General features: G+C 34.9%; 12 protein-coding genes and 1 long non-coding RNA gene across 16 annotated transcripts in view; 2 read left to right on the top strand and 11 right to left on the bottom strand.

Moving 5' to 3' along the window:
• Positions 1-7788: 7788 nt before the first annotated feature.
• On the bottom strand, positions 7789-9756 carry LOC105155583 ((S)-8-oxocitronellyl enol synthase CYC2). The gene is made up of 2 exons (XM_011071474.3): positions 9616-9756; positions 7789-9164 (listed from the first exon to the last, which is right to left on the bottom strand). Exons 1-2 carry the CDS (start codon positions 9652-9654, stop codon positions 8040-8042), a joined length of 1164 nt encoding a protein of 387 aa, XP_011069776.1. The 5' UTR covers positions 9655-9756; the 3' UTR covers positions 7789-8039.
• A 21785-nt stretch (positions 9757-31541) lies between these two features.
• Positions 31542-34794, top strand: LOC105155581 (ARM-repeat/Tetratricopeptide repeat (TPR)-like protein). Of its 2 annotated transcripts, XR_016063546.1 has the most exons (3): positions 31542-33472; positions 33585-33759; positions 34490-34794. XR_016063546.1 is itself a non-coding variant. In XM_011071473.3 (2 exons), exons 1-2 carry the CDS (start codon positions 31708-31710, stop codon positions 33677-33679), a joined length of 1860 nt encoding a protein of 619 aa, XP_011069775.1. In that variant the 5' UTR covers positions 31542-31707; the 3' UTR covers positions 33680-33807. The 2 variants fall into 2 exon arrangements, 1 of the variants encoding a protein (XP_011069775.1); XM_011071473.3 differs by lacking the exon at positions 34490-34794 and having other exon boundaries at positions 33585-33807.
• Positions 34795-45720: 10926 nt separating this feature from the next.
• On the bottom strand, positions 45721-48330 carry LOC105155580 (uncharacterized). The gene is made up of 3 exons (XM_011071472.3): positions 47732-48330; positions 46771-47118; positions 45721-46681 (listed from the first exon to the last, which is right to left on the bottom strand). Exons 1-3 carry the CDS (start codon positions 48155-48157, stop codon positions 46049-46051), a joined length of 1407 nt encoding a protein of 468 aa, XP_011069774.2. The 5' UTR covers positions 48158-48330; the 3' UTR covers positions 45721-46048.
• Positions 48331-59506: 11176 nt separating this feature from the next.
• On the bottom strand, positions 59507-62793 carry LOC105155578 (uncharacterized). 3 transcript variants are annotated; one of them, XM_088876240.1, is made up of 5 exons: positions 62654-62793; positions 61433-61532; positions 61229-61317; positions 60078-60208; positions 59507-59823 (listed from the first exon to the last, which is right to left on the bottom strand). In XM_088876240.1, the coding sequence occupies exons 3-5, from the start codon at positions 61295-61297 to the stop codon at positions 59724-59726; spliced, it is 300 nt and encodes a 99-aa protein (XP_088732366.1). In that variant the 5' UTR covers positions 61298-61317; positions 61433-61532; positions 62654-62793; the 3' UTR covers positions 59507-59723. The 3 variants fall into 3 exon arrangements, with proteins under 3 accessions (XP_088732366.1, XP_088732365.1, XP_020554268.1); XM_088876239.1 differs by having other exon boundaries at positions 60010-60208; positions 61229-61532; XM_020698609.2 differs by having other exon boundaries at positions 61229-61532.
• Positions 62452-63140, bottom strand: LOC105155579 (methionine-S-oxide reductase). Its single transcript, XM_011071471.3, has one exon. The coding sequence runs from the start codon at positions 62986-62988 to the stop codon at positions 62608-62610; it is 381 nt and encodes a 126-aa protein (XP_011069773.1). The 5' UTR covers positions 62989-63140; the 3' UTR covers positions 62452-62607.
• Positions 63141-75122: 11982 nt separating this feature from the next.
• Positions 75123-75889, top strand: LOC105155577 (peamaclein). The gene is made up of 2 exons (XM_011071468.3): positions 75123-75325; positions 75482-75889. The coding sequence occupies exons 1-2, from the start codon at positions 75244-75246 to the stop codon at positions 75664-75666; spliced, it is 267 nt and encodes an 88-aa protein (XP_011069770.1). The 5' UTR covers positions 75123-75243; the 3' UTR covers positions 75667-75889.
• Positions 75890-77222: 1333 nt separating this feature from the next.
• Positions 77223-82964, bottom strand: LOC105155576 (pumilio homolog 15). The gene is made up of 5 exons (XM_011071467.3): positions 81951-82964; positions 81681-81843; positions 78750-78913; positions 78397-78655; positions 77223-77850 (listed from the first exon to the last, which is right to left on the bottom strand). The coding sequence occupies exons 1-5, from the start codon at positions 82880-82882 to the stop codon at positions 77731-77733; spliced, it is 1638 nt and encodes a 545-aa protein (XP_011069769.2). The 5' UTR covers positions 82883-82964; the 3' UTR covers positions 77223-77730.
• Positions 82965-88477: 5513 nt separating this feature from the next.
• Positions 88478-90081, bottom strand: LOC110011598 (uncharacterized). The gene is made up of 2 exons (XR_002286613.2): positions 89595-90081; positions 88478-88687 (listed from the first exon to the last, which is right to left on the bottom strand). It is a non-coding gene; the product is annotated as an uncharacterized LOC110011598 (long non-coding RNA).
• Positions 90082-90330: 249 nt separating this feature from the next.
• Positions 90331-94600, bottom strand: LOC105155575 (metal transporter Nramp3.1). Its single transcript, XM_011071465.3, has 4 exons — positions 93937-94600; positions 93182-93318; positions 92445-93097; positions 90331-90927 (listed from the first exon to the last, which is right to left on the bottom strand). Exons 1-4 carry the CDS (start codon positions 94557-94559, stop codon positions 90703-90705), a joined length of 1638 nt encoding a protein of 545 aa, XP_011069767.1. The 5' UTR covers positions 94560-94600; the 3' UTR covers positions 90331-90702.
• Positions 94601-102502: 7902 nt separating this feature from the next.
• LOC105155574 (cytochrome P450 81Q32-like) lies at positions 102503-108041 on the bottom strand. The gene is made up of 2 exons (XM_011071464.3): positions 107088-108041; positions 102503-103379 (listed from the first exon to the last, which is right to left on the bottom strand). The coding sequence occupies exons 1-2, from the start codon at positions 108006-108008 to the stop codon at positions 102759-102761; spliced, it is 1542 nt and encodes a 513-aa protein (XP_011069766.2). The 5' UTR covers positions 108009-108041; the 3' UTR covers positions 102503-102758.
• A 2077-nt stretch (positions 108042-110118) lies between these two features.
• Positions 110119-116064, bottom strand: LOC110011245 (cytochrome P450 81Q32). Its single transcript, XM_011071463.3, has 2 exons — positions 115057-116064; positions 110119-110849 (listed from the first exon to the last, which is right to left on the bottom strand). The coding sequence occupies exons 1-2, from the start codon at positions 115972-115974 to the stop codon at positions 110229-110231; spliced, it is 1539 nt and encodes a 512-aa protein (XP_011069765.2). The 5' UTR covers positions 115975-116064; the 3' UTR covers positions 110119-110228.
• A 1278-nt stretch (positions 116065-117342) lies between these two features.
• On the bottom strand, positions 117343-119105 carry LOC148789184 (uncharacterized). Its single transcript, XM_088877904.1, has 4 exons — positions 118738-119105; positions 118146-118281; positions 117851-118059; positions 117343-117661 (listed from the first exon to the last, which is right to left on the bottom strand). Exons 1-4 carry the CDS (start codon positions 119103-119105, stop codon positions 117343-117345), a joined length of 1032 nt encoding a protein of 343 aa, XP_088734030.1.
• An 8701-nt stretch (positions 119106-127806) lies between these two features.
• Positions 127807-128941, bottom strand: part of LOC148789183 (cytochrome P450 81Q32-like) — an 11005-nt gene continuing 9870 nt past the window's right edge. Inside the window, exon 2 of the mRNA XM_020691923.2 lies at positions 127807-128531. Coding sequence (XP_020547582.2) covers positions 127911-128531 — 621 coding nt within the window. The 3' untranslated portion in view covers positions 127807-127910. The remainder of the gene's footprint in view (positions 128532-128941) is intronic.

Genomic DNA, 128941 nt, shown 5'->3' with positions numbered 1-128941 from the left:
AATAAACTTGATAAATACATCAACTCGATCAATAAACTCATTATGCAATAAATTTGATAATACAATAACCTCATATTAAGTGAGACAAACACCCACACATTTGAAAGGATTCAAATCCTATAATTACGGGACTTAAATTACAATTTTTCGTGACCTTTTTTTTTCGAGGAGAACACCACAACGTATTATAAAATCCTTGCTACACTACATAAATGTTCGTAAGATTCTTGTGGATCTTGGGTGTGGGAAGAGTGGTCCCAAGGCGATCTTTGGGTTCCACAAGTCCGTTATGCGTTGGTTAAATGCAATAGGCTGTTCACACCATCCGACCTTGGATTGCTTTGAAAAGAGGATAGGACATGCTATAACAAGCGAAACGCCGAAAGAACTAGATTTTATCGGTTCTATCTTCTTTTAGTTAAAAAGGAGCTGCTCATTCATGAGTACAAATTAAGGCGGAAGGGATTAAAACCTTCTTGTAGCTGTGAGTGAAGCATTACAATAATTAGCTTGACCCTGATCGATAAATCTAAAGGCCGATAAATATTCATATATTCTCGAACAAACGATCAAAAAGCATGCGAACTGCAAAACCAATATAGCCTCGCCTAAGGTGATCAGCCGGGGTTGCAACCAAGTGGGACCGATCGCGTGACCTGATTGAGTAGAGCCTGAGCGTAGTCATGAATAAGGGACAAATATAAATTTTCATTCAACTTGTTTGCTGATGTCAATAAATTTTATGAATTTTACTAATATATAAATTTATTTTTCGGACAAAAACAAACATCATGAATAGTAGATGTAATTTTTCAACCAAAGGGGATCTACGTGTACTGCATCAGACTTTAAGGAAGAACGGTTTAATCATCCCTATAAAAATATTAGTCTTACAGAGTTTAAAAAATATTTAAAAAAATAGGTAAACTTTATTTCTTTTTTAAAGAGTTTATCATATTCAAATCATCTTAATTTATGATCTTATAAACTCTTTAAAATAACATGTTCAAATGATTTTTTACACCTTTAAACTTTTCAAAACATCTTATGAAATATCTGATAGATTATGAGCTCAGCCAAACACCACCTAAATTTATTTGGAGGCGTCTAAAAACTTTGTCAAACTGTGGAAATCCACTTATTCTATGAGGTTAAAAATGTAATTTTGCCTACATAACATGTGAAGCAGACAAGGAGAATCCACATATATCACTGTTGCCTAGAATTGCAGTCAACTTGAGCATTACACAGTAAAATAATCAACGTGGATCGCGTGCGCCAACATAAAAAGTCGAAAAGAAGGGAAAGAAAAAAGAAAATTAGTCTCACTCTTCACTCTCTCTTTTTTCTTTTAATTTTTTTAGGATAAATTACAACGACTTCTTCCAAAATTTGACACGATTATCAATATTTTCTCGTTGTTTGAAAAATTATAAATACCCCACTGAAATTTGATGAAATTATATAATTTTTGGATGGATGTATAAAATTATCAACTTTGCCCTTACTGTATTTTTTATTTTTTTAAAAATTATAAAAAAATCAAATGGGATGGATGAATTTTTTTTTAAAAATATTAAAAAATTATTCACTTAGTCCATAAAAAATAATTTTTTTTTAAAAAAATAAATAAAATTATAATTTTAATCCATAAGGGCATTTTGGTCAGTTCACCATAAAAAATGAATGAAAACCTAACGAATTGAGCTAATTGTTAGACAACCGTTGAAATCAGAGGGGTATTAGTAATTTTACCTATAATAAGGGAATATTTATAATTATATCAAACCTCAAGACAGATTGTCGTAATTTACCCATTTTTTTAACACCACTTGTTCTTTGAAAGTTTAAGGTGTTCCCAGTTAAATGAATCTAACAACAATCTATTCATAGTGAGCAAAGGGCATTTGTAGATCAGTGGTATAATGCGTGCTCGTAGGCAAAGACGAATCCAAAAGTGAAAGTTTGAGGGGATCGAATATACATATACGTAGAGATCACATTGCTACTTCGGGATAATTGAAATAATTACGGAGGCCGGTTCGGTGTATGAAAAGAAAATTTCATGCATAATGTTACACAAAATTATGAAAAACAAATTTCAATTTATATGTCGTAAATATTATATTTGACTCCTTAAATTTTTATTTAGAATCGCTTTGATCCCTCAACTTTATTTTTTGGCTTTAGTATCTTTGAACCTTAGTTTTTATCTCGATCTGGTCATTTTGACCATTTTTCAGCGAAAATGTGGTCGGATCTTGACTTTTTGGATGGTAAAATGTTCGTATAATTTGATTTTATCACTTTAGTACATTAAATTTGTAAAATTATCAAACTAGTCATTTTTTAAAATGAAAAATTAAGTTGTTTATATTTTTTTTTATGTCGATATCTTGTAATTATCTTATGTGAATATAGAAACTTTGAACTCTTGTGAACATAATAATATATAATATATTGTTTAACTTGAATAAACAATCTCTATTTCTCAGTATTTAACAAAAAAAATAAAATTATGAATAAGTTTATAAAGCTTATCTGATATAAAAATATAATAAAAAAATCTAAGTCAATTTTGTTTTTTATTTTAAGAGTTAAATATAAGTTTGCAAAAGTTAAATTTTAACTATATTTGTTAAATATTTGGATTTTCTAATAAAAAGTTGGTAGGTTATACTTTTAAATTAAATTCTTTGGTGGATTTTAATATATATATATAATTCATTTTTAGAGGTTTTGTAAATATATAGTTCCATTTAATAGAAAAAGTTCTATAAAAAGTACATCCAAAACCGACTTTTTCTTCAAAATCGTAGCTGTTAAAATTTAATAAATATTGTTAACACCTAATTTTATTAGACTTATCTTTCACTCCTGACACTAAAGCTGACTTAGATTTTTTTAATTATATTTGAAAATGCGATAAATTTTATAAAATGGCCATGGTATCTGCGATGGTGGCTAAGTTATTTGCCATGAAAAATATTTTTACTATGGCTTTTAACCATAATAAATAACTTTTTTCTTGGTGAAAAAAAGCTATATTTTTATGTCGTTTTATTTAACCGTGGTCAATAAAAATTATTTACTATAATTTTTAGTCCAGCTATTAAAATTGTAACTAATAATCATTTTTTTCTGGTGTTTTTTGTAATGATAATTTTCAAAAGATAACCGTGATTATTAAAACAAGTATGAAAAAAGTAAAAGTCTCTATCACTAAATATATACATAAATATTGTGACTTGATCCTTTGGTCAGTAATCTTATTTCTGTATAGTTAAAAAGATCCGCAAATTGTTGGGTCATTCCACTGCGACAATGGACCTGCCCCACACTTTGACCCGTAGTCCGACCCGACAAAGCAGGAAGAATTATGCACCGTTCTATTAGAGCTGGGAGACGCCCCAATTGTGATATGTAGCTTGATCTACAGTGTCAAATTGAATCTTATAAATACTCGGGTACTACTCACTTGAGGTAACTGACATTAATTACTTTTGACTGTTCACCTTCTAATTGCATATTTTTATCTTGACCCGAACTAACTTGAGTCTTGAAGGGCTTTAGTTGGGTACGAAGCCGACAAGACTAACGTACATGTTTCAATTCTCAGGACCTATCACCAATTTGGAAAGATTATGTGGCCAAGACTGAGGTTGTTTTGTGAGGTCGCATATTCAAGCCATATTATATATATATATATAACGATTTACAGTCATCATGGATGACAAATTATACTTGTGGTCAGTTAGATGAAGAACAATTAAAATCACATATGTAATTCTCATAAATTCTTGACCTGGAAATTAGATAACTTTTAAGTGAGTATGTGCACTTGTTCGAGATAGCTGGGTCCCCGAAGGTATAAGTCCAATCCTGATAATTATTATTTCCAACTCAATAAAACGAACAAATATTAGACTGTTAAAAGGTCTCCAGTTAAAATTTTTTGATGTTTGAAAAAAATAAAGCATGGTATTCTCTCAATTAATGGCGTACCTTGGCCCCCAAATGGCTCTGGATTACTTATAAGATGAAAGGGAAAAATGCAAGCAACCCCAATGATTTCTTAAATGAGCAAATTATCCTCTTATGAAAAAATAAATAGCGATTTACCTCTCTGTATCTTTTAAAATACAACAATTTACCCTCCTATAATTTTTAAAATGAATCAATTTACCTCATATAGGGAGGTAAATTGCTTCATTTTAAAAAGTAAAAAGAAGTAAATTGCTAATTTTTTTCATAAGGAGGTAATGTACTCATTTTCAATATTATAGGGGAATAAATTGTATTGATCCTAAGATGAAATGTCCGTATGAGTACCGATTATTCCATGTGTTGAGATCTCCACTTCTCAAATGTGGGACCACCGTTGATGGTGATAACACATCCCCGCGATTCCACCCGATCATAAAGAAAGCGCGAATTTCTGATCCTGCGAGGGTATTTTAGTCTTTTCAGATAGTCTCCCAACTGGACCCCCATCAACTGCCAAGTGCCCATCGTCTAGTCGTATTCGAAGATAAGACGAAGGTGGTTGTGGTGGACGACACGGCGCGTGGGAAACGAGCAGAATTATTTATGAGGAAGAAAGAGAAAGCGTGGAACCGCTTTCTAGTGAAATCAATTTGTAAATATAAACGTAACTTTAGAGAAATAATCTCATAAATGACTTGCTAAAAGTTCCACTTTGCAGCTTTTGGAGGTGTGAAATGAGCAAATAAATCTATATAAAAAAAAATTAGTAAATTACCTTTTTGTGTTTTGAAAATTAAAGCAAATTATCTCCCTAAATGGTCTAGATAGGAGGGTAATTTGCTTCATTTTTCAAAACACAGAAGATAATTTACTATATTATTTTTTACAGGAATTTCTTTGCTCGTTACTCATATCATAGGGGTGTAAATTGCATTTTTGACATTAGGTACTTCATAAATCCCTATAGGGAAGAGTCACTTTCTTATCAAGATTAGGGTCAAAATAATTTGAACCATAGAAATCTAAATTTGAGTTCTATTACGGATTATGAATAGATATGATTTTACAATAATTTTTTTTATTAGTTGATATTTTGATATAATCCTATAATAATAATAATAAAATAAAATTTCAAAAAAATATGCTAATAACCAATTGTAGCTGGAATCCTTATCATTTCGTTTTGGTATGACTGAGAGAATATCCAGCTGAATGTATTAATGACCATAAAAATTAGTAACATTCATCTTTTCCTTAATTTTTGTTCTTTTTCAATTTTCAAATCATCAAATATTAGTAAAGGAAAAATTATTTATTTAATCAAAATTTTCCTGCTATTAATTTTAGTTATTTAAATTTACCCATTTTTGTTTTAGTCCGATAACTTTCAAAATTACTTAATTTTAGTCATTTGACCCAACTTTGGACAATTTTACCCTACATAACTTTTCAAGAGCAATTTTAGTTTATATATATCCATTCATTTTGCATCTTGTAGCTAATGTTTGTCTAAAATGCTATAAGAGTTTAGGTTTATTGAAAAGATATTTGTGTATATTACACTTAGAGCATTAAGATGGACTATTAGCCTGTATCACCAAAAGGGCAAAAGAGTTATAAATTAGCTAAATGACCAAATTTACGCAAAATTGATAGATAAAGGAACAAATATAATATTGCCAAAAATAAAGGATCAAAATGAATTTAGATCAAAGTTATAGGACGAAAATTTTCTTTTTTCCTACTAGTAAATAAAGAAAAGTTCATGAACTTTATCTAATCCTTGGAATTGATTTTTTATTTTTTATTTTTATCAAGAATACATCTAATTTTAATTTATTTTTAGTGAACGAGTTAATAAGTATATTATGAATTTCAATGATCAATAATTAATATACACTAATTAAAAATATTGAATTTGTATAACTATTCAATTACTATTATTAAAGTAATAGAGACACATTGGTGAGACTCTTTGCTTTCTTTAGTTTGAGAAAGGTGAAAGCAGAGAAAGGTCTGTGAGATAATCCTGCAAATAGGAAGGAAAAAGAAGAATTCCATAGCCAGGTATTTCTGGGTCAGAATTGATTAAACTCATACCTGTTACAAAAAGAAAAGAAGCCTATTTATACAAGAAAAAAGTGAAAAATGCAAGCAATTCATTGGGATATCGGAAATAAGCGAATTATTCCCTTATGAAAAAACAAATAGCGATTTACCTCTTTATATTTTTTAAAATACGATAATTTATCCTATATAATTTCTAAAATAGAGCAATTTACTCTCCTGTGTAACTTTCGATTTGATTGAGAGAGTGTGTATTTAGTGAGAGTTCTTGAATACGTAAAATGAGAATGTGACCATAGTCAAACGGTCCCTGATAAGGAAAAAATCAAATTAAGTACTTAGTTGGACTTTGATTGGTGTTTCAATGAACCATTTTGGTCTTAATTGTATGACAAATCTTCGTCCTACAAAGTACTTGAGTTAATAGGTTAAACCTATATAGGCAAGGAAATAGTGGGAGTTTGGTTTTATACAACTTTCTTAAAAATAGTGTTTCCTATACGCTCTTAACAAATTGATGAAAAGACATATTCAATGAATGCATTTGAATTCTTTTGTTAACACTTATATGTTACTTATCTTATCATATTTTAATTGAGGTAGAATGAACAAATACGTGTATTTTTAATCTAATTTGTATTACATAATTGATTAAATTCTACCAATTAATTAGTTCAGACTAGAATTTCCAAACATGTAACTAAATTATTCAGACAAAATCAAAAAGTGCTTATGAGTTCTTGAGAAAGGGAATCTGTTTACATACCCTATTAAAAAACATTCCGAAACAATAGAGCAGTACCCTTTATTTTTCTATTAATTGTAGATGTCTAAGAATCCACTAACTTTTATACTTGAACCAAATAAATTCAATGGAACCAACTACACTAATTAGCTGGAAAATTTAAGAATAGTCCTCGATTTCGAGAACCAAATTTATATATTGGACAAGTCTTTACCTCAAACTTTGCCGAAAGGGTTCCTCTTGGGAGAATATTTGACGTTCGAGAAATTTGAACAGTGGTATGAGGATAATCGAAATGTATGCAGTATCGTACTAACAAGATCCAGAAACAACACCTTTATGCAGGTACTGGACTAACATATTAGAAATGTCGTGACGAAAGCTTTTCCAGTGCTAAAATCGTTGAAGGATCGTTTGTACTAGAGCATAGAGTGGTGACGTTATTCCTAGCAGAGAAGCTCAAAGATCTCTATGCTGATTCATGGAGGAAAGAAACTATACTGACGTGATCCTAACAATTAATTAGTTCAGACCAGAATTTCTAAACATGTAACTAAATTATTCGGACAAAATGAAAAAGTGCTTATGAGTTCTTGAGAAATGGAAACTATACATACCCTATTAAAAAACATATTCCGAAACAACATAGCAATACCCTTTATTTTTCTGTTAATTGTAGATGTCTAAGAATCCACTAACTTTTATACTTGAGCCAAATAAATTCAATGGAACCAACTGCACTAATTGGCTGAGAAATCTAAGGATAGTTCTCGATTTCGAGAATCAAATTTATATATTGGACAAGTCTCTACCTCAAACTTTGCCGAAAGGGTCGTTGTTCGGAGAACATTTGACGTTTGAGAAATTTGAATAGTGGCATAAGGATAATAAAAAAGTATGCAGTATCGTACTAACAAGATCCAGAAACAACATAAGATGTATGATGATGTCTAGTCGATAATGTTCTGCATGATGTCTAAACATGTAACTAAATGAAAAAGTGCTTATGAGTTCTTGAGAACGGGAAACTGTTTACATACCCTATTAAAAAACATATTCCGAAACAACAGAGCAACACCCTTTATTTTCCCGTGTTTCAACAGTGATTCAAAACACTGCTCACTGCAAGAAAGCTCAAATTCAAGAGCAACCGAGACGTCTAATTCCCAGAAGAATAATAAAACTCTGTTAAATGTTACTCATATTGCTGAAGAACACTGCCTGAATCTTAGTGCAATCCTCAAGGAACTATCTTGTGGGCTTTCATTTTATCAATGACGGAAATGAGTGAATTCTGACTGTTCCTGAATCCAAAAAATCCATGCTCTTTGCTCTTGTTCATGCTATCCAACATACACTCCCCTCCAAACATCAAATCAACAAACCAGAAAGTTGAAACCTCTTCCAGCTTCGTTGGTGTGAGGTTATTTTTCTTCACAATTTCGTCCCACACAGGGCCCTTGTCCTTCATCCTTTCCGCCAGGCTAACGTACTCCTGATTTTCGTCGAATTCCTCATACTCCACCCCGAACTTGTCAGCCAAAACCTTCCACAAGTGTTTCCACTTGAAAACGTCCCCGTTGCTGCAGTTAAACGCTTCGTTCTTCCCATTGGGATCCACCGAACACCAAATCTGCTGCTCAGCAATCAGGTCAGCATCCGACGCCACGAAGTAGCAGTTCCAGGCGGCTTTCGTGCCTGGAAATTTGAGGGGCACCTTTTCGTGCTTGCAGATTGCGGCGTAGACGCACAGGCTGTCGAGCATGTTCATCATGCTATAAGGGGAGAACCCGAAGATCACTGCTGGCCGGTGGACGGACCACGTCAGGCCCGGCTTCTTCTTGCAGGCGTCCAACGCGACATCTTCCAACGTGTAGTAGAAGTTGGGGGCGTCCAGCCTTGGCACGTCCTCGACGAAAGGCGTCTCGTGGGGCTTTATCTTGCCGAAGGCCTCGAATGGCCCGATGTAGTGTTTGTGCCCTGTTTGGACGCAGATGTGGGTGAGGTTGGGGCAGTTGGGCATGATGGCGTCCAGGACGTTCTGGAACATGGCGCCATTGAGATCACAACATTCAGATTCCGTGGGGCGGTTGCCCCACGTGACCCAGAAGATGTGTGTGACATCAGTTAAGGGTGAGAGTTTGGCTTGTGTCTGTTTGGCGTCAGAGACGTCGCACTGGATGTATTGAACGGGATGGTCAGCATTCCAGGAAGGCCGTGGGCGGCGTGCAACGCCATATACCTTCCACGGGCCGCCGGGGGTTTCAGAAACCGGCAGAATTTCTGCCAAACTGTTGCCGACGATTCCGGTGACTCCGACGATTAGGGCCACATTCTGAGGGCCGCTGTTCTCTTCGGGCTTTCTCTGCAATGTTGGAGCACAAGAAATGTCAATCAATTATATTATAGCAATGACATTTTCCTATATATAATATAAAGCTATATATTTCCTGTTACAAAAAATCAATCATAGTCTAAGCATTACTACCCTGCATATTTATTTATTTGGTCATTCTATACGCTTTTCTCGTACAGTAACCTATCAAATTTAAGTATAGCTTTACTATATAATTAATTTAAATTTGATCAACATTCGAGTTAAAAAATATCGATCGTAATAAGCTGAATTAGCACAAAGTACAAGACTTTGTGATTTGTACCTCTAGATAAACTATTTCTTTAAATTGAAATAATTTAAAAAACCACCATCATAGTACATATTATGTTATTATCCATATTTATCTAAAAAGCATTGGAAAAATAAAGTAAATAAGGGTTTTCAGAGATAGATAATTAATTGAGGGAGGGAGACTTGCCAGGGCAGCTCCAAGAGCACCTTTCCACCACCAGCTCATTGTTGCAGCAACTATGTGGTTGATTTAGTTCATATAGAGTGAAGTATGTGACTATCTGTCTTTATATACATGTGGAGTTGTACTTAGATGCTTTTAGCAGCGACCACCACTTCAAAATTGTAAAAATGAATATTGTTACTTTCAATAAAATAAAATCAATACAAAAATTTAAATTTTTATTATAATTATTTAATATTTGACATGATTTTTAACTATGACAAAAAAATTGTCATGGTTTTAATTATGCTAATGTTTTGGCCTTACTGTAGAAAGAACAACTAATAGCAGTTGTCCAGCCATGGTTAATTTGTATTAATCACGATCTTTTTTTACTCAGTACAAGATAAATATAATATTTAATCATAGCTAACTGTCTTGATTAAAAATTAACGGCGGTAGCAAAAAGTCATTGACTATGGCTACGCGACAATTGTTGGTCTTGATTTTTGCGAGTGTTGCTAAAACACATACAATGGCTAAAAGTCATGAAAAAAATAATTTTAAATGTCGTTAATAATAGTTATATACCATGATTTAAACTCATAACCAATAAAATCTAGTTAAAAATATAAAATCTAGTTAATAATAATTTTTTTTAATGACTATAACAATTAATCATAACAAAAAATCATATTTTTTTAGTGTTAGATTATAATCTCAAGTCTAATTTCCTTTTCTCTTTCTTCTTTTTGTGAAAAGTAAGCTACTTACATTAATCGATTAGGTTTCAAGAATCACTCGCAAGCAAAGCAAGTAGTATAGTTTGATCGATCAATATCCCAAGTTTCCTTAATTGATTATGTCCAACCAAAAAATTAGTCTTGTTACGTTATAATTTTATATAGTTCGAGGCAATAATTTAAGTGAAAAATTTAAAGTCTATCTATATATTAAAATTTATAATATATATATATATATGATTCCAATTAATTTTATCGACACTATATTAATAAACTTTTAATTTTTTAATTAAAACATCAAATTTTTATTGATAAATTATTAAAACATTAGATCACTTGCAATTCTGGTAAAGTCCAGAGAAATTAAAGTGTGGCCCAGAAGTACTGGTGAGTTGTTGGATGAACAAAAAGGTGGTTATCAGTGGTGGTACATAAATTGTTAAAATATGTGTACACACGAGGAGCATATGCGCCACCCTTTTAATAATTCTTTCTGTACGATGAGAAGCACACCAGAATAAATATATAAACAGATAGATGTGTGCTTGTGGCTAAAAATGACAGATTTTAGATTTTTGTAGCTTCAAATGTGGACCACAAAGGTTTTTGGCCATTTTCATATTTCTTTGAGCAATTTTAAAAAATATTTCTTCATTATTCATTATGCTTGTACTTGTTTTTGTGATTCCTACACTACCAAATACTTATAAATTCTGGAGGATCTTAAACTGAAATTGTATTTTTTAGAATAGAATTTTTGTCCAAAACTATTTGTCGTACTTGAAAATACCGCAAGGTACTTTGGATATGCGAAGTAAGTGTTTTAAGGTATCTATTACTTTTAATGGTTTTGATATGTCTTGAGAGATGATGTGTATCCTGCAAAATAACACAACGTTGCAGCCCTGTTGGATAGGGGTTTTGGCGATGGCTCTCCCCGACGCTCAAGTCAGTTGGAGATTTAAAGTCTTTGAGAGAAAGATTGTAAAGTGTTGGGATAACAAAAGTTATATCTGATGCGGGAGGGCCATTATTTATAGGTGTCGGTTGGATTGTGTAATTTTACGCGTACCTAGATCGAAAACATGATCAACGGTATGGAATGGGCTGCACATATGAATATAAAAGTGACCACAGGTGGTCCAAACGACAAGACCTGCCCAGATTGCCAAAAGTGACTGTAGCACTACCAGTGTAGGGCAGATCTCATTCTCACTAAGTATAAAGGCCTCGAGGATACCTTACAACTTTGGTGATTTCTAATCATTTAGGATTTGGTTATCAAAGGTCAATATTTCTCGGCAAGGTCTGTCAACATTCCAACATCATAGCTTGGTAGACTAGAGGTGTCTCATGTGTTGTGAAGGTCCCTAGTATTAGAATTATCCCCACATTACTATTAAATTCGCAACAACACTTACATCAATTCCAGTGGTTCTTTGGTTAAACATACTTTATATAAATAAATATAATTTAACTCAGCAACGGTTGCTCGAATCACTAGAAAGAATTAAACAAAAAAGTTTATTATCCAGAATCTTTGGAATGGAAAAAATTTGCTGCACTTTGCGATAGATATTGCGGCAATTTCGGATCGACAACCCCTAGATGACTAAAAATGTCATTGATGCGAGGAAAAATTGCTCATTAATAAAGTCTTTGGAATCAAAGTCTTTCGATCGAACTCATTGCAAGCCTGAAAAAGGGACCTCTAAATAAGATGTACTCCGACAATCAAGTGAGTAAATAGTTGTAGAAATATAAATCAAGAAAAAATATGATAGCATTGAGTGCTTAAGAGATGATGTTGCTGATAAAGATGCTTGAATAGTGAACTCATATTTGTGCTCATGCAAAAATTGTTACCCTTAGCCGGGGGAGAAGGTTTTCTTTCATAGCTCTAGTTTCCTATCGGATGACGGAAAGTGCCCCCTTAGAATTAGGGGCAGGGCTCAAAAGATATGCCCCAACAAATGCAGGGGCGGATAATTGTAATCTCCAAGTAGTCCTCCCACAAGCTGGGAATCTTGAGAGGAGAAGTCCCCAAATTCCTAGGGGATTGTTTGTGATATGAGGATAATTCACCTGTATCTTCAGACTTGGTGGCAATGACATAGCCATCCTTCCTGTGTTGGATGAACGACTTTCTGCCACTTGGGGGGGGGGGTATACCTGGAAGCTAAGGTGGCATAAGAGGTTTGTTTCTTGGTTGGCCAGTAGGCCTCTATTGGAGCCCAATCTTCCTTGGTTCTACGAATTGGTGATCACTTGGGGTTTATTCCCCCTTGGACTTCGTGCATGAAGAGGCTTTCCGCTGGGCTTCTACGCATATTGGACCTGTACCTCGGCCAAGTAGAATCAATCCTTCTTAGAGTAGTGAACTTCTAGGCAGGGTATTCGCTTTGGAGTATCCACCACTCTTCCCAGAGAGGAAAAATCCATCTGTCCTACAGCAAAATATGGGACTATCTTTTCGAGAACATCGCATTTCCTTGTCAATATGCTTTAATGGCTAATGATTAGCCTGCCTTGGTAGACGGGGGCAAGAATATAGCATCCAACGCCTAGTGAAAGGTTAACGGTAACTCCCCTTGGTGGTGATGGTTTTCGCTTAACCGCCCTAGTGGAGGGAGTTACTTGGTAGAGAAGTGGCTGAAATTTTGCCTTTACTCATTCTCTTCCTAACATAGCTTTTACTCATTCCTTTCATACTCCCCACGATCTCTAAAGGAAAAACTCTGGAGCTTTTGAAATTTTTCTTTCTCATGTATTATTGTCATAAGTTTGGAATTCTTTTTACATATTTAATCTCCCATTTGTACATCTAGCTTCTTCTGTCTTCTTAAATTTTTGTGTTGGCCATCCCCATTTGATTCTTCTTGGTTTGTTAATGGCGTCTTTCGATGAGTTAATATGATTTGTGGGAGAGCGGTAAACCAATGATGACGCTGCTAAGCCTAGCTCTCGAGGACAGTCCCTAGCTCATCTTCTTTCAGGGGGAGGGTTTGCGTGGGATAGTACTTAAGGCACACGGCCCCCATTCAACTAAACTTGATTAATTGACCTTCCGACACAGAAGGCGAGCCCACTAGTGAAAATACGGAAGAAGGCTCTTCTTTGGGGGAAAGAGAAGGAGAAGAGTCTATGACCATTGGCGAAAATAAAGAGAGAGCGACCAATCCTATCTTATTAGATAAGGCGCTCTCCTTTTTTAGGGATGTCGATGCTCGCCGTCTGAGAGAGAAATATGGTATTCCTGAGAACTTTGCCATCCTTTTTCTTTTCCCTGATAACCAACCTAATGCCTTACCCCCAAACTCCCTAAGTTTCTTTACTGCCCAATTTAAGGCAGACATCCGTTTTCCCATTCCTCGTTTTTATGAAGAGGTTGCCTAAATTTTTCAGGTTCTCCTAAATCATTTTCCGGCTTTTAGTTGGATTTGCTATGGTATTTTATTTCAATGATGTCCATCCTTAAAGAAAAAAGTTTTTTTGCATGTCTTCAGTCATAAACGTTTGAACCAAGTACTTTCCACTTCTTCCCTTGCCGAGGAGTTCGATTTCTTTTTGTCCCTAACGCTTCCAAGAATTAGAGAGGTTGTTTATGCTACATTCATCCTCTTACCTGCAAGGCCTTTCCCCACGTGTGGATTTCTAGTCTTCTCCGTCACTCCTTTTTCAAGGAAGATGACCGCAAGCTTTATGCCCTCATAGAGGACTTGAACCCTGACCCCTATGAGTGTAAGGGGTTAGTGGATGAGAGACTCCTTCCTTACTTTGGTTTGAGCCCTAAGGAGATTCCTTTCAAGGAGCCCCTAGAAACTGTCATTTTCAGTATTTTTTTCTTCATGCCTTTGCTCTTCAACTTGTTATTTGATTAACATATTTCCTCATCTGTAGAGAATTATGTTCAAAAAGTTACCTTACAAAATTAGTAGGAGAGTATTCCATAGCAGTCCATCTATTAAGGTTTGTATGGAACTGCGGCGGCATGAGCTTGTTTCCAATTTGTAAATAGGAAACACTCAGGGATGGGTCCTGCTTAAAGTTGGCAACCATAAAAAATGTGCTGCAAATTAAAATTTATTATAAATTGGGGCTTCTAGTAATTAATGAACTCGTGTCATACATTTTGACACAATTCACGATGCATATTTTACAAAGGTTGCTTCAGACAAATTTGCTTACACAATTTCTAACGGTAAAAACTACAACCGTTAACTTCATTCCAACTCTAAATTCGCCATAAAACTACGGCAATTCTCGTTAGCTGGATCTGCTGCAATTCCTAGGTTTCGTACCGAATTCAATAGTTATATCCCAATGGCCATTTTTATGCATTCCAAATCATTCTCTATGTCCATCTGAAACACCTCCATACGTTGAGATCATCTTTTCATTTGTATTCCTACACTCTTACAACATCTCAAATACACATAAGCTCTATCACTCTTGATCTGTTTATATATATATACATACATATATATAGCATTGTTTTTTTCTTCTTTATATCGAATTTGCAATGGTAAATTTTGATCAATATTCTAACCAAAATTGAATATGGTGGTCTCCGTTATATAACAAGGTAATTGGATCTTTCTTTCGCTTTTTTTCTTATATTTCAACATTGCTTTGTATTCAAATATATTATTTGTGATAATTATTGTGAAAATATTATATATATAAACTATTCTTGAATATTAATGAAAAATGCATGATTATGTCAATGAAGAAAAAATATGTTATTTTATCATGTTTTTGTGTACATGTGTTTAGGTAACAATATGATGAAAATTGAAAATGTGGATCGATGTGGAAAACCTACTTGGAAATTTAGCAATTAGACCAGATTTTGAAACAGGTGTAATGATTTTATAAAATGAGCTAAGATCAACATGTATATATGTACAGAGAGAAAATTAGATGCATGTGCGAATAAGTGCAAGAATTGTAAGTTGGAATCAAAATGTGAGGTTACGTACGACTTACTTAGCAGTTTGTGGACCACCATTACAATTAAACCGTACATGACGAACATTGGGTGCAAAAGGATGATTATTCGCCTGCCTAGTAGTGCTCAACATCTCCTGTTGCAACTGAGATGACGACACACTGAAGTGCTACGAACAGATGAATTGAGACTAGAAGATGATGTCGATGTTGTTGAGCTAGGATATTTTGCACTGCATGACCAACCAATGGGTTTAGTTATATTCCACCCAAATTTGGGGAGGCATGCTAAAGTTTATACTACAGGGAAGCATATGGTTGTGATGTATTTGAGCGATGCAATACAGTTGTTATGAGAACCACTCTCTTAGGTATTGGTGGTTGTGGGGACTGGTGAATAGTAAGGCCGAGTGCAACATGCTCCAAAGGTGGTACAATGAGATGTTCCAATTGGTGTGTGAATTAATGCCGCATGATCATACCCTTCCTTTTTATTACAATACGAAAGAATTGATAAGGGAAATGAGTTTTCCAGTCAGAAAGATCGATATGTGCAAAAATGGTTGCATGCTGTATTGGAAGGACGACAATGAATCACTCTTACAACTAGGGGCTGAAAACCCTAGATCTAAGAAGTCTGCCTCTGATGTTTAGAGATACTTGCCACTAACTCCCCTTTTGTAGAGGTTATATGTCTCATCCGCAAAGGCGAAGTAAACAACCTAGTATGCCAACCATCAAACAAACATGGACTTAACATGTCATCCTTTAGATGTTGAGTGTGGGAAGATTACGATTAGATCCATCCAACTTTTCACAACAAAGTCTCGGAATGTAAGATTGGGTTTATGTGATGATGAATTTGCGCTGCAAGGATAGTACAACACGACTTACTCTTTTTGGCCAGTGATCCTGACACCTTAGTATTTCTCCCTCGAGAATGTAAATGAAGTTTGAGTATATGTCCTTCACATTGATGATTCCTAGCTTATCATATCCAAAACATCTTATTGATGTTTATATGCAACCAATGATCAAAGAGTTGTTGTAGTTGTAGCATGTGGGTGTACTGATGCACAATCACATAATAAACAAGTTATTTTTTTATGCTTGCCACATATATGTGGAACGTCAGTGACCTCCCAACCCATGGGATGTCATTTTGTTGACATTGCTTGAGAGGTCCTACATAGATGCCACAAGACTACTCTTGGAATTAGACTGTACTTTGATTGGAGGGGATCCCAGGCCCTTTGGCTTCTCTATGGGCATGGGTTCTTTTTGGATCTATACTTTTTGAGCCCCTTTAGGCCAATTTATTTTTTGGAGGCATCTCCTGCCTGATTTCCTAGGAACACCTGGGTTGTTACTCAAATTGGGCTTTTAGGCCTTTTTAAGGCTTTTTCGACCTTACATTCCTTTAGGTTTTTGTGATTTCTATCTTGTTTTTCTATTGTTTGGTCTTCTTGGACCAACTTATTTGTATGCGGATGACAGTAACATTCTTATTGAACACCTTTATATCAGTTTTTTAATATGTAAAAGTAATATCTTCAAATACTCCCAAGTTTCACATCGTTGTCACTTTTTTGCTTCTTTTTATAACTAATCATTTTTTAGAAGATATAATTTTTTCCAAACACCCCTTTAATAGTGACAATTTTTGCAATATAACCTTACTATTTCTATTATTTTAAAACACTCAATATTTACACCATAATCACTTTTCTATTATTTCTATAATTAACTACTTCTCCACAAGTACAAACTTTTCCAAAGTCCCCTCAACAACGTTAAGTTTTATAAAATAATTGTTATTAATAACCATTAAGTCTTATTATTGTGACAGGTTAAGTTTATTATAACTTAACACGTACATCTAGTATAAAATCTTAAAATTAAAAAAAATTGAAATTCGTTCATTTTAGATTTTTGGCAAAATCCCAAATTCATCATTTCAAAAACAACCTAAAGTTTTTTCTTTTTTAGTATACAACAAATAAAATATAATTTTGTCCCAATTGTGGGAGCATGGATGATGTAATCCTATCCCATTTATTTAATGCTCCTAAACAAAAATGAAAGTTGGGTGATATCATCATAACATATGTAATCTTAAAAGTCATTTTATCCACTAAAACATTTATTTTTAACCAAAAAAGTGCTTCTCTAGTCGCATTGAACCACCACCCTATGTTGCTCTCATCCAATGTAAGCAATTCAGCCCCAATGTGGTACGCATTGCCATTGGCAACTCATACAAAGAATTTCAAACGAGAAACTGTTCACTCAGTATGTTTTTTTTAGCAAGATCAGTCATTTGTGAAGGTTATCATATATTTTGTAATATTTTGCAATGGAATAGTTACATTGTCATCTTTTGAGATTTTATGAGATTGCTATACGTTAACTTCTTTGATTGAGAAGCAACATGTAATACCCCTAATAATATTACTTAATAAAAATAAAAATTTAGATGAGTGAATACTTTGTCTTATACAATTAAAGTATTTAAATCTAAATTGATATTACCTATTGAAAATATAAAACATTAGTTGAATGTATTATTTGTATTATATAATTCATTTAGATAAAAAACTATGTTAAATTACTAAATTTATTACTTAATAAAAAAATAAAAATTTAAATAGTGCGGTCTGGGGCGGGGGAGGGCTATTCATGGCTAGGTGGTGGCATGAGGCAGAGTTTTTAAGGAGGCAGGTATGAGATGGGGCGGGTTACAGGCGAGGTTTCACGAAGTGGGGGCGGGTTTGGGGTCTTAGCAAACCTGCCACAAACCCGCCCTGTGGCCATCACTTTATTTGTTTCTATCTAACAAAGAGATCTTTCGGTAGTCCAAATTCATAGAATTTGTTAACATTAGCAAAAAAATTGAAGAAAAAATATATATACCCTGATTGACTTATTACTCACTTACTATAGGCCAAACAAATATTTTTTGACCAAAGTACCCTTATTGGGGTGTTCTTTTTCAATCCTAACCACTATTCAATAACAACTTTTAAAGTTGCCATGCATTCAACTTTCATGATGAAACTCCTTGTGGTATTGCACTTGGAACCTTTTCAAGTTACCACATCATCATAAAGCCTAAACGTACATTCCTTTTGAGACTAAACATATTCATATGACGCTGGAAGTTATCATCGCCATAGCCTTCCAGAACGATCCATAATATGCGTAACAAGTTCTTCTTTACTCCTTATTCAAGTATTAAAGATAACCCTTTAACAGCTATCTACTGCCTCATTAGTGCACACCCTATATCCGTTGTTATGCTTAAGGCATATACAACATCAGGCTTGGTGCACCGAACAACATTTCCATACTATCTACAAGAGAGACGCAGGGGATGTCAAACATATAAGCTCCTCATCAACCTATCACGACTGCATTTTGGACAACTTATCCCTAGAAAGGAATCCAATTCCTATATAGATGAACAATATTCGTGTTTTAATGTTCTATAACATCTTTCTGTCATTTCAAATGATCAAGATGTTTTAATACCTAAAATACTAGGAACACAATTAAACTCCCACTGACCTTCCACCTTATTCTTGACCAAGTCATGTACTTCATGAACTTGTCAAAAATAAATATTCCAGATACTGGACTTTCAAACATAGTTTGAAGTCCGTAGTGGGTTTTATGGCTCCAAGCTATTTATCTGGATCGATGTCCTACATCGCTTTTTCTTGTGCGGTTAGACTCAGAAACTCATACTATTCAGGTACTGACGTTTCTGGTTGTCCTCTTCGGGCGACTGGAATATAGTTAGTGAAAATCTTGATTACAAATGATGTTTTCATTGCTCCATAATGAACCTGCATAAACCGGACTCTAAGTTTAATTTGCCTCCCGGTAGTCCCTTGACGTATGTAGGACCATTCCTCATACTCAAGAACTTTTATAGGGTACAGGCTTGCCAATCCGAATCAAATATGGTGTCTTGATCATGACTTTAAGATCCCATATTTTTCAACTTGGCAATTTTCAAAAGTCTATATCCAGATGGGCCAAGTAATTCAGTTAAACACCGATCGAACCATGTCCAATCAATAGTTCGATTTCTTCCTTACTAGAGGAGTTCAATATTGTCTCTTCTAGGAAAAATTTCACTAAATGAGAATTCCATCCTTATTAGGATACTTCAAGAACTCCCGCTAAATACACACCATTTCAATCTAATCAAAGTGTTTGACTCCACAGCTAGTTTGGTTATCAACTTCAAGTCTAATTCCCCAAACTTTCTTAAACTTATGAACCCTCTACTGGTCGTGTGTATTTAGCGACCTATAGATGTTTGTTTGGATCCGATCCAACATATTACTTGACAAGCATACTTTGTCCCACAAAGTGCTTTTACTGTTTTCTTTCTTCTCAGGAAGGATTTATAAGTTAGTAAATTCGATTGTCTACTGCTGGACTCTTTGAATTTACCAACCTAGTTATCCTAACTAGTTGAATATAGCCTAGCTTATGCCGGCCGTTTCTGTAAGCTTTGGTTCTTGATTATCCATAAAGCCATTTCTTTTGAGCGTATAATCTACTTATGACATAGAGTATGACAATTTATAACTCGATAGACTTGTCATCAATAAAAGAATCTTTTATTGATCTAGTTTATAGTCTATCTTGTCCAACAAATTAACTAATGAAAAAACTTGATCATGCTGGGTTATGTAATTGCATACTATCCTAACATGACTACTAATGGCCAAGTCCACTTAGCCTCATAGCTTCTATAACAATAGCTAGCTATCGCCAAGCTTTGGGACTATATGTCTTAACTTTCTACTCCTTTTATTTCTACAAACCAGTTGTAGAAATGAGCTTCTTAAAGCAAGTATCCAATATCTAGAGAGTAGAATTGGTAATCATGTCGCTCATAACAATTAAAATACCTTGGGTGGAGAGGAGTTCATGACACTCCCTCCTTCAATGCCCTTTGGCAATTCATGTAAATATCTTCTGCAATTCTTGATTGCTGAACCATTTTCCTATTTTTTTTATCCTAGCCCAACGGGGCAACAGGAGCGCTCAAAGAACTTTGCCACGGCTGACTCTGTCTCATCCTTCTTTCTCTTCCAGCATCCAGCATTCTTGCCTTTCACTCATAAGGTCGAAGTCTCCTAATCTAATTTCGACAGTGCAGATTCTTTGATCATTACCTCAAATTGGTCCAACATATTTATCAACTCATGAATGGCATAATCAGCGCATTGAGAGTTCATGATAAACAGGTTGAAGTAGGGATGAAGAGATTAATGGATTACGTCAATGTAGATCTCCTTTTCAAGATCAACACTAAGATCCTTGAGCTTCTCCACAATGGATAGCATCTTAACCCCATGTTTATGTACAAACGACTCAGTCATCTTGGCTCCAATAAATGCTTGAGTAGCGGTATATCTAATATGCCGGTTCGGTGCTTTATAAACTCGTTTTATGTGGAATATTATCGAGTCGACATCGTCCAACCTGTCATACTGCTCATTGGTCATGGAAGCAAGCATGATGTTGCTTGACCTTGCAATTGTCCTTATGCCTTAATCCTGAATGTCAAATGTTTTGTAGGCAAAGACCCCTTTTGCAAGTCCGATAGAAGTGGCTTATCCATGGCACAGGCCAGTATCCGAAATCGAGGACAATCCTCAGATTTCATAGTCAATTTGTTTATTAATGTGTTCTCTAAAGCAAGTCTCAGAATAATAAAGGTTAGTAGATCTTAGACATAGATTCAAAATGTAAAGTAGAAAGATTAGCAGATTATTGTAATATTATTCAAGTTAAGACTTGATCTTTTAGTCATTAACCCCTCCCACTATTTCTACAAAATCCCACCACTCTCAAGTGGAATTTCAGGAAACTATGTCTTAGTGGACTTGGGATCCACAAGCACAATCTATAATAGCCCCCTTTTATGATTCACATGGCAAAAGACTTATTAGAGGTATATCCAATACCATTCTCATTTCATAAGATTCTCAAAATATTTTGCCTCAACTCTTCACATGATGTCGATAACTCCAAGCAAATCATGTTACTCAGTGTTAGCCCTAACCCATTAACCAAACCACACCTCAACTATCACCCCCCACGACTCGAGAGACAAGAAAATAATGAGTGTGTTCCTTTGTTCACAATAATAGTGCAGCTCGCCTCTATTCCAAATGTGCCACGTCTCGTGGGACCATATTTGGGTAGCGGTAGTTTCCTCATCACATTATTATAGATGGGAGGGCTGGACAAATCGAAAAACCATTTGGATCCAAGTCTATTACGGGCCTAGTATTTGTTTAGTGTTAGGCTCAACCCATAAATCAAATCACACCTCAACTGTCATCCCCCACGACTCGTGAGACGGGAAAATTGTGAGCGTGTATATTTTTTCACAATAATGGCACAACTTACCTCTATTCCAAATGTGCCACAATTCATGCGACCATATTTGGGTAGCAACAACTTCCTCACCACATTATTGTGGATGGAAACCTTGGACAAATCAAAACTATTTTGATCCAAGTCCATTGTGAGCCCTAACATTTTAACTTGGTCCAACCAAGTGGAAGTTAAATTTAAGTATTGAACCGAGACCTCATCACATAAGTGTTTTGCATGCATAAATATCATATATTTAAAAAAGCATTAAAAATAAATGTGCCTCATGCAAAGAATCTAGCACACCCCTATTGGATGATCATGAGCCCAACCTATGCGATCCACTGAGTCCACAGTGAGTCTAAGGCCTATCTAAGGTGGCTCTATGCTTTTACAAAAATGATTACTCATTATCATTTTAATGGGCCTTGTACCACCTCCTTGGACCTCCTTTCACCGTGGGACTTCTTCTCCATGGGCTTGCTTTATTACATAAAATTTAAGAACTCAAAAATAATACTATTCTACTCTCATTATATTGGAAAGAACCCCGATCAAAAGCTTGGGGGAGTACATAATTGGGGAGGGAAGCAAGTGTTATTATTCTAAGCTATAAAGAGAGAGAGAGAGAGAGAGAGATAAAACAAGGGGCACTCGGTCCCACCCAATATAAATAAAATAATACATACAAACGGTCAAGGGCTATGTGATCATCCATTGTCATTCAACTAGCATAATAATCCAATTAACATGCTAGACATTTATCATACATCTGATGTATAATAAAAACACATGATATCCAATATCATAAAAAGTAATTATATGTGGAAAACACAAGTTCAAAATTGCAACTGAAAGGATGACCAAGATATGTGCATAAAATGCACATGATAAACCAAATTGATCAAGCAATTTAATTTTAGAAAAAATCCAATTTAATCTAAAAATTAAATAAGCAAAATTAATACCTGAATAAGGATTAAAGAAGAGCTCGTTACGCACATTAACAGAGAGTTGATTCTAGAAGGCTATGGCGATAATAGCTTCCAGCATTATATGAATAATGTCTTGTCTCAAAACTAATGTACGTTCAGGCTTTATAATAATGTGGTAACTTGGAAAGGTTCCAAGTGAATACCACAAGGAGTTTCATCATGAAAGCTGAATGTATGAAAACTTTAAAAGTTATATTAAAAAGCGGTTAGGATTGAAAAACTACAGTTAATTATTGGGTGTGCTTCCTAGCATGACCACACTAGTAGTCACCATAGAAGATGACAACTAGGCTATGACACAAGCTAAAATGGCCCGAGATCTCATCACATACCTAACAAAAATTCTTAGATACCACCATATGGTTGGAGTGATGGTAGGAATATGTAATGTGCGGTTGGACTGCAGAACATCTGCAGAAATTGCATAGACCCCTAAGACCTAGCCGGTATCGCAGATTGCTCATGATCAGGTCAGTCATAAAACATGGATAATTAGCTGTAAAGTCAAGTTGGAGATTATTCGAATAGGTGATCAAAAAGCCAGTTGGATGAGTGGTTTTGGGAAACTATTCTAGCAATCTTTATTTAAGTAATATTGTCTCGATGAATATGGTAAGTATTTGTCTTTGGTACATATGTATATTGTAGTTACCAATTACGTTAAGCACTGATGTAATGTCACAATAGATGCGAACAGACCATTTAAATAACCCATGTAGTTGGGTTGTGCATTGGATGACGGGTATGAAACCAATTTCTGAAGGTTGGTTTGACTCGTGGGGATAGTCATATAGATACTTTGGAGGCTTGATCGGTATGATTTGAGTACCCAACTTAGATAAAAGGGAGTAGTCCTCAGACTTGAGGAATCATACCAGTCACGTACATATAATGATTTTAAATTGGATTTGCGTGGGAGGTGATTGTACCGTAGACATGATCAGCATAAGTCTTGTCTCGTGCATTTAGAGTATGTAGCGAAGACGGGTGAGTTTAGAGAAGAGGATCCGTCCCTTGTTGCTATGTGACAGAGGTATGTCCTATACACTTGAAGACGCAGTCATGCTTATGAACCTGTGCCACAGTTTTGATCGAATAGGAAAAAAGGGTTCCTATATCAAACAATTAAGCGTGACGATATTCAGTATTAAAGTATAGACGCCTAGTCCAGGATGAGAACTGACACCAAATTCCATGTCCTAAACTAAGGTCAGGAGATGATAGACGAAAGGACCATACCCGTATAGGCTCGGGAGTCTAAATATTCACACAGACATTCACCTGTCTTTAATGTCATGGACCGTTACTAGACGGTCACCCAGCAGGCTTTCTTGATCAAGGGTTGAACAAGAACGATTAATTAAATTAGATTTAATTAATTGGAAGTGTTGAAAACTTGCCCAAGTCTAGCTAAAAGGTGAACCTAAAGAGTCACACACAAATCACCGAGAAAAAACAAGAAATTAATTTGAAATTAATTCCATAAGGTGTACGTAATAGAATTACTCATACATGGGGATGCATTGAATGGATAACCCAAAATTAAATTAATTGGATTAATTTAATAGGTTTTGTCTTTATTAATTAATGAATTGGATTTAGTACAGGGCTTTAGACTTATAGCTGCGAATTCAAGTACCGCTTGCACGAGGTATCATCAGGCTCTGGTAAAACGGCAACAATTGGATCACAAAAAATGCAAACTCTTGATGATTCAAATTTACCTAACACCTCCAGGGTTAAAGAGGGAGAGGTTTACCTTAGGCTAACGACGAGCACCTATAATATTAATACTAACGAATTGATATCTTCTTCTTCTGCTTGGCAGGTTTATTAGAGAATGTGGGAAAATTAATTTCTCGTAAAGTAGTCAACCCAGGCAAGACTGTAATTGAAACATCCAAAAAATATAAAGAGCCTGGATGCTAGAAGGGTCTAAACTAGAAGATGCCCGAGAATGGTATGATTTTGGAGCTCTAGCTTCAGTTCATAATATATCTCAAGTTTTGCAAAAATTTTGAAATTTTCGAATTGAATTAGTGGGACAGTCTATGATTCCTGGCAAAACAACCTCCCATTTAGAACGAGGCAATATTTTGGAGTTAAAGTGCGAATCAACAGCTCCAGAAATTAGAGGAAAAGGGTCTTATCCAGAATTTTATTTTATCAAGCTGCAGAGGCAAGACATGGTAGTTTTAAACAAAATCAGAGCTACCTCAAAAGAAGCTCCACTAATATCAGCCATAAATGAGGACAATATTTCTACCAAAAGAGCTTGGAGATTATAGGTTTGTCTAACCAAGATAGATAAAGTGAAGTATCCAAATATTTATATTTTTTAATATAATAATATATTTGATATAAGTAAAATTGTTCGTCCAAGTCGTAATTGACTCAAATATTTTAAGTTGAATTATTCACTAACCTTGAAAAATTTACAAAATATGTGAGCACTCGAATGCTCAAATTTTAGGAAAAAAATAACATAAAAAGAGAACATGATGTAACATAAATAGAGCAACAGTTGATAGTAAAAAACTAAGCAAATTTATTTTTATGTATAAGGTGAAATTTTTACCCTTTATCAAAGGGGAAAATCTCTCTACATTACAGAAGTCCCTACAATTTGAAAAAGCATAGCCCCTTAGAATTTGGGTTGACAATTTATCGAGGATAAGTGTTTAGCAAATCCAAGAGGAGATCTTGGAGTTTGCTACAGATCCTTAGTCGGATGAGCTTACTCACCTGGTGCGTTAGATTCCTAAGGAGTAGTTAGGATTTGTTGGGATCCAGGGGTCTGTTCGTGATCAGGCAACTGCCTTACCACCAGGTGGGTGAATGGCATTTGCTACTTGTACATACCGACACCTAAGCTTTTCGGTGCATGTTGAGTCTTCTTCCTTCGTGGCCTTGTGGGCCTTTACTTCGACCTGCTTCCTCCTAAAGCTAGGCTTAGGCACTCGGTTAAAGGTCCTTTTCCCTTGGGGTGCATGTATGTATGCACCCTCTTCCCGATTTAAATGGATCATTCCTGTTAAACTTCATGATAGGAAAACCCATCAAGTTTGCAAAGAGCCTGATCGAGAAAAAGTGAATGCTTATATGGGAGAACAAGATGCCTGCAACCGAGGCCATGAGGATGAGGATGAAGATATGCACTATGTTGCATGTTGGGTAATGACATAACCATGTATGCCCGTTCTGCGAGAAGTAGGAAAAACCCTTATTCGGGACTAAAATTCGAGTTACCAAAAGCAAATCGGAACCAAAACAAGTTAAGGGTAAAAGAAATGATTTTTACAAGATGAAATAAAACTCGTAGAATGTAAAACTTCAAAGTGAGACTGTCGACAGAAAACCACAAAGGCCAACAGTCAGAAAGCAAGAAAGCCAGCTAGCAACCACATGGTCGACAAGCAATCACGATCAACAGTTGAAAAGAACGTAGAGATGACAAACGCAATGGCATCATCCAAAAAAGACAAAGAGATGATATACGCAATGGCGTCATAAAAAACCAAGTTTGAAGTTCGTGTTTGAAGTCCGAAGACAATTATAAATAAGGCAATGAGGCAAATGAGAATCAACGAAAATTTTCTCCAACTCTTCAAAGCATAATATTTTGAGTTTTCAAATCTTTGTAGTTTTAAATTTTCAGTTTTATGGGGTTTTTCCCTGCAAGTATAGGCCTCTATACGAGAGGCTAAATAATTGTCTCCTTCTATGTAATATTTTAAAATTTTCTTCAATAAAGAAAGGTTTCTGTTCAATCTATCTTATCAAAATTTTATTAAGTATTTGTTTTTTAGTATCTTCTACGGCCTAAGGTAGGGAAAAAAATAAGGGTATGTTGTCTTGTTGTTGAAGGAACTAAGTGATTGCGAACCATTAGCTGCGGTTGTGTGGTTGGAGGAAGTCCTTAAAACCAAGGACTTGGAATACTCAAGAGTAAGGCGGTCAAACCATGGTATGAATTTATGGAGGCTTAAATTATTTCGAAAGCATGATGGGTCTTTCTAAGAGTATTAGGATGGATTATTAGGTTTTTTTATCGAAAGGGCAAACTAGTCATAAAATTGGTTGAAGGACCGAATCTAAGCAAAATGGAAAGATATAAGACTAAAACTAATATTGTCAAAATTAAAGGGCCAAAATAAATTTGGGACATAGATAGAGGACGGGCCAATTCTTTTTCCCCTGATTGATAATCCATAATATCCCCGTTCTTAGTTAAATGAGACGCGTTGAAATTGAAAGAAGAAAAGAAATACTAATTATTATTAATTGAGTAAATGCTATAGAATGTTTGATGCACAATATGTGTGCTCAACTAGTCTTGCGCTCAACGATTAAAATCGTGAGTAAGTATCAAAATGATCCTTAAATGCACATTGTGTGGTGCAACCAAGTGATCAAAAGGATATTTACAGATGTAATCTAAGATCAAGTGCAGCCTATTTGGTCATGATGCATATTTTTATGCACAAATTTGAGATTCTGTATCCTTTAGGCACCAGGTTTCATTGGAAGACCTAGTATACAGACACCAGATATTATTGATGAGATGTCCGCATAATTAATTTATTTTCCAACATGTTCTACGAGCGGTATGATCGCTTATTCCTCATACATACCCTCTTGGTATGTATAAAGGCATTTTAGTGATAAAGGATCATATAGAACTTGATTTTTTTGTGGCTAGTGAGAACATTCTATGGTACTGATTATGAAATGTCATTAGGTGATTGGCCCTCTCACACGGGCAACCACCCTAGGACTGCAATAGCTAGCCGGATTAGACATAAAGGATCATTTTGCATAAATGAGTCATGCAATTGTTCACTTTCGCATTTGAGAAGTGGGGAAGGATAATAAATGCTGAATAGTTGCTGTAGCTAGAGGAGCTAAGATGAGATCATATATTTGATCGGTTATGCAGTATGTTCGTACTTCATAAAATTTGAGCTAAACGTGTGAACTACTAGAAGGCATTAAAAGAGTCACTGTCTGGTAGTGCGCAAGTTTTAGGTGCTTGGAGAACGACTGAACTTAGAATCATATGATCTAAAGAGCGTTGATATGCCCAAGTTGAGTGGAAGTTCCATCGTAAGATGTATTCATATTACATATGCTTTGAGACGACCTCTTATGGGAAGAGACTAAATGGTCCCTACTTTGTCAATGTGTGAGCCCATATTATATCATGTATGGTTTAGGACTATGAACCATGTCATGAGGTGTAAGTTTGATGACGCTACTTTAGCATGATATTCAGTGGCCACGAGTGATTCGGTATGTTGGAGCATGTAGGAAAGTTGTCAAGACCAAGTTGATTGGTGAGAGGCTGAGGAAGAACTAAGTTGATGCCGCACTTGTGTTCTATTATTCATAGCTTAGGCGACTATGTTGGAAAATGTCCAACCAGTCATGAACATAGATACATATTTGAGTGGGTTAATCATGCTCTATTTATTTAGTGATCTAGAGATGCTTGATTAAGTGCGACCACATAGTTTGGAGTACTCATCGAGTTGTTGGGTTCTAGGGTTATGTTAGTTTGATGATGACTTAATATACTTCTCCTCATTAATTGTTCCTTATCGCTTGGTGCAACGCCTTATTTCCTGTATGAAGGGATGAATGTGAGATTGAGAAATTGAGATAATGAGTATCATGAAGATTAAGTCATATATGTATGAGTAGGATATGTTGAATATTGAGTTGGGTTTATGAACCCGTGATCCAATGTGCATTCATATTTGACACAGAGTTTGATTATCCCAAATACATGTTGGGATAACGACTCCTCTAGAATAAATCTTATTTGAGATAGTGTTTGTAGTCTTCTAATTATATAATTGGATATGGACTTCTCTTGGAGATAGGGTTAAGTACACCTATAAATAGAGTATATAGTTGTGATCTTGTACAACATAGAATCACAAATGTGATACAAATGAGTTGATCACAATACTCTCTCTCTATTTTTTCTCTCTACGTTCTTCTTTGGAGCATTACCATAGACTCCATAAATTTGAGGTGTATAAATGAGGGGGTTACTTTAATAGTTATCTACCGAGGTGAGCAAGGCGTATTTGTGATTTCCATAATGTTTGGAGCAAGATCCAACATGGGGAGATATTAAAGGTGTTTATGGGGTGACCTCAAATCAACGAGAAAGATAATGTGTTCGTGATCCAATAAAAAGCATGGGTTTGTAGATGAGGCAGATTAAGATACATGGATCGACATACTTCTGCTCCTAAGATTAATTCGATCCCCTACAACGTACCTATGTAATTTTATATCTTTATGTACAAAATATATGCAATATTTATTTATAAGATAATTATATGAATTATCCATTAATATTTTTCCAGCATTTATAAATCTTTCATATGTGGTTAACATGTTTCACTAATCAACATGCATGTTGGCTTTTGCAATATAGAAGACTTCACGTGATCATTACATATATAAGTAGTACTAGGAAATTATTTAAACCATATATGTTCATCATTCAAGATCAACATCTGCTTTTTATGCATACTGTTAGATATATACATATATATATATATATATGTGTGTGTGTTAACATATGCCGTGGTGCATGACAGCCGCATATTCTTGAGACCATCGCCGTCTGTACTTGACGCTGTATAAAATTATCTCAATGCTTTGTGTTCTTGATCTCCCAATGAGCTGATGGATTACAGATGCAGAGTCATAAAGGTCAGGAAGGGACCACCACTGCACTTCCGGGTTCTATGCTCCTACCATCAACTTCTTAGACTATGATTCTTGTGTGCAGCACTTGTATTATATTCGAGTATGTCTAGCTAAGTATGGCCGACGGACCTTTTTCTCTTTTCGATTTTTGTGGTACCGTGATCCTAATTTCTATTTTTGCCAATGTCCATTTCTTTAAATGGATCGATTATTTATCCGTAGAACGACATTTCAACTGGCCCGTCTCATTGTTGCTGATAGATTTGGATACTGAGATACTTCCGAATTTTTTTGCTCTATTATCAAATTGGAAAACTAATTTTTGGGTATTTGATTGAGCTGTGCTGCAGTTGTAAGTGGGAAGAAAATAAACATTAGCACCAGAACCAAGAATCAGTTAAGTAGAGTTGAGACCAGCGAAGAACTTACAGCATGACAGATTAATCCAGTCATGCTTCCTAGGACTGAGTTCTTGCTGTCTCCAAGATTCACCAAGTTTGGGTCATCGGAGGGATAAGTCAAAGCTTATTATGAAGAAAGTGAGATATGGTTTGTTGCAAAACCGTAAACGGATTAAAAAAACAAAGGATCATCAAATTTTAAGGAACAAGCTTTCGTTATTCATCACTTCCTCCTAGGTTTAATTATTCTTACCAGAATGCGGGTCGTGTCTTTGTCATCATGAACTTATCACCATGCCTGCCAAGTTTACATCAATCAGGGAACGAAAATGAATAAATTATGGGTTCGGGACAAATCAGACGCACTTTAGGGCTGGCGGACTCAAGCTTTCCACATATCGCGACAAATGTAGGCATGCAAGATCGGTACACAAAGAAAATTAAGATATGAATTGAATAATTAAGTTATTCTAGAATCACTTTCTTGACGAGATTGTAAAACTGCTTTTTATGTGTTTCACTAGTCTAAAGATGGTTTGTCTGGCAGCCTTCGCTCTTGAGACCATCCCCTTTTGTACTTGATACTGTTTAAAAATGTTATTATTGCCAGTCCTTCGCTTATTTAATTGGAGTTCAATTATCAAATGGAGTTGCATAATGTAAAAAGTGGTAAGGGACCACAACCACACTTCTGATGTCAAGAAAAATATTCTGTAGCTGTGTTCTAAACTAGTCTGTCTGGTGCAAGAATTTGGACATTCTTATTGTTAAGTGGTCTTAGTAACCTTAAATCTGTTGGTTATCTGATGTTTCATAGGAACATGAGAATACTTTTGGACTTCTCTGATAAGCTAAAGAGTAAACCATGCTTTTCAAAGGGATCAGGAGAACCAGAATCATGAGAAATTCTTTTGAATTCATAGCTTAAGACATAGAGGGCATCAGTTCTCCCACAGGGCTAGTTAAATTCTTGGTACACTTAAAGTTGTGTGCATGGATGTATGAACACTGGTTGTTTGTAATTTTAATCATGTAATTATTGGCATGTGATCCTTTAAGAATTGAAGACAAATGTTGCTAGAAAACTCTAAATTTAATAACAATTCACGTGCAAGTCATGTGCTGGTTTAAATTGAGGTTGCACTACTTGTGCGTATCGTCTTCATACTAACTTTCAAATTTCTAGTAAAATTTGCCATCAAACCCCAAAATTTACAAAAATAATACACCAAATTGTAAGTTCCATTTCTGAGAAAAAAACAAAACGTTAAACACTTAAAGTAATTGAGGGACTGAAATTACAATAATAAATATGAATGATCATCACATACCTCTTATTTTTAAGAAAAGTGGGGTACGTGTTTAAGAATTTAGTGTTCCTTGTTAATATTTAATATGAACCCTTTTTCACATAAGACAAAAAGGGTTTCTATTTAAGGAACAGGCCTCAAAATAATAGATGGATCTCAGTATAGATTGATCCTTTATCTCATATCCTAGAAAAGGAAGTGTGAAGCTAAGGTAAGTTAGGTAACTTGGAAAATTAACTTAGGCAGAATCCAACTTCTTGCATGCTATCGGAGGTGTGAAGCACGAAATGTAGAATGTCCCAACTTTTACCATTTGTTTATGTTTAATATTGGTTAACAGTCAATATAAACCATATCAGATTATGGACTTGCATATAAAAATACAATGAATCTGATCAGCTGTATTTGAAATTGCTAAAAGTTAATTGCACAAAGTCTTCTAATGCGCCGCTTAGGATCACAACTTGGCCTAACCCACTCACTAAACTTTCCGTCGTATATTCAAAAGTTCTTAAACTGCAAACCCTAAAGAGCAAAAGTAGAACTCTCAAGTGATCATAACTCTCTCAAGAAAGTGTATAAAATGGCTTTAGAGAAATTTTGCACCAAACCCAGTTGCTTCTTTTGCCTCATGAAGGAGCCAGACTCATCGGCCAGGAGGGCTGCGATAAAAGAGTACCTTAAAGGTGTGCCGTTTCTTGATGATGAAGAGCTTATTCTAGTTGTGAGCGGGCTGTGGAACTTTGCAATGACTCGACCCAATTATGAAGAGCTTCCCTCTCTCGGTATCTTCCAATGCATGGCAGATTTGATCAACAGAGCTATACATGATAGAACTTGGCTTCTCACACATCAAAACATCTATATTCCCTACTATGCAGCCCACGTCATCGGTTCATATACTATGAACAAAGTTGATTTTGCGGTTAAAGCTGTCGAGTCGGGGGTCATACCACCACTGTTGGAGCTCTTGAGGGGGAAGATGAGTTGGGTGGAGCAAAGGGTTGCCATTAGAGCACTTGGCCACCTTGCAAGCTACGAAAAGACCTTTATACACCTGGCAGTGTATGAAGATGAAGTCGTCACATTAGCTATGAACTTGGCGTCATCTTGTTTGGAAGAGGTGTATAGCATGTTTGTGGGCGTTAAGGACAGGAGAAAGAGACTGGAATATCAGTGTGATTTGCTTACAAGAGGAGTTGGAGGAGTGGAGACGGAGAACCGGAAGGCGGAGGAATGGGCCAGCCAACTTCAGTGTTGGAGCATACATCTTTTGAACTGTTTTGCTGCGAAGGAGAGATCTATAATTCTCATTTGCAAGCAAGAATTTCTCAAGGAATTGAGTGAAATGTGGGGTCGACTGGTGAATCACTCATCACCAGCAGGAGTTGGGCTGATTAGAATTTTGTGCTACAGTAAAGTTGGAAGAGAAAACATCTCGAAATCTAGACATGTTGTTGAGAATCTATGTAAGCTCTCGAGATCGTGCGATGATTGGCAGTACATGGGGATTGATTGTCTTCTTTTGCTTCTCAAGGATCCAGGCACAAGGTACAAAGTCATCGAGATTGCTACATCGTACCTCGTTGATTTGATTGAGCTCAGAAATCTTGGCAACAGGAGGAATGTTGGTGAAGCAATCACAAAGGCACTTGTCTATGACTACAAACATAAGAACTCAAAAATCAAGAATGCTGATGTTAGAAGAGCACTGGAAGAAACATGGGATTTGAAGATCGAAAGAAGAAAGAAAGAGCAGATTACGTGCGACGAGAAGCTTGAAGGAAGACGGGTCGTGGTAAAATTAATAAAGCAACAAGGAAACCATAAATTTTTGGTGGGCGAAATAGAAGAAGCACTTTTGAAGTATAGTGAGGCTCTAGAAATATGCCCACTAAGACATAGAACTGAAAGAATTGTCCTTTACAGCAATAGAGCACGATGTAATTTGCTGCTAAGGGATCCGGATTCAGCCATCAGCGATGCAACTAGAGCTCTTTGCCTTTCCAGCCCTCCAAACTCTCATGCCAATAGCCTCTGGACAAGATCACAGGCCTATGACATAAAAGGGATGGCTAAAGAGAGCTTGATGGATTGCATTTTATTCGTCAATGTTTGCATCAGATCCAAGGCAGACAATCGTGTAAAAATTCCATACTATGCGGTCCGTATGATCAGCAAGCAGATGGACTCAACATGGCTGTTCCGGGCTGCGCAGCTTAAGGCACTGAGAAAACAGCCTGAGAAGGCCAAAGAACCGAGTGAAAACTCCAAAAGAAGCACGAGAGGGCACGTAAACGCAGAAACGATGAGGACTCATCAACTGCAAAACAAGAGCTACATATCAGGTCAGCTAATGCTGCATAATTCTCATCATTAACAGATGTACGCACCTGATGATCATCAAAATTCAAATGGGATTTGTGCTAATTTTCTTTAATTTGCATTAACAATTTCCAGCATTGTCTACAATTTCGGAAGAACCTTTTGCTGGAAAAGATGGCAGTGGGAGGAAAATGGTGGAAAGGGCTGAAGGAAGAAACAAAAATCTCTAGACTCCAACTATTTAATGGTTATTATTAACAATATGTGGCAGATTGTGCAAGCTACTGTTATTTCATGGAGCCCTTTTGTGGTATGCTGACATTATTACATTAAATTTCATTACAATTTAATTTGTCCACCTGTTAGTGTCAGTACACTTTTCTTTCCATTAATAATGAAATTCTCATAATGATCTCATAAACAACAAAAATTCTCATGTTTTAGTATATTTTTTCAGTTTCAGTTAGTTTTTGACACAAAAGGTGCGTGTTTATGGGACTTGTTATAAGAAAATGATTCAATAGTTACGAAAAATTGATATTAAACTCGTCGTCGAACTAATTAACAAGTAAGATTTTCATTGCTAATATACATCATTTAATATATACTTTTTTTACAAAATTTGTTGCTAAATTCGTTTAGCAGGTAAAGTTTTATTTCTAAATTTATTAGCAAGTAATTAAGTTTCTTGTACAAAATAATGTAGATTAGCAACGAGAATATTTTAACCTACTAATTAGCGCAATTCTAATTTTTTTTTCGTTTATATTGAGCAATTTTCTTGTAGTGACCATTGTTGAGAATTCTATGATTATTTCATTTCCATCAAAATACTAATAAAATCTGACAACATAATTAAAAGTGAGATTTTATTTAACACTTACGACGATTATAAATGAAAATCTCATAACTAAGAAGATGAAAGGCATATTTACTTTAAGATATGGGACGTAAAAAGTACTTGGATGGAAACCCTACCTCATAATTTTCCATGACTTTGGCAAAACTTGATTGGTATTATTGTACAATATATTGTCCAGTTGATAAAAAATAAAAAGGAAGCAGTAGCAGTACAACCATCCAATTGCACTCCTTGTGCAAACGCTCTTTGCGGGTCTCCTTCGTTCTTGTGATGGCACCGAAAGGTCTTGTGGTAGAGCTACATAGAGGGCTGTGTGTCGGGCGATAGAGTCAAACTCGGCCTACGCACGGGTGCTTCTGGCACCTTCTCGCGTATATGAAAGTCGACCCTCGAAAAGATGAAAGCATTCGATCTATCAGGCTGGTTAAGTAATCAATCATCCAGCTGAATTCGATATATGATAACAGGGGAAGACTTCGCTTAGGGTTGCTAATTACAATTTATGTTTCACAACTTATTTTCATTGCATTTTTAAACCATTATTTTAGCACTTACCACATTTAGTCTCATATATCAGAAAAACTTACAATTTTAGTCTCAACCACAAATTTTTTTAAATACTTAACAGAGTATGTACAAATTATGTGCTCCCTTTGTTAAATATTTGAGAAAATTTATGGTTGAGACTAAAATTGTAAGTTTTTGTTATTTATTGACTAAATTTGATGAATGTTGAAATATTGAAATGAAAATTACACGGAGAATACATTATGAGAGTTAAATTGCAAATTTTTCATAAAAAATGATATTGTTTAAATAAAGGATACATTATAACAATCTTCCCTAAGGTTTGGCATATTGTTTAAATAAAGGATATTGTTTAAATATCTCTCTGATTTTAACAGTCGTCTAACAATCAGCCTAATCTGTTAGGTTTCCGTCCATTTTTTTGTGGTAAATTGACTAAAATGCCTTTGTGGATTAAATATTATAATTTTATTTTATTTTTCAATTTCTTTTATTTTTTTTTGGACCAAGTGGATGATATTCTTATAATTTTTAAAAAAATTCCGTTCGATTTTTTTATAAGTTTTTAATTTTTTTTAAAAAAATAAAAAAATACAATAAGAGTAAAGTTAACAATTTCATACCTCCATTCAAAGATTACATAATTTCATCAAACATGACAAGGTATTTGTAATTTTTCAAATAACGAAAAAATATTCATAATCATGACAAAATATCAAGAGATCGAGTTCATTATAACTTACCCTTAAATAAATGTATCTTGAGTGCTTTTTAAACAATAGTGTATCATCCTTTGAAAAAAATAAAAATAAATAAACAAAAGTGATCATGACCTGCCCCAACAAATAATTTGTGTAGAATAGTTTTCTCTTTATTTTGTATGAATATACAATTTTCTATTTCACCTTTCTGCAACTGAAGAGGACCACAATTCCACACTCAATTTAAATATTTCTCAATAGAAATTCCTTATCAATTAAAGAATGTTCTCTTCCATTACCTCACTGTTTAAGTGGAACATCTTCTACTTAATAATTTCATCACTGTAGTAATAGATATTAAAAAAATTAATTTAGAATAAGAAACAAGAATGCTTTAATAAATGGATTAATTACATTAAGACTCCATCTTAAGATGTAAAATTACATTTTTCCTCAAAAAAGTATTAAAATGACACTTACACCACCTCCAAAAAGTCATTATTTACACCCAACCCTTATTTTGCTAGGATTTGGATGGAAAATGCTGTCGTTTGAAAAATATATATTTATAAATTTTTAATTTGCCTCTCATTTATATTCATATGTAATGATTTTGTATTTATAAAGAGACGATGTTGACCTCATTATCTCTTTATAAATACAGAGATATACACATGAGAATGTTGAATGAGGGGTAAAATAAAAATTTATCTATTTTTTTTGGCTAAAGTCATCATTTTCCATCCAAATTTTAACGAAATGGGTGAATTTTTTGAGGAGGTGTGGAAGTAATTCCAAAACTTATTTGGAAGAAAATGTAATTTTATATTATTAGAGGGTGCGTATGTATGATTAACCCTTAATTAATAATAATATCAAATTACTCCAATAATTATGTGTATATGATTATTGCAATGAATTTGTTAAAAAACTAGTTTGTATGAAATTTTCCAAGAAGAAAATTTTCATTACTATAAGTAGCAGTGCTATATTACCATGAATTTTTGGTTGTAATAAAATTGTGCCACGTCGTTTTTCCATGGCAAGATTCATTAATAAAAAGTTTGATTTTTATATTTCGCAACACCTTTTGCCATAATATATTGGTGAAAAGTTTATGGCAATTTCGTTGCAAAATTGAATTTTGTATGCCACATATATATATTTGCAAACGAAAGTCGTGAAATTGCATCCCTTGTGAATTTTGCAACAAATATTTTGCTGTAATTTGTTGCACAATCAATTTTCATTTGCAAAACTGTTCTGTTACAAATTTTGCAATGATATACTTTACTACAATCCATTGCAAATTTTTAGTATAATTTTTGCTCTAAAATTTTATAAGTTTAGTTTTCAATCCAAAATTTTGAAATCTAATATTTACAAATAAAACTATATTTACACTACAAAAGAATAACGCTATATCAACGGATTTTTTACCATAGAAATTTTCATGATAAATTGTGCAACAGACATTCCGTTGCGAAAAGTCATTGCAAAAATCGGTCAACTTTTAGGTGGGCGCACTTTTGTCAACGGTTTTTAAATTATATTAGTGCTAATGATTTGCAGCAAATATTGTATCGGAAAAAAGTCGTTGCAATCTAGTTAAATTTTTTACAATAGCTTTTGTCAAGATCTTCAACTTACATAATTTTTAAAATAATATAGCAATTAATTTTTCCACGAACTTAAATAGTTGAGTGTTGCAATGAATTTTGCCTCAGAAGCAAATTCATTGCAAAGTTGCCGATAAATTTGCAATTTGCAAAGTTGTCACATGTCTGAAGGTTTAGCTAGCTTATTATCTACATATATTTAATGTATATATATTTGTTGGTTTTAGAATAAAAATATTGAGAGAGTTCAGAAATTGAATATATGAGAAGAATCTACCTCATGATGTTGGTGTTAGAAAAGAATTTCAAGATAGAGTGATAGATGTTATAAACCAAGCAAAAACAAGGCATGTTTTTCTGAATAAAGAAAAAATTATTGTCCATTTAATAAATGTAAAGTAGTAAATACAAATTCTTAGAGTAGGTGGTATATGGCCTCCTTAGAAAAGGCTTTGTAAAAAGTTACTACAATTGGACATCTCATGAGCTAGAATATGAGCATTCAATATAGAAAAATAACTTGTCAGACCAGACGACACATTGAAATAACTATGAGCAACTGAATTGAGATCAAAGAATAGTGTTTGATGCAGCAGGACATGTATTTTCTTCACTATATGTTGATCATGGATATCATAATTATGGAGATAGATTCAGTGAAATGACACCTATTAGTCATCAGTCACATGGGAACGAGACTGGTGTGAGTTTTAACGTCGGAGTAAAACACAATATTGATAATTTTTTTGATGTTGTAAGTGTTGCAGATCAATTATGGCAAACTATTCAATAAAAAGTAAGTATAAAAGATAATTCAATACATCATACATCAATTATATAATAATAATAATAGAAAAAAGATAATGCAATCCCGCCCAAACTTCATCGGACATCCAATCAGTTTTCTTTCTGAATCTCCTACATCGCCCCATCAACTCCTAAGTAATTTCTAGACCCTGAAGTTAAAGTTCTTGCTGATTTGCTATGCATTCATTGGATTCCACGTGTCCTATGTCTGAAAAATGAAATACATCAAAATGAAAAAAACACAAATTAAGGTTAACTGATAACTAAATAAATTAAAAACTAAAAATATCTTACACTAAATTTTCAAAACTAGACGTAGTGTTTACTGACACTACAAAAAAAGGCGGGACTTGTAACGGCTTTGTAACTGGTTAAACGTGCTGACGTCATTGAGAAGATAATAAAAAAGAATTTTTTTGTAACGACCAAAACTGTTACAACACCCGTTTACAAAATTGGTGTGCCTAAAACATTACAATTTGTAGGTCATTACTATTTTGCTATGGTTTTCGTAATGGCTATTTATTTTTGTAACAGATTATTTTTTCGATATCAAACAGTTACTACGGCAGCGGCAAAAACCATTCTAAAGTACATGAAAAGACGATGTTACAAGAACTCTCACATTAGGGACGGTTTTTTTTGTAAAGACCGTTACAAAATAACGACTATATTTTCTAACAGCTAGTTTTCAACGGCTATCTTTGGCGTTCCAAAAGCCGTTACAAAAGTCGTTAAAAAAAAAACTTATATATATTCATTCATTTTATTTCATTTGTTGTAAAAATTCTTATACTAACCACTAACACTCTCAATACTTTAATTTTCGTGCATATACATTTGATTAGCTTGTAGATTATTACTCGAATTTTGGACCGTCAACTAATGCTGATCATTACTTAAGTTGGTTGACCGAGTAACAGAGACTAATTTAATACTTTATTGTGTTTAATTAAATTAACTGTAGGGCATTTACTTATTTTAGTTTTATGATTTTTTATTAATCTTATATCATGTTAATTATACGTATTCTCCTAAATAGTGTATGTAGTAATTTAATATTTATAAACATGTAGGTTGTCAAATTAGAAAATTAATTAGATATATATTTATATGTGTGAATACAGTGATATATATCATCATGTTACGAGACTGAGGAGATGGACATATAGTAAGAACCTCCTAGGGAGGCTAGGTCTGACACTTGAGTTCGAGGATGGACTTAAGACTTTCATAGAATAGAAAAGGGTCAACGTGGACATATGGATGTAGACAAAATTAAGTATCCTTATCAAAAATACAAAAACACAGAGTTCAGAACACCCGACGATGTCAGTTATCACTGGTGTATGCAAGGAGTTATGCCAGAATATTATAATTAGACTTCTCATGGTGACGATAGGGTGTAGGAGCACTTTGATGTTGTGACTGTCCCTCCAATGCCTGAGGAGCAAAGCCCAGCTGCCCATGTTGAGGGTAATTATTCACATTGGGGTGATGAACAACATATGGATTGGGCACAACGGATGGTTTTTTATGCAATCGGGCCGAGTTATTTTTCTTCTTCTCACGGTGTTGTGCTTGATGATAGTACGAGATCCTACCCTATTGCCGCTGGTCCTTCTTCGTATTGTTATGGCGGTGGTCCCTATGATTATGAATCAGGGTTGGCAGACTCTTTTTACAATGTAATGCATGCTGCCAACCAGCCATTGTGAAACAATTGCACCTAATCTCAATTGGCAACTGTTGTTGTGTTGGTGGATATTAAGGTGGACGGCCATATTTTTTAGCGATCTATGATCGAATACCCAGTGGACTAATAAAATATTGCCCCCGGATTACACCCTACCGAGAGATTACTATAGCACGAAGAAGTTGATAAAGGATTTAGGTTTACCCATTGAGAAGATCGATGCGTGTAAGAATGGCTGCATGTTATACTGGAAGGACGACATCGATTTGGAGTACTGCAAGTTTTGTAGGATGCTAGGTATAAGACGACCCGAGGGCGAGACCCACGCGGCATGTCGCTTACTCTTCGTTTGCACAGGTTGCATTCTTCGAGGACAACTGCCGAGTAGATGATGTGGTATGTCACACATCAGACGAAGGAGGGGTCAATTTGTCATCCATCCAATGCCGAGGCTTGGGAGTCTTTTGATCGGATGTATCCCAATTTTGCTGAAGAGCAGTATAATGCTTGACTCGGCTTTTGCACAAACGGTTTCACGATCAGTACGGTCGTACTTATCCTGTTATCATTACATCATACAATTTTTTCCTCTGGTATTTGCATGAGCTCTGACTACATATTCCTGGCGATGGTGATCCCTGGCCCTTCTAATTCGAAGCATATAATAGATGTGTACTTGGAACCATTGATCGAAGAGCTGCTGTAATTGTGGCATGTGGGTGTTCGGACATACGATAATGCGCGGACAACGCATTCATCATGCAGGCAGCGTTGATGTGGACGATGAATAACCTACCCGCCTATGGGACGGCGTCTGGGTGGAGTACCTCCAATGTTATAGGTTGCCCGATTTATATGGATGACACACGAGCATTTCATTTGTAGCACGATAGGAAGGCGTGCTACTTTGACTGTCATAGACAGTCTCTCCCTGAGAACTATTCCTACCGAAGGAACAAGAAAACCTTCACGAAGAATCATATCGAACATGAGGTTGTACATTCGAGGCTGAGGAGATCAGATCCTAGATTGGGTTGTAGAGTCCTATCGTTGAAATACCGTTAACACTTCCTTCCAGCTATGGTAGCGACCACAAGTGGACAAAGAAAGCATCTTCTGGGATCTTCCACACTGGTCTACGCATCTGATCTGACACAATCTTGATGTCATTTATGTTGAGAAAAATGTATTTGACATTTTATTCAACACGGTCGTGGATATCAAGGAAAGACGACGGATAATTTGAATGCATATAGGGATTTGAAGATCATCTGTAATCGCTCGGAGCTTGAGTTGGACGAACGTAGACCGAACGTTATACCTAAAGCAATCTATACCCTAACAACAGAAGAGGAGGATATTTGATTGGATTCGTAGCTTCAAGTTTCGTGATGGCTAAGTGTCTAACCTTGCTCGCTGTGTTGACATGACATAATTGCGGATGCACGGCATGAAAAACCACGATTGTCACATATTTATGCCAAAATTGATCCTGGCCGCCTTTCATGAAATGCTTGCCGGACATATATGGAGTATCTTAATGGAGGTTAGTCTTTTATTTCAAAGCATATGCTCGACCATGTTTGATGTCGCCAAGCTACATGAGTTAGAAAACAGTGTTGCCATCGTCCTGTGCAACCTAAAGAGACTCGATGGAACACCTCATTATGCACCTTCCGTATGAAGCTCGCGTAGGGGGACCAGTGCAATATAGGTAGATGTACCCATTTGAAAGGTTTCTACGTGAGTTGAGTTGAAGAAAAAGGTGAAAAATAAAGCACATGTCGAGACATCAATTGTCGAGGAAATCAGTTTGTTTTCTTCACAGTACTTTAAGTCGTGCGTGCCTTCCAAATGCATGTCTCGTAGGAATGATGAGCGCACAAACAGCGATGCTGGAATCTAGGTGTCTATTTTCAACTATCCTGGTAGGGCTAGTTGGGCCTCGAAGAAGAGATGGCTCAGTGGACCAGAACGGCACATCATTGAGACGTATATTTTGACCAACTGTAAAATAGTCACGCCATGTTATGAGTAAGATGTTATTTTCAATATACGCTTCATCTTTAATTTGTGTATTTATGTATGTACATATCATTTTTCTGATTAATATATCTACAGGTCATACCTAAACAAACTGTACCAGCACCACCATTCGGCCAATCCAATTATTGATCGACTTGTATCGACTGAGTTTAAGGATTGGTTCAAATGATGTATAAGTTAATTCATTTTTTTTAAATGTTTAAAAGTAGGTCGTGTCCAAGCTCAAAATATTTGATTAATATATGAACTTGTAGGTGCATCCTGAGTTGAACAATTAAAAAATGAATTTCAAGATAATTTAATTAATATAGTTAATTAAATTCGATAAGTCAGAATAATTGTAAATCCATGACCATCACTAAGGTGAACAACAGGTCCCACACTTACTCGGAGAAGCCCACCTCCTTGATTTCAATTTATGGTTGAATTAATTCAAGTAAAATATACCATTTAATTCAAGTGTTGAATTAAAGATGTCTTGAGCTTAATTAATTTAATAGGATTAAATTAATTATGTAAAAATTTAATTTAATTAAACTAAAAGTACTTATTAGATTAAACAAGCTAAAAAAAATAAGTGTAATATTAATTAATGAGATCAATTAATTTAGTCCGTGATTAATTTTGTAAGGTAAAATTAATTAATAGAGTTCTGAAACTTCATTTGACTAAACTAACTAAAATTTAATTTTTCCATGGGCTAAACCTAAATATTTTTGTAGGACAAAAATATATATTATTTGAAATTAAGTTTTGAGATAAATAAATAGAAAGATTAATGTGCAAGAAATTAGTTTTTTGCCTTATAAGGAAAAGAGCTTAAACAAGTTAAGGGGGTATTTTGATAAGCGTTGCATTATGAACAAACTATTTTTAATAAAATAACTTGAGTACTATATTAAATAAAATAAAAAATATATAATAAAATTGGAAATAGAATACTTATCTTATTTATATATGTAATATTATGTACATACTAACTAAGTAAAGTCATGTGACATTTGGTGATCGATGTGTTTGAGACTCGTTATTAATGTTCTTGATGCTTAGTAAAATTATTTAATTTTTAGATGGGGGTCTGAAATTATCAATTTTATCATTATTGTATTTTTTTTATCTTTTAAATAAATTATAAAAAAATCAAACCAGGTGAATGAAAATTCTGAAAACTTGTAAGAAGTTATCCAGACCACTTAGTTCACAAAAATGAAAATAATAATTTTCTTTTAAAAATTAGTAAAATTATAATTCATAATTCATATGGACATTTAGGTCAGTTCACCACAAAAAATGAATGATAACGTAATCGGAACTAACAAATTAGGCCGTTCTTGAACGACTGCTATAATCAATGTGTATTGATAATTTTTCAAATAACAAAAAAAATATTTATAATTATATCAAATCAAGAAAACTACCTCAACTTTTCAAACTTGTACAGAGTCGGAAAAATTGTTACGAACACAAGTTTCAAATCATTTTCAGTAAGAAAATGCCATTAACCTAATCTTATTATATAAATAGAATTCATAAAAAGTTAAACTAATGAAAAGAAAAATCATACAGTTGTATTAAATTAAAGTTTGTTCACTATATATCTATCCGATTACGTATTTTTATCACAAGTGGGTTCAAAACTTATTACTTCTTTGTTGTAAATATGGTTTAGATTATATGTTTGGTGAATTGAGACATCCAAACGTGTAATATTAATATTGTGACTATATATTCCATCTCATATGAATTAAGAATTGGTAAAAATAAATATTCGATAAATTTTGTCGAAAAATTTAAGTGTGCTATTAGATATTTTTTTTGGGTGAGTTCTTTATAGCTAATTTTTAGGATGCATTTGGTGTGTTCCGAGACAATTCTCATATTCGACGAGCTTGCGGATTTAGGGAAAAAAATGGATCGCTAGGCGAATGGAGGACTGAGTTTTATGCAGGGATAAAGTGTTATGCGTAGGAGAATCACCTATTGAATCAACGAGACAAAGTGCTATATATGCGAAGCTCCCTCTAGAATCCTAACTTCTAGGGATCGGTTATGGGATGTGCATCGTTGCAAACAGGTCGTTGCGGTCTAAAATAAGGTTCCCCATTCTAATCATGGATTGTATCATGCCGCAAGGAGAACATTGTGTTTTGAAGGAGGGGTGATGAAATATTTCATCCAAAATGAATGAAAAAATTGATAAAATGATGAAATATGTCACCCTAGATGAAATATTTGACAAGGGCTCGAAGATCTTTCATGATAAAATGGTGGTTAAATGCAATTTAGTGTTAAGAAAAATGAGTAATTTACCCTCATGTGAAAAATAAAGCAGTAATTTATTTCCCTGTGTTATGAGAAATAGAGCAAAATACTTCTCGATGCCGTTTTGTGAATCACACGTGCAATTTTTTATAAATTTTTTAATTTAAAATAATATTTATATCCTTATTTAATAATCTTTGGATCTTGATCGATATAAGGTCCAAATTTAATCAATTCAATTAACAGTGTAGATTTTATTTAATTCAAATCAATGGTTTAAATTTAAGTAAATAAAAATAAAATTTATATATAATTAAATTTGAATATATATATTTATAATAAAAGCTATTTATATATATATGTATTTATATTTATAGGCTATATATATAGAGAGAGAGAGAGCTGGCAAGAGGAGGAGGCGGCCGCCAGGGAACAGGCCGGGGGGGGGGGACGGGGAAGGAGGAGGAGGGACGAGGGGAAGACGGCAACTAGGGGCAGGGAAGGAGAAAAGGGAGACGGCGGCCAAGGGGGCGAATCTAGGCAAGGGAAGGGGAGGGGGAGGAGGCGGCTGCGGCGGCATCGAGAGGACAAGAGAATGGGGAGGAGGTTGGGGTCGGCGGCGCGAGGGGAGGGAGATGGTGGCAGTAGGGCGGCGGCGATCGAACAACTGGACAGCGAGGAAGAAAGAATATATATGTATATTATTTTTATATAACTAATACATAATATATACTATATCAAATATTATTTTGTAAATATAGAATAAATATATATAGATATATAAAATAATATCTTTATTTGTCAAAATTATATCCAGATGCACTTGAGGATGGTGTAGTGCACAACAGAGCTTAGGGGAGTATTTTGCTCTATTTTTTATAATACAAGGAGTAATTTACTGCTTTATTTTTCAGAGGGTATGAATTATTCATTTTTTTTAACACAAGAAATAAATTGCATTTTTCCCGCTAAAATGGTAAAATACTCTTCTTGTCCCTTTCCGATAAAATGAAACCATGCAATCTAAGACGACAGTTAAATATTTATATTGCAAGTAAAATGCTTAACGTGATTTATGGTTTGCCCCTAAGACTTATCATTGATTTCATGATTCATGCTTTGTTCTTGCAACATATTATGTCTATATACTATATTTCAATATAATTCCACACGGCAATCTCCTTTTATCATGATTCATGCTCTATTCTTGCTTATCCACTTGATTTTTCTTGTTAAACATATTAAAAGTTTATGCAATTTTATTACCAATATCAGTATTTTTTGTCCAAATGAGAGTAAGTAAACAATGAATTTTCAAAAAGGGTGTAAGTAAAATTTAAAAATTTCTTGGGAGAAAGTGTGATTTCGCATTTTAAAAAAGAGTCTAAATATAATTAATCCTATTTAAATATGTATAAAATAATAATAATAATAAATAAATAAAAAATAGAAGAAGAACCACCTAAAGAGCCACAGCAGCGACATGCACTTCAGCAATAGTACCCATCTTCGCATGTTAATTAAATTAGAGATGAGCTTTTGCTGGGACACAAGAAATGAATGATCAAACTGATCCACCACTTCAAGCACAAGCTCTCATTGCCATAATTATAACCAGACACCATGCTTCATCATAATCACTTGGCAAAATTCCACCATTAGTTCTTCATTCACACAGCAATATGTTTATGGAAATCTAAGCCATCATGGAAACTGAAATTTTGATGAATGATCAAGAAAAGTCAATCAATTTGAACTTGAAGATGCTCTAATTTCAGTAGGAATTACAGTTGGAATTTTACATGATCAAGAGAAGGGAATACTTTTTTTTTGGTTTTACAGTCGGCTTTCATCGGCGTTTCCGCTGGAAAAACTGAGTCCAATATGGAACTATGAACCGAGAGAGCTAAAGGCTCGTCGCGAGTATATATACAGATTAAAGTAGATGAGAGATCAAAGGTGAAAGTTCCTCAATGTGGACTGGATTGCCAGCTTACTACTTATCTGAGCTTGTCGGTCTGTATCACGGAACTAGCCTGATAATTGCTGAAAATGGAGAGATCTGCCTGCCTCATTCCTTATATGTTCATTTTCACTACAATATTGTTAACATTGCCGTCATGGGATCTGCCCAGCGGGGCAACCTTGGCTCTATAAGCTGCGGCTGCAGCTGCTGCTACAGCAGATTTTAGCCTATCTTCTTGAGGAAGCTCACATGTTTCGCTAACGGAAGCAAATCTTAGTTCAGCAGGAGGTATGAAACAGTCTATGGACAAACCAGGTACATTGAATGCTGCTTCCTCAATCGTCCATACTTCTTCCATTCTAGTCTTGGTGTGGCTCATTGCTGTTTCACCAAACCTGAAAAGGGTAACCACAGATCGGCCCGAGTGAGCAATCACGATCCCCTCAACTGGCCTGTAATCATCGAGAAATGAATTGATTGTAGTCTCCCAATATACAGCATCACCCCCGTTGGTCTGGATACGGGTCAAATGGGAGTCTTCTAAATGAACAAGTAGCCCTGTCTTCTGGCTGAAGTAGCCAAATAAAACATGCCTGATTACCTCTGCAGGTCCTTCGCTCCTGGCTTTCAGTGTATGAGGATCAGCACAAAGTTTGAGAATGAAGCAATCCTCTCCATTGATCTTCTTCTCTCCCGTGCACCTTGCATTGGCAAACATGTTTGCTGTTGTCCTCGGGTCAAGACCCTAGAATTCAAAGGCAGGTCAGCCCAAAGTGTTCTCAAGCAAAACTAACACCCAAAAGCATGCATTTGTCAGTAAACACGCAAGTTTACCTGGAGGGCTCGACGCAGAGGTCTAACTGGCCCTTTGGCCGCATGCGCACCAAGCCAGGGGGTATGCCGCCACACGAGATTTCCATTGCAACCAGCATGAACCTTGCTGCTGCCTAGTGCAAGCTCCACATACCACATGTCTGGATTCATTTGCCAGAGCACAAATCCCCCCGACTCAGCTGCTTTTGCCGAATTTCTGCTCTTTATGACCCTTGTTGCCGTTTCTATATCAGATGCCAACATTTTCACCTTTCCCATTGCGTAAGCGTTCTGAATTGAGTTTTGAAGCTTCTGCCCTCCAGATGCTGCCAAATACTGCTGCAATATATACTGGGCCGACGAGGTCTCCTGGATAACGCTTACACAAGTATTAACATTTCAACTAAGAAAACCGAATAGCCCGAAAATGACAGAACTCCGAAACAAGGACCACCACCATGTGCAACAGAATCTATCAATTATCCTTTCTTTTTCCTGGTCTTGATGAGTTAATGAACATTAACTATGTACCAACCAGAAAATTTCTGGTCAACAGTCTCAATCCTGACAACATCATTTTATCCTTCCTCTATATTTCCATGTTCTTACATCTTCCTTTTCCAATTCAAACAGCAATCATTTATATATAGCAGAATAGCAGCGGCTATAAATTCAAGAACACCACATTACTTACCTCAATAATTAACAAAATTTTGACCAAAGCAGCAGATGAACAATTCCAGGGGAATATTTTTGAATTTTATGGAATAACAAAGTTAAGTTACTGAAAGCCAGAAAGAAACAGTTCCACAGAAGAAAACTTTCTTAATTCCACAATTCTGTCTTTCTTTACAAAATAGCAAAAATTCCAAAAACAAGAATGAACTGACAAACAGAACAGCACAGGGCAATAATGGGAAAAGATAAAAGTAATAAATTGAAGACAGAAATGGTAAGAAGAATACAGAGAAAGGCTACTAACAATGGGAGTGTCTTTAATACAGAGGTGAGGCAAAGGGTCATTGTTGCTAACGTGCACAGGGGCGAGGGGCGCACCCAGTACGCCGAGAAGCAGTCTCACATCGGACCTGGAATAATCCGGGCCGGCAGTTGAACCCGAAGGAGCCCGACAAAGCCATTGAGGCCACCTGTCGCTCCGCGGGTCCCCAGAATCTGGGCCATTCGGATCCGGGCCCTCCCTTAAAGGAGAGAGGGTCTCCAACCCCGGCCTCAAACTCCCCGATCTCGCTATGAACAATTCGGGCTGGCCCAAGCTGCTGCCCCTCCTCCGCCGGAGCAGGCCCGAACCTGAGGGAGACTGGCTCCGACCCCTCCTCGAGCGACTCGGAGACATGCCGCGAACCACTTCCTGCTTCAGAGCCGAGAAAAACCCATGCTTCCGCTCCATGCTCACAGCAATGCAGCTCAATATACACTGCTGCAATTAGTATCTAGAACAGGCAATGATTTGGAAAAATTTAGAGGTAGAAGTAGTACATATGTACTGAGCAAAAAGGGAGGAGAGAAGGGGAGACGAAAAGGAGAAAAAGACAGAGAATGACGTTTACAAGAAGCAAAACAGCTTTTTTGTTTTTCTTCGGCGCTTATATATATATATATATTCACTAATAAAAGAAACCACAATCACAAATGATCGTTAATAATGGCGCCGTACTAATTCTTTATCAAGTAAAAAATGTCCCTCATAATAAAATAACTAATTTATTTAATATTTTAAAATTTATATTAATTAATAAATTATTTTTTTATTTTTTTTATAGATATAATATATTGATTTATATATTTTATTCTAATTTATAATATATTTTAAAATATGAAAGATTATTTATTATATTTATGTAAAAACGATGTGTCACAACAGTTAATATATATATAATATATAGTGTGAGAATGAGAAATAAAATAATTGCTCATTTTAATTTAATAATGGAATTTTGCAAAAATATTAAATTATTTTAAATTATTATTTAAATTAAGTTAAATAGAGGTGTTTGGACAACTACAATTTTTAATTGTTTTAAATTAAGTTAAAATAAGCTAAAAGTTGTAAGCCGATGAGAATGTGTTTATCGTGATTCAATTATTTTTGTAAATAATTCCATAATTTTACAAAGAATTTGCATTTTTTATCTTATATGACAGAGATTTTGTACTTTTGGTCCCACACTTTGGTCCCATAAGAGAAAAAATTGTAGCATATTTGATCACATAGAATAAAAAAATATAGCATTTTTATCCCCAAATGCTATTATGTCTTAGTTTTATGGACCAAATATGCTAAACTCGTAAATAAAATAAAAAATACAATATTATTCATCATGTGGGATCAAAAATACAATTTTTCCGTTTACATATAAGATAATACACTAATTCTTTGGCCAATATGTTATTTATAAGTATTCCTGTAAACGACTTATATATACTTGTAGGTTCAATTTTTTATGCCAATATAAAAGTTGTATTAACGGGTAATCTACAAATATTCTTCGAAAGCAATTTATATAATTGTGGGTTCGACTCTTTCTATCAATATAAAAATTGTGTTAGTAGGTAATTTGTAAATATATTTATAAGCTATCTATAATTCCAAGGACAAATCTAATTACATGTGCAAATAACAAAAAAGAAACCATCCAAACTTTTGTTTATTGAAAAAAATATATATGGATGGCCAAAAGGACCATTATTAGACAAAGCAGATTGAAAACATGAGGTTGTGCATATTTCAAATATTTTTAATCTCATCTTATCACATTAAATATTATTTTTTATTGGATATGTGATTGATTATGACAATTTTTCAAACTATATTCCAAATATATTTCACTACTTTAAGAAAAACTTATTGGATCAATACTATAATCATCCATTTTTTTTACCTATAGATAAAATGAGATATTCACGTTGCATTTTTATCTAAAAAATATGATTTTTCAATATAAATAATTATTATGGTTAAAAGTAAAAAAATATGGCGAATAATATTAACTCCGTTTGTGCAATGGCTATTAATCGTTCTTCCTATAAATGAAGCCAAAATATTTGCTACAGCTAAAAAAATTGGATAAATATTTTGATCATAAATAAAATTATAATAAATACTGATTAATCGTAGTTAAAATTAAATTTTTATATTAATTATATTTTATTTGTGATATATAATATTGATAAACTATGATTTTTAAATCACAGTTATCTGTAAGGTATGAAATAATCATTTTTTCAGTGCACATTGAATCACACATACTAAATATCAACCAAATGCATTTCGTCTTACTTCTTTCTCACTTAAATGAGAGAAATCATAAGAAACCACACCCCAATTCACTTTGCTTTGTTTATTTTCACATTTTGTTCATTTCAGAGACTACATAAAAACATTATGAATATTTGTTCATATTTTTCACTACCAAAAAAAAGTAGTGGATTTGGACAAAACGGGCAGCATCTGTTATAAATTAGAAAGAGTTTTGTAATATATTAGATTGAGTCTTCTTGTTTTTATAATGGATAATGTGTCACAATAATTGTTTCAACTTTTTTAAAAAACTGAATGTTGGTAAAATCCATTCCAAATTGGAGGTTGTTCCAAATGTGGAACACCATTTGGAATAGATAGCATGGTGTTGGAACGGTTATGCTGAATATAAGACTTTCCTAAGAATTGGTATTTAAAAAATCGCTATAAATTTGAAACGGCTGAAGACTGTTGCAAAAGATATTTTACAATTGCAATTGCGTCTGTAATGTGTTGTAAAAGCTGTTCCAAAAAGATGTAGTGTAGCCTAGCAACTATATTTTAACGGCTACTTTTGATCACTCCAAAAGTTATTTCTAAGCCCGTTGAGAAAAATACTATATATGTGTGGTATGTTGTTCCATCAAGGTCGAGAATAATTTTTCTAAGAGATCCCACGATCAGGTGTTCCATTGGGCTAGTAATATGTTGCCCTACGATCATAACCTACTTATTGATTACTACAATACAAAGAGGATGATAAGTAATTTATATTTACCTGTTGAGAAGACTGATGCTTGTAAAATTAGTTGCATGTTGTATTGGAAGGAAGATATTGATTTAGAGTACTGTAAGTTTTGTGAAAATACCAGGTACAAGCCGGTCAAGGAGCAAAACCCCCACCACAAGAAGTCCCCATATGTCGTTTTTAGGTACTTGCCGTTTATTCCCTAATTGTAGAGGTTGTATGCCTCGGCAGTCACTGGAGCACATGACATGACATGTCACCCATCAGATGAAGGCTGGCATGATGTGTCATCTGTCCGATATAAAGGCTTGGAGGCATTTCAACCAAACATATCTCAATTTCCCATTGGAGCCCTATAATGTTAGATTGGGCTTGTGCATAGATGGGTTTGTACTGCACGAGCAGTATGGTTGTACGTACTCATGCTAGTTGATTATACTTACAGTACAATCTCCCACCTAGGATGTGCATGAAGTTTAAGTATATTTTCTTAAAGATGGTGATCCCTGGGTATCTAATCCAAAATGCTTGATCGATGTGTACCTGGAGCTGTTGATCGAAGAGTTGCTGCAATTATCGCATGTGGGTGTACGAACTCATGAAAATGGCATGAATCAGGCATTCATGATGTGTGTGGCATTGATGTATACCGTGAACGACATACCCGCTTATGGAATACGCTTGAATGGAATACCGCGAGCATTATGGGGTGTCCAGTATTTATCGATGACACACGTGCATTCTACCTACAATCCAATAGGAAGGCATGCTACTTTTGACTACTATAGACAATTTCTACCCCGAACTATCTGTATCGCTTAGATGGGAAAGGATGTTACACGCAGATAAAACTCCTACAGCACAACAAGACACACTAAGTATCCCTGCATGATATTCCGCACTGGTTCAGCACAACAAGGAAATGTTTTCAAGTATAGAAATATTCTTGAGATAAAAACCGCCCAGAATAAGAATATTCTTTTTAATTCCAGCAGTCCAACACAAGTCTTGCACTATTGGGCTGAGGAGAATGATATTGCCTCCCTCGATCATTTTTCTAAAACCCAAGGCAAAGAAAGGGGCCTTCATTCGTCGGCCTAGCAAGCCCAAGCCCTATTGGCCTAACAACAAACGATAACAAGATTATTTTATCAAAATCAAGCTAATGTGGCAAGATTCGAGAAAAGGTCCAATTAGCAAGCCTGCTCACAGGACAATGGGGATGACACGTCATGAGGATTCTACACGTCAAGGGCTATATCTCCCTAAATAATGTCCAATTAACTCTCCTTGTATTAGTGAGACCAACATAATACATTAGCTAATAATTGCATCTCCTATTCTCTCGGTTGTCTGGACAATGATGGTTCAAACGGTTATAACTCTTCAAAGACAAGTCCAAATTAGGTTAGTTAGCTAACATCCATAGGTTTGTACTAATATGTAGCTTTCCCTAACTTACTCTCGGATTTTGCTCTAAATCCCTCTATAGATTGAGGTCATGTTGAAGTAAAAAAGGTAACTCAAGTCATTCATATTTGACACACTTAGCACTCTCGCAAAACAACAAAGATACTCATTTCTTGCTCATGTTCTATACTCTACAAGCTCATGTTTAGGTTACATTTCCATATTCCATCACTCCAAGTAATTCGTCTTGCCATTATTTCTTTGTTATTCAAATTTTTTCATGCATGTCTCAGTAATTCTTAAGTATTAGAGTGCTAATTCTTTTTTTTGTAGGTTGCCCGCTTTTGATTTTATAATTTTTAAGAAAATTTTTTGCCCATCATAATGCTATTGGTCTGCTGTACGCATCAATATTGTTAAAAAATATGTAATTGTCAAATATGACGTTTGATATCCTAATTGAAAGCATATCTATTATATATATATATATATATATATATATCAATTGAACATTGTTACTTGCAATTAATTTCCCCCTTTTTCTCGTTGTAATTTGAACTTTAATATTTTTTATTATTTATAATATAATTTTCAACATTGCAATATTTATTCTTGAACCAAACAGATTGGACCTTTCTTTTTGGCATTTTATACATATCTTTGGGATTAAAACGAGAATAAATTACATCAATATCTCCTAAATTTAAGCCAATTAAAATCTTTCTAAAATTATAAGTATATCCCCAAGATATAATTGTAATTACCTCGACATCTACTTAGGGGCAAAAACTTACAAATATTCCTTGAGGAAAAAATCACATTGAGGGATACGTATAATTTTATAAAAAATATAAAATATTTGTATAAGATTTAATATTAAGTAACTGATGGAAATAGCTGATAAATAAAAATATGGATAACTTCCTTCCTACATTGGAAGAATAAATAAATCCAAAATGATTATAATGAGATATATCTCTTTAAGTTTCAATATTGAACTTGAATGGAAAGTTTAAGGGAATAAATGTTAAACATATATATATATTATTTTATGCATACATTTATATTCGGCCATCTGGCACGTGCTCGTGCTTGAAAGAAAATAATTAATTCTATTTATTTATTTTAGAATTAATTTTAATTAATTTGTAGAAATTAAATTTTGAATCTCTCGGCAAAAACTGAAAAAATTTGACCGTAACATTTCTTCTTAAAAGTTATGCAACTTTTTTTTGCATAATGTGAAACATTGGAATGATTGAAAAGTTATGCAACTTTTCTACAAAACAACATTGCAACGATTATGAACTATATGCAATTTAAACATTGTAATTGTCCGAAAAAAGGTTCGAAATGCCTATACATAATAAGTGTTGAATGACAAATTTCATCTCCAACATTCCATATTAACATAAATCTATTTTCTATCTGTTCTTGAAAAAAGTTTTTGAAATTACTATTTGAAATTTCAAGAAATTTGTTTTATCCTAAAAGTTAATTGTCATATATAAACCTGATAGCAAATTGTAATAGAGATCATTTACTCATTTGCAATATCACAAGGGGGTTACTTGCATTTTTTTCCTTAAGGGTAAATAGCAATTTATCCCCATGTGATATTAACAATGAGCATATAACACCCCTATGAAAAAAATATAGCAATTTAGTCCCTTGCACTTTTTAAAATGAAGCAATTTACCTCCTTATACAGGGAGATAAATTGCTTCATTTTAGAAATCATAGGGGGTAAATTGTTGTATTTTAAAAAATACAAGGAGGTAAATCACTATTTATTTTTTCATAAGGGGGTAATTTACTCATTTGCAATATCACAAGAGAATTGCTTGCATTTTTCCCCTTTAAAAAAAATAGGTGTTGTCCGCACCTCAAATTTAAATTCATTTTATCCTTTCTTTTAAATAAGGGAATATCGATATAATTTATCCATAAATTAAGAGAAATGCCAACACAATAAAGTGGGAAAGCATTTGTTTTTTCTATTGTCTTCTTCTCCTAATGCAATAGGGAACAGCTTTTGGCCTTATCTCTTTTGTTGGTTGTTGGTGGAGAGGAGAGATGCAATCCTATTATTATTTGATCGTTTCTTTTTCTTTTTCTTCTTATTTAATTTTAATTTTATTTTCATACCTTCATTGTCGTTAAATCGGAGGTTGGTTTTAAAATTTAACTACAATTTATATTTGTATAATCGATTATGATTTTTTGAACCCAGATATTATAATTATTTTTCTTAAAATCAATTGTACAATCATCTGGGTGATTGAATTTTAGACTAATATTTATCACATTATATTTACAGGGTAAATTACAAACTACCTCCTGTGTTAATCAAAATACTAAAAATAAGTTTTCGAAAAAGTAAAATACCATTTTGTCTCCCTATTTTGCTTTTTTTTTTTAAAAAAAAAATATCCCATCACCAGCGAGGCAGTGTGCTCCTTTCTAAACAACAAATAGGAGGTAAAATAGTATTTATTTTTCATGAAGATTTATATAAAATATTTTAAACAACACAGAAAAGTAATTTACAACTTACCCTGTATTTATAATAAAAAAAAATATTTTATTTGACTTGTCCAAAATACAATCACAAGTCAAATGATATAATTGGATCACATTCTAAGAAAAATAATTTAACATAGAATGAGTATAATTAAATTTGATGTAAATGATTAGTTGCAGCACAAACGGAACTGAATTATAGTTTTGGAATTTTGAAGTCCCGACATGATTTCGGCGAAAATGAACAGAATGATGAGCAGCAATGAAGATGATTGGGCACGAAACCGAGCATGCAATTAATGCATAATATATATAGCAGCAAAAAAGTCAAACTCATGCAACTCTTGCAATGAGTGGATGTGGATCCATATCATGCACGGAGATCATCATTGCTCAATTTCAACTCGTTGGGTTGATATATGACAGCACCACTTGAACCCCACATGATAATTTGAATCTCGTATTTGTGTATTAATTGATTCATCCAAAGTTGAAGAGGTCTCGATCATGTCAAGAATGGAATTTTTAGTACTTGGAGAATACGGTATGAATTTGTTCGGTTCAATTAAGAGAAAATGAAAAAAAAGGAAGAAAAAGTGAAAAGAATAGGGTAGGGTAATATCGTAAAAAAAAATGAGAATTTATTTCGATTTTATTATCATCAAATTCCACTGTAAATACCAAGTATGAAGTAAAACAGGAAATGAGGATCATTGTATTCTGGCCCCCGGCTTCAAACATGATCGAGGGCCAATAAAAAACAACATCCATCAAAAGAGTAAATTGTCTCATCCCCATTTCTAATGGAGGAAAGAAGAGCAGAATTAAAGAGTATATTGTTTTGAAGATAGCAGGGAGGGGTTAAATTACATCTTCGCTTTTTCATTCCCACAAGCGGGGTCTTTTTTTTTCTTCTTAGCCTAGTTCTCCTAGGTAGGAGCATTAGGGGGTATTACATCAACTGGGGGGGGTCTCTCTTTTTCGGCTCTAGGGCTCCTTCCCTTGGAATGTCCCCTGCTACAAGATCAATTGTTGCTTTCAGGGGGGACTCCTCACCTCAACCTCGACCTCCCCCAATATGATGCCAAATATTCTCCTGCAAAGACTTCACTGAGTGAGCTTGAAACAAAATGTGATTACAATTGTTCTTTGCAAGCCACAAAGCAGTATTCAAAATAGAGCCCAGCTATCTTGGTCACTTCCTGTTGATAATCCATGGATTTCTTGAATTCCTCGAGGCAACTAGCCTAGTAGCTCTTGAGATAACACTAGCCATCATCAGTATTAGGGAAATCGAGCGTAGCCTTCTCAACAACTTTTCTAAGGCCCCCCTCACGGCCAACAACTTCATCTTGAAGTTTTTTCAAATCTTTTTCTAGTTGCTGGCAGCGATTAGCGATTTCTTTCTTCGTCTCCATGAGTTTGGCGTTTTCAGCACCCAGGCGCACCCTCTTCTCCTCTAATTTCCACCTCTGAGCCTCGCTTTGGGGGATGGGGGGTCTCCTCGGGTCAGGAAAACAACTCCTCACATATAGAAACCGCTTGATAAAAAAATGCCTCAAAAAGCATTCTAAAGAAACAGTCGAAACAAGGAGTACCTTGAGCAGGTATGACGAAACTATCCCCTCCAACTCTTCTCGAGGTATAGGCGCCAGTAGTTGTCTATCTCGTGAAAACAACAACCCCCTCATGAGTTCGGCCATCAAATGAGAATTATTCCCTCTCTCCTACTCAAAGACTGGCGAGTATGCAAGCAGTTCGAGAATGCAAGAGAAAATTTGAGGGGGACACCCTTCTCATCCTTGAGAGGAGGTGGAGGGGGAGGCTCAGAAGGAGGTTTTGTAGAACTAGCTGGGGGGATAGCCAAAGAATTCAGCCTCGCCTTTTTTGAGGAGCCTCCAAGAGTAGCCCTTGGTGAAGGGAAAGGTAGGAGGCTTCTCTTTAGACTCATTGGATGTGGGGGTCCTCCTAAAAGATCTGGAAGGGGAGTCCACTCTGCACGACCCCAAAAGCATGATCGCGCATCAACTTGTTAAACATGATATTTGCTGTCAAAAAAAAAAAAAATGAAGTGAAGTGAATAAAAACAAATCAAAGCACAAGGGAAATATAAAGTACCAGGGGTTCCACCCTAGAAATCAAGCCAAAATGCCCTAGAAGCCTTTCATCAATCAAGGACCGACAATCATAAGGGTCCTAATTCAAGATATCCAGCAAAGAAGAAAAAGAAACAGTCCTCTCCCTAACATTTATGGAGGGGGAAGCCTCTTGAATCCAACGATCAGGGAAGATCCAAGGACGAGATAGCAAGACAAAAGGCGGAAAAAGAAGCATGGGTCAATATCCAAGGTAGGGGGCTCCTCCCCCTAGGCGTAACAAAGACTCCTACTCTAAGAAGGAGTTGGGGGCACCCCTCCTCCTTAGAGTGGGCGGACCGGATGATGTATATAACCCAAAGAAATTCAGTGCAAGGAAAAATAGAGGACTCCCAACAGCCCAATAGGTAGGGGTGTGCAAATCGGTTAACCGAACCAAATTTTCGGTTAATCGAAAATTCAGTTCGGGGTTTTGTAAAACCAAAAATCGAACTGAATTTGATCGGTTCGGTTCGATTTTAACCAAACCAAATTCGTCTTTTCGGTTTTTAGAAAAAACCATATTTTTTCCTTTTTTTAAAAAAAATAATATATTTTCATATTTTAAGCCGAAATTGTGATATTTTTTTAATTTTATCCAAAAATAAAAATACCAAAATATCAAAATTAAATACTAAAATAATATTAATATATTATATATTAATATATATAATTATATATTATTAATATGTGTAAAAATATATTTTATTTATTATATTATTTAAAAGTTCAATTTTTCGGTTCGAACGGAACCGAAAAACTGAATTTTTTTAAAAGAAAAATTAAAAACCGAACCGAAAAATTCGGCTTGCTTTTCGATTCGAACCGAATTTTTTATTCGGTTCGGTTCGACCGATTTTTCGATTTTCTGCACACCCCTACCAATAGGATCCACGACATTATAAGAAGGAAAAAAAAGTTCAAGGCTTCACCCATTAGCCCAACAATTCATATGAGAGGAGTGTCCAGGCTACTCACAGATTTGGCCAAAGTATGTGGCCTAGTGATGATTACACTAAAGCTCACATCCAGTCGTCCACACATGATGTCCACCTGAATTGCCATGCATGACACTTAGCCCACATGGAAGACACTTGTCAAAAAAGATCCCCTCAAATCCCTAGACTCCTGGAGCAAAAGAACTCCTTGTTGATTAAGGAGTCCTCAACATGAAGATCCCACTTAGCTTGAAGGTATACTCTCCGTAGCAAGATTAGCAAGAGATAAGATCCAATTATGCTTTATCTTAACAGCTCTTATCCGCTCATCCCAAGATTAAAGGAAATATGCAGAATTCTGCCCAAGGGGAACATCCCCTATAAACAAAGGTTTGGTCCCTAGGCGGGGAACACCTTCCAGACACTGGAATATTATTTTCAAACTCTTATTTTGCATTCTATTTACACTCTTAACACGATTTCTCTCACGAAATTGATCACCATATCACAATTTTTTATTACGATTTATTTCTTGCAATTATTTTCTCTTAAGTCCGATATTAACTTGAGCGTCCGAGTGTGTTTTCATTCTTTTGTCTCTTGGCCCAAGTCCAAATTTGAAGTCCAGGCTTGTTGGACCCGTGCTATTTTCGCACGCATCAATATTGTAAGTCATATTTAATTAATAAAGTATTGATTAATAAAAAATTAATAATAGTTCTTTATTAAAAATAATTAATATATCCTTAAATAATAATTAATCAAAAAAATAAAAAAAATTACAAAAAAATGTGGGCTCGACCCCCAAAATTTAAACAAAAAAATAATAAAACCCCCTTGGCGTCTTTTTGCAAGTCTTCCCCAAATGGGGTAGGACTTGCAATTTATTTATTTTTTTAATAATATAAGTATAAATTGCCCATTTATTAATACTAACGTCATTGATCTGCACATTCGGTATGCGTGACTAAAATTTTAAAATAAAAAAATATTATTATTTATTAAATTTATTTAATTATGAAATGAAGCTTCTTCAACAACCTATAATATAATTATAAGTTAAAAATTGCGTTTAATTAAAATACATAAAAGATGAACCTTGAACAAAAGAAAAAAAAAAATTGACATTCTCCTTTCAAGATGGAGTTAATTTTGAAAATACAATAAAATAAACACACGAAAAAGCTCTTGTTCTTTGACCATCTTCGCACAAGAGATACTCCAGCAATTTCAATGTAAGCACACGAGGTTTTACGTAATTATGCTCCAAGGAGAAAACCAGAAATAATACTATTACTACCCAATTTATTAGAACTGCTGATTAAACAAGGATAAAAGTAGGATCCTAAATTATTTGAGTGGCGCCAAATACATAATTTTCAAACTTATTCGAATTATTTATCGAATTTCTAAAGATATGTTTGAATTTAATTTGATTACTGATCCTAATCAAACTCATACGAGCTTCAGTTGGATCAAATCAAACAAGAGTCCAACTCGTGTAATTCTATTTTCAAATACTTTCTTCAAATCCTGAGAATTAAAGATTAAAAATCATTTGTAATGGAATTTGTTCAAAAGGATTTTTTTCGAGAGATTTGAAATCCTACTTTCAATTCCATCGATCCGAACACAATATAAATGTAGATAACTGAATCATGGCAGAAAATAACATCGATGAACAACAAACACCCCGCCAAAGATTTCTCCAAGGAAAACCAGATGCTGTTAAAATAAGAGGAAGTACATCAGATATCTATCCATCATATAAAGAGCATCAGACCTTTACATGATACAGTTCCGAAACCATTCCAACAGGCCTTCCTCAAGTGACAATGTCATGCACAAGTATATGTGAAGTTTATTCGGAACACACGGTAAACATGCATGCTATATCCAAGAACAGAGATTTATGGACAGTAGAAATCAGCTAACTTGATACCCACGTTGCATGAGATGTCCTAGAAGTATTGGGGAAGACGAGCCGGGTTCTTCCTCGGAGTTTTGTCCACCGATGTCATGACTGGCTCATTTAGGTATGCGTGTCTGCTCTTAGTCCACCTGCAGTGCCAGTTTGAAAGTGTCAGCAGATCTTGTATATATAAATTCTAGTTGTTCATGATTCGTAATGCATGCATAAACTTGATCAAAATTTTCAAGATTCTAATTTTAGATTCTGTCCCATCTAAAGCCTACATTCACTTATTAGGGCTTTTCACATTGAAGAACTATGCAAAAACTTTTGACCTGATAGCATCATTTCTATTTGAAAAACTGAATATAATTTTGGTCTTTCTGGAAATTTTTCTACTTGCCAGTCCTTTATTCCCACTCTTCTCTCTTCATTCTCATCTTTTTTGCTAGCTGCTTTGACACTGATCTTGTTCTTGTTCTCCATATTCTCATCATCCTCCAAGGAGGCTTCAAATTGGAAGTAATCATTCTCCTGCTGACAGGAACTTTAGTAGAGTTACCACAAAGATAATATCAGTCAGATTTTGGATGCAACAATGAACTAGAATGTTAATGTCAACCTCTTGTATGTGACAATTGCAACATGTTTCATTGGATTTATCTCAATGACAAGAAGCACAATATTACTATGGGTAGCACCATACATCACTGAGTTCAGCAACAAATTCCGAGGAATATCATTAAAGTGGGTTTTTAGCATAATCGAGCAGTTTCAAGATAATACGTATAAGTTCAAATCGTCCAAAAAGAAGGATAGTACCAAGCTCTACGGTTCAAACATGAAACATGCACTGAAGAGGTTGTATGCCTTTCTCATCCATGATAACAAGGAGCAGAATATATGTTACAGACAAACACCCGTCTGACCTTAGTATTGAAGCAACCAGGGAGAGCCGTGAAGGAAGCAACAGAGAGGAACATGTAGGTTTAGTTAATAAATATTTCATAGCAGCAGAAAGTTGGTTCCTGATTTGACATCTTTCTCCCAAGGGCCATTTCCTGATTACTCCTAAGGGATACTTGCACATTAAAAACAAGATCTTCAACCTCAATCGCCAATTTGCCATAAAAAATTCCAAATGTGACCCTCAAGCATTTTGACCATGTAGACTATACTTTATAAGAAAATAGTGAAGGCAGTTGAAATCTATAAAAACGTTTTCGTTAGCAACCCATAACATGTCCTGCCTCTTTTTCGGGCAGTCTTTTAGGAGATCCAATGTCTTCAGCAGTTTGGGCATTTCAAAAATTCTGATACGGAGTTATAAAGATTGAACAATTTTAGGAGTTACAGCTTGTGAAAGTTAATCCAGATTTTGGATTCTTATATTGCATTCATTCATTTTGGTATAGCTTAACCTAACTCAGTTCCTTCAAGTCCAAGCATGGAATCCTTTCCAAACAATGCATAAACTCTTTAAAAATAAAAAAAGTGATGACTGGATTAGAACTCGTGTGAACATTATTTATGTCTGATACAGATAGAACTCACCGAGAGTTTCTGAGCCCGGATACGAGCCGCAGCCTTTATAGCAGCAGAGAAATGATCTTCTTCTATCATGCGCCTCTGCCTCCAATAATCTGCAATTTGTTGCTTGGTCACACTTGGTGCAACTAGAGACTTAACCATTTGTTTCCCCAGACTAAGAAACCTTGGTACTGGTGGTATTGGTGGCGTGGGAAATGGCGAGCTAACCTTCTTTACTCCATCTCAAGTTTATGCAATTAATTGCTGTCAATATTCTTGTATATCCATGCAACAAGGTTGACTATGCTGTGATTCCTTGGACAAGCACCTGAATAAAACAAAACAACTGGTAGTTGAGAACCACGGAGCACGACAAATAATAATTTGTGCTTCTTCATGAGCTAACCCCACCATCAAATTTTCAAACAATAACTAGACAACCAGAGGTTGAGATTACTGCTGCAATGCATATCAAGAACATATAATAATGTTAATTAACGAGCTATTTCAATTGTTTTCCAAAGTTGGATTGTGACAACATGCAGAATACACAATAAGAAATTACTAAACCTTCCAGAAGTTCGATCATTGTATCTTGTACAATCAGGCTTTTCTACAATGAACCACAAATGATGCATTTGTGAATGCAAGACATGGATTTCAAGTTATGACCAAGACATCTTTCAAGAAATCTTAAAAAAAGACCCTGAGAAATTGTAATTCAACTGCATGCTGTCCTCCAGGTTGGACGGTAAAATAATCATTCAGCACAACCATTTTACACAAACTGCCCCAAGAATAATATTGCCAGATGGATGCATAGTTATGGTAATTCCAATAATAGGAGCCGCATATCAACTTTTAAGTCTCTCCCAACTCTTGAGAGTTCCCGGCAGGCTCTAGCTGATTGTTTTTGCACAAACCAAATAGTATTTGCTGAAAAAGAAAGAAAATTCTAAGTTCTCCTTGAACTACTGTCATTAAACAATAGTTCGATGTTCTCCATGAACAGCCATGCAATTTTGGAATGATACTGTTTCTGTTAACTTCAAGATGCCATAGAATCATACTTGGCCGCACCATGATCACAGTTGAAGTTGGTAATTATACTGTAGATAGCTGGTGAAACAAATATTACCAAGAAATTTCCAGGTCGAATCCAAATTCCATTCTGCCTATAACCGAATGCAGTTTCATCCAGTAAGGAATAAGCCACAAATTTTGCACAAACTACAACCAGGCAAGGGTGATTATAATATCACAAAGATATATGAATTTTATTTCATGAATAACGTACATCAAATATACAAAACGAAGCCCGTTTAAGCAAAGCCCACGAAGCCCCTGATCATCATTACAAAACCCGTTCAGGAAAAGTACCCAAAACAACAAGACAAAATTAATCAAGTCTGAGAATTAATGGCCAAAGCCTTGTTCTTGAACCTGTACCTAGGGTTTCTAGGCACAACCTGACTCGGGCCGAACCCCAACTGCCCATTGCTATCAGTCAACGGCGGTCCATCGTCGTAAATATAACCCACCAGTTTCCCACAACTGTTACACTTGATCTTGGTGCGTTTCCTCTGAATGCCCCAGTAATTGACAGTCTCGAAGAAGGGCCTAAGTTTGTCTTCTTTCTCGAACCTGAACTTGGAGGAATCAACGGCGGAGAAGGAGAGGGTGTTTTTGTTGCCGGCCTCGAAATAAAAGTCCGGCGGATAGAGGTGGCCGCCGTGGAGGTTCAGATTGGCGCCGCACTCCCTGCAGCAATACATCGTTGCCATTGATGCAAATACTCTTGAATTGAAAGCGGCAGAGGGAAAGCGGCGAAAGGTTTTGTAATGAAGAGGAGAAGCTTCAACTTTCAAAAGCGTGTTACGATGGAAATTTCCGCCTTCTAGATTTATTTGGGACTTTTATTTTATTTAACTAATTAATTCATTAAAACTGTTGAATTTGTTAGAGGTTTTGAATGGAAGAGGAATATTAAACAAGTGTGCAAGTTTTATGGAAGTGATTGCATGTGTTTGGTTCTAAGATTCCATGAAAATAGTTGACCAATTAGACTTCAATTTCTTATCTTGATAAAATTGAAGTTTCAATGTTCTAAGGCCCCATTTTTTGGGTAGGCAGTGACTTCATATTTGATCATTTATTTATTTATTTTTTTATACAAGCAAAATTTGATGTTGGAATCCACTTCGAGTAAAAAAAGAAATAAATGTTAGAAGATAAAAGAGTGTAAATGACTGAATTAAGAGTGTTATTTCTTATTTTTGAGCGTATAAATGAGATATTGATATAAAGGAAATGTCTAAATATGCAAGTATAAAATTTCTTTCAACTATAATAGTATGATAGTGAATGTTGTAGTATGTAGGCTCAAAGTATAAACATATGTCTTCTCTTATTGGAAGAACTTTCTATTTATAGACAACTATTAATTGGTTGGAAAAATTATGAATTTGGGAAAACAAGAGTCCCTTTATGGGATTCCCCTAGAATTTAGGGGAGGGTCGTCTTTTAGCGGTTGGAGAAATGCAATTCTTGGGAGGCAGTTGGAGTCCACTGTGGATGAAGGTATCTTCTAGAGAGAATGATGCTTTCGCTGAACTTAAGGAAGGTAGTTGAGGAAAAGCCTTATCCCATTTGAATCGAAACTTTTAGGGTTTATATGTCATTTCTAACTGGAGGCGCCACGTATCTCCGAACGGGTTGTTGGTGTTTATTTGATTCTGTCAGGTGTACTTCTAGAGATTCTATGTGGATGTCACCAAGAAAACCCGTGGGCACCATGTGAGATGGGTTTTGACTTTAACTGGGGGATTTTCAGTATCTAAACTTCCTTGTAGGCCTGTGAGACCTTCTTAGATTTGGGCTGATTAGGCTTCATTTGGATAATTAATCATCTAAGGGCACCTCCTGCCGAAATTCTTTGGGGCTTTACTCGGATTATATTTCCTGGGTGCATTTTGAGTCCTTACCCAAACTGGGCCACACTAAGGGCAGTTTAGGATTTGCATTTCTTTGAATTCTTGCGGTGTCTTTTTTTCTTTTGGCCCGCTCTAACCTTTTTGGGCTAGCCATTTTTATAGGCATCATTTACTAATTATATTTGGGTAAATTGCACAACACCCTCCTTTGTTTTGGTGAAATAGCAAGAAATCCCCTTTGCTAATTTTACAGGAAAAAAGCCCTGTGTTCTACAAAATATAGCAAAAAAACTCTCTTCCCGTTAGATACTAATAGCGAGTGTGTGAAACTAGCCTATTGTGCTAGTGAGCCTTATTTTTTGGCTTTTTTGGGATTACTTTAAATGTATAATGTTCATTTTCCCCATTTCTTTCACATTGAAATATATTTTATAATAATTTACTTATTTTATTATAACATTTAAATACATTTAATTAAGTTAAAGTTATTTATTAAGTCCAAATATATTATAATAAATTATATTTATTTATAAAATATATTAATTTAATATAAAAACACCTAAAAAATATATAAATTTTTTAAAATTTAAAATTTTGAATTTAATAAGCATAATACAAATTTAATATACTCAAAATTCACATTTCAAATTAAAATTTTATATGCAATATAAAAGTTACTTATAATAATTATATATTATTAACTCTATTAAATTATTATTACTTTAAAATAGATTTTATTTATTTATAAATAATACTAATTAAATAAAAAAATAGCAAAAATTAACATCAATTATTTTAAGTTATATAATTTATTATAAATAATATTTAAAAAATAAAAAAATTAAATTATTTTTTCTTTATTTTTAAGAAAATAGATTTTTTATTTTTACGTTCTTCTCCGTCGCCGGCATGTAGCAACCAAAGATGGCACCTAACTATTGGAGGTCGCCTTTCTTCTCAAGTCGATTAGATCTAGCCGCTGCCCCTTCCAAAAGGAGGCGGCAGAAAGGGGCAAAGCGAGGTCGCCCCCTTTGGTGGGGGGGGGGGGGGGTCGTCGTCGCCCCTTTGTAAGCAGGCAAACGTCGCTGTCGTCCAATTTCGTAACCGTCCATGTAGGCGGCGGCTGCCACCGCTTACGAATACATATATATTATATGATATAGTTTATATATATTGTATATAGCGTAGGTATAGATAATATATAAATATATATATATAAATAAAAAAATATATTTAAATAATTTAAGATTTGGACCTTTTATTTTTTATAATTAAAAATCAATGACAGTTATAACAAGGGCATAACGGGCAATTCAATAAAAAAAATAACGATATAAGGCTTACCTAACAGAAGGAGAGAGTGCAATATTTTAAATAACACAAGGTGTTTTTTGCCTATTTTTTTAACACATGAAATTTTTTAACTAAATTTTAAAAATATAGGGAGATTTTATGCAATTTATCCTTTATATTTTTTTGATAAAACGTTTTGGATCTTGGGAAAGAGTAGAGATTTCTTAAAACTAAGAATATGATTGCTAAAATTAAGGATTTGAATCCCAATTTTCATGTGGTATTTTTCTCACCTTTCTAAATTTCCTCTATGTTAAGTACTTTTTCCATTTAAAAGTACATATATATATTTTGATGCTAACAAGAATATTTGTGAATTTCGTTGAAAGTAATAGGTTTTTAGAACTTATAAAACAAATATTAGTATTTTGATACTTAAAGTAAATAAATTTTGAAATAAAATGAAAGATACTGTAGAGAATTTAAAGAGTGTTGATGTGTGTAAAATATCTAAATAAGCATGATTTGACCTTCATTTTCCTTTAGGCTTATGTGAATAATATGGTATTTTACTTTTTCCATAGAAATGGGATCATTCAAATGAGTCCAACTCTAACCACATAAAAGTGTGGTGAGAGCAGGTGCGAGAACGTAAAAGTGACAAAAATAAACTTTTTAAGAGCGAGAGTAACTCAGAACATTTACTAAAAAATAAACATTCAGAAGTCATCTTACTATTTTTTGAATTTAGTATTATAAAATGAAACTTTGGATAGACTAGAGAAAAAGCTAAATGACTTTCCTAGTCAATGTCCTCCCAATCGACCGGGTCAAATGCTATGTTAGAATAGGTACCGATTCTTTCATGATCATGTATCCTTCTTTACAAGTCATTTTTAGTCCCTTATTTAGTGCAAGAAATCCAAAGCAAATCCAAAATAACCCCCATTCCCGTTCCCGGCCGACCACTCGTTGACAAATTGCCTACCAACCCAACCTTTCACATACCTGTATGCACCATCAACAACTTCTCTCTCTTACATTTTCTCTCTCTTCAGCCCATCTATTTTTTGATGATGTCTTCGCCGGCGACTACGGGTATTAGACTCCCCATCACATGATGAACAAAACCCCTCGGATATTTTTTTTAATTCTATTTATTCTGTTACATTTAGACACCAATTTTCTCCATCAATAGTGCACCCAAACCCTTTCTCAGATTTATGATATTAAGGGCGTGATTTAGTTAATTTTAGAGTGGCTTAAGGCATAGGTCTTGCTCCAAAGTAGCTGGAGCGACGAGGGTGATTCGCTATTTATTTGATCTAGGTTCAACTATTAGAGCAGAGTCTCCAACTTTTTTTTTATAGAAAAAATAATTATATATTTTATCAATATCAATAAACTGATATATACATCGATTCGATCAATAAACTCATAGTACAATAAATCGATGTTACAATAAACTCACAATAAATAAGAGAAATATACATTATATACAATAAACTCACATGCTAATTTTTTTTTTTGTAAAGAGGTAATTTGTTCATTTGCAATATTACAAAGGTGTTGTTTGTATTTTCCCCTTCTTTTTCCCCTCATAATATTTTAAATACCCCTCAATTTGGTTCCCTTATTTCTCTCAATTCCAGCATCCCTCTAAACATTACATTTATTTCACATTTATTTCCCATATTTTCTCTCATATTTTCTTCATTCCTATCTTGTTGCATTGGAATATATATATAGTCATAGTGAAGTTAATGACAAACATACAATTCATTTCTTCTTCATCTTTGTCTTCTTCTTGGGAAAGAAATAATCTTGTACATCCATCACAGCAAAAGGATCAGAAAGTTCTTCCATATAAATTGAAAAAGGGACCTAAATACCTTCATTAACCCTCATCATCCTCTCTATTTACAAAATTACTTGTATCATTATGCAATAACCTCAATCTCAGCTCAAATCATCCATGTTCGACTTACATTAGTTTGTAACTATTGACAAACTCCCCACGTAATACATCTCTAATTGATGGCATACAAACATCTGGAAATAATGAATGCAAGATGTGTTAATAAATCTATATATCATGTTATATGTGATGCAAGCAAAAAATAATGTTCAGAATCAATTGGATTACAAAATAGTGAAGTAAAATAATAGAAATTAATAAAGGTTAAATGAGTGATGTTGAGCTTGAAATTCTCATTTTTTGTGCACAAGTAGGAGAATAAAATTGAAGTTTTCTCCACGAGGGGAAATCACAATTATTGGCAACCTCTCAACCACTTGGATAAAGCAAAATCCCCTATAGATTTGGTGGGAAGGTTATCTACTGGGGATTTAACCCCTTGATCTTTGGGAAAATGATAAAGGAGCTCGCTGCAGACAAGATCTTGGATTTATACGAATCCGCAACGGATTTGGTAGGAAGGTTATCTCCTGGCAATTGGAGCCCTCTGATCTTTGGTGGAATGATACTGGAGCCCATCCCAGATGAGATGTCAAGGTTCCAGGTAAGGTGGTTGAGGGATATCCTTCTCCTATCGGATTTCTAGACTTGGAGATTTCCTTAAGAATAAGGATGTGCTTTTAGCTCTTCTCATACGACCTCCACGTGTCCTTGCTTGAGCAGTTGGTACTTACTGGTCTTTTAGGGCCAACTAATGTGGTTTGAAAGGTCCTACATGGATGTCACACCACCTGTGGACGCCCCTTGGTATGGGTCTGGGTGTGCTTAAGCCTCTACTCTGGCTTAGAGATCCTAAGCCCCTAGGCTTCCAAGGAGATTTAACTGTGCTTAGTCCTCTACTTTGACTGGGATCCATTGCCCTTGGGCTCCAAACTTTGCCTGGCTCTACTTTGGTTGGGGTATTTTAAGCCTTTAAGCTTTTCTTGTGGGCGCCTTCTTTCAAAATCTAGGCTACTTGAGCCTCTTTAGGTCAATTAACTGCATGGGCAAAACCTCTAGACTCCATGGAGGCACCCAGGGCCCTTACTCGGATTGGATCCTAGCCCCTTTGAACTCTTGTGATATCCTTTTTCTTTTTAGGTTGTTGGGGCCTCTTTCGGCCAACCTATTTTTATGGGCATTATAGAATCCACCTTCTCTAATAGGTGGGCCTCTGTCACCTTTTTACGGTATGCAACTTCATCTAGCAAAGGCAAAAGTTTGGCCAGAAAATAGAGTCTGTTCTTTGTTTGTTATCATACAAAAAAGTGTGAGTAACATAGCATGTTTATTAGGAGAAAAGTTTTCTTTGTACCTGCAAGGGGTCAAGGAGTTTAGCAAATGCCTTCTATGCTTACTTTAGGGCTTTATTTTCCTGTAGGGAAAAGTTAATAATAGGGACGTGTCTACTATAAGTAGGGCTTATTAGTGCTTGGACAAAGTAGAGATTTTTTTTTAATCCCTATGTGGAAGACATGCTTTTTTTTTTTTGTGCTTGTGTGGAAAACAATACTTTTTTATATTTTTGTGGAAGAAAGCCTTTTTCAAGGTACTTGCTCCGAGCAGGGTTTATGTGCCTGCATGGAGCATAACTTATTTGAAGGTGTCAGCTCGGAGAAGAACTTATGTGCCTATACTAAACAGGGCTTAGGTGCTTGGGCAAAAGGCTTATATGCCTACGTGGAGCAAGGCTTGGATGCTTATGCGAAGAAAGCTTGTGTACCTACAAAGCAAAGCTTTGTGCTTGTGTGGAAGATAAGGTTTTTATGTGCTGCTTTTGTTCCATGGCTAGATCAACATCTAGTATGACATCAAGTCTCTCAAGTTTTTCAATAAGGGCCCATCATCTTTAACCCATGTTCTTGGATTGAAGAGGTTGGATGTGGCATGAACTCTAGGACATAAGCCCTATTTTCACTCTCAAGGAGAATTTTCAGATTTTGAAATCAATCAACATAATTAGGGCCTGTGAGTTTGTGTGTGTCAAGAATTGATGCAAGTGGAATTTTTTTGTCTTTTTAGAAAATATCTATAAGAGACAATTGGCAAAGTTTATCATTCACTCGTTCATCACATTTCAATTATAAAATAATTATTTATTTTATAAATGTCTCCCACTATTTTATCCAAGTATCATCACTCTCTCATGACAAATCGAGAAATTGAATTTCTTAATAGACTTGAAGTTCAAGTGATCCCATTACATGCCCTAAGAACATGAGCCCGTGAATGAACCAACAAGGTAAACAACAATTGCTAATTCTATCGCTATGGAACCTTCAAGACATTTTACCTCATCTCCTCATAGATCCCTAAAACAAGAGTTATCTATGATACTTAATGTCAAGCATCCACCATACAACTATGAAGATAAAGTAACCAAAGTATCCCACGACTCGTGTGCCAACACATTAAAAACCTTAGAACAAGGCCAAGGGAAATACATTTGGAGGGAGATAGAAATACAATAAGAGTAAAAGACCACAGAAGATGAGATACGCTGAGTTCATTGTAATTGAAAAAACGAGAACATAACCAATGAACATATAAATGCATCCAATCACATTGGTGTAGACTCCATGATCATCACATACATTCATTCATCCCATGAAAGCAATATAAATAAATATTAAAACTTAATTTAGACTGACATAACCAATTTGGGATTAATTTAAATGAGAAGAGAACAATTTTCTCTTACCCCCTTCTTCATAATTAATCATTTATTTTGAAAAATTCAAATTTCAATCATAACAATTATGATATACTTTTCAAATGAGCAACTAAAATTTACAAGGATTGAAAAAAATTAAAAAAAAAATGATTTATTTTATAAATACAAGTACCCTTGATTTAAAAAATAAATTCTCTTTTCCAAAAATTACAGTTTTAGAACAACCAACCATATTAATTTTCAGAAAAGAATTCTATTTCCAAAACCAATTTTTCTAAAAAAGGAAAAATGGTGACTGGGCACCGTATTGTGCATAAGTCATCTGCTTGCAAGACACTGCTGTGCATATTGTTGAAATCCTAAAACTAGGGATTTATTTATTTTAATTTTTCTTTGTGGAAAAAGGAAACACCCAATTTGAAGCAATAAAATCATAAAATTTAATTCCAAATTGATAAAACAAGCCATCTCAGCGAGAGCTGCTTTGAGATATTTGGTTATCCAAATTGGTACGAGAGTCTCATGGATCAAAGGAACAAGAGATTTGCAAACAGTGATTATGTGCTATAGAGGCGCATAACTTTGAACAGGAATCAGTGCAAGGGCCTAACCACAGAAAGGAAGCATAAGCATTTTCTTGAGGTTCCAAGGGCCTCGATCTTTCAGTCAAATATGCATAGCGTGTTTTGGTCTAAAGCTATTCTCATTGCCACTTACATCATCAATCGGTTACCTACATATATGTTGAAGCGGAAAACTCTCTATGAAATCTTACACAAATGGCCTGTAGACTATTCACACTTGAGAGTTTTTGGAACCTCGTATTTTGCTACGAATAACTTACCTTTTGGAGAAAAATTTGACACTAGAGTTACCAAGTGTGTTGTAGGGTATAACCCTCCAGTGGTACTCTTCTTTTCACAAAGAAAACCTAACAACTATTACAGCCAATGTGGAGTATAAACTCCTTAGAATTACAACCCGTATAAGAATTTGCAGAAATGAAAAATACAGCGGAAAAGGAAGATGAAAACAACTGTTTGAAAGTGGCTCAGATATTAAGCCAGATCCAAAAGAAAAAAAAGGGACGCGGTCACCAAAAGTACCGTTCCCAAAAACCCGAAAGCCACAAACCACGATAGCTCCTCACCGAACCCACCCTAGGAACACAGATCACACAGACCCAAGAAATCATCGTGAAACCCGAACACACACAGTGAAATCACAGAGATTTATCGGAGTGATGAAGGTAGAAAACAGATTTCTGTATCGCACACGAAGAAGGGGATGAAACCCCCAATTTATACGAATCTCAAGTAGGGGACTTGAAGAAAACATGAAAACATTTTATGTTCTTAGCAACTTTGTAAGTGAAAATTTCTTTAGTAGGAAAAAGTGCTATGCAATTTTGTTAGGCCGGTGCTTTACCATCTTGTTGTGCTAAGATTATAGTCACTAGTAACTTTCTTCTAGTGCTAGTAATAGTAAATTTGTAATAAATTTGTTAAAAATTATCGAGATTTAGAAATAAGATATTTTAAGAATTTATAAAATATGATATCTTATTTTTAAAATAAATTCATGAAATATTTGAATAAAATAAAATTATGGGGCTCTTAAGATGCTAATAATGGAAAATTTGAAAAAAAAATGTTGAGATTTTAGAAATAAATTGGCAACTCTTTACTACTTTTTTTTAAAGAATTTATAAGATAATAACATTTTATTATCAGAGCTTATAACCTCTTGTTCTAAAAATTTTACCAAATAATTTGTACCATCTTATAAGTCTCAAATATCTTATAAGATATTTTAAAAAATTTACAAGCTCGTCCAACACCCTCTATTTAGATTCAATTCCAGCCCATATTGCCACCACTAAGTAATATTTATAACATTCATTTGCTCATTACAGTCGGACGTTCTTGTGGGATGTCTATTTATTTTAATGAGGTAAATACAAATTTTATTTTGAAAAGATATCTCATTCGCGGTCAAGATCTCTGGACCTATTGTATATTACTCAGGTCTTTCCTCTTTATTTAATTACCAAAATTTGATTAGGATAAAGTGTTAATTGAATATTTTGGCAAAAGGGTTGTTCTTTCAGATACAATCAATTGTTCCAAATTCGGCCAACACATCATGTGAGTGAACATACTTTGAAAGATGGTTTCAGATCAGATTCCAGAATGCTCTGAAACCCTCAAAACACTACGTCTGCATGCTGTGATGTCCACATAAAGTTGGCACAAATATGGTACCATGGAAAAGGAAATGACTATTTATATTAATACAAAAGAGAATTATGTTATATCATCTATTTTTAAATATTTAAATCTATTCGTTTAATTTATTTCGTTATTCTGATGAAATTTGATCATAATAGTAATTTCATTATTTTTAATAAATTTATTAAAATGTCGCTCAAACTTGCGCACATCTTATATAATTTTAGTATAGGGGAAATAGTATTAATTTTTCGTCATGTAACTTAAATTCTTTTCACTTTAATTTCATGGTTATGAGATTCTCACTTTTAGTTTAATAATTTTGTAAAAGTACAAATGTTGGTCCCATCATACCTTTCTGTTAGATGTTTAATGGAAAAAGGCCATGTGACCATTAAGTGGATGTAACTGAAATGCTCATTTTTTGAAATGATGGGACCAAAAATAAGAATCCTATAATATATAGAACCGAAGGTGTACAGGCTCTAACAGGCACGTACTAAGCACGTGGTATTTTCTATTAAAATTTAAAAAAATAATATTTCATGGCACCAAAAATACTATTTTTTAAAAATTACGAATACGAAAGTAATAATCCCGTAACGAATAAAATCAACAGTAAAAGACCCTAAATTATCATAATGTGCTTTAAAAACGAGAGACAAGTTTCTGATTGTTGGACACTTGGAGCTAATTGATTTCTACTGCTTTCAAGCAATAATTGGTATCTATAATTCACGAACACTTTAAAAAATTATTTAATATAATATCAGATACATATTAGATGAAAATACAATTCGAACGAAATTTGGACACTGCGTTGAATAAGGCATCAACGAGTCTAAAAATTATAAAATAAAAAAGGAAAAATCAGATATTGCGGCGAATACACTCTGGACACGTCTGTTGGCGTGTCCGAAATATTTTGCACGCATTTTTATTTTTTTTTAATTTTAAAAAATTTGGACTGTTTTTTATTAAAAAAAAAATTAACTTAATAGAAAAGAAACATTGGGTATTTTTTGTAAAAATAAACTGATTATGGAGCCACATTTGATTAAAAATATAGATGCAATACATGCTTATTTTATATTTTATCCTGATATTTTTCATATTGTATATTTTTTAATTTTATAAAAAATTGAGAATGCATATAATAAAAATATATATTATATATAATCGAGTTAGTACATTTTGTGTCCTAATTTTTCTTTATTTTGTTGTGTACGTATGACTGTGGCCGTATCCGTGTCTGTGTACATGCATCATAGGTATCAAATTTTGGTTCATTTTTTATGCTTTTATGTGAATGGTGGACGTGTTTTATAGGCGTTCAGCTGTGGTACAATATAAAATTAAAATTAATTATACTTATATTCTATAAAAATAAAAGATTAAATTTTTTTTTGAAAACTTTTAAAATTATAATTACACTCGCTTGGGAATTTTTCGTTTACAATCGTACTCCAATCATTAGAATTTGAATGAAAAATATAATTTTTATATATAAATTTTTAATTTTATATATTACTCAACATTTCGTATAAATTGTTGACAAGAAATATTCAATTAGTTATAATTCCATATCATTAAAGTTCAAAAAATTCAGATTAAAAATTTATTAACCAAAAGAAATGTTAAAATTTAGATTTCATATCATAATTAAACCAGTGGTTGATTTGAATATGATTAATTTTGGGATTCTCAACTTTCACCCTTTAAGTGTAATAGCAAATATTAATTAAATATTATCAAATAATTCATCAAAATAGCAAATAAAGTAATTAATACTATTAGCAAAGTTTTGTATATATATAGTCAAGTGGAATTTCAATTTAAAATCTTTTACTAATTATATAAAGTTTTAAGATGTGGGCATTATAAAGTTTGATTATGAGAGGTAAAAATTCTTTTTTGACTCTCTTGTTAAGAGCATTTTGACATGAAAATCATATTAAAAATAATGTTAAGTGTTGTTTAATTATTAGAAAGCTCTTTTAATTTAAAAAAGTAGATTAGGGCTTTAACTAAACATTTTAAATCCGGACACACAATACTAAATTTTAAACCATCATCATTTATTTTCGGGTAAATTATAGCTACATTTTCTTAAATTTGTCATAATTACGAATATCCTTTGTTGTTTGAAAATTTTCAAATACCCCCCACCCCCACCCTCAAATGAAAATAATTATGTACTCCTTAGACGATGATGTGGCAATTACTACTTTACTCTTATAATTTTTTTTTTTAAAATATGAAAAAAATTAAGGGTGGGTAAAATAAATAATCAATAGAGCATTTTAGTCCATAATAGTATTTTAAAAAAATTTAAAAGTATATAAAAAATTATAATTTACAACCCAAAAGAGCATTTTGATCCGTTCACTATATTGTTATTGTTAAGCAGACTCTAAAATTAATGAGATATTTATAATTTTTCAAATAATAAGAAAGTATTTATAATTATATCAAATTAAAAATAAAAGTAACTGTAATTTACCCTTATTTTGCAATTGTGTAATGAAGCTCATGTAATTAGCAATTGTTCCGAAACTCAAAATCCACATACCTTGTAAGAACAATGCAAATAGAGGTCGCATGATCACGTTCTTGATTGCAGTTGAAACAATCAAAACCAGAATTTTCCCGTAGCAGGACATTGTGTAAACTTGTATCCAACTTTTGATCAAACAGAAACCACCTGACAGTCTGTATCCCACCCTCTATTTAATTCTTTTGCCTCACACTTCTCCTCTTTCCTCACCTACCATTATTCAACCCCCCACCCCACCCCACCCACTATATCTATATATATATATATACATATATACCCTCATGAATGTAGCTTCTCATCATTCCAATCTCCATCCCTCTCTCTCTCTCTCTCTCTCACTCACACACACACAAACAAACACACAAAGAAAGAGGGTTCAAGAACTAGCTATAAGATGAAGGTTCACTTTGCAGCACTGCTTCTGCTCACCCTTGTTCTGAGTTCTTCACTCATGGACACCACAATGGCACTTGCAAGTGAGTCATACATCACAACATGTTATTTTCAAGTCTTGATTTGTGCAGTCTTTCTCATCAAATTTTTTTAAGTATGATTTGTTTGTCATGTGTTAGAGAAATTACAGTAGGTTTGTTTGCTAACATGGGACTTTTGTTTTGTGGGAAAAATATAAGGTTATTGTGAGGAGAAATGTGGAGTGAGGTGTTCAAAGGCAGGAGTGAAGGACAGATGCCTCAAGTACTGTGGAATCTGCTGTGAGGAGTGCAAATGTGTGCCTTCTGGTACCTATGGGAACAAGCATGAGTGCCCTTGCTACAGGGACAAGAAAAACTCCAAAGGCAAACCTAAATGCCCTTGACCATTTTAACCCAACCCCACAATCACCAGATTTCATCCATCTCCCTTTCTAGTGTGGGACTAATAATATATATTTGCAGTATGATTCTCTCTTTCTCTCTCTCTCCTCTCTCTCTCTCTATATATATATATGTATGTATGTGTATTGAGTTGTAAAATCATGTGGGATATGTTATAGAGGCACACAGGGACTGGGATTTCTATATATCTGTGTGTTTCTTTGATGTGCTCTCTGTGATGTACTATTTTAAATTCTACATTTTTTTTATATTTTAAAATATATTATAAATAAAAATAAAATATATAAGTAAAAATTAAGTTATGAATTAATGTAAAATTTAGGAAGTTGATTAAATTTGTTAAAGTATTTTTTATTTTTCAAAAAATTAGTGAGACAATGTTATTAATCATTACTTGTAAGTATGATAAATAATTTTTCTTTATATTAGTATAAATAATTGATATGATCAGTCTCACAAATATTGTTAGAAATTGGAGGGTTTGGTTGAGCGCTGTCAATCAATTAATGAGAAATTTTTCAAAGCACAAGTGATGTAAACAATTTAAATTTAAATGAGGACTAATTATTTCCTTACATGTTTCATAAAAAAAATATGAAATTTTCTAACATTTCAGATTTAATATTGCCTCAACCTCGTAACATACCGACAATTAAGTCTCAATTTTTATTATACTAGTCACGTGTCATGTGTTTTTGCGTGCATAAAATAAATAATTTTTTTATATATTAAAATATATAAACCAATAAAAAGAAAAAAAAAGAAAACAACAAAAAAAATAAAATTAATTTAAAGAGTATTATTGATATAATGATAAAATTGATGTTGCAGTATCCAAATAACTGTTTATAAGAGAAAAATGTCTTTTTTTTTATTTTTATTAAGTATTATAAATAAATTATATTGGCTTATGATGAAATACATTTTCATAAAGTAACATGATCTATTCTTTTTAGTGAAGATGGAACTTGTAATATTTATGTCAAACATTATCTTGATGGCCATTGACACTAGGAAAAATTTAACATTGAATTATAAACAATTGTTATATTAAAAATAAATAATCATAATAAATAATTATTGATTACGGCCACACAAATTTTGTTAGGCATACTTTTTGCAAGTAGTAACTAAAACATTTATCACAAATAAAAATCACAAAAATATTTATTATGGCTCATAGTTATGACAAAAAAATATCCCTATAATAAATAATTTAAATTTTTACATCCATATTCTTTTATCGATGGTTACTAATAATTATTTACCAGGACTTTAGAACATCGGCAGTACATTCACAGTAAATTTCCTTCTGACGTGATAGGTAAAATTGTAGGATACTACTCGTACAATGATATATGTTGTATGGTTCTTGGGCAGGACCAACCCAGAAGAAATTTACCTTTCCATATGGGTAGGAAATCATGCTCCTCAGCAGATCAAAAGTTATAGATGAAATTTGATTTCAAAGGTAACATAATCAACTTCAGTGACTATTTGAATGGGGAAAATTATATCATGAACTGAAATGCAGATATCACCAGAATAATTTATCTGATTTATTTACGTACCCCGACTGCAGTGGAATGACATGAAACCGTATGAAAATAGTGTGTATCGATACGTGTCTATATGAAAAAAAAAAAAAAAAAAAAAGGGAATAGTTCTAACATTCGGGGTAGGTGATGATATTAGCGCTAAAGTCGTGACAACAACATATGATTAACTCAACATACACCAGTTCGAGAGCACATCGTAGCATACGTCTGCAAGAGAATTCGAATGAAATGCTCTTGCAGCTTTAGATATTCCAACAGCTTCCTAAGTGGTTATTTCTAGTACAACATTCTATGTATAGTTGAGTTCACAGTTAAAAAAGGTAGATTTACATCAGGAAATATGCAGTACTTGCAAATAGGAAGAAGAGTTATGAACAGACCTACCGTCATGAGTATCTTCTCATAGCCAGATAATACCAAAACAGGTAGAAGGTATTTATACACGTCTTGGCTCTCCTGTTATGACCATCTTTGATTTATCCACGTCTAGGCTTTTTGGAGCTTCCTCTTTTCGAGGGTAGCAAGGATCTTCTTCCCATAAAGGTTGCTTTGCATCAACCGTTCGTTAACTTGGATCAACTTAAGCAAAGCATCACGGGTGTGTCCCTGACATTATACAGTGGAGACCAAGTTAGGCACGAAGAAGAAGAAACTTTGAGATAGAACCCCGTTTGTGAAGGCTGAACAACAGTTCAAATGCGCTTGAAAATTTAGGAGCACTTCTGGGGTGAATGCTAAACAAGAACATATTTTGATACCATCAAGTTATAGATACTCGGAAATAATTACACATCAGTCACAATGACGGTAACCGGACCATTTTCCCCAAAATATTCTAGCTAGGCTTGTCAAGCACATGGATCTCCTATTATGCATACTTGATCTATTCTAATGACACTTAAGGTTGTCCTGTTTTGCTAACGTTTTGGATCTCCAATGATCCAAAGAGAACATCGCCCACTAATGGTACTAGATTAACTAGGCCAGAAGCTGATTATTTCTGTCGGAGAGTCAAACTTCAGATAAATATGTTGGGAAAATGATGTCAAGCAGATGTCAAGATGTTGGTGTACAATCACTATCAGCCCAGTCAATGAAAGAATTCTAGACCTGGTTGAACAATTCTGGATTGAACTAAGTGGATTATGTTACCTTTGATGCTGACAATGCAGACTGAATGACAAAGTTCCCAAAAGGATCAAGAAGAAGCCTTGGGGCACTACGACTTTTCAGCAGTTCCATGATAATTGTTTCAGAGTTATTTTCTCCTGATTCTAACAGAAATTTTTCCACCACATTACTCGCATACTTATTGCAGGAGAGAGGCGCAAAACACCCTTTGAATTGTTTCAGGAGATCTGTCGTGACTTCTTGTATTCTCATTCCGAGTAGGTGTTGCACGACATAGTTGCTAGAAGAGATTAAAAGAAAAATAGATAAGGATACAAGAATTTAGACACTAACCGAGCTTGGATTAAACAATGCAGCAAGCTTTTGAATCATACCCATAAGGATCTTGAGCTAGTCCCACAGCATTTTCTATTATCTCATTTATCAATTGCTCTCTTACTTCTCCAAGAGAGTTTTCCACGCATGATTGTAGCACACAGCATCCACTTTTGTTGGTTGCAATTTTAAAGCAGTTGTTTGCTATCTCGTTGAAAAGATGCTGTCAATATGAATCCAGTATCAGACAGATGATTGAGCTGAAAGAAATAATTTATGCGAAGAGGTGATGTTTGTCATACTCGGAGGTAAAATTAGGACAAACATATCCAACACTTACAGGATGACACTAGAAGTATGATTCTCAAGGAAAGGCAACTTTTACGGCATTTCATCTACGGGATAATGAAAAGCATAAAAAGAACCAAACTCTCAACAACTTATTACAACTGATGACATATAGGAGCAGCTAATTTAACACCACATTTCTTCAAATAAACAATTAAAATAATTCAGCCACCGCATTATATAACAATACATTCAACTACGGAGTTCATCACTCACTTATGCAGCACAAGAATAAAAGTTTTTGCTTCGACCATTTTTTGTTGTTGTAGACCCTGATGAACATTAGGTCCGTCCAATCTAAGGGATATAGCCTAAGTCACAATTGGGGACAAATAGGCTTAACTTCATTTTTGGTCCCGTAACTTAGGTCATATAGCATTTTCGTCCTTCAACTTTCTAGGGTAGCATTTTTGTCCTACATTTATTTAATTTTTGCAATTTGGGTTCTTTTTTCGCCGGAGTTCACCTCCACTGGCAAAAAGGGTGAACTCCGGGGAAAAAAAGAATAAAATCGCGAAAATAAAAAGGATGAAAGACCAAAATGCTACTTTAGAAAATCAAAGGACAAAATGCTAGCAAACAAGAGCCAATAGGAGCAGTAGCTCCAATTCTAAAAGGTTGTGTGAGATGCACATGCATTTTCCTGCAAAGAAAAGGATTGAAATCACGAAAATTAAAAAGATACAAGATTAATGCTACAATAGAAAGTTAAAGGACGAAAATACCAAATGATCTAAGTTACGAGACCAAAATTGAGTTTGACCCGGACAAAAATATATATATAATTGATGATTAATGGGATTTGAGTAACTTTAAGCAAAAACATCGCTACAGCCATGAGGTGAGGCAAGCAAGAAAATGGTAACACTTGAATTAGGTACTAACCCACATCATGTGTATGGAGTGTAGGTGTTCTTGTGTATAAGAGCATCTTACACAAATGTCCGAGAGTTTAGAAAATGTCCTTAAGTAATTAAAAAATTCTTTTGAGGAGCTTATTAGCTCTCAAAATAAGGTATCAAAACCTTGTAACTCCTTAAATAAAGTAAGGTAGTCGGGACTTGTCTTCTAAGATCTTAAAAACTATTTTGTTTTGATCATTTAAATTACAAATTGCCATTTCTAATAGCATATAAAGTCTATGATCTTATTTGTTCAACATTTAAAGGCTTACTCTAAAATAAAACCTAAAAGTTATAAACTCAAAAATCATCTTATATAATCTAGGAGCTTATATAATACTTTAAGATTAACTGAACACCCTCTTAGACATAATTTCTCCTTTCATGGTGTTTCATGCATAGACGATGAAACTTCAGGGTGGTGAATGATTGAGCTACTTTATCCAAAGCAGAGTTGGGATTTGGAAGTGAGTTTTGTTTGAAGCATTCATCCGACCAATTCAGAACTTAAATCTGGAACTAGAGACTAAGAGCAGTAATTCATCTTTGGGTCCGATATTTCAATAATCAATCTTCCACCAATTATCCGTCTTGGCCAACAAAAATTGGTGATGAGAATCATCGTTTTTGTTGTCAGCATCATACCTTTTTCAAGCCCATTAACACACTGAAGGGAGTGAGTGCATACAGTGATAGTGTACACCTTGATCAGCGTGATATTCAGATGGTAGTAAAATGGCGAGAAGTGGTAGTATTTCCAGAAAGCATATGTTACCAGTGCTAGCAGCAAGAATTAATGTGAAAGTTTGAGATGATCATGTACACAATATGGCAAGTTGTATCGTCAAATGCTACGCACATCCTTTATGAGATTTGCATTATTTGTGAATTAGGTACTAAGGAAGGTGATAAGGTATATTTTCACGTCCAACCTGTGGGATTATTAGGTAATAAGCCTACATGGAGGTTCTTTACATGCGAGATTGCTAAAGCCAACATCAACTTCAACAACTCCTCTAACAACCTTCAATATAAAGAAGCTTTACAAACATCCTTCATTTCTAATTAGACCATTAGTATCCACCCAAAAAGAACATATTAACAAGTAAATAATGGAATATATGTATAAGAATAAAAAGTGAAAAAGAAAGTGTGGCGGAGAAAGCAATTGATCCCCTGTATAAGGGCTGCTGAAAACATTACTATGTAGCATGTAGCATCAAGTATAAATTCTGGGATTGGCTAGTCATCAATCAAATGTACTTATTGGCCAGACCTAATGAAAAAGTACCAAATATTCCAGTCATTGTAAGTAAGAGATGAAGAAATACCTAAACAGCTTAAGCTATTTAACTACATAATTCAAATATGATAATAAAGAAACATGCATGTAATATATTTCTCTTAAGATTATAATAAACACTCCTGTAAACCAAACAAAAGCTGGTTCCACCTTAGCAATTGACAAAGGATACTTTGTCATAGAACCAGTTCGGCGGTTTTGGTTGGTTTCTTATGACAAGATTATGGTTTATTGACGGCAAAGCAGAGCTACTTGTTTTTCTCCTATGTTTTAGCAATTATTTACTCTGATTTTGCGAACTACCAGATACTTTAACCGAGTATAAAACAGAAACAGGTGAAACAAAGTAATCTCATATTAAAATTAGAGCACTTATCAACTGTTTGACATTGTAATTTAAGTAATCACGAGTAGACAGAGATGCCATATTTTATTACCTTATTATATTCCCCGGGGAATTGCTTAACACAGTACTGTATAACATGCTGGCCGTTGGGGTCAGTGGCCAACGCAATAGCACCAGGGCTTAAAGCCCAAACGACCAACGATATTTGTTGAGGTGTAATTAGCTTCTCCAACAATTTTTGTATTGCTCTAGCCCTGAGAATCCTCAGATCATAAAACAATATGCATCAAGATTTTCTCAATAGCAATATAAATTAAGAAATGAAGCATCTTGAAATACCAGAAGTCAAATTCATTCATACCCATATGAATTGAGACAAATACTAATGAGCTTAAATGGAAATTTCGTGAGGGCCATAATGATCCTAGTCCTCTGATTCTCATTGCATGCCACAAAAAGCTTCTGAACAAAATGACTCCCAAACTGATTCCTCATCAAATCACCTAAGAATTCCATCACCTCCGGTAAAACCATCTCAATTTCTTCCTCACTCACCCCCTCTTCAAGTTTCAAATTCAGCATACCACTCCACACTTGATCTTTTGCTAACGTAACTATTCTTCCCCTCATGTTTTCAAGAGTAAACTGTTGCTGCCACTGGTGCAAGTGCTGGTTACTGTACAAATGAGTGGAACTATAAAAATTGCTTTTCTGGGCCGAGGATAAAACTGGGAAAAGGGTGTTGCCTTTTCTTGAAGATGGTTCCTTGCCATGCAAGAAAGACAAGTCATTATAATCACAAGTAGCACTGTAAAAATCTTGTCTTTGAGGATACTTCATCGATTTCAGGGGGTGATCACCACCATTAACATATGGGCCTCTCCCAAGAAAACCAATTGCATCCGGGTCCACATGGATATCCTGGTGGGCCCCAAAAAAGCCGAAAGGCCCATTGACTCCACCATTGTTACTTTGCGACTGAGCCCAAAAAACAGCCTGCTGTCTTTCTCCAAAAGCCATTGGTAAAGGAACTGATTCAACCTCCGGTACAGCATCAAGGGTTGCCGGACGACTGATAAACGACGGCTTTTGGCCATGAGAACCGAAATCGGGGAACAGGGTCAGTCTTGAAAAGGCTGATTCAATAGCTTGATCGGAAGAATGAAGGTCTGTGATCAATGGACTCTGCGGGTGGTTTTCAGCGGAAAGAAAGCGTTGGTAATGAGGGTTCAAGAAATTTTCAGGCGTCTGGTACGCTGGAGAATAGGGGATTTCAGGGATTTTCCTCTCCATCGCCGTTACGAAGAGAATGGCGTATGTGTGTGTTGTGTGTGTATGTTGTGAGGATTTAAAGGGGTTTTATTGAGGGGTTGTATTTATAGTGTGAAACTCATCTTATTGACTTGTTTTAGCCTTTAGGCCATGTTGGCCCTCAAATCTCAATGAAAAATATTGAAAATAAAATTAAAGAATTCAAAATAAAGCAAGAAATTAGAAAATTTTCAAGTGATAAAAAAATGTGTTTTTTTATTTCATATTCATTTCACAAAATTCAAGATCCAAAGATAAGATTAATGTTGAAAAAACTTGGAAATGCAAATTCTTTTTTAAGTTCTTTTTCCCCTTTTTTGTTAAAAAGATCCATTTTTATAATTTGAATTACTCAAATATATATATATATTATAAAAAGAATAATGATTTTTTTTCAAAAAAAAAAAAAGAGTAAATGATATGGACATACTCTAAGTTTAGGTCTAATTATACAAACACTTTCTGCCCTATTACATGTACACTTGCTAAGGAGATGCCGGCGTAATTTTCCTCAAAAGTATTTGTGTAAGGTTTTACTTTTGAGGAGCGATGATGTAAGTTATAATTACAATACAATCTCAGGAGATGTAGTTGTGATTCTCCAAAGAGTCGAAAAATATTTTTTATATTAGACCTACCCGTGTGTCATTTTAATATCGTTTACCGTAAAAAAATAATGACAAATTAATAGAAGCTAGTCACGGGTGTATCTTATTAATGTTATTGATGTTGCATGCGTTACACAAATGTTTAAAACAGACACGTGGACAGACGGATAAGATCGCAGTAATTACTTCACTTTTGTGACGAAATTTTATTTATTTATTATTATTACTTTAAAGTAAGAAATAGAAAGAAAAATCTCAATTATTTTGTTTCCCCCAAAAGATAAAAAGTATCAAGAATGCATGGATGAATAGTAATTTGAGTGACAATTTACATTGATAGAGACTAAGCATAGAAGGAATGAAAAAGAGCCATAAAAATAGAATAAGATTAGGAGTAATGGAGAAGGAGAAAGAGAGGGGTTGCATGCAATTTGCGGTAAGGTTTTTCATGCGTAAACGCGCCTTCGTGTACGCGGACTCTGCCAACTTTGACGCTGCTTCCCTGCGGTGCCGTGTACAGTTCCAATTCAACTACTTTCCATCCAAAAAATGCAAGTCCAATTCAACCCCTATCCTCAAACGGAAATTCCAATTCAACCCCTTTGCTTCTTGCAGTTATAACACAAGATATTGGCCTTGGGATTTTAGTTTTTTCCCCCAAAAGAATACATCCATAGATTTACTCAACCAATATACTATTAGTATAATATTTAGTACTTAATACATTAAATTAATAGAAAAAAAATTATTATTGGCTATAATTTATTAGTTATGGAGTAAAACTGTGGTAAATAATAATTATTAATTATGATTAAATAAAAATCAATACGAATACTTAAATTATCCACAATGAAAACTATTTTTGCTATGGTTATGAGTCAGCAAATGTTTTCGCCGTAACTTTTAGCTATGACAAATATTTTTAGCCACATTTGAGAAAGCTATGACCAACAATTATTGCGTGATCGTGATCAATGACTATTTATTATGAAAATCTATTTTTAACCATGCTCATGATAAATTTCTCCTAGTAATTTTTATTTAAAATAAACAAACGATAATATACTATTATTAAAAATAGATTAAATACCTACATTTGTAAGACTCAAACTATCAAGAAACCGTAAAATCTCAACCTTACCACTCAAACAAGGATTCTTGCTCTTTAGGACCCATCTTGAATCCACTATTATTGATTCATTATGAATATATATAGTTAGCAATTTATGAGTCAATTACCAAATAGGGTTGAGTTCCCATTATCTTGTTCTTGTTTTATTTTTTGACAAAAGGATTTTGAGTATTAATTCCAAAAGAAAATATTTTTGGTAAAGAGTAATTTTGGGAATAATTGACTTAGGTGACAAATGTTCGTACCTAGATTTCAAACATTTATTGATACTTTTTAATAGTATTTATACCATTCATTACATTATTCAATGTATTTAATTTTAAAAATTAATTCAATATATTAATAAGTTAAATAAAAAAAGAAATTATTATAAAAGTATATATATATATATATACTCACATTTATGGAATCGAATGTTTACTGACATTTGTTTTTATTTCTAAAAGATTTTGACCAATTTTATGTGCTAAATATGGATAGTGATATGTTTTGAAATTTCACAAAATATTGTGTTAATTTTTTATTTTTTTTTGAAATTTTATGTTTTTAAGAAATTGATGTGGTTTAGTGAAGACATGTTTGGTTTGTAACATTATACATTTAAATGATTGACTTTGTTGGTAAGGTGGTGTAGTATTAACTAGGATATAGTTATGATCATAATTAATGAGTATATAAATGTATGCAATTATAGCACTTGTATATACAAGGTAAATTTCAAATTACTATTTATGAAATTTGATAGGATTATGAATACCTCGTTAATATTTAGATAATTATAGATACATTCTTTAAATACGAAGTAATTATGTAGTTCCTAAATGATGATGTGAAAAGTACTATATCACCGTTGCTGAATATCATTTGTTGTAAAGAAAAAAGAAGAAAAGGTTCGAGAAAATTTAAAAAGATTTGAGGGTGGGTAAAGTAAATAATCCATAGGGCACATTAGTCCATAAAATATTTTGGAAAATTCAAAAAAATATATAAAATTATAATTCATAATCTAAAATGGAGTTTTGGTTAGTTTAACACAAAATTTGGATGAAAACCTAATGGACGCTAATGGAATGAGTTCGTTGTTAGACGGACATTAAAATCAGGGGGGTAGTTGTAATTTTTCAAACAATGAGAAAGTATATATAATTATGTCAAATCTCAAGAGAGGTGACTAATTTACCCTGTATATTTATACATATATATATTAATATTCATCAGTACCCGTTATCATGGAGTAACGGTCCATAGAACTTGAGAATATGTGAATATGACATGAACCTGTTAGGCCTTGAGTACTATATAAGTTTGGTCCTTCCACAGCCATGGCCCGATTAACATAGGAAACCCCTTTCCTATAAGATCACCACTTGTTGCCACAAATTTTCAGAGTTTAACATACATTGGTGAACATGAGAGATTGGTATCATCTCATGATAGGCAACGAATTTTATCTTAAAACTCACTATCCTCCATACGTGCTTTGACTACACTAGAACAAGGCTATTGGTGACCTTTGCCAAGATCTAGATATAGTCACCCTACGCACGAGGTTACAGTGGATTTTCATGTCTTAGGACTAAACTCCATACTATCAGAGTCGATAAGTTCTAGTCATACTGATTATGTCACTTACCGCGAGTCAGTTTAATGAGCTTGGCAACCCTTTGTCAACCACCAACTAGTAATATGTAGACGTCATATACATGTAATTAATGAAACTTGACACATCATATGGGGACATTACTTAGTGCAAGCCTTTATAGATACCTCGATGCCCGATCTCGAAGTTCTTGACTTGAAAAGTTTCAAACCAACAATATTACAATCTTAAAATATTATATAGATAAATTACAAAATAACTAATCTAATTGACTTTCTCGCCACATACTCTAACATAAATACATCCTATATATATAAAATACTAAATATGTAATGTAAAAAAAATATAAGTTATAAAAGAAAATAAAATATAAATAAAATTAAAAACAGAAACCCCCTTTCTTGGCCCTCTCTCCAAATCCTCCTGCCCTCTTCCCCTTAGCCACCACCCCCTTCCCTTCCCTTCCCCTCCTTCCCCTACTCCTCATTAGTAGCGACTACCTTGCTTCCCCTTCTTTCCCAATTCCTTACAGTTATCGTTCCTTCTTATTGGCGCATCATTCTCTCTCTCTCTCTCTCTATATATATATATATATATCTTTTAATTATATTATATAGTTAATTTTATATCTAAACCATTGATTCAAATTAAATAAATTCTGTGCCACATTTTGATCATAGATAATATAGATCATAGATTTGTGTTGGGCTTTAATTTGACAAATTTGGGCCTTTCATTTGTATACTTAAACATAAACTGTTGATTCATGTAAAGTAATATATAACGGTTGATAAATAATGGTATTTTTATCTTTTTATATGTAAAAAATAAAGAAATCCTAACAATTGGCGCTTGTTCCACAATCTAGCTCTGGAGTTCTTTTGCGATTTTATTTATGTGGGGTAGGGGTGGGAGTGTTTGAATTTTTTGGCTTTTAAGGAGGTAAATTGATTTAAACAATTTCATTCTATTTCTTATTCAATCCGTTTTCTTCTTCAACTTGTACCTATGTGATGTGGGATATTTATAATGAGTCATTAGAGAACTTCAAGAGCATCCAAGATCCTATTAACTGAAGAAGGAAGATCCTATTAACTGAAGAAGGAGTCTGGGGGAGACCTTCATCAGAGGTATATCTAAGGTCTTCCCAAAGACCCACTTATGAGAACATAATATTCTATGTACCTAAGGTATCCAGTGGAGACCTCCGTACTTTGGAACCACATTTTTCACTGTCTTGAGCATGATATGTATGACCCACTGTGACCGTTAGATCATTTGTCATACAATTAGGACCCTTCTATATATATTCGCCCTCCATAGTGCAAGTATAAGCTTATGCACCCTAATATTTCTTAATATCTTTTTCATCTTCTTCAATTATGGACTAATTTAAGCATCGAAGGGCCATACCAGAATTTTCCCATTGTGGTTCTAATGATTGTGTATTTTGTAGGTCTTGTATTGGGGATTCAATGCATACCTATTTGAGTGGGGGTAGCAACATACATTGTTCTATTTTGAAACAACATTTGACGCCATCTGTGGGGGTTTATAAGATTTTCTCTTGAGTTTGAGAAATATGGTGGAAAATCCAAGTACAAGAAATTGATCTACATACTCCAGTAATATTCAAGCATATGTGAGTGTCAATAGAAAGGAAGAGAAGATTGTGAGAACCAATTTGATCATTTTTCTTCTTCGCTCCTCGCAGCTCTACTTGGATCAACTCTGGAGATTTCTCATCTTTCTCCTCTTCTGTGCTTCTATTAATTTATTACTACTGCTTTTACATCTGGAGCAATTTTCCCAATTTATTATCAAAGATCTTGAATCTATTCTTTTCCCGTGAAGGAGAAGTTTAATCCATGGGAGATCCTATTATCCAATTTGGAATCTACATTTATTGGAAAACCTACTTCATTTTAGATTTTTGGTTATTTTTGAAGAATGGTAATGGATATCTCGCCAAGTGTCGATGGAATGCCCCAACCATAGTATTAAGTTAACACAATAACGTATTACGGAGATATTGAGTTTTCATGTGCACCACCCATATTTAGGGGTGGGCGTCGAGTCGGGTTCAGGTAATTCGGGTCGGGTACCCGACATGTCGGGTTGGGAAAAAAATGAACCCAAACCCAAACCCGACTGAGTCGGATACCCGACTAATCGGGTACCCGACAGTCGGGTTCGGGTTTTGTCAGCTTCAAAAAAATAAATTTTTCAAAATAAACTTCATTCACTAAAATATAACTTATGGACACAAATACTTAAAGCTTTACATAAATATCCAAAAAAAAGAGTTCAATCACATCCATAAATTATCATATATTTTTGTAAATCATTTCAATAACAACAATAAAGCTAAGGCCTCCTAAATTGTAATGCCTATAGACTGAAAAAGCAATCAGCTCATATCACATTTTCATCCTCGAGTCCTCGACCTGTCAAGCATTAAGCATACAAAGTGGAAGAACTATTAGAGAAAGTCAAACAAATTAAAAATGTAACATTACACAATGAGGTTCTATCGTTCTATTACCTTGTCAAAAATTTACAAGTAGCAGTTAACATACAATAAAATAGAAAATAGTTAGACAAGTAAAATATATAAGTAGAATAAGCTCCTAAAGAATGTTTTCATCTATTGCAATTACTGAAATGTGATTCCAGATTTTTGGTATTGCTCTAAAAGTTTGAAGATCAAACAGAAATAGAGTGCACAAACATATTACCAACTTCACAATGCTTCCACAATCCAACTATAATGGTAAGAAGACAGTTTTAACAAAACCAGCTCCAAAATGGATGCAAAAAAGCCCAATATCAAAACACTGTCTTAACCTCATTGCTGGATGGCCAAGCATTAAGTAATGCAGAAAATTACCAATTGAAATTTGTGACGCAAGTATGCTTAAGCAGTGGCATTGAACTTATAGAAGGCTTATCACATTGTTCAGACTGTTTTAGATCAGGCAGTTCAAGATAAGATCATGTACAGTGAAACTCCTGTAACTTAGCAGAAGTATAACCCTTAACCTCTTTTTATATGAATCGGGCCATAATTTGTTAAGCACAAGAACATCATATTTGATTTGCTTGTTCTAGAGAGGCAAAGTTCCCACAATTTTATTTTCTCACACTTTTCTTGGAACATATTAAAAATAGACAGCATATTTCAAACAAATGAGTCAATGTGACATTTCAACAAACACTAAGTATGCATATAAATTTATCTTCAAAATCAAAATGTAAAACAAATCAAAACTAACCAAAAATCTAATTTCAACAAAAATACATAACTATTACATGATTACATCAATAAAACAACTCCAATAGTTGAAAAATTACCCAGCAAAATGCTGAAAATTGGCAAAAATACGACTATTGTCGACGAAGAAGGAGACAAAGACGTCGTCAGTTTCTGGTGGGTGGCACGGCCGCAGCGAAGAAGGAGAGTTCGTCTGGTCAGCGCAGCAACGGCGCAGAAACGGGCAACAACAGCAGCTAGAAGAAGGGTTTCTTTTGCTTGGAAGTTGGAATACGGAATACCCGTCCTACCCTTTTTTGCCCTTCTCTAAATCAGATACCCGATCGGGTTTTTCGGGTGGTGATTTAATATCCGAACCCCAACCCGATTGAGAATAGTCAGGTTTTGGATAATCCGAAACCGTAGAAAAACCCGAGAAACCCGATCAGATTAGCCTTTACCCGATTGGGTCGAGTCGAAACCCGAAAAACCCGACCTGTTCGCCCACCCCTACCCATATTTGATTTCTTTGGGCTTCAAAGTCAGCGGTAATGGAGTAGGAGATGTCGGATATCAATTTTAGGTATATGAATATCTATCGAAGTTCTGTGGTGATTTTCATCAATTTGATTGCAAACGATATGGATGATTTTCTACACAATGCAACTCCAATTTAAAAAGTCACATGCCTGGTATGTGACTTTTTCCGACGAGTGACTCAACTTTTCGATCAAATTTGTACCAAAATTGAAATTTTTTCAGTTTTACGGACCAAAATGGAACCCTAGTAATTTAGGGGACTAAAACGAGAATGACCTAAAGTTAGGGGAAGAAAATTACAACCTATAGTAAAATGTGTTCAATACAATTATGGTCCTTTTCACGTGTGCCATCGACAAATTAGAGGAAGAAAAACACACAAAGACTTGCATCATTATGTTGTACCACTAAATTTATGTATACAGCCCTTCAGATAAAAAACTATAGCTTACAGAAAGTAATCATCCAAGCAAAAGATTAACATAAACTGCTTCTGATCAAGAGAAACTTTAGACTGTAATGATCTGATACTGTATCAGTCTTCACGGGGCCTCCAGGGCGTCGAACTCGACAAATGTTTCTGTCGACCGGAGTTCTGTATGGTCTGTTACTATAACGCTTTCATGTATCGAAGAACGTTTTATCAGTCACATACTGAAGTTTGATGCTTCAAGTTCTAATATAAGCAAATCCATCAAACCGTGATCTGCCAAACCAGGAGATAATTAGGCTGTTGCCACGGAAAATTAGATAGAAGAGAAATGCTACATATGATGCAGCTATAAGGCAGACAACAATTCCAAACAGCCATCCATGAACTTCTGATCTGAAGAAGTCGACCAAAACGTATCCGTTTATCAGTATCACCACTGTAGCCACACCCCAGGATATCCTCTGAGAAAGAATAACAATGAAGCATAATGAGTAATCTTACCTTTTCCTTTAGGCAGTGTTGTTATTCATGCCTTAACTTGAGAATGGTCCGAGCGTACTGATAAAATTTTGGGATATTACACTAAGACCTCCTTATCTATGACCGAATTACAGAAATTAATTTTACTGATTTCAATAATTATTCTGACACCCCATGTTAGTGATGTTTACATTAAATCGATAGGTAAAACTGCAGTAAAACGTCACTAACAGGGTAGCAATGCAATGGAAGCAACATTAACAAGGGTGTCTCAGTAAGTATTAAAATAGTATGGTGGTTTCTGTAATTTGACATAGATAAGAGGAGGTCAAAATGTAATTATCGATAAAATTTGACGGGCATTGGAATAAAAAAGAAGCATGGAAGCAGTAATAGATTCCTCAAGCAATTGTTCTTGACATCATGGACAGGCACAAATCATGCTACTGTTCTGGCATCGAACAACATATGACATCCATAGCACAACACCAGAAAAATACATGAATAAGTTTAGAACATATATCGGTGTAGAAGTCAGCCGATATGGATTATAAGTAGCTATTGGTGCTATTGAAGTCCACCATCATTTGGGCTTACATTTTATGGATGTGAAACAAAAACATAGTACCTGACGCATGTCCCATGATTCCATCAACTAGTTTTTACAGACAACCTTTGCTCCAACGATTATAACATAACTAAATTCTGGTAATATAATGATCAGTGCGTAACGTATATAATACTTTCAAGGGTTTGCATCAGAATAGTGCAAGAATATGGATGGTTATGTCTGAACATTATATCATGTAGATCGTGGTTATTGATGAATATAAACAAATCTGACAAAGACTTGAATGTTCTGATTATCAGTAATAAATAATCACGTTTCATGTTGTACTCAACTATATATTAACAAAATCAGTATTATTCACTATATTGACAGTACACAGAAATCAACCTTAATTTGATATAAGTTACGAATAAATTTAGTGATAATTACACTAACACCTCCTCATCTAACCAAATTACTGGCACACCATGTTAGTGATGTTTCTTTAAGTCGAGAGGTGACGATACAATAAGAACGTCACTAGCAGGGGATCAGTGCAATGGGAGCATCATTAACGAGGGTGTCTCTCTAATTATTCTAATAGTAGAGGTGGTTTCAATAAGTTGACATAATTAAGAATCTGGAAGTGTAATTATTCCTAAACTTTGATGAGTATCAGACAAAAGAGGAGCATGCTTTCCAGTGTGCTCATCAGAATAGTCCAAGAATAAGTATTGGTATGTCTGAGCATAATAATACCAGGTAAACCCTTGGTCTTTATTACATATAAATAAATCTTAAGAAGACATGAATGTGATTTTTTATAAGAAATAAACACATTTCTAGCGACACACTCAAGTAGGTATAGCAAAATCACTATTATTCACAGCATTGGCAGAACATAGAAATTCATGCAAAATGATGGAAAGATAATGAAGAATGCATTACCTCCAAAGTAGTTCCAATTACAAAGGCCCCCATAATCTGCTCACTCGACACTAAATGGAGAAGAGGGACAACTGCAAATGGAATTTGCACTGCCTGAAGCACATTAAGCCACTCATTAACAACATCAAGCAACTCTTCTGATCTATTGAAAACGATAGCCACAATGATAATTGGCAAAATGGCACAACTTCTCGAGATCAATGATCTCAACCACTTTTGAATCTGAAGATCAAGAAAACCACCCATAATAAACTGCCCAGCATAAGTACCCGAGATGGTGCTACTCTGGCCGGCTGCGAGAAGACCAATGCCCCAGATATAGAGAATGGGGAGCAATCCCCCACCGTATCTCTGTTGCAGATATTCTCCTGCATTTACTAACCCTAGAGTTTTGGCTTCTGGGGTCCCATAGAATCCTTTTGCAAATACAGTTGTGACAAACAAATTGATTATAAATGAAACAAAAATGGCGATAAATGCCTCGATCATGAAATAATTGAGGGCCTCTTGTACTCTGCCTTTCTTCTTCAAGTCAACTTTTCTGGATTGGACTAAAGCTGAATGCAAGAAGATATTGTAAGGTGATATGACACAACCGACGACTCCAACGGCTTTTGGAATTGTCTCCGAGCTAAGCTTAGGTACCACCAGCCCTGAAACAGATTAAAGCTCTACTAACTACTAAGTAGATGAATTGAAAGACAAAATGTAGAAAATTAATATGGAAAATACCTCACCTTTCATGAGCTCCTTCCCACTAGGTTTTGTGTCGAAAAACATCCAGGCGAAAGAGAATGCCATACACGTAATAAGAACAGCAAAAAACGCTTCAAGCTTTCTGATCCCGTAGTTCTCAAGGAATAAGAAGATGAAGCTGTTCATGAAAACACCATGTATATTAAACAAACAGAACATAATTCACTGGATATAACTGCCAAGGATAATAACTTAGCATGATCAACATCCTTAATCAAGACTGGGGAATTAATCACTACAATGGGAATAGTTGAATCTGTGGAGTAAGACCAACCAAACATTTCTCAACTAAAATAAGCCCATTGTTCTAGGCAACTAGTTTCTTGAAAATACTAAGTACAGCTAACAAGGTAAAAGCTAGTTGGTTGCCAAATGTCTATGATGAACAAAGTTAGTTTTATAAATATATCAACTATTAGAACTAGGAATGCAGATTGCAAAAAATCAACAATGTCTTATTAGTACTATACTTGTCACATGGATGTCTAAGCAATTACTCAAATCTTTATGTTTCATTGAATGTACATAAACTTGTTAGCGTACAACTTGTTGAACTACAATAAAGAAACTGTGCCTCCGGCAATAGTCTATGCTATACAGAGAGAAAAAAATATTTGGAAATGAACAGGAGATACTTTTTGTACTTCCACTCACATTGAGACTTCAATAGCAGATTTTGATGATTTTTCACACTGAAAAGTGAGAATGTAAGATAGCAGTAGAAGAAAAGATTTACCAATCGAAAGCAGTGATGAGGACACCAGCCCAAAGAGGCAACACCCCATTGCTCAAAATCTTGATAGCAATGGCACTGCCAATCACCTCCTGAATATCTGCGGCAATCAACGCCAGCTCCGACATCAACCACAACATCAATGTGGCCCAATGGGGATACTCCTCTCTACATATCTCCGCCAGGTGCCGGCCCGTTGCGACGCCCAGCCTCAAAGACAACGATTGAACCAAAAGACCCATGATTGTAGCCCACATGAGAAGCCACAGCAATGAATACCCCGCGATTGCACCAGACTGGATATCACCCTCCAAGTTTCCCGGATCAAGAAACGCAACGCTCATTAGAAACCCGGGCCCCGTGAATTTCCAAAGCTTCCTCCAGGAAAACGGTGGCACTGATAGGCCGGGTGAGGATTCGGAGAAGGGCTCGATCTCCACGGCGTGTAGAAGAACATTTTTTTCTTGAGATTCGTTGAGGTGGGTCGGTAAGGGTGGCGGTGGCGGAGCTGAGGTTGACGACGGGAGAAGGGGGTTGGAAGCTTGATGCTCTGCATGGCGATGGTGGTGGTGGAACCTCGGGGATGAAGTGGTACTATTTCTGAGGTTTCTGGGAGAAGAGCTCATTGGATTATTTGCATGTGATTGTTATTTGTGGCTAAGCGCATTTGCCCAGAAAAATTCGATATGAATGAGAATGAAGTTTCTTCCTTGATCTCATTGTATTTTTTGGCACCACGTATTAAGATTCTCGTTAGAAAATATTTATATGGGTTTATTTATTTTAATATTATAAAAAATTATATGAATATTACTTTTTAAAAGTTATGCAGTTCTAATTTGAGTAGCTTTAATACTTCATTTACTTTGTATTTTATTATTATTATTATGTTAAAATATTTTTTTTATTAAATAAGAAGATTAATTTGGTTATTTACAATATATTTTAAAAGTTCTATAATTTATTGCTTTATAAAAATCTTTTGAAAATTTCTTTTCTAAAGTTTTAATTATTTTAATTTTTAAATCTATCCCTCGAGAGAATTTGGCTATTAATATGAATTATTAAATAATGAGATATTTTTTATAAATTAATATTGATAAATTAAAACACCAATGTAACAATTTCAAAATCCTCACTGGAGAGAATATTAACAATTGAAATTCTAAAGACTCGTTTTATTTTCTGATGAGTTGAAGAAGTTACCGGATATTTTCCATCCGTTTCCTATCTCATTATTTATAATAGCCCACGGACTTCAATCACAGACTTCGAACTTGTTTTTAATGACATCATTATGTTCATCACCTATTTTGGTTCAACTTTCCAGCTATGGTCATTATGGATTTTTTTTTGGGTAAACGTAATTTTTATTAATAAAAAAAAACATAGTAGTACAACAAAGTTTTTTATTGGTTTCTCCCTCGACAGTTCAAGGGATTCGCCATAATCTATATAAGGCACAAGTACTAACAAAAGTGGCTAGATTAATACTAAGAATGCGTTGTCTGATATCTTCCACAATCAAGAAAACCAACGTGGCGGGAGTCCTCACTTCATGCTCAAATCTCCTCAAGTTCCTTTCTCTCCAAATATGATAAATACATGAGGCAAGTAAAGCTCGGTCAGCAAGGTTAACAATGTGTGTACCCCTCCATTTTCATGCTGCCCATTCGATATCTATCGTCCAATCTCTGTTGGACCATGAAAAATGTACCAATCTGCGAACCTTTGAAAGACATTGTCTGCTAAATCGGCATTGAAAGAAAAGGTGACTATAGGTCTCCGTCGCACCAACATCACACAAAACACAATCTCCGAGATGAGAAAGCCATGCTTTATCCGCCGTTGGCAGTTTGCCTAATATTGCCATCCATAAGATAAATGTGTGACGTGGGATCTTACAAGAGCCCGAAAGTAGTGAAGCCCAGCCTACTTTCGGCCCCGGTGGATCAAATAATCGGATAAAGGCCTGTGTCGAAGGTTGCCCACTCTGAAATCTCCAAATGATACTATCCTCGCCTCCATGGATGTGAGGTAACGTGTGTAAGATCTCTAAGCATACAAAATCAGTTATAGGAGTCCATTGCCATACACCCTCGTCAATGACAGCGCTGAGCTTGGTTGAGGAGTCCATTCCCAATAATTTCGGCGCGTACGGGACTCTGTCAATGGGTGGTCCAAGAGGATGCCACGGGTCCTGAAATAAATAAAAACCATGTTGCATTCCTTTTTCCTTGTAACCTCTATTGCAAGCAGCTTATTCTCCCAAACAAACATTCTTTTCTTTTCGAGTAAACTTGCTGCAAACTTGGTGCTTTTTATTTTCATGGAGTTTAACAAGAATGATCCATTTAATTTATTTAAAAATATTTGAAATGGATATATCACTTTTTCCGTCTCAATGAGACAGACCCAGTATCCCCAAACTCTTCTAGTAGATATCTCATTTTCACCGAGGGGTAATAACATGGGACCTTGTCCTGTTGCAGCCTTGACTTTGTTGAATGCTACCATGTCAGGTTTCTGTATCTTGATAACATGAAATGCTGGATGTGATCCTTTTCCTGCAATTTCTGGAGCCGCTAAAATGAACTTTAGCTCCAAAATATCTCCTCATTTCAGATGTGGATTATTTTTCCATGAGTCATAAACCCCTCTACTGATCCATTTTGGAAGCTTTGAGATTTTTAAAAATTTTGGTGACGTAGTATAAACTGAAGCAAGGGCTGCAAAATCATATCATTCTCAAACTTCTTCTGGTTTTAACCTCTTGACCATCCAGATCAAGTTATATTTTTCAGATGCGTCTACTATGGTTTTGCTTGGATTGATTTGTATGAAGAAAACTAGTTTTTCCCACATTTTCTGGCTTACCAAGCAGAAACAGAAGATAGTAATTAGTTAGTATTAACCTTAGAAATATTTATCATCGGACTAAGGTTAATATCTTTCTCTTTTACCCAAGAGGTTCTGGGTTGATTTAAATTATCAGGAATTTGCCCTTCCTCTATTGCAATTATTGCCTTTTCACAATGTCTGGAAATGGCTTCGTGTAGTACTTGAATCTACCGCTACGTTTAGAGCCCTTTTCTCAAAAGACAGGGGTAAACTCTTGCTCTCTTAATTCTCGGGTCATCACCGAAGACTATGCCTTTCGAATTGGTTTCGATAAGTCATGCCATAACAACTTAAAAGCAAGTCTGGTACTCCTAATGTCGATCTGGACAGTATCAAGATCATCTTGTTGGATTTGTCAGCTATTTGAGCTTTCACGATCAGCTGTTCAAACTTTTTGTCTAGCTCCTCAAGGTTTTTCCTGAGATGCTTGAGCCTTATGATGATGGAGTTTGCTTCAAATGCTTCCATCTCTTGTCAAGAAATCTGCAACGGTTCCACAACGGCTGAGAAATATGGTGAGAAATATGGCTCACGACTTTGATATTCACCAACTCAGCTACAACTCCCAATTGAGATTGGGTGCAACGGTTCCACAACGGCTGCTCGGCAGCATACACTACATCGTGAAATCGATCTGTCAACCCAAATACATAATCGTAGGGGCCCCCACTGTAATATAAACTACGCCCTATATTTGTAGAACACGACCTCGTACCATAATCAGGCACACCATCCTGGTTATAATTAGAAGACCAGACAGTTGGCCCGGCGGCATAAAAAATATCCTCTGCGCCCAGCCCATCTGCGCCGCATCACCCCAATGCATACTCGTCCTCTGCATAACATGAGAAATGAGAGTTTGCTCCTCTCGAAACGAGGCTGCCGTGACGGTCTCAAGATACTCCTGCACTCTCTCCTTGCCATGAGAAGTCCAATTATAATATTGCAACATAAAACTTTTCATAAACAAGTCAAAATTTACCTCGTCCGTGGTTTTAAAAGTTTCATTCTTGTACTTTCGACAAGGACACCTCATTTTCTCACCATCTATATATGAATGTTGAACTTCACCCATTCTATAGATGTAGCAACACCATCCTGAAACTTCGGAGTAAGACCCCCCCTATTTAGATGGTTCTTCTCATACATCCATCTCCTCAACTGTCTTAATACGATGATTAGTCCTACACACACATACATACATATATATATTATAACATTAAATTTAATTAATTATAACAAAATTACAACAAATGTATAATCAATTGACAAATAAAGGGTTAAAGTTGTTTTCTGATTAAATAAATTCAAATGTCAATGAAAATTCGAGTCAGAATTCACGAACAAGAGTACCAAAAATATTAGTAGGATAGTGAGAGTATAAAAAAATTTGAGTGAAATTGAGAAAATAAAGAGAAAATAAGAAGAATGGAAGAAGATAGTGAGATTGAGTGGAAAGAGAGGAACACATTTATATTGAAAAAAAATGAAACGGGGATAGAAAGACATACCTAGTTGTTAAAAAGTAGCCGTTAATTTTTACTTTTCGGACAGTAATTGAGACAATTTTTGAAACGATCAGTTAGACAGTTCAAATATAGTTGTTGATGATCAGTTGGAATGGACTCAGTAACACATAGGAAATCATTCAAAAGAACCATTTCAATTTTTTTCAATTTTTCAAATGGTTTAGAAACACATTGCTTCTTAAATAAAACTCATATTTTGGAATGATTTTTGGCATATTTTATTAAGAGTATAAAAAAATCATTCCAAATTGCACCTCATTTTGAAATACATTTTCGAACTGTCACTTTTAGGACTTAATTGCAACAGATCTAGGAACGGTTTGGTTGTGACCGTTCCTAAATCTAATATAGTGTTCCAAATTGAGTTCCAACGATTTTCTATTACTATTTTGGCACGGAATGTGGAACGGATTTAGTAATTGCTACTTTGGAATTCAACTTGGAACGGTCCATTTATAACTCAAAGGAAATGTTCCACCTGACGTCATGTTTCAATATCCGTTCCTAATATGTTCGAAAGACTGTTCCAAAATGGAACGGGCTTTTGAATGGTTATTCTGACAGTGCCAAATTCCGCATTTTTTTTGTAGTGATACATATTTCAAAAAGCACTAAACCTTCTCTGTGGCATGCATCGAAAAATATTTCAGAATGTTTGATATGATCTTGGATACTTTTAGATGCAATTAAAATGTCGTCTATATAGATAAACATAAACTCAAGATAGTCTTTGAAAATATTATTCATCTTAATTTCTATGAAATATCTGGGGCGCATTAGCATGTCCACAGGGAGTATGATCCAGATATATTGTCCTTGTGGTGTGGAAAATGTGTATATTTCTTTAAATCATTTATCTTCTTCATTTGATAAAAATTAAATTTGAAATCAAACTTGGAAAATACGTTAGTACCTTTAATACAGTATATTAAGTATTTCTACTTGGGATATAATAACAATCAAATTCTAGTATTTTATTAATCGCTTGACAGTTAATTACTAACCTGAGTTTACCTCTCTTTATCTCACTATGGTTTTCTAAGAGTTACTATAGGCAGAAACTCTAAGTTCAATGAATGTAACACTAATATGCTCCTTGATGATCTCTTGTATATCTTTCTTATCTTCTATGTTCATCAAGGCAGACTTGTATCAAACATACTAGTACTTGCATTTCTTTTTTACTTTGAAAGTAGCTTCGATCTTGCTTTTATCTCACTACGCTAGAGGATTTTCACTGAAATTCTTCTCTATAAGTCTCTTGATATTTTCGAAAGAAAGCTTACTTTCTTCATTTATGCCTAATGACTTATATTTTTGTATAGCTTCTTTGAAAATCCTAAGTTTTTCCTTAGAAGCCTTGTTGAAACCCTATTGCCTAAAAGACGAAAGAACCTTACCATATTTCCTTTTATCTTGCATTTTAGGCTGAGTCAATTTGGCAAGGGAATTAAGAACCTTTTCAAGAACAAAAAGAGGTTGCATAAACCGTATACAAACATCATCAAGAGTCGTTGTGACAAACGGTTAAGGAAAGACATACATGCTGCAACTTATTGGTTTAATCCGACTTTTCAATATGATCAAGTATCATTTTGCCGAAAATCAGAAGTCATAAATTGCATTCTAGAAGTAATCACCACGAAAGGAATAGGGAGCAAGTCAAAGTTGTTATATGAGACTAGATTTGGATAATTAAAATAATTAGAGTGTTAAGTTATTCGTGTTGGACGCTTATTACATTTTTGATGTTTTGAACTTGTATTTTCTGTTTGGCCTGAGTTTTATTATTTGAGTTTCTTGTATTTTGTGCTAGATTTGTTGTATTTTATGTTATTTAATTATAGGCATATATTATCAAAAATATTAATTGCAAAGAGAAAATTACTTAAAATACAAAATTTTTAAGTATATTTATATTATTGAATATTTAAAGTTAATTTTTATATATTTTATAAGTATTTATGGCATATATATGATGTCACCAGTTCGGTCACGGCTGGACCAACGGTTGAACCAGTGACCGTAATCCACTGAATTTTCCAATTTGATAACTGTCCGAGTTTTAAAAAACTGGGCGACACTTCCTTTTAACACTGCACTTTGGTGACATCTAGCTTGGTAAAACATATAACCTGGAATAAAAAGCTTATATCCGTCAATGCCCTCCACACATGCTCAAGAAGTATCTCATAGAAGGCAAACGAGGTCAATTTTGCATTAAGACATGACATCGTGCCTCTTCATCCCATAAAGTCTCAACTCCATCATGTTGATGTGACGGGCAAGGTTAAAGATGTACTCATCAGAACACCTCGAACACCAAACCTAAGCACCAAATCCTCCTTTTCTGCTCCTTCGTCAAAGTATATACGACTTTAGGCAAAACTTTCGGACTCCACTCGTCCACCTCAAGCTCCGGTGTATTACATATGCTCGCCAAGTCCTTCTTTGCATTCAAATTATCCTTCATTTTTCCCTTTATATCCATGACGGTGTTGGAGATATTGTCAAACACATTCTTTTCAATGTACATGACATCAAGATTATGAGATGCGTGTCCCATTATGGAAGATCCTAGAAATTTTTTCTCTCCTACTTGTGGTTGGTACGTAGCCCGGTGGCAGTATCAACGATTTTTCAACTACAATACTAATCGCTGACAACTGATCACGAATCTCATATCCCCTAAGCCTCGGCTGTGTGATCTTCCTTTCCGCTCGATTTTTAGTGAAGGCTTTCTTTTCCTCTAGTAAATATGGCCCAGATGGAGAAACTGTGTGTGGCAGTCGAAATAGCATGCCTTCCTACCGTTCTGCAAATTAAATATCCGTGTGTTATCCATAGAAATTGGACAGCCCATAGCAGGTGTGGTACTCCGTTAGACGTCATTTCAAAAGTAGGTAGGTCGTTCAAGGTCCCAAGCCGCATAAATCATGATTTCTGATTCGTGAAATTGTTGAGCATCTATACACCCACATGCCACAATTGTAGTAACTCCTCAACCAACGCTCAAGGTATACATTGACCTGATGCTTCAAATTAGTCATCCGGGAAAAATAACATAGACAAACTTAGGTCCTTGCACTTTCAATGCAATTCAACTCAGGCTTCCCCAAGATCTTAGCTTTAAGTATTACATGTAGGACCTCCGTCACAAAGACAAAAGGATAGGGCAAAGAAGGGTCCCTTTGGCGCAGTTCCTTCGATGCTCAGATAAATTCATGTGCATTGTTGTTAATGCTGATAGAAAATGAAGCGATTGAAATGAATTCCTTGATTCACCCAATTAGTTTAGGTGGAAATCCATACGATCAAAAAAATAGTACAAAGGAAATCCCATTTGACACAATCATAGGCCTTCCTCAAGTCAACTTTTATGACAGAATGTGGCGACGTCGGCTTTTGATTGTATCCATGGAGCAACTCTTGAGCTAACAAAATATTGTGGCCCAATATAGTCAACTTTATTTGTTGATTTCTGCAGCAAAATGCTACTAATTTTTATATCTTAAATAATTTTGTATTTGAATGGGACTAATAAAAGAACGCTTAAACTAAAATCATTTACATCGTCACAATGGAAGTACTTAGTTGCCAATCACTAAACTATTAATAAATTTGTATCAACAAATAATTAGATTCTTTGGATAAGTATTAATAGTTGTGATAACCATTAAATCATTTAATAAATTTATTCCAATATCTGATTAGATCCTTTCATATTTATTATTAATAATTTATGTATTTATTTTAAGAATATATCAAATTAATTTCACTTAGCAAAATGGTACTCAGGTGAATGGTTTCCGTATTTCATAAATTTCTAGAAAATATTTTTAATAACTAATAAGATGTATATATTTCCAAATAGGTATTTCAATACATGCATCCTACGTGATATTTTTAATATACATATATAGGGAAAAATATTATTTTAGTCCGCTAAATACGCCTAATTTTAATTTTAATCCGATAATTATGTTCATTTTTGTTTAGGTCCAGTAACTTACGAAATTGCTTCCTTTTAGTCCTTTGTTAGATTTTCGAACAATTTTACCCCTATGAGTGCATGTGTACTAAAACTGCCTTTCAAAAGTTGCATAGGGGTAAAATTGTCCGAAAATCTGCCAAATGACTAAAAGTAAGCAATTTCGTAAGTTACTGGACCTAAACAAAAATGGACATAGTTATCAGACGAAAATTAAAATTAGACATACTTAGCGGATTAAAATAATACTTAACCCTACATATATATATATATGTAAATATAAAAATGCAGAAGTCAAAGTTCCAACGACAACTAGCCACTCTTCCATCACACTTTTTCCATCATACTTGCACAATATCTTTGGCCATAGATGACTATATTCCTCAACAATTACCACAGTTGGTCTAAATCTGGGAAAGCAGCTTCGCTGCCACAGGCCGAGCTCTGCAGTACGCCGTCAATGGCTCTGCTTTGGGCATCGACAATCCCAAGCCTTCAGTCATGTCAATTAATTCTTTCCCAACTCTTTCCCAATCGAAGAACTGAATCATAGATCCCAGTCCGAACCCCACCATCCGCACGGCCAATGCCTCCCCGGGACAACCCCTCCTTCCTGAGCCAAACGGCATCAGTTTGAAGCCGTCCCGGTTCCCTTCCAGCCCTTCAAATCTCTCTGGCTTAAATTCTCTGGCATCCTCCCAGTTCTTGGGATCGTTGTGTATAGCCCACGCGTTCACTAGCAGCATAGTGCCTGCTGGAATGCGGTAAGCACCAACTGTGCATTGCTCTGAGGACTCATGAGGGACCAGCAATGGTCCTGCAGGATACAGACGTAACGTCTCGTTCACAATGCAACGTAGGTATGGGAGTTTGGCAATGTCTGATTCATCTATTAAACGGTCGTGTCCGATGTGATTGTCGATTTCGAGTTGTGCCTTCTTGAGGACATGTGGATGGTTGAGCAGAAGAGATAGCGCCCATTCCATTGTTCCGGCTGATGTATCTGTACCGGCTGTTAACAAAACCTAGGCATTTGTAAGGTGAAAATTGAGTTTTTCACTTGGTTTTTCAAATCAGTCCATCTCATATACACATTAATTTTCAGCTAAATATACCAAAAGTTCATTTTAGTCTGTCGCAATAATTATAATTTAATCTCATTTAATATGCTAGGAAGAAATTAATAATTTGGTATAAGGTCAGTAAATATGTGTGTTGTTATTAAACTTTAAGCTCATAAAATGTCAAGTCGGTATGTTATATCCAACTTATGTAGAAGTCCTTAAGTTCAATAAATATATTTTATGCATAAAAATGGATATTGATATTCTGTTAAAGGTAAGTAAAAATTTATGTGTTTATTTAATGTGAAGTTCAGTGATAATTTCATTTTTCGTATCTGAAGTATACTTCTCTTTTTTTAAGTTTTAGTATCCCAAGTTTCCAAATCATCAGACTTGGTACCCAAATTCTTTAATTTTTATCCACCTGAGTACCCTCTGTTAAGTTGACCGTTAAAACAAACGTTGGACTTAATTTTGGAGAAAAATTTAGGCTGAATCTTATCTATATAAGGGCTTGTTTGGCTACCCATTTATTCAACACACAAAAAAATTCTATTTTGATTCAATTTTATAATTTAGGACAATAATAAAATAATATATATTTTTAACCCAATTTCTATTAAAAATACTAATTCAAATTGTTATGGAAATACCATTTCAAATATTTCCTCCTAATTCAAATCATTATGGAAATAAAAATGCATGCTATGAGGAGTATGTAGAGATAATCGCATAGTAATAATTCAAGAAAATTAACATAGTCTTATGGTCAATCACTACTCGCATTGTTCGCGAATAGTAAACGGAGAAAAATAAAATAAGCCACTCAAAGGGTGTTAATTACTTTTGAGTCAAATAAATTTGCATATCCATAATTTGATATATTGTACCTTTATTAGTGCACAAAATATTTTTTTATAAAAATTGGATTAAATATGTACTTTTTAAATTATTGTCTTCAATTATGAAATTGAAATCGAAATGAATTAAAATAGAAATTTTTCGTATATTGAATAAAATGAAAGCCGAACATGTCTTACATAAATAAATTCCCGTCTAATTTTTCCTACAAAATTAGGCTGACTAAAACAATCAACTTAACGGAGGGTGCTCAGGTGGATCAAAATTAAAAACTTAGGGTATCAAGTCTGATAACTTGAAAACCTGTGGTACTAAAATTGAAAAAGAAGTATACTTTAGGTATGAGAATTGAAATAATCCCTGAAGTTTATAAATAATTTGATTAGGATAATTTTATTTTTCATACCCAAAGCATACCTCCTTTTCAATTTTAGTACCCCAGGTTTCCAAGTCATCAGACCTGGTAGCCAAAATTTTCAATTTTTATCCATCTGAGTAACTTCTATTAGGTTGACCGTTAAAACAAACAGTCAACCCAATTTCAGAGGAAAATTAGGCGGGATTTTGTCTATATGAGGTGCATATTTGGCTGCTATTTTATACAACGCATCAAAAATTTCTATTTTAATTCAATTTTAAATTTAAGACAATAATGTAAAAAAGAAAAACCAATTTCTATTAAAAAGTGAGAGAATGGATCTAATGAAACTAACTGTATTTTAGCTCGCGCATACAAAGAATCATTCTATCCTTTCGTCCCTCGCTGCCTTAAGGCATGCCTTTATCCCTGCTCCTAAGCCTTTACTCCACCACGAACAGCGGAGTAAGCTCTCACGGCGGTCGTTCTTTCTTAAAAAAGCATTTTTTTCCCTTTTTATGGCTATTCAAAGCATCGAGAAAATGCTAATTCAAATCATTATGGAAATATCAATTAAAATGAAATAAAAATGCATGCTAAATGTGAAATAATATAAAGATAATTGTCTAGTAATAATTTAAGAAAACTATCAAAGTCTTACGTTCAATCACCACTAGTATTGTTCGCGAAAAATAGATAGAGCAAAATTAAATAAGTCACTCAAAGAGTATCAATGTACTTTTGAATCAAATAAAATTGCATATATATATACTTTGATATATTATACAGTTGTTTGTGCACGAAATATAAAAAATACATTTGAAGTATTGTTTTTGGTTGAGAGAATTTTGTTTATAAATAAACTTTCTATTTCACTAGTCACAAGAAAATCAAAACAAATATTTGTTAAAATAATTAAAAGAAAAGTATGGAAAACTATAGCATAACCCTCGATAATAGAGTATGACAATATTTGCATTGTGGCCCAGCAAAAAGAAAAAAAAAAGTACCTTTTTTGGTAAAATTGGTAATTTTTGATAGAATTTGGATTGAAATGTATTTTTTTTAAATTATTGTCCTCAATTATGAAATTAAAATCGAAAAGAATTAAAATAATTTTTTTTTTTTGTGTTGAGTAAATTGGAAGCCTAACATGTCTTTATATAGACAAATTCCCACCTAATTTTTCCTTCAAAATTGGGTTGACTATTAGTTTTAACAGTTAAATTAACGGAGGGTACTCAAATGAAAGAAAATAAAAAATTTTGAGTACTAAATCTGATAATTTAAAAACTTAGAGTACTAAATCTGATAATTATGTCTATGTACCATTTTGCTAAAGCTCTCACGTCCAATGTGCAATTTATGCATCAAATAAATAAACATGTTACAAAATCTAAGAATATATTTCTCAAAAGTATTATTTTTCTTCTTGTAAATATATTTTCAGAAAGGTATTTTATCCGTACGAAATATTAAATCCTTCTTGAAAAATTATTTAGATGAAAATATTAATTTTTTCTATGCAAATTTATTTATAGGGACTAAATTGTTTTCAAAATATAAATGTGAGGAATCAAATTAATTTACAGCAAAACCTTCATAAATTAATAACGTCAGGACCACATAATTTTATTAACTTAAAGATATATTAATTAATCGCTTGATTAATAATTTATTAATTTAAAGATTTTATGTTCATGTACAATGTGACTAATTAAATATAATACGTTCCCCTAAAAAAACCAAAATTGATCGTATTATCTAGTTAAAAACTTAATGCAAGTTCATGTAATGTAAGAAAATCACCTACTACATAAAAAACATCAAACATTTTTAATTGAATTAGTCAACAAATCAGAATCAACCAACCATAATTAGTTGGTCCAAATAAAAATCAACCAACCATGACTTCACGTCTAACAAGTATTCAAAAATCTTGTTGAGGATGAAATTGAAGATGATACAATAGCTTTGTAACTAATTACGAGGAATGAAGCATTCATAGCGTAACAACTTTTCACAATTTTTGGTTGCAATATGAGAATGCAATACCGAAGCTTTTAAATGCAGTAAGCAATGTTAGAAATGGAAAAATGAAATACAACTAGATTTATATTTTAAGAAGAAGCAAACAATAATAAAATCATATTGTACTAAGTTATTCTAGTTATATTTATAATTTTATAAAATTATTAATTTATAATATTAAATGGACTATAAATTTATATAAGGGTCTTTCGCAGAATTATTATTTTATTAATTTATGAAAATTAATAATTTAGAACTTGAATTCAAATTGAGGTTGAAAAATTAGTATTTTAAAAAAATTATTAATTTATCGAGTATTAATTTATAATGATTATACGTGGATGTGGTAAAACTTTTGCAATGAAAATTAGAGAAATTTGACGTCAAAAGTTAGAGAAAATTCGTTGAGTTGGGCTTACCAGCATTAAGTTTCTTATGAGAGAATCTGTGTAATAATCGGGTTCTTTTGCCTGCAATGCCAACAGCATCTCAACCATAGTTTTCGTCTTCCCCTCCGCCACCACGTCACCGCCACCTTCCCCGTCGCCGCCGTAACTCTTGAACCTTCTCTTACACCCTTCAACCAGCTCCTGCATAAAAGCATCCCTCTTTCTCTGCACCTCCACCAGCCCTTTCTCCACGCCGCCCACTCCCAACCACCTAATCACCGGCAAGAAGTCCCCCATATTCGACGTGTTCACCCGAAAACTATCCTCAACAATTTCCCTAAATCGCTGCGCTTCCTCCACCTCCCCCACGTTCTCTCCGTAGTACCTTTTCCCGGCTATCATTCTCATCATCACGTTCATCGTCAGCTCGAAGAACACCGCCTTCATGTCAACCATACGCCGCTGCTCCGCAGCCCGATTCAGGGTCCGGACCGTTGACTTGACCTCCTCCACACGAATGCCGTGAAGCATCTGGAGCCTGTGCGTGGACAAAATCTCGATTGATGAAATCTTACGCAGGTTTCGCCAGTGATCACTGTAAGAAGCCCAGACCAAGGAAGTGTAGTTGTTGCCCAGATGTTTTCCAGCAAGCAAGTGCGGACGGTTGGCGAAGATGACATCATTTCTGGTCAAACACTCCTCGGCGGCGGAGGGGGAGGAGACGACGAGAACGCTGCGGCCGCCGAACTGGAGGAGGACGACGGGACCGTAGCGGTCGGAGATCTTGGCCAAGGAACGATAGAGGGGTTTCTTGAGGAGATAAAGGTGGCCAACAAAGGGTAGCTTCAGAGCGGGGGCGGGTGGAAGATTCCTAAGTTTGTGGAAGAAATGCTGAGTGAAGACGTAAAGGGCAAAGATGACGGGAAGATACACAAACCATGGAGCAGCCATTGTTGAGGAGAAATGTGGTTCAACTGTTTTGGCGTGAGGATCAGGTAAAGTTTTATAATGATTATATAATTAATCGGCCCAATAAATGTTTAGTTGACTTAATGGGATCTCATCACTTAATCAATGTACAACGTAGGGAAAACAAATAACATGGAGCTAGGTAAAAGAATAACAATTAATGTTTGTTGGCTAGATTAACTATTATGACGTGTGAATCTTTCGTATTACGAAAAGACATTTAAATAATTTTTAATATAATAAATTAAACTAATTAAAAGAATAAAATTTTAAATAATATTTAATAGTCCTAATATCTCTAGAACTGCATACAATAATAAAGTCACGCCCCAAAAGTATATTTTTGCTCTATTATGGACCTAATCGAAATTTTAAAAATAATTTTCAAAATGAAAACCTGATAACCATAGCAAGCCTCAATTATATGACTGATCCTCGACGTGGATCATTTAAAACCAAGGTCTTGGACAAATATTTTATAATTACTACCAAATGCATAACCATACGTCATAGTCATGTCTAGTCTAAGGACTTCATGCTTGGTGCATAAACAAATTAGACAAATATCGAATGAAAAATGCCTTAATGTTATAAATGTGAAATAAAAAGATTATTTTTACAAGGATATTACATTGTACTTCCTAGTTTATATCCTATCAACTAGTTGGCACACCGAACACTAACCTAACAGGAATTAAGATCCTATCAACTAGTTGCACACCGAACACTATCCTAACAGAATTTAAGAGTGTGATAGTTTTTATTGTTGGTTCAATATTTTACAATTTTTTTTCTTTTAGGAAAATTATTAAAAACAAAAAAGAATTTGGAGGAACATACCTCCCAATGGCCTCCAAACCATTTGAGGAGGAAATATGGATATGGGCAGTACGTGGGCGCAGAAAGGTGTGTTTCTGAAATGGGGTCAAAAGTCCATTTCACGTGCCCTTCTCGTCAGCCCAACGCCTTAGCTACACTACTTGTCGCAGGAAGTCTACTGGCCAGGAGTTGTAGGGTTTAGACAAATGGTGTAGACGCTGATGTAGCACCTGCGGATTCTCCGTTCGACGTCCGTGTTGGATAGTGCCGACCCTCCAGCTGCCTTAGTTATTCACCCAGCCGCCAACCTAGCCATAATTGCAGCCCAACCTTCTTATGACAATCAGGAGGTAATAAACGTTAGGCATTGTTTGCAACGGCAATATTCGTTGCATTGATAGAACATTCAATCACAACTATTTACGGTAGCACCATTTTGTCACAAAAACAAAAATACAAGGAAACCGCTTTTGCGACGAATACTTCCTTATAACTCAATTTGTTCATTTATAATATCACACAAAAGTACAGTAAAACCTCTATTAATAATAACCTTGGGAGCATGAAATTTTATTAATTTAGAAAGATATTAATTTATCAATAAATTAATATTTTATTAATTAAAAGAGAGACTTTTTAAATTCATCAAATTTAGTACATATGTATTGAAAATAAATGAATTCATATATGTTTCATTCACTATATTCATGCATCAATCAATTCTTTGGAACTAATTAAATATATTTATGTATAATATTAATTTATTGTATACAATTAACTATTATATTCATAGACGCATGTATCAATTCATTGAAATTACTTAAACATACATGTTTACATTAATTCGCTGCACTTAACTAACTATTATAGCCAATTAAATATATTCATACATGATGAATAAAATATATACTATATAAATCTCAATATAAAAATAAAATAATTCATAACACCCAACCATGTCTTCTCATCTAAAAGGCGTCGCAATATCATCCATGAATGATCAAATGCGCAAAGCATTACAGACTTCATATTTTAGCAAATTATTATATATATATAATTATAATATTTATGAATTATTAATTTAGAGTTTTAATGGGACCTAATATTTATAAAGAAATTTTTTAAAAAATTATTATCTTATTATCTTCTCCAATTTGATGATTTTTACAAAGGCCCAAGTCATGACTGAAAGATTTTATTATTTTAGATAGTTTATTAATTTATAAAGATTTTACTATATATATATATATAAGTGAATATATAAAAACAGAAGTTCTAAACCGCCACTCTTCCGTATCATACTTCATGGTAGTTCTAACAAGAAATCAATTGTCTCACGCAGTGACCATGGGTAAGTATATTCCACAACATTGCACAGTTGCTCTAAATCTGGGAAAGAAGCTTGGCTGCCACAGGCCGAGATTTGCAGTACGCCAACAATGGCTCCGCTTTCGGCATTGATAATCCCAAACCTTCAGTCATGTCAATCAATTCTTTCCCAACTCTTTCCCAATCGAAGCACTGAATAAGAGATCCCAATCCGAACCCCACCATCCGTACGGCCAATGCCTCCCCGGGACATCCCCTCCTTCCTGAGCCAAACGGCATCAGTTTGAACCCATCCCGGTTCCCTTCCACCCCTTCAAATCTCCCTGGATTGAATTCTCTAGCGTTCTCCCAATTCTTGGGATCGTTGTGTATAGCCCACGCATTCACCAGCAGCATAGTGCCTGCTGGAACCCGGTAGCCTCCAACAGTGCATTGCTCTGAGGACTCATGAGGGATCAGCAACGGGCCTGCAGGATACAAACGTAACGTTTCGTTCACAATGCAGCGTAGGTATGGGAGCTCGGCGATGTCTGTTTCGTCTATCAAACGGTCGTGTCCGATGTGATTGTCGATCTCGAGCTGTGCCTTCTTGAGGACATGTGGATGGTTGAGCAGAAGAGATAGCGCCCATTCCATTGTTCCGGCTGACGTATCTGTGCCAGCTATTAGCAAAACCTATGGCATTTATAATTTGAGAAACTGAGTTCTGAACAGCTTGTACTTGAAAAAATAAATTTGAAGTTTCGGAGTCTTGGTAACAAATTATTTGAATAATTTTAAATTTAAAAGATCGTAAATCCTTTCATTCTAAATTTAAACTATAAGTTATTGAATATCGATCAATTACAAATTCTTCTAATACAGCATTGTTCGAAATTTCCCAAATTCTCCCGTCAAATCCAAATTCATAGATTCAAGATTAGCATTAGGTCCCAGTGGATCCTTGACCTACAACAGATTGGATTTTCTGTTTTATTTAATATTGGCATGCATATAAACGAAATTATTTTTTAGATGAAACATAAGGTAAATTATAAAGAGCACTTTTACGATTAATTTGGCATAATTGTAAATATCTATTATTATTTGAAAAATAACTAATACCCCTTAATTTTAGCAATCTTCCAACAACTAGTCTGATCTGTTAATCTTTATTAGTTTTTCTTTATCTATTTCTACGATAAACTGATCAAAATACCTTTGTAAAGTATAAATTATAATTTTGAATATTTTTTTAGATTTTCTAATTTTTTTCTTAACTAAGTGAACAAGTTTTTCTTTTACGATTTTTCAATTTTTTCCATCCACCTCGACCATTTTATTTAAGAATTTTTTCTTTTACCCCTCTTATATATATTTTTGGAGAACATCTAATTATACATAAAGTTCATTTAAATCAAATGTTGTAATGATTTCTCAATAAATTTAGTGACAGTGAGAAAAGGGCAAGTGAACATCAGACCTCCTAAAAAGTCAATTATTTGAACTTCATATGTGATTTCTTTGACCAATCAATGATTTCCCATTCTTGCTACCCAATCACTCTCTTTTTCTTTTTTCTTCCTATAGACCACATTGTCCATAAATGATAAGAAACAGCCACCTTGGGTAAGATTAGGTTGAATTATGTGGACATAGCTTAAAATTAGATTTAATTGTATAATTTTTGTAAAATCATAGTTACCCTTTTTGATGTGCTATTAGTATACTAAATTTTAAAAATTATTATGTAAAATTTCGTCATTAAATAATAATTATACTGATTGTAAATACAATTACGATTTTAAGAATATACTTGTAATTATATAAATAAGAGAAAATCACTAAAAACTGCAATCTTAGTCATGGTTAAAAACAAAATAGTCGTAGTAAATAGTAATTGACCACAGCCATATAACGATTGTTCGCCGTGGTATCAGCTAGGGTGGCTAAACATTTGTCATGGCTAAAAGCCATGGAAAATAACTTTTTCTTGGTAGAAAATTTATATTTTTGCATCAATCCTATTTAACCGTGGTCAATAAAAATTATTTACCATGGTTCGTAATCCATACCTATTAAAATTATAGCAATAATTATTTTTTTTAATGACAGTATTTAATTATATAATTAAATTTAATTTTAAAAAATGTAGATATAATATATCTAAAAATTTTCGTCAGCAACTTGTTATTGAAAACAAAATCTTATTAATTTCTAAGGTTTATAATAGATTAATTATAGTTCGTAGACAGAATTCTTTAATTTTGTACATGATAAAATCTAATTTGATATAAATAACTCAGGAATGTTAGGATCAACATTCATTTGGTTCAACCAATCAGCAGCCAATGTTTTAAAATACAGTTCGGATCAGTCCATCGGATTGGTTGAACCATCATCTGCTCCATAAATGGTCTGGTTCAGTTCATATAGTATCGTCTATGTTTAATAGTTATGGACTAAAAAATCGTAATAAATACCTATTATTGGCCATAATTAAATAATTTTAATGCACAAATTTAATTTATCCACACTGATCATGTGGTCCATTAATGGTCTAGTCCAATCCACAAAACACAACTAGCCTTACACTAGAGAGAAATTTATTATTGCCTACGTTTTTTATAGTTATGGAATTAAAATTTCGGTAATAACTATTATTAATCATTGTAAAATAATACTGATGCAAAATCTTGGTTTATCCACCTTGAAAAAATGTTTTTGACATGGCTAAGTTGTAGTCACACTCGTAAGAGCCACGACCAACAACAGTTCTGTGGCTGTGGTCATTGGTTGTTTACTACAACTATTTATTTTTTACTGTGACAATTAACCATAGTTAAATGTTATATTTCTTCTAGTATCAAAATTATTGTGTTTTCTTTAAAATTGCTTGAACCTTCGATTGAATCAATGACCTAATTGATCTGATCCCAAATCAAGTGACCGACCGATTTATGGACTTTTTTTTTAAATATTTAAAAATTAATACAATTTGAAATTGAACCCATGATATTTTGTATGAAAATTGTGACGAATACCAATAGACCAACACCCACATTAAAATAATTATTTTAATTATATATTAATAAATGAACAAACTCATTAAGCCCATAATCTATTTAAGTGTTATCTCCAATATTAAATCATAATAAATAAAATAAGATTTATAAATTATTTTAAGAATAGGGGATGCTCACTATTTATTGGTAATAAAATTTAATTATGATGATAATATGTAGTTTGTTTTTTAAGCAATTCTTCTACTTTTATTCTTGACCTAAAAACTTTATTATCTTGATTTTACTATCAGATTTTAAGATACTTTTAATTCCTAAAATTAACTAAAAAATTTAATTTAATGTTTTTGTATGTTTTATTATTTTAATATACTTTATATATTAATTTCACTACAAAGAAAAAGTTTTATTGGGACTGCTGACATTTATCCTAAAACTCGTCCCTAACTAAGACGGTTTTGGAACGACTTCAGACGGAACGCCGTGCTCTAGTACTCACTGGTTCGATCATGGTTCACCCGATGATTGAACTAGTGACTGTAGACCCGATCAATTTTTCAATTCGATCAATGGTTTGGGTTTTCAAACATTAATAGCAACACGACTCTCATTCTAAGAGAAGTTCAACGTTCTAATAGAAGTTTTCTCTAAGTGTCTATCCAGAAATTCTAATTCAGATCAGGTTTGGTTGAATTTGAATCAATTATACAACAAGTGTAGTATTTTGTGACTGATATACAATTTCGAAAAAATAACTAATCACTTAGCAAATATATCATACTTGCTTTTTAATTAGTTTGATTCAATCAAACTTGATTTAGGTAAGAATTTTCGGTACAGATCCTTCAATTAAGGGAGATCAAATCTAGGTTTTGTTTGCCTCAATGTTTTGTGTTATTTACCCTTCTTCATTAATTACTTTTGGAATTAAAGTAAATCAAAACCATGTTTTTCATGAAGAAAACATTTTGTTACTTTTAATCCCATCACAATTATTTTCATTTAATTAACCTACTTACCTATTATTTTTAATTTCCAATTTAATCTTAAAAATGAGGCCAGGTTTCATCATAATCAATTTATAAGAATTAATTATTTCATAATCAATTATTCATCCGACCAAACTAAGCCTAAACCCAAAAATTACACTTTATCTGGGTAAAGAATTTTTAGTAAAGAAAGTGAAAAGAACCCCAAAACTGATTAAGAGTGTCTTAGGCTAAATTTATATAAAAGATTTTATACGGTAAATTACATTTTTGGTCCCGTAAGTAGATTTGTTTTCAATTTTAGTCCCACACTCAAGCCAATTCGCACATTTACGTGTGGAACTAAAATTGGAAACATGTCTACTTATGATACCGAAATTGAAAACAAGTACACTTATGAGATAAAAAATATAATTTACCTTTATTTTGATTGTATTGACTAACGGAGAGAACAGTTGATGTTGTCAATTAGACGAAAATTCCTCAATACTCCTCAAATTAAAAAAAAAAACCCCACATATGGGACTCAATGTGCTAATTAGCCTGAGTGTAGGACCAAAATTAAAAACAGATCCATTTATGGGACCAAAAAAATATAATTTACCCGTTTTTATACATCTTGTAAAATATTTTATACAATGAATAAGATATTAAATATTGTTTCATTAATAATTTTTTGAGTTTTTGAATAAAATGAGATTATAGCATTTACAAATATTAATAACTATATATTAATAATAAATAAAAAAATTGAATAAAATTTGTTAACTTAAAAAGTTCCTTCTCTATCCAAATTAATTTGTAAACTTTTGAAATCTTATTTTCAAAACTTTACCAAAGATGAAAAGGGCAAAAATAGAAAGCGTGAATCAGTGGAGTCGAGCAACTTACCAGCATTAAGCTTCTTATGATCGCATCTGTGTAATACTCGGGTTCTTTTGCCTGCAATCTCAACAGCATCTCAATCATGGTTTTCGTCTTCCCTTCCGCCACCACGTCCCCGTCGCCGCCGCCGCCGCCGTAACTCTTCAACCTTCTCTTACACCCTTCAACCAGTTCCTGCATAAAAGCATCCCTCTTCCTCTGCAGCTCCACCAGCCCTTTCTCCACGCCGCCCACTTCCAACCACCGAATCACCGGCAAGAAGTCCCCCATATTCGACGTGCCCAGCCGCAAAGTATCCTTAACAATTTCCTTAAACTGCCGGGCCTCCTCCACCTCCTCCACGTTCTCGCCGTAGTAACTTTTCCCGGCGATCATTCTCATGATCACGTTCATCGTCAGCTCGAAAAAAGCCGTCTTCATGTCAACCACCCGCCGCTGCTCCGAAGCCCGATTCAGGGCCCGGATCGTGGACTTCACCTCGTCCACACGAATCCAATGAAGCATCTGGAGCCTGTGCGTGGACAAAATCTCGATTGATGAAATCTTACGCAGGTTTCGCCAGTGATCTCCGTAAGAGGTCCAGGCCAAGGAAGTGTAGTTGTAGCCCAGATGCTTCCCTGCGAGCAAGTGCGGGCGGTTGGCGAATATGACATCATTTTTCGTCAAGCACTCCTCGGCGGCGGAGGGGGAGGAGACAACCAGGACGCGGCGGGAGCCGAACTGGAGGAGGACTACAGGACCGTAGCGGCCGGAGATCTTGGCCAAGGAACGATAGAGGGGTTTCTTGAGGAGGTAAAGGTGGCCGATAAAGGGCAGATTTAGAAAGGGAGCGGGTGGCAGATTTCTAAGTTTGTGGAAGAAATGCTGAGTGAAGATGTAAAGGGCAAATATGAGTGGAATATACAGAAACCATGGAGCAGCCATTGTTGAGGAGAAATTAGGTATGGTTTTTGGGGTGAGATTGTGTTATAGTGTTTGTATATTGATTGCAGTTGGCCCAACATATAAATGCTGCTGCTTTGGTTTAAAATATATGTATATAGGTGACTACCGAGACGTGTTTGGTGGAAATTCTTTGACAAATTGGTAATATTTGTGGAAATAGGAAGGTTCTTCTTTTTTATTTTTAAGTATACTATTATAAAAGAAAAACTCTTTGATCCTATCAATTTTAGATAGTCAAATTTACTCATCATTCCATTTTTTCCCTTTGAAAATATTTGGTCAAATTAGTAATTTCAATATTTTTTAATAATTTTGAAATTATTTATTTTCCTTTTAACTACTCACTACCCCACATTTCTCTCTTACCTTACTTCTCCATTTATAATTTATTCTTTTGATAATTTTGTATCTTATTATCTCACGCCAAGGTTCTTTTTATTTTTTATTTTGGGTAAATGTAAGTTTCATTAATAAAACAAGATCGTACAGTACAACAGTGCTCAACTGGTGGTTTCTCCCTCGACAGGCCAAGGGATACGCCATAATCTATTAACGCACATAAACTAACAGAACGAGATAAATTAACACTGATAATCCTCTGTCTAATATCTTCCACAATAATGGTGGCTATTATATTCGGTGGTCGTTCCGTATGCTCAAAGTGTCTCAAATTTCGTTCCCTCCAAATGTGGTAAATGCAAGCAGCCAGGAGTGCACGATAAGCCAAGTTAATCATATGTTTTCCTCTCCATTTCCTTGCAGCCCACTTAACGTTCCGTGACCACTCTTTATTAGGCCATTCAAACCGAACAATCCGCCGAATCGCTGTCAGGCAGCATCTGGCATAATAGCATCGAAAGAATAGATGAGTATGTGTCTCCATTGCACCCTCATCACATAATATACAGGTGCCTAAGTATGATAGCCATGGTTTATCAGTTGTGGATAATTTTCCCAAAATCGCAAGCCATAAGATGAAATTATGCTTGGGGATCTTCAGAGAACCCGAGAGTAGTGAAAACCAACCTAACTTGAGTCCCGGTGGGTCCAATAGCCTGTAAAGAGATGCAACTGTAGGTCGTCCCGTCTCAAATCGCCAAATAATGTGATCTATCTCGCCATGAATTATTGGCAATGCATCCAAAATCTCCAAGCACTCAATGTCCATAACGAGAGGCCAATGTCATATTGCCCCTCTATAATAACACTGCTAAGCTTGTCCGTCATCTGAAGCCCAAACATACATGGACCTTGTGGGAATCTTTCAATAAGGGGACCAAGGTGATGTCATGGATCATGCCACAGATAAAATGAATTCCCATCACCAATCTGATAGTCTACCATCGATCAAAGCAAGGGGCATAGACGAAGGAGTTTCCTCCAGCCCCACGAACCACCATTGTCAATGACCGTCCATATATATTTATCACGTAGCCGCCCGTTATATAACCATTCTACCCACTTTGATGTTCTATCACATCGAATAACACCACACAGCTTCTTGCTCATCAAGGCATGGTTTAAAGTAGCGATATCCCGTAGGCCTTGACCTTGCTCCGACGCCGGCCTACAGACATCTCTCCATGCTACTTTGGCATATCCACTGGTTCCTGTGCCCTTCCACAGAAAAGCTCTCAGACGCTTCTCAATCTCCCTTATAACACCTCTAGGTAGGATGAATGCAAAAGCCCAATATATACTTAACGCCATAAGGACAGATTTAATAATCTATACCCTCCCAGCATACGATAATCTCATTCCTTCCCAACCTTTAATGCGTCGATCAATTTTCAATAATAAAGGCTGGCAGTCTGTTAACGATAATCTAGAGGAAAGTAGAGGAAGTCTCAAGTACCTCATCGGAAGATGCCCTTCCTGGAATCCGAGCATATCTAACAGCTGCTCCCGTATCGCTTGTGCAGATCGAGAGATGATAAGATGACTTTTATGCACATTAAGCCGAAGACCTGACCAGGAGGCGAATAGGTCCAACCTCTGCTTAAAGACCCCTTTAGAGTCCATATCAGCTTTGCAGAACAGCAACAGATCATCTGCAAATCCAAGCTGAAATAATCGAGAAGGCTCACATTTCCAATGAAAAAAAAATTCATGTCCTGATCAATCATCTGCAGAAGAATCAAATGAAGAACCTCCATTACGAGCACGAACAGATATGGTGATAAAGGGTCCCCCTGCCGTAGCCCTCTCGATCCAGTAAAAAAACCATGAGGTTTTCCATTCAGCCCGCCGGAAAACGAGGGTGTCGTGACACACTCCTCTATCCACCTAATGAACGTAGTCGGAAATCCAAACAGGTTTAACACTGCAAGTAGAAAATCCCATTCTACCGTGTCATAAGCTTTTCGGATATCCACTTTCAGTGCACATCTACGAGGTAGGCGCGCCTGATTATAGTCTGTAAATAGTTCTTGTGCTAACAGTATATTGTCTCCAATACTACGACTAGGAATAAAGGCAGCCTGACAAGGGCTTATCAACTTATCCAACACCCTACTCAACTTTTGCACAATAAGTTTGGCAATAATCTTATATAAAACATTACAACACGAAATAGAGCGAAAATCTGTGATCATCATAGGGGTATGTACCTTAGGGATAAGTGCCAAAAGTGTGGTGTTGATTTGCTTCAGTAGTTTTCCCGTGTTAAAGAACTCCAAGATTGCCTTCGTAACCTCTGGACCCACGATTGACTAAGCAGCTTTATAAAACCCCGATGAGAACCCATCCGGTCCAGGTGCTTTATCTTCAGCAATGTCAAACACTGCCTGTTTGACGTCAACTGCAGTGACTGGTGTAAGGAGCTGAAGCCCTTCCTCCTCATTGAGGACATGTCTAGCCCATGGCCTCAAATACCGGATTTCTATCACCTGCCTCCGTCTTTCTCCGCCTAATAAAGCCTGATAGAAGGAGACAAACTCATGAATAACCGCTTCTGGCTCTGAGTAGGTGGTCCCGTGTTCATCATTTATTTGCAAGATTCTCCGAGTGGCACGTCGCTGAGCTATCTTGCAAAAGAAGACTCGTGAGCATTGATCCCCATCCTTCATCCATTGCATCTTTGCTTGCTGCTGTAACATGATTTGTTCCATTTTTACCGCCTTGGCGTATACCAAACGGCAACAGTATTCCAGGAGTAGAAAGAGGTAGTTTTGTCTATCCGAGCTAACCAAGATCTGTGTTTCCTCAAGGAATCCTTTAGCCAGTCATACATTCTCCGTAAGATCTCCTTTATTGCGCCTTTGCTATCGGAATACTGGTTTTAAAGCTTTTAGTTTTTGCATAATCGCGTACATAGGCACTCCAATAATGTCGTGTTTCCATGCATTTTTCACACTAGGAATAAAATCTGGTGAAAGAGTAAGGTAATTATCAAATCTGAACATACCTCCCAGTTGTTATTGTCGATCCCCACAAAGCACCAGTGGTGAATGATCCGAGGTGCGTGGGGTGAGGCTTGAATAGTATGAGTTAGGGAAACACTCAAGCCATATGTCATTTATGAGCATACGATCCAAACGCTTCCATAAACTTCGTGAATTCGAACTTCGGTTACGCCACGTGTATCATTCACCCTGCATGGGCATTTGTAGCAATCCCGTATCCTGTATGCATGCATTAAATTCATCCATTGCCGAGATATCACCAAAATTAACACACACCTCATTGAGGTCACGAACAGCATTAAAATCTCCTCCTACTATCCACGGGTCATCCACACATTGACCTGCAAGCACCCCCAGTGATCGCCCTAACTCACGCTGCTCAGCAATTTCAGTGGCACCATACATAACACTAATAATCACATCCGTATGCAGTGCTCTAATAGTTACACGACAGTGTACAAATTGATCACCTAACTCAATCACATTAACATCAGGAATAGTGTCATCCCATGCAATTCATATACGATTTCCAACCGACACAGGATCAACAAACCACTTCCATTGAGGCAGTAGGAAAGATTGTATACGAGCAATATTAGTAATTTGTAGACGCATTTCAAGAAGGCCAATAAATTGTAACCTGAACTCAACTACTACGTCTTTTAGTGCCAGCTGATGGTCCCTTTTGTTCAGACCATGCACGTTCCACACAACAGCGTTTAACATGATCACCCCTGGCGGGGCTGCTTATTTTAGGACCCCGAATGGTATCATCTGCATCATTAAGGGAGTTAAATGCACCAAAAGTGTTAAAGATGACTAACTCCTTACCCTTGTACCTTCCTTTGTTGATTCCTTGTGCGACAGGGGTACTCGGAGTCTCAGATACGATAGGCTGCTGATTAATATCTCCACATGAGTTATTCTTGTCTTCCTCCACAACCTTACTCGATTCAGCTATGGGTGGCTGCACTCGTGCCTTCTGTCCATAAACATTGACTGGCGGTTTCGGTACTTTCATGGAAGGGCAATCCTTCGTGGCATGTCCGAGGCTCATGCAAGTGGTGCATTTAAGGGGCAGCCACTCGTATTCTACGTCAACCTTGCATGCAATTTCTCCACCTTCTTCTGTTGATGACATAATAACCAAATGCTTCGGGAGTTTGGCATTGATGTCAAGCATGACATATACACGAGCGAAATCTAGTCTCGTGCATGCGCGTGTGATCACATCCGGATAAAGAGGTCGTCCAATGCCACTTGCCACTGTACTCAAGCCATCATTATTCCACAATTCAACTGGCAAGTGTCGAAGTTTAACCCAAATTGGGACTTGGGTATGTTTCAGCTTACGTAGGACCATACCCGGCTCCAATTTCTGCAGCACGATTGGTTGTCTTTGGAACAACCATGGTCCGCCCTCTATAACTTCTTCCATTGCCACTATAGTTTTGAATCGGAAGAAGAAAAATCCATTTGTTGTGGCCGTGACTTCTGCTAACAATGGCCAAATAGATTTGGAGTAGTCCTTTACGTGATGAAAATACGGTCTTTTGCCCAAAAAATAACCCACTACTGTCGCATTCCAGCGACGTGAACCATCTCGAACCACATCCAACGTGGGTCCTACAATAATTTCACCATTTTGCATCATAGGTGGCACATAAGTCAATATTTTTCGAGACGAATTATGAAAGACATTGACAATTTTATCGTGACAATTCATGAAGTTCGAACAAGGCTGTAGTGGCATATTACCAACGAAGATTTCGGTGGACGAAAATGTCGGTAATTGTGATGTGGCATCTGCAGTCACGTGCACTGGCGCAACATCAACAGAAACAACGTCGGCAGTATGCAGTTCCGACAGCATCATCGGTGGGTGAGCAGATGTAACCTGTAGCGAAGGTTGCTGATTTTCTGTCATCAATGGACGATTCAGAGCCGTGGGAGTTTGGGCAACCATGGCAGCTTCATCTCGCGCCACTAGCGGCGCCATAGAAACCCTAAGATTGAAATCTACAACAGCCCTATTTTCAGAGATCTGCAGCGACAGCGCCAAGCAAGGAGGATGCTCCGCCGCCTGTTCAGCCGTCAAGCGCACCAAACGGCGAAACAACAGCTCCTGCGAATTTCTGTCGCCTTCTCCATATTTCGCTGTTCAACGCTGGTGGAGATCGTTCAGTGCACGAACAGATTCTTTATAGAGATTTGGTGGAAATCGCGTGCAATAACAATTAGTTATTTATAAAAATGAAAAAGCAAGGGATGGTGTCCCGGATAAAGGATCTCCAATCATATTTTCGTGTTATATATTGGTATCATTAATACTAAATTGACATGTGTACTTATACAAATTAGAAATGAAATGAAATGAAATTACAATTTAAAAGGCTACATACACGTGGATGAGACATCTTTCTCGAAAATGAAAGTTTGATAGAAGCTTAAGTTTAACCAAACTATGATTCAATAGGAATTTTGTACTAGTTTAGTAAAGTAGTGATTGTCATATGGTTAGGTCAAACAAATACATGCAAAGAACTTTTGTGGTGCTCTAATTCATACATCTTTGAAGACTTATGGGTGGGAAGTATGACAACTTTAACCTCACATAGTAACATGAGATAATGAGATGGGGCCAACCTTAAAAGACACGAGTGATCCACAATCAAATCATTGCATTGATGGGTTGGTGTTTGGTTCCAAATCATCCATACACGTTAGTCTCGCATTTCCGTCACACACATAAAACGTGAAAATTGCAATTTTGATTTCAAAATATAAAACGATTTGTATATTAATTTCATATTTTTTTGAAATAATTAATATTAATTTTATATTTAGTAAAATATAGCAATTTTTTTAATGTAGGGGTAACTTTGCAACAATTTCTTAAAGTGTAGAATTAATATTAATTATTTCAAAAAGTATAGCAGTAATATTGTCAATCATTCTATAGTTTAGGATCAAAATAATAATTTTCAATGTATGTAAAAAAAAATTGTTTGTTTTTCTTTTTGATTCACAGTAGATGTTTTCATCTTTCATCAGAAATAAAATTAATCATATTTAAAATGAGTGCGAAAGAGTTAAATCCTTTCTTGATAATTGTGACTTGTAATTTTGGACCATGCTCATTGATAAAAATCCTGTATAGCAAAGTTCACAATGCTACTATTATGTATTTGTGACAATTTTAGTTCTTTCCAACTAATTTGATCGAAAAACTCCACATTATTAGTCATATCATGACCTAAATTGGGACTTTCAGTAAATTTGATGATGTGATTGTCCAAATTGTTATTGTTAATTACAATTTTGATCTCATATCTTTAAGGTTGCATTTGAATTGAAAGATTTGAAATCATGGATTTCAAATTCTTTAAATATGTTTAGATAAGTCTAAATTTAAAGGATTGCAAATAATTCTATTTTAATTTTAAACTATATTTTGATTAATATGGATGGATTTTAAATTCATAATATAAAGTCATTTGAAATTCTTTCTCCAAATTTTTCTCTCAAAATCCAAATCCATCAATCCAAACACACCCTAAAAGGTTGACAATTTTGGTCCTCTGACTTTGAATATCGAGATTTTAGTCCTCTATCTTTCAAAATAGTAGCGATTCGCGTTCTTAAACCCAATTATGACTGTTTTGACGAGGAGCACGGGTCTTATACCAGAGCTTGAGGATGTTGTTACTGCATTTTTAAAATATTTTGAGTCTAAACATGCATATATGGAGAACGAGTAGATCAAGCGCCCGTATCAGAAGTGCGAAAATAAAAATTTTCAAACAATGGAACGAGGCAAACTTTGATTTGTATATGAAAGGATTTAGAACGGAGTATTATAATTGGACTTCCCATGACGAGAAGAGAGTGCACGAGTACTTTGATGTCATCACCACAACACATGTGATGCATACAACAAATGCACATATCGAATAAATAAATACGAGCAAAAAATATGATGCTCGACCCACTTAAAGTGGAAAGTTGTGAAACAAATGCTAGATGATGAAAACGTACAAATGAGTGAAGAAGATAATCTTATTGCTTGACTTTTGTGTACAATAGAGAGATTGATACGCATTTAAAGTTCTAAGTACGAATTACAAGGCTTAAAGAGTGTAAAACATATGCATGTGGGATGGTGTTCCTCTGACCATGTCTTTCTAGTCTTGTCCTTCTGGTCATGTGAATGTGATTTTGTGTATGTGACCGTGTCAAAGTGTTTCTCCCGTATGGGTACCTCTCTATTTATAGGCAATAATAAATTTGTTGGAGAATGTCACAAATTTGGTGAAATCATGACCTCAAAGCTATTGGATAATACTGATCCTCGCTCAGATTTGAAATAGAGTCCTCCAGTAGTTGACTGATCCTCCTCGAATTTGAGGAGTAGCTGGAGGATACCCCCTAGACTCGGGGAGGCTGTTGGAGTTTGTTGCAATCTTCTAGGGTATAAGGCTGAGTACCCCTCGGATTGTCAGGGAGGTGGTTGAGGAGCTTTTTTACAGCTGGTCTCCAAGTTTGTTAGGGTTTATAGTCCTTGTCACTTGAAGTGCCACATGTTCTTGGGGGCTTGCCAGTCCTCTATTTTATGGGGAACGTTTATTTGGGCCTCCTTATGGGCCTATAAGGCCTCTTGGATCAGGGCCCTCTCTAGTTGGGCTGGTTGGACTTCTATTCTCTAGGGGATGTGTGCCTGGGCCTCTTTTCCGTCTTCTTTTTAGGCTGCTTGGGTATCTTTGGGTCAGCCTATTGCATACCATTAGCCCCCCTACTCTAATAAGTGAAAATTTCGACACTTATAGGAGTAGACATCTTTAGAGGCAATGACCAAAGATGAAGCCATTTTGTCTTTTTGTTATTTCCGACCAAGAATGTTAGCAGAATAAGCATGCTTAAAAAAAAAAAAAAAAAAAGCATACTCCGTGCTTGTATGGAACATGGCTTTGATTAAGGTGCCTCCATGGAGGAAGGCTTAACAGAGGCCTTTTGTGCCTACTCCGATGTAGGGCTCTACTTTTATGCAAGAAATGCTGACAATAAAGATGTGTATATATTACGAATAGGTCTTGCACAGAGCAAGATTATTGTTCCTCCTCGGTTGAGGGCTTATTTGAGGAAGCCTACTTGAAGTTTGACTTAGAGACCTTGCTGGAGGAAGAATAAGGTGTCCGTCAGAAGTAGGGCTTAGATGCCTCCGCGGAGGAGGGCTTAGGTTCCTACACGGGACAGAGCTTACAACTCACCCAAAGAAGGACATAAGTATCTATCTGAAGGAGGGCTTTTGTGCCTGTGTGGAAAATAGGTCTTTTTATAAAAGGATGCTTGCCTAGGGGCAAGGCTTTATTATGAAGAGGGTGGGACGGATGCCTGCTTGGGGGCAAGGTTTTATTCATAAAAGACCTCTAGGTGGAGTAGGGTCTCGTCCTCTTGTTCCTTGTGTTTTTCACCAAAGACTTCATTCTTGCACTCCCTAGCCTCCTCCAAATTAATGTATTGTTCAGTTCATGCTAGGAGATTGTAAAAATTGAGAAGGTGCTTCTTAGTTAAGGACTTGAATATGTCCCCATCTTGTAATCTTTGCAGGGGAAAAAAAAGAACATGTTAGTGTACCAAATGAAGCAGTAAGGACCTTTAGAGCCGCTAACTAAAAACGTTGGAGATACTTTTTTGGTAATTCTCCTTCTTTCTATTGTAAGGAAAAAAGGCTCATGATTTTCTTTTGACGTTGTTTATTGTTGGAAAATTGATAGAGAAAGATAAAGCGAAACTCTCCGAATGACCGGGTGGATCCCGGGGGCAATTGGTTGAATCATTATTGGGCCGACCATGTGAAGGTTTTTATGAATACTCGATACTTAACCCCAGTGGTATAACGATGGAGAAGGGAAATATTCTCGAAGCAGGATAGGTGCTTATGCGGATTCATGTTCTGTCATACTCCGACAGATTGGGCTCCTTCCAGTCGGGGGCGGGGGGTTCATCTGCCAGGATTTCTTCACTGAAGGTAGTGCCCTCCTCCTCCTCCAAGGGGACCCCAAAGACACGCCCTTGCAGGTCTAAAAGTTTCTTCTTAAGCTTATCAATTTGTGCCCTCCAGTCCTTAGGGGCACCTTCTTATAAGGGAGGGTGCTCTTGCCTTCTCCCCAAGGGAACATCCTGTCTCATAATTTCCTAAACATTAAAAATTAGATTAGTAGGGACATTAGCATTAAGTAATGATAATGTTGGGGTTGCTGAAGTTGGGCCTTGAATAGAGGTAGTAACATCCGTTGGAGGTTTTCCAGCATGAGAGGGACCATCCTTCTAGGGGAGGTATCCTAGGAGGTGTTGACTCCTTCTATTGTTATCACTTCTTAGTTCTTTATTCCCACAGACAATGGCCAACATATACGTATTGAATAAATAATGAAAGCAAAAATATTTTGCTCGACCTACTTAAAGTGGGAAGTGATGAAATAAGTGATAGATGATGAAAACGTACACATGACTGAAGAAATGAGTATTATTCATTGATTTTGTTCGCAATAGAGAGATCGATACAGAATTAAAATGCTATGTATGAAATTACAAATACTCCTTTAAGCTAGCATGTTAGCAAAAAGGGTAAAAAAAAAATATAGTAGGTGGGCTTAAAGTGTGTAAAACATATACATGTGTGAAGGTGTCCCTCTAAGCACATCCTTTTGGTCGTGTCCTCTGATCATTTGAATGTGAATGTGTATATGTTATCATGTCAATTTGTTTCTACTGTTGGGAGACCTCTTTATTTATAGGTAACAATAAGGTTATTGGAGAAGGTCATGAACTTGGGGGGAACATGGCCTCAAAGTTATTGGATAATGCTGATCTTCCTTCGGATTTGAGGAGTAGCCGGAGGACACCCCCCAGATTCGGGGAGGGTGTTGGAGTCTGTTGCAATCATTTGGGGGTTAAGGCTGAGTCCCCCTCGGATTTTCAGAAAGGTGGTTCAGGAGCTTTTTCTTAGCTGGACTCCAAGTCTGTTAGGGTTATAGTCCTCTCTAGGGGCGCCATATATCCTTGAGGGCCTACTGATCCTCTATTTTTTGAGGGACGTCTGTCTGCGCTTCCTTGTGGGCTTATGAGGCCTCTTGGATTGGGCTAGTTGGACTTCTATTTTTGGAGGGACACCTGCTTGGGAATTCTGGACTTTCTCCCGAACTGAGCCTCCTAGGGAGCACCAGCCTTTTATTTTTTTCTCTTTTTGGGCTGTTTGGACCTTTTTTTGCTAGTCTATTTTTATGCATATCAACATGAATATTATTTCTTTGATACCTTTAAACAAAAAGTGTTTATTTTGAGGAGTGCCGTATTTGAAAATAAATTTGTCATTAAATAGAAGTGGTAAAGTCAGGGATCTTGAAGATGTTCAAGACCCACAAATTGTCCAATCCTCAAGGTGAAAGACCCTATCATTTCCAATGATGCGCATCTTTTTAGGAAATTTCTTGGAATTTCGAAGCCACCTAAAAAGTACTATGGCTATCATTAAGGAATAGCGAAGAGGAACCTCATGTGGATAAGTGGTTGGGGAAATTTCATCATACTAGCGCTGCAACGTTTGCAAAGACAATGTCCGTCGCAATGATAGAAAATTCCATCACAACTATCTGTGTTAGCTCAATTTTGTCATAAAACCAAAACGATAATGAAACCACTTATGGGACGAATATTTCCTCAGTAGTCATTGCCATTGTTCGTCATTTAATTGCAATTATTTCTGTCACAATATCCAATTTCTTTTTTTCTTTTATGAGAATGAAAGATATTTTGACGAATTTTTGTTTTGCTGCAAAATATTTCGATGGGTCCTCATTTCCGTCACAAAATTTTGATTTGACTTTCCAGATTCCATCAGTATGTCCATTGTAAATTCTAATGTATTGACATATTTTCTTTGTTATCCATCACAAAATTTCATTGCAATATTTAATTTTTTTGGTGTGTGGATGTGGTGTTTTATCCCAAACATCAATTTTCTATCAAGAAAAATAGAAGCAACCCCTTATAATATTGCAAATGAGTAAATTATCCCCTTTGAAAAAAGAAATAGCAATTTACCCTCCTTTATTTTTTAAAATATAGAAACTTATCCCCTATATTTTTTAAAATGAAGCAATTTATTTCCCCGTATTTGCTCCTTTTAAAAAACACAAGGAGGTAAATTGTTATTTTTTTTCATAGGGAGTAATTTACTCATTTGCAACACCATGGAGTGTAAATTGCATTAAACCCCTTTTTTAGTGGATCTTATATCAAATATTATTTTAATTAAACTTATTATATTTTTAGACTATATGCAATACATGCAATATTGCTCCTATATTTTACAGTATTTTTATAAGTGGATATAGAAATACCGAAGTAAACTTAGAATGATAAATTAATTGTCTTGGCAGCTGTTTGTTTTAACAACAAATCAATTGTCTCACTCTTTGGTATATTCCTCAACAATCCACCACAGTTGGTCTAAATCTGGGAAAGAAGCTTCGCTGCCACAGGCCGAGCTCTGCAGTACGCCGTCAATGGCTCTGCTTTGGGCATCGACAATCCCAAGCCTTCAGTCATGTCAATTAATTCTTTCCCAACTCTTTCCCAATCGAAGCACTGAATCATAGATCCCAGTCCGAACCCCACCATCCGCACGGCCAATGCCTCCCCGGGACAACCCCTCCTTCCTGAGCCAAACGGTATCAGTTTGAAGCCGTCCCGATTCCCTTCTAGCCCTTCAAATCTTTCTGGCTTGAATTCTCTAGCATCCTCCCAGTTCTTGGGATCGTTGTGTATAGCCCACACGTTCATTAGCAGCATAGTGCCTGCTGGAACGCGGTATCCGCCAACTGTGCATTGCTCTGAGGACTCGTGAGGGACCAATAACGGTCCTAAAGGATATAGACGGAACGTCTCATTCAAGATGCAGCGTAAGTATGGGAGCTCGGCAATGTCCGATTCATCTATCAAACGGTCGTGCCCGATGTGATTGTCGATTTCGAGCTGTGCCTTCTTGAGGACATGTGGATGGTTGAGCAGAAGAGAGAGTGCCCATTCCATCGTTCCGGCTGATGTATCTGTGCCGGCTATTAATAAAACCTGTAGCATTTACAATGTGAGAAACCAAAGTTTGAATGTCAAGTATTGCAGTTTTGGAGCTTTCTACTATTGGCTACCTATAAATTAGGCAATTTCTCTTGGATGAAATTCATTTTAATTTTCTAAATTCATTTTAAGGTCAAATTTCAATTTTCAGTTGCAATTTGGTTCCATGTATATAAATTTTAAAATGTATAATTATTTTCAATTGAAAGTATTTATAGTTGGGCAATTATTTAAATTACATGCACCTCCTTAAGGTTCGACATAATAACAAACACCTCCTTATTGTTTAGGATATTACAAACACTCTCTTAATTTTAATGTCCGTCTATAACAACGTGCTTATTCCATTAGCCTTCAATTAGTTTTCATCTATTTTTTGTGGTGATCTGACCAAAATGCCTTTT

Source organism: Sesamum indicum, linkage group LG2 (genome assembly GCF_026168435.1).
Source record: "Sesamum indicum cultivar Baizhima isolate 11 linkage group LG2, ASM2616843v1, whole genome shotgun sequence".
Lineage (NCBI taxonomy): Eukaryota > Viridiplantae > Streptophyta > Magnoliopsida > Lamiales > Pedaliaceae > Sesamum > Sesamum indicum.
The sequence above is the reverse complement of the archived record's forward strand: the minus strand, read 5'-3'. Positions and strand labels throughout refer to the sequence as shown.

Bases quoted from the DNA above. Each gene is read 5' to 3' on its own strand.
- LOC105155583 (XM_011071474.3), bottom strand. From the start codon at position 9,654: ATGAGCTGGTGGTGGAAAGGTGCTCTTGGAGCTGCCCTG. The intron at 9,165-9,615 runs GCAAGTCTCCCT...CCAACATTGCAG, and splicing joins GTGCTCTTGGAGCTGCCCTG to AGAAAGCCCGAAGAGAACAG.
- LOC105155581 (XM_011071473.3), top strand. From the start codon at position 31,708: ATGGCTTTAGAGAAATTTTGCACCAAACCCAGTTGCTTCTTTTGCCTC. The intron at 33,473-33,584 runs GTCAGCTAATGC...AACAATTTCCAG, and splicing joins AAACAAGAGCTACATATCAG to CATTGTCTACAATTTCGGAA.
- LOC105155580 (XM_011071472.3), bottom strand. From the start codon at position 48,157: ATGGAGCGGAAGCATGGGTTTTTCTCGGCTCTGAAGCAGGAAGTGGTT. The intron at 47,119-47,731 runs GTTAGTAGCCTT...AGCGTTATCCAG, and splicing joins GTATTAAAGACACTCCCATT to GAGACCTCGTCGGCCCAGTA. The intron at 46,682-46,770 runs GTAAACTTGCGT...TTTGAATTCTAG, and splicing joins CTCTGCGTCGAGCCCTCCAG to GGTCTTGACCCGAGGACAAC.
- LOC105155578 (XM_020698609.2), bottom strand. From the start codon at position 61,366: ATGGTTAAGTCTCTAGTTGCACCAAGTGTGACCAAGCAACAAATTGCA. The intron at 60,209-61,228 runs GTGAGTTCTATC...TCCTGTCAGCAG, and splicing joins TCCGGGCTCAGAAACTCTCG to GAGAATGATTACTTCCAATT. The intron at 59,824-60,077 runs GCAAGTAGAAAA...CTGGCACTGCAG, and splicing joins AGAGTGGGAATAAAGGACTG to GTGGACTAAGAGCAGACACG.
- LOC105155579 (XM_011071471.3), bottom strand. From the start codon at position 62,988: ATGGCAACGATGTATTGCTGCAGGGAGTGCGGCGCCAATCTGAACCTC.
- LOC105155577 (XM_011071468.3), top strand. From the start codon at position 75,244: ATGAAGGTTCACTTTGCAGCACTGCTTCTGCTCACCCTTGTTCTGAGT. The intron at 75,326-75,481 runs GTGAGTCATACA...GAAAAATATAAG, and splicing joins CACCACAATGGCACTTGCAA to GTTATTGTGAGGAGAAATGT.
- LOC105155576 (XM_011071467.3), bottom strand. From the start codon at position 82,882: ATGGAGAGGAAAATCCCTGAAATCCCCTATTCTCCAGCGTACCAGACG. The intron at 81,844-81,950 runs GTATGAATGAAT...GAGGATTCTCAG, and splicing joins ATTTGTCTCAATTCATATGG to GGCTAGAGCAATACAAAAAT. The intron at 78,914-81,680 runs GTAATAAAATAT...TCATATTGACAG, and splicing joins TCCCCGGGGAATATAATAAG to CATCTTTTCAACGAGATAGC.
- LOC105155575 (XM_011071465.3), bottom strand. From the start codon at position 94,559: ATGAGCTCTTCTCCCAGAAACCTCAGAAATAGTACCACTTCATCCCCG. The intron at 93,098-93,181 runs GTGAGGTATTTT...AATCTGTTTCAG, and splicing joins TGGGAAGGAGCTCATGAAAG to GGCTGGTGGTACCTAAGCTT. The intron at 90,928-92,444 runs GTAATGCATTCT...ATTCTTTCTCAG, and splicing joins TAATTGGAACTACTTTGGAG to AGGATATCCTGGGGTGTGGC.
- LOC105155574 (XM_011071464.3), bottom strand. From the start codon at position 108,008: ATGGCTGCTCCATGGTTTGTGTATCTTCCCGTCATCTTTGCCCTTTAC. The intron at 103,380-107,087 runs GTAAGCCCAACT...ACAAATGCCTAG, and splicing joins TCATAAGAAACTTAATGCTG to GTTTTGTTAACAGCCGGTAC.
- LOC110011245 (XM_011071463.3), bottom strand. From the start codon at position 115,974: ATGGCTGCTCCATGGTTTCTGTATATTCCACTCATATTTGCCCTTTAC. The intron at 110,850-115,056 runs GTAAGTTGCTCG...TAAATGCCATAG, and splicing joins TCATAAGAAGCTTAATGCTG to GTTTTGCTAATAGCTGGCAC.
- LOC148789184 (XM_088877904.1), bottom strand. From the start codon at position 119,105: ATGGAACAAATCATGTTACAGCAGCAAGCAAAGATGCAATGGATGAAG. The intron at 118,282-118,737 runs GTTCTCATCGGG...TACGTTCATTAG, and splicing joins AAAGCACCTGGACCGGATGG to GTGGATAGAGGAGTGTGTCA. The intron at 117,662-117,850 runs GTACTTGAGACT...CATCCTACCTAG, and splicing joins GAAGGGCATCTTCCGATGAG to AGGTGTTATAAGGGAGATTG.